General features: G+C 36.5%; 6 protein-coding genes and 2 pseudogenes across 6 annotated transcripts; 6 read left to right on the top strand and 2 right to left on the bottom strand.

Moving 5' to 3' along the window:
- Positions 1-14572: 14572 nt before the first annotated feature.
- On the top strand, positions 14573-15034 carry LOC146954772 (uncharacterized). Its single transcript, XM_085745938.1, has one exon. The coding sequence runs from the start codon at positions 14573-14575 to the stop codon at positions 15032-15034; it is 462 nt and encodes a 153-aa protein (XP_085602064.1).
- Positions 15035-37731: 22697 nt separating this feature from the next.
- On the bottom strand, positions 37732-38820 carry LOC146954771 (uncharacterized). The gene is made up of 2 exons (XM_085745912.1): positions 38485-38820; positions 37732-38073 (listed from the first exon to the last, which is right to left on the bottom strand). Exons 1-2 carry the CDS (start codon positions 38818-38820, stop codon positions 37732-37734), a joined length of 678 nt encoding a protein of 225 aa, XP_085602038.1.
- A 4512-nt stretch (positions 38821-43332) lies between these two features.
- Positions 43333-47621, top strand: LOC146954770 (BTB/POZ domain and ankyrin repeat-containing protein NOOT2). Its single transcript, XM_085718358.1, has 2 exons — positions 43333-44333; positions 46104-47621. Exons 1-2 carry the CDS (start codon positions 43872-43874, stop codon positions 47124-47126), a joined length of 1485 nt encoding a protein of 494 aa, XP_085574484.1. The 5' UTR covers positions 43333-43871; the 3' UTR covers positions 47127-47621.
- A 4778-nt stretch (positions 47622-52399) lies between these two features.
- On the top strand, positions 52400-53920 carry LOC146954769 (uncharacterized). The gene has a single exon (XM_085745898.1). It carries the CDS (start codon positions 52400-52402, stop codon positions 53918-53920), a length of 1521 nt encoding a protein of 506 aa, XP_085602024.1.
- A 31550-nt stretch (positions 53921-85470) lies between these two features.
- On the top strand, positions 85471-88020 carry LOC146954768 (uncharacterized). Its single transcript, XM_085745887.1, has 4 exons — positions 85471-86589; positions 86827-87420; positions 87462-87852; positions 87908-88020. The coding sequence occupies exons 1-4, from the start codon at positions 85471-85473 to the stop codon at positions 88018-88020; spliced, it is 2217 nt and encodes a 738-aa protein (XP_085602013.1).
- A 2492-nt stretch (positions 88021-90512) lies between these two features.
- On the bottom strand, positions 90513-91978 carry LOC146954767 (uncharacterized; annotated as a pseudogene).
- A 12681-nt stretch (positions 91979-104659) lies between these two features.
- LOC146954766 (uncharacterized) lies at positions 104660-108106 on the top strand. The gene is made up of 4 exons (XM_085745858.1): positions 104660-104968; positions 105020-105791; positions 106090-106298; positions 106793-108106. Exons 1-4 carry the CDS (start codon positions 104660-104662, stop codon positions 108104-108106), a joined length of 2604 nt encoding a protein of 867 aa, XP_085601984.1.
- Positions 108107-118802: 10696 nt separating this feature from the next.
- On the top strand, positions 118803-122696 carry LOC146954765 (F-box/kelch-repeat protein At3g06240-like; annotated as a pseudogene).
- The last annotated feature ends 11743 nt before the right edge of the window (positions 122697-134439 follow it).

Raw genomic sequence — 134439 nt, 5'->3', positions numbered from 1 at the left:
GCTTACAGCTTATAAGCTCGTTTGACAAAAAAAGCTCTGTTTGGTAATGGTCTTTTACCACGAGCTTATAGCTTATTTCACGAGCTTATAAGCTATTTTTCAGAAGCTATTTCAAGTAGCGTTTGAGCTTATAGCTTATCATCTTTTCTTCTATCTTTACCCTTGCTATTTTCTCTAAAAACCAATTCCACCCCTATAGTTTTGAATAAAATATCTATGTTTTCAATGCTCACAAATGAAAGATCTTTTTTTTTTAAAAAAAAATATTCGTTTTTACTGTTACATTTCATTTTACATTTTTCAAAGGACATTTAATTGTATATAATTACGTTAATTTTTTTCGAACGACATAATTTTTTTTTGTTCGGTTAAATTCTTTGCACATAAACTGTGCCCATTATATTAAACTTGCTCGCATCTAGTTTTTTTTTTTTTTCCAGAAAGACTCACGTCTAGTTTAATTGTTTTTTTTACAAATAGTTTTATTGTTATTTTTTACGTCTATATAATTTACTGTTTTGTTATATTTTATCATTATATTTATTTTTTTACAAAGTATACTGAAATGAAAATAAATACTAAAATATAAAATAAAGATCTGTTAAATTAATAATTTAAATTAGAAAATTTTAAATACTTAAATATTAATGGATGCTAATTTTGTTATAAATTAAGAATGTCTTTTTGTGTCATTTTACACTTATCAGCTAATTGAACCGCTAATTTTACCAAACACTTCAATTAGCTTATCAGCTATAACTCATCAGTCATCAGCTAACAATTATAAGCTATCAGTCATCAGCTATAAGCTATCAGCTAACTTATCATCTATCCGCTATTTTTACTAAACAGAGCCTAAATCTTTTTTGAATAGTTTGATATGATTATATGAAGATGTGTGAATGATTTATAGGTGCTGAACACGATGTTTATCATAGTATGATGTACTTTCTCCTTTACTTGGATTGTGAGAAATTGTATGAAGTTGTTGATTTGTAGTGATGTAGTTGATGTTGATTAATGCATATATGTAAATGATGGTGATATTGTTGGTGAATGCATATATGTTAAATGACGGTGATGTTGTTGGTGAATGCATGTATGCAAAATGAAGGTGAGTTTATTGTTGAATATGTGCATAATGTGTCATATATTCATGCATTCATGAGTTGTGGGATATTTATATCCAGTTGAGGTGATTATGATGTTCTGTTGGCATCATGCGGTGACGGCCTAGATGTTGTTGGTGTCGGTACCGCATGCATGTAGGAGTCGTGTCTATGCGCATTACATACATTTGGTGAATTTGTTAAATGCGTCATATTTGATTATGTGTTTGGTGAACCTTGGTGATTTATGTGCATTGGTGAGTTTGGTTAATTGTACACTTGGTGATATTTGGTGAATATGTGAAGATGTGTACTTGATGATGTTTGTTGTTATTGGTGATACTTATACATTGATGATTTTAATTGATGATGCTTATTTCGGTGAAAACAATGAAGTGTGATTTATATGAATGTGATTTTATGATCTTTTGGTGATGATGAATTCCTTGCTTATACTTGGAAATAATGAATTGTATTCGTTGCGTTGATTAGGCTAAATGAAAAAATAAGGTGAGTAATCCTTTCATTGATTGATGTTGATAAATGATGAGCTTATGTCGATGACTTGATTAGAGATTGAATATGCTTGATATGCTCTGTTAGAATTGTGATAGCATGATGTGTATGGAATGGGGGACAATATTCATGTGATATTAGTATTCTTGGAGGGATGGTTATATATATATATATATATATATATATATATATATATATATATGTATGTATATATATATATATATGTATATATGTATATATATATATATATATATATATGTATATATATATATATATGTGTGTGTGTGTGTGTGTGTGTGTGTGTGTGTGTTATGCATGAAGTCCTTGAATGCTTATGTTTGTTTATTCTTGATTATGATTGATGTGAAGCTAACCCCCAGTGGTCTTTGACCGCGTACCTATTTGTATGAATGGGTAGACGGCGTGCATGAGTGATCTTTTAGCTTGCTTGGTGAGTTGCTTGAGGATAGCGAGAGCTTCCTCTGTTTGCCTGTTTAGAGTCTTAGATTATGCTCTAATGAGGATGTTAGTCTTATGTTATTTTGGATTGATTTATGTTGTTGAGATTTTACCCATTTGTCGGGTTTTGGAGATTTTATTTGAAGACGTAACGTCTATTTCTTGAATAATTGCATTATTCGCGTGTTTTATCGCTTTAATAGAAGTAGGGCGTTACAAGCAACATACTGGGCTAGCACCTATGGAGGGTCTTCTCTGGAATTTGGTGGGAAGTCAATCATCAAGTCTGACACGACTTTAGACTCAATCAAGTCAGACTCTAAGAGAACCACTTTTGATTTCTCTATGATTCCTATTGCTCCCAGCATAGAACCATAGAGTACTCTTCCTGTGCAGGTTCCCAATTCTTTATCAAAAGCAACACCAGTGTCTCGGATCTTCTTTAACAGTCCTCCTTGGTGAAAGATCTCAGACAAAAGCCTTCCATAAGGAATCTGTTTTCTCTTCTTATTGATGCTCTCTTTGATTGATCAGCACAAGTAGTTGAACATGTACTTAGGAAAGTCAATCTTGTAGTTGTGTATTAGGAAGTGTAGAAACAAGTTGTGATCCTTTGACCTATAGTCAGTGCCGCAATCTCTGGGGATGAAACACTCCAGGATCAACTTGTGTAAGACCCTGTGTTAATTCTTCATATCACAGGTCTTGTATGTGGGTCTCTCTTCATACAATGTCTTGTACACTTTCTCCATCCAGTGACTATCCTTCTTGACATTTATTTCAAACATTCCATAATTGCTGCATCTTGCAGCTTTTGCCAGCATCTCCTCTGCGATGGTGACTCTGATTCCCTTCACAGCTAACCTTACTTCAACTTCTTTAAACTTTGGTAAACCCATCTCCTCTCTTGTATTCCCCTTCAACCTCGGATTCTATGTAACTTTCTGTCTCTCTTCCAGTTCAGCAGCATCCATGTCATAGACTTCAACCTTAATCCAAAAATCCTTCACTAACTCTCTATAAGTTGGCCCGTGCAGCATTTCAAAATAGCCATCCAAGTCTTTAGTCCCAATGTATGGTAGAAATTCAATGTCATTCCTTTTGATTGATTCAAAGTCTACTGCGCTCAATGTAACACCCCGTTTTTCCGAACATGAAAATTTCATAATAAATCAGAGTATTTAAATCATAAACGGAATGTCACATACTTCTCGAAAGTCATAAAATAGATAATAATAATTATCCTTCAAAATTCAACATCACAAAATCTGAAACTTCGCAGCGGAAAATAGTTCAACATAATAAAAGTCTTGGCACGCAGGCCTTATTAGAAAATCTCATAAATTTTGGTTCAATACTTATTCATAAAAAGTTCATAAAAGACACGTAAGGAATAGAAGTAAAAGCAAGCCCCATCCCGTTACGTATCAGAGCACCTAGACACAATGTGAGGAGTCCACTCACGAACGCTTCTAGTCTTTATTACCTGCAAGTTACCCATACGAAGGGCAACATTTTCAAGCAGAAGGGATGAGATTTAACAGTCAATAAATTAAACATATAATTCATCAAAATGCATTTAACAACATAAAATATCTTTAACATATCGACCTTTATCACTTAGCATCATATCAATTCATAATCAAATATCATCTTTTAAATCATCATCAGACATCATATTCAACTCGACACTTGACTCGACAATGCGACTCAACTTGACAAATGCAACTCTTCACAACTTATAACATCGTAAACTTCTTGATATGCAAATGGATGTGGTACCATTTGGGGCATCAAGCCCCCAACATATATAAGCGTAAATAGGCTCTTCAACAAGTGAGCATAAAGCTGCCGGGCCTCAAGCCCCCAACGTAGTTGAGCATTAAGCTGTCGGGCCTCAAGCCCCCATCTTTAATGAGTATGCAATGGACTCAATATTCCTACAACTTAGACAACTTAACAACATCGTGAACTTCTATTTTAATTCCATTAACATGGACAACTTCTCAAATTTTTTCAACTTAGACCGACTCATGCAACTTCAAGACAGTAAATGGTCAACAACATTGAACAACAGCAAGATACAACATATAATATTGCTTGAATGTCTTAACATCATTGTGGAATAAATTACATCAACATGAATATCATAAAACATCATAATAGAACTCATACATCATTACTAATAATCTCAGTCATCTAAACAGACTTCCGGAACATTTGGAAGTATCCTAAACAACCCTCATTCTTACTTCTAAGATCAACTCAAAACTACACGTGCGAAAGGATCGCATGGGAACAATTTGGGCAATCTAACAGTGTTACTCTCAATGGCGAGTACAATTGCTCGCAAAGGCGAGCAAAACGTGCTCTCTGGAACTCCTAAAAAGGGTTACTCGCAACGGTGAGTTGCTTTGCTCGCAACGGCGAGCAGTTCAGGGTTACTCGCAATGGCGAGTGTTCTTGCTCGCAGTGGCGAGCGATGAATGTCAATACGGCCAGAAACATGTTTTTCTCAAAATTTCTGCTAATCTCTTGGTTCTATCATCCAAACAGCATCTAAATATCACCCTATGGAATATCTAAGGTCTGTATACAAGTTTTACATCAATCTAACATCTTTTCATGGTTCAATCATCAAAATCGGTCATTAACCCTAATTCTCAATTCTCACAAAAACTCAACCTAATCATGCTAAATCCATTTTTCAGAATCATACCCTTAATAATATTGAAAGTTAGTCTCACCCTTACCTGGTTTTGATGAAAATCGCAGCTCTCCCTCTTGTTCTCCTCTTTTCTGACTTTTCTCCCTTTTTCTCCAAAAGCGTTTTTTTTCGTAAAAACGTTTCTAACATATGCCTGCCCTATTTATTTCTCCTTATTACTCTACTCACCTCTAAACTTACTCATTTCACCTCACAACTCCAATTCTAGTATTTTTATTTTATTTTTCATATCTTATTTTATTTAATAATAAAATAAGTCACACCAACATTATAACTTCACAAAATCATATACTCCACATAAATCTCGAAAATCAGATAACTTATCTATAAATCATGTAAATCACTTAGATTCATAAATCATATAAATCACACATATAAATCATATAAATATATGCTAGAAATTCGTCAAAATAATTAAATAATTACGACGGGCGTTACAACTCTCCCCCACTTAAAGAATTTTCGTCCTCGAAAATTTACCTCAAGCAAATAGCTCTGGATAAGACTCCAGCATCTTACTCTCTAGCTCCCACGTCAAGCTTTCGCCAGTCGCTCCATCCCAAACGACTTTCACTAGAGGTATCTCCTTGCCTCTCAACTTCTTCACCTTACGACCTTCGATCCTCACTGGTAAAGTCTCCACCGTAAGGTTGTCTCTTACTTGCACATCATCTCTTTGGATCACATGGGACGGGTCTGGAACATACTTCCTCAGTTGCGACACATGAAACACATCATGCAAATTCGATAAATGCGGTGGTAAACCCACTCGGTACGCCACCGTTCCGACTCTTTTCGATATCTGATACGGACCAATAAACTTCGGAGTTAACTTCTTTGACTTCAATGCACGACCAACACCGGTCATCGGAGTAACTCTCAAGAACACGTGATCTCCTTCTTGAAACTCAAGGTCTTTCCTACGCTTATCATGGTAACTCTTTTGTCGACTCTGCGACGCTTTCATCTTTTCTTGAATCATCTTTACCTTCTCAGTAGTCTGCTAAACAATCTTTGGTCCTAAAACCACACTTTCACCTGTTTCAAACCAACACAACGGAGTCCTACACCTCCGACCATACAAAGCCTCAAAAGGCGCCATCCCAATACTTGAATGATAACTGTTATTATATGTGAACTCTATCAACGGAAGATGACTATCCCAAGTTCCACATTGTTCAAGTACACAAACTCTCAACAAGTCTTCGAGTGACTGAATCGTTCTTTCCGAATGACCATCTGTTTGAGGATGATAGGCCGAACTCAATCTCAACTTTGAGCCTAGGGCCTCTTGCAAACTCTTCCAAAATCTAGAAGTAAACCTTGGATCTCTATCCGACACTTGAAGGAACACCATGCAGCTTCACAATGTCTCGAATATAAATTTCCGCCAACTGAGCTACAGGGAAACTAATATTAATCGGTATGAAGTGTGCCGACTTCGTCAATCTATCAACAATTACCCAAATAGCGTCATTCCCTTTAGGAGTGTTCGGCAAACTCGTCACAAAATCCATGGATATACTATCCCATTTCCATTCTGGTACATCTAACGCTGTCATCAACCCAGCAGGTTTCTGATGCTCCACCTTCGACTTCTGACAAATCAGACAAGAATACACAAATTGTGCTACATCACGTTTCAATCCAGACCACCAAAACAACTTCTTTAAGTCATGGTACATCTTTGTAGCTCCCGGATGAATACTTAAGCTACTCCTATGACTCTCTTCAAGAATCATCTTCTTTATCTCATCATTGTCTGGAATACAAATCCTACCTCGAAACCTCAACACACCTTGATCATCGACCTTAAAGTCACTATCTTCTGTTTGATTACTAGCAACCAACATGTCTACAAACTTAACATCAACTTTCTGCGCATCTCTAATACTTTTCAAGAAATCATTATCAATCTTCAGCATTCCTAGCTTAACACTCCGAGACGACATTTCACAAACTAAGCTCAAATCTCTAAACTGTTCGAGCAATTCAAACTCTTTAACCATCATAACAGACATATGTAAAATCTTCCTACTTAAGGCATCTGCAACAACATTGGCTTTACCCGGATGGTAATTCAATCCAAAGTCATAATCTTTCAACAATTTGAGCCACCTTTGCTGTCTCATATTCAATTCCTTCTGATCAAACAAATACTTCAAGCTCTTGTGATCACTAAACACCTCAAATCTCGAACCATACAAGTAATGTCTCTAAATCTTAAGCACAAATACAACTGCAGCTAATTCAAGATCATGAGTAGGATAGTTTCGTTCATGAATTCTCAACTGTCTTGATGCATAAGCAACCACTTTACCATCTTGCATAAGCACACCGCCTAAGCACAACTTGGACGCATCACAATACACCACAAAAGATTCCTCAGGTTTCGACAAAATCAAAACTGGAGCTGTCGTCAAACGCTTCTTCAATTCATTAAAACTGTTCTCACAATGAACATCCCACACAAAGGTTTTACCTTTACACGTCAACTGCGTTAACGGAAGTGCTAACTTAGAAAATCCTTCTATAAATCTTCGGTAGTAACCTGCTAAACCCAAAAAGCTTCTAATCTCTGTAACCGACTTAAGAGTCTCCCATTGTGATACTGCTTCAACTTTAGACGGATCGACTGTAATACCACTACCAGAAATAACATGGCCAAGAAAACTTACTTCCTTCAACCAGAATTCACACTTAGACAATTTAGCATACAACTTCTTCTCTTTCAGCACTTGCAAGACAATTCTCAGATGCTCAGCATGTTCTTCTTCTGTCTTAGAGTAAATCAAAATATCATCGATGAACACAACCACAAAGCGATCCAAAAATGCATGAAAATGCAATTCATATACTCCATAAACACGCCAGGCGCATTACTAACACCAAAAGGCATCAGCTTATATTCATAATGTCCATATCGCGTCCTAAAAGCCGTCTTCTGCATATCTTCGTCTTTTACTTTATTCTGGTGATAACCCGACCTCAAGTCAATCTTGCTGAACACACGTGCATCCACTAACTGATCCATCAAGTCCTCAATTCTAGGAAGTGGATACCTATTCTTTATAGTTACTTTGTTCAACTGTCGATAGTCAATACATAACCTCATACTACCATCCTTCTTTTTAACCAACAGTACCGGCGCTCCCCAAGGTGAAACACCTGGTCTTATAAACTTCTTATCAAGCAAATCTTCCAACTGTTTCTTCAACTCAGCCAACTCAGAAGCTGACATACGATAAGGTATCATAGACATAGGCTTTGTTCCCGGAACAAGATCAATAGAAAATTCAACCTCTCTCTCCGGCGGCACATCAGGAATTTCATTAGGAAAAACATCAGGGAAATCGCACACCACTTGTAACTTATCAATCACTGATTGACTCTCCAGAGATAAGGATGCCATCAAAGAAAACATTAAAATTCCATCACATTCTAACTGCTTCAGCTGCTTAGTAGACAAAAACTCTGCTCCACTTTCTTCTTCAGCAGAAGAGAAATACACCGACTTACTAAAACAATTAATGAGGACATGGTTGTACTCTAACCAGTTCATACAAAGAATCACATCCATTCCACTCAAAGGTAGACAAACTAAATCAATCTCAAAATCACGATCAAACATAGACATGGAACACCGTAAACAAACAAGAGAAGTGGTCACCGAACCCTTAGCTGGAGTTTCGACAACCATTTCTCAAACTTGATACACTTAGAGAACTCAGCATTGTCACCAGTGTAGTGTGGATAAAACTTAGCCAACTCCACAAACTTTGCAGCGTACTCTGTCACAGTCATGTCACCTTGCTTCTGCTCAAGGAACTCGATCTCTTTTCTTCCGCGAACATCCTCAGGAAAATATCTGTTTAGGAACTCTATCCTAAACACAGCCCAGGTAACAACCGCATCATCTTGCTCTAGGGTAGGTTGGAGGCTCACCCACCAGTCATCAGCTTCCTCAGCCAGCATGTGCGTACCAAAACGCACCTTCTGATCATCAGTACATTGCATAACTCTGAAAACTCTTTCAATCTCTTTGAGCCATGTCTGTGCTCCATCAGGGTCATACCTTCCGTTGAAAGTGGGAGGATGATTTCTCAGAAAGGTCTCCAACATTCTCACTTCAGCATTAACACCAGCACCAACATTTGGATGTTGTCCCACAACTTGGGCCATAGCTTCCAAAGCAGCAGCAATCGCAGCATCATTTCTTCCAGCCATTCTAGTCCTCTTATAACAGATAAAGTTTGCAGCCTCCAGGTCTCTTCTTCTTCTCTGCACATCACACAACATTTAGAATAACATAATAATGGTATTCCAACTATTAACAACACAACTCGACTCACTACTTGGCCGGACGAACCGACCTGCTCTGATACCAATTGTAACACCCCGTTTTTTCCAACATGAAAATTTCATAGTAAATCAGAGTATTTAAATCATAAACGGAATGTCACATACTTCTCGAAAGTCATAAAATAGATAATAATAATTATCCTTCAAAATTCAACATCACAAAATTTGAAACTTCGCAGCGGAAAATAGTTCAACATAATAAAAGTCTTGGCACGCATGCCTTATTAGAAAATCTCATAAATTTTGGTTCAATACTTATTCATAAAAAGTTCATAAAAGACACGTAAGGAATAGAAGTAAAAGCAAGCCCCATCCCGTTACGTATCAGAGCACCTAGACACAATGTGAGGAGTCCACTCACGAACGCTTCTAGTCTTTATTACCTGCAAGTTACCCATACGAAGGGCAACATTTTCAAGCAGAAGGGGTGATATTTCACAGTCAATAAATTAAACATATAATTCATCAAAATGCATTTAACAACATAAAATATCTTTAACATATCGACCTTTATCACTTAGCATCATATCAATTCATAATCAAATATCATCTTTTAAATCATCATCAGACATCATATTCAACTCGACACTTGACTCGACAATGCGACTCAACTTGACAAATGCAACTCTTCACAACTTATAACATCATAAACTTCTTGATATGCAAATGCATGTGGTACCATTTGGGGCATCAAGCCCCCAACATATATGAGCGTAAATAGGCTCTTCAACAAGTGAGCATAAAGCTGCCGGGCCTCAAGCCCCAAACGTAGTTGAGCATTAAGCTGCCGGGCCTCAAGCCCCCATCTTTAATGAGTATGCAATGGACTCAATCTTCCTACAACTTAGACAACTTAACAACATCGTGAACTTCTCTTTTAATTCCATTAACATGGACAACTTCTCAAATCTTTTCAACTTAGACCGACTCATGCAACTTCAAGACAGTAAATGGTCAACAACATTGAACAACAGGAAGATACAGCATATAATATTGCTTGAATGTCTTAACATCATTGAGGAATGAATTACATCAACATGAATATCATAAAACATCATAATAGAACTCATACATCATTACTAATAATCTCAGTCATCTAAATAGACTTCCGGAACATTTGGAAGTATCCTAAACAACCCTCATTCTTACTTCTAAGATCAACTCATAACTACACGTGCGAAAGGATCGCATGGGAACAATTTGGGCAATCTAACAGTGTTACTCGCAATGGCGAGTACAATTGCTCGCAACAGCGAGCAAAACGTGCTCTTTGGAACTCCTAAAAAGGGTTACTCGCAACGGCGAGTTGCTTTGCTCGCAACGGCGAGCGGTTCAGGGTTACTCACAATGGCGAGTGTTCTTGCTCACAGTGGCGAGCGATGAACTTCATAGCTCGCAATGGCGAGTGTTGCTACTCACAGTTGCGAGCGATGAATGTGAGTACGGCCAGAAACATGTTTTTCTCAAAATTTCTCCTAATCTCTTGGTTCTATCATCCAAACAGCATCTAAATATCACCCCATGGAATATCTAAGGTCTGTATACAAGTTTTACATCAATCTAACATCTTTTCATGGTTCAATCATCAAAATCGGTCATTAACCCTAATTCTCAATTCTCACAAAAACTCAACCTAATCATGCTAAATCCATTTTTCAGAATCATAACCTTAATAATATTGAAAGTTAGTCTCACCCTTACCTGGTTTTGATGAAAATCGCAGCTCTCCCTCTTGTTCTCCTCTTTTCTGACTTTTCTCCCTTTTTCTCCAAAAGCGTTTTTTTTCGTAAAAACGTTTCTAACATATGCCTGCCCTATTTATTTCTCCTTATTACTCTACTCACCTCTAAACTTACTCATTTCACCTCACAGCCCCAATTCTAGTATTTTTATTTTATTTTTCATATCTTATTTTATTTAATAATAAAATAAGTCACACCAACATTATAACTTCACAAAATCATATACTCCACTTAAATCTCAAAAATCACATAACTTATCTATAAATCATGTAAATCACTTAGATTCATAAATCATATAAATCACACATATAAATCATATAAATATATGCTAGAAACTCGTCAAAATAATTAAATAATTACGACGGGCGTTACACTCAATAAGAAGCGCCAACACCATTGTTCTGATATATGCCATAAATATTGGAAGCTACCTTATTTCTATCAATACGAATCATGATAAAGTTTTCAAGAACAATTTCTTGTTTACTTAAAGATTTCTCATTACACTTATCATTTAGTTTAAGAAAAAGATATTTGAGTTTTTCTTCCTATTTTTTAATAATGAAGTCATAACTCTCATTTTCTTTTTCTGACTCCTTTAGATCCAAAAGAGTTTTTTCATGTTGTCTCATTAGACAAACATATTTTTCTATTAAATCTTTCAATTCATTGGATCTATTTTCAAAGTGTGTGAGAAGCTCTTTAAGAGACTCAATAAGTTCAGCTCTGGGAATTTTAGAATATACCTCATTTTCATCTTCAGAGTTTGTTCTAGATTCTGCATTAGAAGCCATTGTAGCTACTAACCCCACAACCGCATTTGATTCATCTTCAGCTTCATCTTTATAAGACTTTAATTTATTGTCTAAATCTTCCCAAGTAGCCTTCAGACTCTGCTTGATCTGCCTTCTGAACTTGTTGGATTTGAATTTTGGTTTCTTTGATTTCTCCTTTGATTTCTCTTTCTGTAAATCAGGACAATCAGCAATAAAGTGACCAGGTTTCTTGCAGTTGAAGCATCCCTTCTGATCTTCTTTCCTTGAACCTTTGTAACCACTGCCGCTGCTCAAGAACTTCTTGTTCTTCCTAGCCAGATACTGAAGTCTATTGGAGAGCATATCCATCTCTTCAGCAACAAGATCTTCTTCTGAATCTCAAGCAGGAGACTCATCTTCAAATTCATTAGCTTTGAGAGCTTTTGAAGACTTTCCTTTAGACTTTAGTGCAATAGGTTTTGGCTTTCTAACAGGTTCTTGTTCATTTAGACCTATCTCATGACATTTGAGAGAGCTAATGAGATCTTCAACACTTAGAGTATTTAGATCCTTAGCTTCCTCAGTAGCAGACACCTTAGGTCTCCACTAAGCAGGTATTTAGAATCTTGTTCAAATGATCAGAAGCTACATAGATTTTCTTCAGAATTTGAAGTCCAGAGACTAGAGTCTGAAACCTTGAGTACATAGTTTCAATGTCTTCATCATCCTTCATCCTGAATAATTCATAATGATGAACCATCATAGTAGTTTTATCACTCAACCTGAATAATTCTTGTTACCTTTATGGTTAGAGCACAGAGAAGCAAACATTGCTTTAGTAGTAGTTTTATCACTCATCTTCAAGTACTCTTTGTGAGGTAGAGAAGCAACAATAATGCCTCTGATCCTGTGATGTTTCTTGTACATCTTCTTTTGAGAAGCAGTGTGCTTCTTCCTATCAACAACAACACCTTCTTCATCTAACTCCAAATCATCAACACCATCTTCAAGAACTTGTCATAACTCTTCATCTAAACCCATGATGTAACTATACATTTTGGTTTTCCACCAAGAGAATGTATTAGGATCTCCATTGAACACTGGAGGCTTGCTTGAACTAGATGACTTGTCATCAGTACCATAATCATATGATACAACAACACCAGAAGCAAGCACACCACTACCACCAGTTGACATGTTTTTCTCAGATCTTTTCTGTTACACTGTTAAGTGCTAAGACAACCGAACCGGAGCTCTAATACCAGCTGAAGGTGAGAAAAACACAGGGGGGTTGAATTGCGATACTTTTTTTTAAAACTAAGTTCAAAGTCCAGAGTGTGATAGAGTTCAGGGTCTGAAACAATGTTCAGAGTCTAATGCAACGAATAAAGTAAAGATAGAGAGAGAAGAAAAAGACACAAAGCAATTATCTTGGTTCCTTCCACAATCCGGAAGCAGTACATTCCCCCTTGTACTTCCAAGGAGATTTCACTATAATCCAATCTGATTACAATTGCTCAAGCACAAAAGCAAGAGACTTCAAATACTCAAGCAAGATATTTCCTATTTTCAAGCATAAAAGGAAGAGACTTCTAAACAAACAAATTACACAGAAATAGGTTTTGTTTGAACACTTGATATACAATAAATGGTGTTCACAATATAAAACAAATTGGAATCTTAAGACTCTAGAATTTCTAAGATATGAAAGTTTTTAAGAAATTCTAAGTAATTGATGCACAACAATTTCAACAGAGTTTTGGCATAGTTTAAATGTTGTTGAGTCTCTGCAAATCTTCAAGTCTTCATTCCTTTATATAAAGGTATGAAAGAATGTTGTAGAAGTGCCAGCACATCAAAAGAGTTGTTATTGAAGCTTGATCATCTCCAATGATTTGTTGCTTGATTTGGTTAATGTCAACTGTAGCAGTACTATGCGCATGCATGAGTGGAGTAGTGGTTGTACAATTGTACTATTGTCCTTTCCCTGAGCTCCTTCAGTTGATAAGCCTCTAATACCTTCTAATTCCTCTGAAATAGTCGTTGCTCCAGGCTTCTATTCCTTCTGCAAACTTGTGTCTTCAATAAATATAACTTATTCCAGGTTATTGACTTCAGACTCTGGTAGTCAGCTTCTGATGGTCTTCAGAATCAGACTTGCAACATAAGCTTCCTTTGTAAATTCCTTTGCTCTCATTTGTTCTTTCAGAACCAATACCTTGTTTAAAGACTTATAAAATTTAGTCTTTGGTCCTGCACACTTGAACAAATATTAGCATATCCAATTGAACTTTTAATACCTTGTTATCATCAAAACTTAAGGTGGAAATGTTATACACATTTTGTTCCAACACTGAGCGTGTATCAGAAGCTTACTAGCCAGGAGTTCTTTAGTTTTAATGCTACTTCATATTTCATTTAGCATAAGCAGGTTCCGTTGAAGGTTTCTATTATGGCTTGGCGTCTTCTTCAAAATCGGTTGCTGTCAAAGGACAATTTGGTGGAGCGACTAGATGTGGAGGCATTGAGATTGCTCATCATTTATTCCTCTCTTGTCCCTGTTACTGTGGAGTCTTGTTCGGGTGTGGATTGGTATCTCATCGGATGATGCGTACCATTTATAGGACCATGTTATTCAGTTCGTTTATATTAGAATAGGAAACATTCTTAGTCAACCTTTGTATTGAGTAGCCTTTAGTAATATGTTAATGTAAATTAAATAAGCTTTAATTTTGTAGAATCAATCTGATTCAACACTTCTATATATATACACATTTCATATATGAAAGAGGTAAGGCAATTATTCTATTATGGTATCAGTCTAGGTTTAGATCCCTAAACAATAACCTTTTCTTTCTCCTTCTTTCCAAATTGCCTCCGGCCCTAACCCCTCCAATCACCATGGCCGAAATTACTCCTCCTCCCTCTCCCAAATCAGCATCCAAACATGCTACCCAAACAATAATCTCCCCCATTCATCCTGCACTCACTGTTTCTAACATCACAAACTTCATCAAAGTCACCATTTACATTGACAAAATCCAATACAACACATGGTCTGAATTATTCAAAATTCATGCCCAAGCATATGAAGTTCTCGACCACACCATCCCCCTATCATCAACTGATTCCACTTCTTCACCCTCTCTCAAAGAAACTGATCAAGCCTTATGGAAACGCGTAGATTCCATTGTTTTGAAATGGATTTATGGAACTATCTCCACTGATCTCCTTCATACCATTATTGAATGTGATTCCACCGCTCAACTTGCGTGGGATTACCTTTTTGAAATATTTTTTTATAACAAAAATTCAAGACCTCTCTATCTAGAGCAAGAATTTTCTAAAGTTTCAATGGAATGATTTCCCGATGCCTCATCATATTGCCAACACATCAAGTCTCTTTCTGACCAATTCTCCCATGTTGGTGCACCTATTTCCAACGAACGTATAGTGCTTTAACTTGTCTCCGGTATTTCTGATGCTTATCATACTGTCAGTTCTCAAATCCAACATTCTGATACTCTTTCTCCTTTTTACAAGACCCATTCTATGGTTGTCTTGGAAGAAACAACACTTGCAAAATGAATGGCTGTTACCACTGCCAATTCCACTTTCTTAGCCGCTAAAGAAGACAACAACTCGGGTCATTCACCTTCTCATCATCCCAATCGCAACAATAACAGCAACAATGGAGGTCGCGGTGGTCGTGGTGGTTTTGGTCATAATCGTGGTGGTCGCGGTCGCGGACGAGGTGGAGGTCGAGGCGGAGGATGTCATCACCATCAACAAGGATCATAGCAGCAACCACATGCAGCACATCATCAGTGGGCATGTTCTCCTTACCAGTATCTTTCTTGGAATGCACAATGGCAGCCATGTGCCACTCCTCCTTGTTCTTATCCTACAATCGGTAATTGGCAAAGACCAGTAGTTCCAAATCGTCAGCCTAGTATTCTTGGAGCAAAACCACAACAAGTGCATGTTGCTATAACTTAGTCATCATATGCAACAACGGATATTCAAGCCGATATGCACACTTCTTCTCTTGCTCCTCCTGACGAACAGTGGTACATGGACACCGAGGCTACATCTCACATGAAAGCAAACGAAGGTAATCTTACGTCTTTTTCCAATATTAGGAACAATATTACTGTCGGTAGTGGTCATAATATTCCTTTTATTGGTTGTGGTAATGCATTAGTACAAAATCCTCAACATCTCTTAACCTTAAACAATGTCTTGCATGCACCCAAATTGATCAAAAATCTTGTTTCTGTGAGAAAATTTACCATTGACAATGAAGTTTCTTTTGAATTTGACCCGTTTGATTTTTCTGTGAAGGATTTTCAGACAGGGATGCCGTTAATGAGATGCCATAGCTCGGGTGATCTCTATCCTCTAACCACAAGACCATACCATCGATGCTCAACACCATCCACCTTTGCCGTTTTATCCAATGAAATATGGCATAATCGTTTAGGACATCCGGGAGTATCTATTTTGAGTTCTCTTCACTGAAACAATTCTATCTTATGTAATAAGTTTCGGAACAATTTCTTTTGTCAGTCTTGTCAACTTGGAAAACAAATAAAGTTACCTTTTTATGAGTCTTTGTGATCTACCTTATTACCCTTTGATATTGTGCACACTGATATATGAACATCACCAACTCTTAGTTCTGGTGGTCATCACTATTAATTTTATTTCTTGATGATTTTACGGATTTTTTGTGGACCTTTCCTCTAGCAAATAATTCGCAAGCTCACTCCACTTTTCTCCAATTTCGTAATCACATTAAAACACAATTTGATAAAGATATTAAATGTTTTCAACGTGATAACGGAAAGGAGTATGACAACTCTCTTTTTCATCCATTTTGTAAGCAAAATGGAATGATATTCAAATTTTCATGTCCTCACACATCACCTCAAAATGGAAAAGCCGAGCAAAAAAATCGTACTATCAATAATATCATTCGCACTCTCCTTGCTCATGCGTCAATGCCACCTTCATTTTGGCATCATGCACTTCAAATGGCTACTTATTTCTTAAACATCGTACCCAAAAAAAAACTGGCCCTTCAAACACCAACCACAATTCTTTACCAAAAATCTCCATCCTACTCCCATCTTAAAGTCTTTGGTTGTCTATGTTTTCCCCTCATCCCTTGCACTACAAGAAATAAACTTCAATCAAGATCAACACCATGTGTATTTTAAGGATATCCATCCAATCATAGAGGTTACAAATGTTTTGAGTTGTCAAGTCGTAAAATCATCATTTCTAGGCACGTCATATTTGAGGAAAACACTTTTCCTTTATCAAATTCCAATACTCCCGAGTCCTCATGCTATAATTTTTTGGATAAAAATGATACACCATTTCCTTATCATTTATTTCAACCTACATCAAACCTTCCTACAAATGAACCTAACTCGCACAACCAACCTCCCACCACCACGGTAACACCATTCACCACACCATCTTCCGTCACCACTACCACACACCAACCAACATTACCTCCATCTCCATAAATACAAACTTCTCCTCCACAACTCACCATTACACCTTACACGGCTTCTACCCATCAAATACATACAACTAATCCTCTTTTAGCAAACCCTCCACTCTCTCCTCAAATGACAACCCGAGCACAACACGACATCTTTTAGCCTCGTCAACTACTTAATCTTCATACCTCTAGTTCAAATCAAATTTCTCCTTTGCCTACCAATCCTATTAATGCATTATAGGATCATAATTGGAAAATGGCCATGAAAGACGAATATGATGCTCTTATTGATAATAAGACATGGGATTTAGTGCCACGTCCTTCTAATGCTAACATTATTCGAAGTTTATGGATTTTCAAGCATAAGAAGAAAGCTGATGGTTTCTTTGAGAAGTACAAGGCTCGGTTAGTCGGTAATAGTTCCAATCAACAGATTGGTGTCGAATGTGGTGAAACTTTCAGTCTGGTAGTTAAACCTGCAATTATAAGGACGACTCTAAGTATTGCTCTTTCAAAACCATGGTGTTTGCATCAATTAGATGTTAAAAATGCCTTCTTACATGGGAATTTAACGAAACTGTGTACATGTACCAGCCCCCTGGTTTTCGCGATCCTCAACACCCTCATTATGTGTGTTTGCTGAAGAAGTCTCTATATGGTCTCAAACAGGCGCCTCGTGCTTGGTACCAACGCTTCACTGATTTTGTTGCTACTTTGGGTTTCTCTTATGGTGTATGTGATCACTCCTTATTTATCTACCACCGTGGAGATGACACTGCCTGCATTTTTTTTATGTGGATGATATCATTTTCACCATATCATCCGCACTCTTCGCCAATCTATCATATCTAAACTGAGTTTCGAATTTGCTATGAAAGATTTGGGTCCTCTTAGTTACTTCCTAGGTATCTCAGTTACAGGACACTCAGGTGGTATGTTTCTTTCTCAACATAAATATGCCGAATAAATCATTGAGAGAGCTGTCATGTCCTCCTGCAAACCAGTTTCTACTCCAGTGGATACAAAAGCGAAACTCAGTGGAACCTCAGAGAACCCATATAATGATCCATATGAATATAGAAGTCTTGTTGGTGCACTGCAATATCTTACTTTCACAAGACCTGATATCTCTTATGTTGTTCAGCAGGTGTGCCTTTTTATGCATGATCCAAAAATGCAACACATGATTGCCTTGAAGCGAATCATTAGATACATTAAAGGCACAAGCACTCATGGCTTACATCTCTCTTCCTCCACAATTGACAAACTCACCACATATATTGACGCTGACTGGGGAGGATGTCCAAACATTCGCAGGTCCACATCCGATTATTGTGTTTATCTTGGAGATAATTTAGTTTCATGGTCTGCAAAACAACAACAGACTCTTTCTCGTTCTAGTGTAGAAGTAGAGTATCGTGGTGTTGCTAATGTTGTTTCTGAATCTTGTTGGCTTCGAAATTTACTAATAGAAATTCAGTGTCTTGTCACAAAAGCCACTTTAGTATATTGTGATAATGTTAGTGCTGTCTACTTATCATGTAATCCGATCCAACACTGACGCACAAAACACATCGAAATGGATATTCATTTTGTGCGAGAAAAGGTTGCTTGTGGTCAGGTTCACGTACATCATGTTCCGTCATGCTACCAGATTGCTAACATTTTTACAAAGGGGCTTCCGCTGCAACTATTTAATGACTTCAGAGATAGCCTCAAGTTTCGACTACGGGCGTGTATTAGAATAGGAAATATTCTTAGTCAACCTTTGTATTGAATAGCCTTTAGTAATATGTTAATGTAAATTAAATAGGCTTTAATTTTGTAGTCAACCTTTGTATTGAATAGCCTTTAGTAATATGTTAATGTAAATTAAATTGGCTTTAATTTTGTAGAATCAATCTGATTCAACACTTTTGTATATATACACATTTCATATATGAAAGAGGCAAGACAATTATTCTATTAGTTTATTCTTAAGGGGGCATGCGAGTTCGGCGTTCTTTTTTGCAGCTTGTTTGGTTATGTTGTGTTTGAGTTTTGTGGAATGAAAGATATAATAGAATTTTCAAGAACAAGGAATGCACCATTCACCAACCGTTAGATAAAGTCAAGTTACACTCCTTTTGGTGTATGAAGCCTACTAATATTAATGCTCGTTTAAATTATCTTTTGTGATGGTCGAGCCCTTTTTTTGTATGGGCATTGGCTAATTTGTTTTGTTGTTGTTTCCTTGCTACTTGATCGGTTGTAAATTTGTAAACTTTTGAGCTCCTTTCTCGCACACCTTATGCTTTTAAGGAGTCTCATTTGGTCGTAATATATTCCATTTTTTATTGTTCAAAAACACATATCTTCTCACTAAACCTAACCATAAAAATTTTGAGGAATGTTTCCACTGTCTCTTTCTCACTTTATCTAAAATTAGGGAAACAATCAACCAAACAAATCAAAGATCACACAACAATATTTGAACACAAAGGAAGATGATGAGCGATTGAGAGAGAAAAGAGAAGTATGAAAATTGTTTCACAGGGAAGAGTGTGGGCAAAATAAGAAAAAGTGATAAGATATTTCTAACCCAGCTTATACTCAGGATAGAAAATACAAAGGATGGATAGGTGATGACAGGTCATCTCACGTTATTCTGAGCATGTTTCTCAATTTATTTTAGTAGGATTTAGCAGCAAAAAGAAGGATTATTAGAATGATTGCCTATGATTACGGGACTTTAGTAATGTTTTCTATATTTGAGTCTGTAATTCTAGTTTTCCCGAAACATAGAAATTTTAGGGGTTTTTTTTGAAGTAACTCACGAAGAAATCATGCAAATCGGCAAATCAAGAACTTTCGAAGAATTGTGAAGATTCAAGAAACAAGAATGAAGATTCAGAGGCCTAAAAAGACTTACAAATGGGAGGAATTATGTTCCCAAAGTACCGAGGCAAGTTATTTGAAGACGAAGACCTAAAAACGACGGAAAATCAGAGATTGGGCCCGTAAGGAAGACAGAATGCACCTAGGGCATGAACTGACAAGCCATGCGCCTAGGGAATTTTCTATGCGCCTAGAACATGCTTTGAGCTTGTCTCTCATGCGCCTAGGGCATTTCATATGCGCCCGTGCATGCAAAAAGTCGGGGCACAACTGTCTTTTCCTGCTTCCGTTGTGGGTAAAAAAGCTCGCACTTTTGGCCCAAACCCAGGTAGAAACTCTCACTATAAATACCATCCTTCCTCATTTAGAATTTCTCATTCAAAACTATAGCATTTCAAGAGGAAGGTAACTTTGGAGCTTCGGGTGAGTTTCTATTTTCTCCTTGATTTTCTAGGGTATGTTTTTATCTTTAGTTGTTTGTTTTTAGTTACCATGTGTAACTAAATATTTTTAGGTTAGAGTTCTAAGATGAACCTCTGTATATTTTTGTTGGATATTTATTTATTTTAATATGTAATTTATTATTTTATTTATTTTTTTGTTCACTATTAAGTTTTATTAGTATGTAGTTTTATTTCTGAGAGGTGCAACCCTAGATTAGGTACTTAGGTTGTGACAGGGCCTAATATTGCTATCACTAACCGGATGCTTATATCTTGATATTTATATCCCTTTACTGATAACTATATGTCTAGGAAGTAAGTGATTATTAACTAGCCAAGGATACCATAGGAATTGTTGACCCTAGGTGTAGGTACCCAGTGGCTAGAAACCATTGGGTCGTGTGGTGCATTACCGAACCTAGGAATCAACTATTTAGTAATTAGGGAAACAAGCACCTAGTTGTCCAACTTAGATCTACGGCCTAATAGAACCATTCTCTTGAAACCCTTAGTAAGGTAACTTCCCGTTTGTAGAACTACTAAGAAAGCGTAGAGAGAGTGTGTTATTAGTGTCCTAAGATTCATAGAGGGGCAGACCTAAGGGAACCTTGGCCTTCATTGTCTTGGAAAACACTGGAAAACCAATTTAAGTTTATGTTTCAATTACCTTTGAATTAGCAAGACCCCGCACGTAAGGATCACCATGCGATCAGCAGGTGCAGTTAGCCATCAGAGGGAAAAGCCTAAATAGGTACCCTGTGGCTAGAACCCATTGGGTCAGGTGGTGCCTTACCTAATTAGGAACATTCCAACAGACTCATCACTTGTATAGTCTACGTAAGATAAATAAACACGACATATATTTTACTTATTATCCAACAATGAATATACAGAGGGGATTCGAAGAATCCTAACCGCTGCTTACTTTTCTGCAACCAAAACAGGTAAATTTGCTCTGCTGCAAACAGATAAAAATTGCAAGTCTTTTTAACCCTTAACTTTTATATCATCAACTTAATAAAAATAAGTAACGCGAACTGTTTGGACGAAAAGCCTAAATAGGTACCCTGTGGCTAGAACCCATTGGGTCAGGTGGTGACTTACCTAATTAGGAACATTCCAACAGACTCATCACTTGTATAGTCTACGTAAGATAAATAAACGTGACATATATTTTACTTATTATCCAACAATGAATATACAGAGGGGATTCGAAGAATCCTAACCGCTGCTTACTTTTCTGCAACCAAAACAGGTAAATTTGCTCTGCTGCAAACAGATAAAAATTGCAAGTCTTTTTAACCCTTAACTTTTATATCATCAACTTAATAAAAATAAGTAACGCGAACTGTTTGGACGAAAGGACAATCCATATGGATACGATAATCTACTTATCACTTTATTACTTGGTAAACGATTGGTACACTTGCCATCAATCAGTGCATCAATATGATAGGATAAGTAACAAGTTTGGTTTATCCTTTCCTATTGGTGCATCAAACAAGGGATTTAAATAGGATATGCTATCATATCATGTATCCTTATCATGCACACCAAACGGGCCGTAAAAATAAAAACAAAACCATAAATCCCCATACTAGGGTGGTTCAAATTGAAGCCATGGGAGCTTTAGGTCCTTGTTTTGATGATGTTTGTTTGTTTAGTAATAGTGTTTATTAGAGTATGCATTTGATGATGTTATAATATTGATAGACATATGTTAGAATCATGTTAAATCACTCTAGCAATTATCTTCCCTTTGTCTTATCTTGTTCCTTGTGTCCCATTTTGTATACTTACATAAAAATGTTCTTTTCTTTTAGTAAAAATCAGTTTTTAACATTTTGATTTGATTCAAATTGTCTTGAATCGTATCACAAGATCTTTCAGCCATTTTCCCTTATGCCTTGCAGATTTTGAATCGATTCAGTGGATTGGTGAATCGTATCATAAATGATTCGATTCAGATTATCTTGATTTTTATCACTGGTTCTGTCTGACTTTGGTTTTTGAGTTAGTGATTCGATTCACATGATAATGAATCATATCAATCTTCATCTTGAGCATTTGAATCGATTCAAAAAAGGTTTGAATCGTATTAATCTTCATCTTTCTTCTTGTTTGTCTCTTTGCTGTCTGAATCAAATCACACATTCAGTGAATCGATTCAACACATTGTTTTTGGTCAAAGTATTGCATTTTCCACCCTTTTCTATATATACTCTTATTCTCCCATCACAAAAACCACTGAATCATTTGCATTTATTCTCTCTAGAGTCTCTAAACCTCATTGTCCATTTGTTCTTGAGATTAAACATTTTTTTTCTAAGAATCTTTGAGGTCTTCTGAGTCATAGATTTCTAGATTGCTATAGGGATTGTAAGTTGATTGCTTTCAAGCTAAGGATATTGATTGGGAATCAAGGATCTAAAGTGAACTGAGAAATTTCATTCCACCTCCAAGGGTATTGGGGGGTTCTTTCTAAAGTTCTTGTGTTGAAGGGGATCCAACACCACCATACGGAGCATCAAAGAGTTTGAGTGAAGAGCTTCAAGGGTTGCATGGGTGATTGAGGATTTGAAGACATCAAGAAGCACCAATTTCAAATGGTATTTGAAGATTGGGGGGAGTGGTTGCATAGGAATTGAATAACTATGGTAGTTTCAAGGAATTATTGTAATCACATTGTAATCAAACATTCATATTTTAGTGGAAGTCCTTGGTGGAGATGTTTTCCATCAAGAAGAGTAGACATAGCCCGAAGTGAGGACGAAAGGGCGAACTACTATAAATCTCGGTGTCGTTTCTCTTCCATGTCCTCTTTAATTTTGATTAATTGTGTATATACTTGCTTGATAAATTGTTAGAATAGAAATTGAGTGTGATCTAGATTTATCTCGTTAAACTTGCCTTAATTCATTGAATTAGGATTTATCTTACTCCACCTAGATCAGATTTGAATTCAATCTATTAGCATTATATCAAATACATATACATTATGTTCATTAGTATAATTGTTTACTTGCTCTTAGGTTTGGTTTGAGATTTGTCTTGTTTTCTACCTTGTGTGAGAATTATCAATAATACACCATCCGGTCACTATTATAAGCAAAACTTTGTATTTTAGATTCATTCAATTAATGATGTATCTGGTCTTTATTAAAGACCACATACATCATTAATTGAATGAATCTAAAATACAAAGTTTTGCTTATAATAGTGACCGGAAGGTGTAGATTGAATTAAGATTTGACTTTGAATCTCTCAATTCCTAGTGAATCTTATTAATTGAACATAGTCTTATTACTTTTGTCATTGCCATTGATTGAAGCATAGATCCAATTAGTCATCAATTGTTTTCAAAAATCGTTTTCGCTAAAAACTCGATAAACTTTTAAAACACTATTCACTCCCTCTAGCGCGTATTACCTTGCCATATAGACCAACACAAATAAATACCCAAAAAATAAAATACGAATCCTGCAAATTGAATAAAATGAAGTTGAAATTTAGGTATCTATTACAAATAAATAAATAAATAAATAAATCAGCGAAGGAATGTGAGAGAAGAAGTAAAAAAACCCATTAACTGAAAGGAAAAAAAAGGCTAAATAAATAGAAAATAAATTAATTAAAAAGTTGAGCAATTGTGAGAGATAAAGTAAAGGGCGAAGAAGGAGAAGAGAGTGAGGCTTGGGATGATTACATGTGGAATGAGGCGAATAAATTTAGTGAGGTTTGTGAGTTTTGATTTAAGATCGAAGAAGATGAAAAAGATTGAAGAGTTTGAGAATTTTTTTCTTCAGTTGAACATTCAAGGCAAAACCACTTTTTGAGAGTTAGGAGTGGTGTTATTTATGTTGTTGTGGTTGTTTTTTTGAGAAAAATATGCCTATAGCTATTGATTAGCAATCAAATTGTTTATACAAAGCGGTACATCATTATAAATACAGAAGCTAGGTAAGGAAGTAGCTGCCTGAGCTAACTCATGGGCAACTGCATTCACTTGCCTCATAATAAACTCGACACGAGAGTTTGTTAAATTTGACGGACAAAACTGTATATTGCCATCTGAAACACCCTGATTTTTAATATTAATTTATTAATATTATTATTAGATAAAATTAGTATTATTGTTATTATTAGTATTGGTTGTTAGATAGTATTAATTTAATTATTCAAATTCATTGGGAGAATAGGTAAGGAGAAAATAATGTTTAGGAAGAAAATATAGTTTTTAGAAAGAATAAGAAAGTAGATTGCGAACGGAGGTGGATTAGTAAAATTAGGTAGAAAAGAGGTGTAGTTAGTGAGCTAAATATTGTTTTAATGATTTAAGCAGAGGGAGGTGTGAATAGTAAGGCAATGAAGTTACAACAAGAATAGTAACCAAAATATAGGTGTGGATAGCAACCATGTTAGAAAGATTGAGAGAGAAACAAACTCTTGGTGGTTATAAATAAAGAAGAAGATTAGAGAATTAGGGTTACAACAAAATAGAGAAAATTACAGCGGAGGCAAAAGAAGAAAACTAAGGTTAAGAGGAAAGGAGGCATAAACAGACGGCCAAAGTGAGATTCAACCGTAGAAATTCATCAATTTGCAGAACATTGTGGTAAGAAGGAGAATCTTTGCACTATAGGGTATCTTAATCTATGATGGTAGGGTTGTCTAAAATTTTAATATGTTGTTTCTATTATGATATGAATTTTTATGAGAGAATGACGATGAACGAATTGAAATATGAAGTTGAAAGATGAGAATTGACGAAAACTAGTTTAGTTTTTTTTTTCAATTGAGTTTTTAGTCTTAAAAAGAGTGGATAATCCGATAAGTTAACAAAGTATTAGTGTTTGAATGATGGGGTAATCATGGAGTGAAGATTAGGGTCGCGTTTGGCGAGTTTAGGGTCGAAAACGGAGTCAGGAAAGGTCCCCTAAAGCGAAATCGCAGATTTTTGTCACCGAAAACAAAAATAAAAAATTGGACTTTTCTGTTCAGAATTAAGTTTTGATGTCTTCATGAAAGTTGTAACTATGAATGTTATCTTTAATTTGGCGTTGGTTTGACCTTATTCCAACATCTAGAACTCAATATATGATGAAAATAGTACACAGAGGTCAGCAGGGTCGTTAGGGTCATGCTCTTTTTCGAGGCTTAGGAAAACCAACTTTTCGACTCTTTTATGTTATGAACTAGGTTTTTATGTAAACATTAAAGTTGTAGATATGGATGTTCGATTTCATGTGGCTTTGGATCGACTCCAATAGTTATGATCTAATTACTACACAGAGGTCAGCACGGTCGTGCACTCTGCCTAGGGTTAGGAAAACCAACCTTTGCACCCCTCTATGTACCGAATTGGATTTAAGTACCTTCATGAAAGTTGTAGATATGGGTGTTATCTTTTCTATAGCTTTGGTTTGACCTCATTTAGACATTCCTAACTTGAGTTATGATTAAAATGTCGCACGTGGGTCATGCTGCATTTTTATGAGATTTCAGCACAACCTTTTCAATGGACTCCAAAACCATTTTGAAAATTATAAGGATTTTAGGAGAGACGTTAGAGTGAGAAGTAAAAGTAATGGTCCTAAACTAATAAAAAAATATTAGGGAGTGTGCGTAGGCATAATAAAAGGTGATTACCTCAATTTACTAGTGAAACTAAAGTTAGAATCATAAAGGGATGGATAAGGGGAGGAAAAGGCATTGTTATGAATGGATCTTTGAACAATAAAGGAGATAATAGAAGAACCATAGGATAAAGAATAAGTCTAACATTATCTATTAAAATCATAGAGTGTAAACTCCAGCAAGACGAGTGCAAGGTGTTAGTGTCTAAGGTGATAAACGATAATAATGACGAAATAACATGAGAGGGTGGAGTCTTATGACTTAATAAACTTAGTCGCATATGAAGGTAGATATTATAATAAATAATGAAGGAGTAGTGAAGACTTCAAATTGAGACTAGAGGATAAGATATGTCGCTAGGATAAGAGGGTAGAAAATGGAGATAAGATTAATGATGAGAGTGAGATCTAAATATGGTGTTGAATTAACGAAGACACGAACTACATGTTTGAGTAAGTGCTATGATATTAATAGACGAAGCTATACTAATGTTGTAATATGATGATATATGATGAATGAGTAATAAATGACGCTTAAGAATGACGATTAATGACGATGGCATATTTTGTTTAGGACAACGAGTAAATGATGAAATGGATTAAGTGGTGAGTAAGAGTTAAAGTAATGGGGAAGGTTGGAGATTATAATAACAATGAGGGAAGATATTAAGTTAATTAAGGTTAATAAGATGAGACATTAATAGTGTAGATGGTGTGGTTACACAGACAGTTAAAACATGAATTGGTTAATATGGTGAACGACGATTATAAGAAGAGACATGTAGTGATTGTTTAGAATAGTGGAGGATGATGTAGGTAGATTTCTTAGAATAGTAATGAGCTCAAGATAGTAGTAGACAGAAGAGTGTAGAGCCAGAACGAACAGGTAGAATGATGAAGTGGTTTAAGGTAATGAAAATGCTAGGTGAAGGAATAAGACGAAGGTAATCTTAAATAGAAAGGCATAAGTTAAAGTAAAGGATGATGTTAGAAAGAATGATAATGGCGAAGTAACAACCTTAGGTTAAAATGAAACAAGTTGGTCGATTTAAGAGGGTATATGATGTTGAGAGAATTGATAGGACGAAATATAATGGAAATAGAAATTTATGTGTTAATTAATGAATAATGTAGGGGTAATATTAGCGATGAGACATGATAATGAATCGCTAGAGAGATAATGACCTAAGTTAAAATGAATGAAGGATGATGAGAGTGAATTAGGTAATATGTCGCAATGTTATTTTAAATGGGGAAAATAAAGGTGGTTACTGGAACGATAATGGTGAGGTAAAAACTTAACTGAGAACGAAGAATGGAGAGCTGTCGTTAGGATGTATCACTTAGTGCACGGAGAAAGTTAATGATGAGTATAGGTTATAAGGACGATGTTGAGTAATTATGATGTCGAGTAATGATGTAATGACTATGTTGTAAAAGGTTGAATGATGAAGTAATAACCATGTTATATAATGTTGAACAATGACGAATGACGTACTTGTTTTATAATAACAAGTAAAATAACAAAAATAACTATGTTGTGAAGATGATTCATTCATGTTGGTATATTTTTTATATGTTGTTAGTGAGTCTTCATGCATCATATCATATTGCCTAAAAATGACGAATGATTTATGTATGTTTAGTAATGTAACACCCTAATTCCCGACGATAATTTTACATAATAATAATCATGATTTTAACGAAAAAGGGTGCCACACACATTCATTAATCATACTACGTAATAAAATAATAAAGAATCAGATACAACAGCGGAAGATCCTTCATAAAAATTTCATTATTATAAAAATATCTTGTCTTCAAAATTATTTAAGAAAAATAGCATAAAACATCAAAATGCTTAAACTTCATAATTCAGGGACATTCAACGTTTAACCCAACCCAGTGTTACAGATCAGAGCACGTATTTATTCGACTACTTTATATCACAAATAGTAACTACAGGAGTATATCCATGTTGCCACCTTCTAAGCGTCCCGCAAAGCTAAAACTCCTCGTCCTGAGTGTCTGTATCCCAAGGATACAGACACCAAAATACACAAACAACAACAAAGGGGTGAGAATTCAACATAACATATATTGGGGTACATGAATAGTAAAGAAGATAATCTTATCATCATTGGTCCTCCATTCACATCATCATCAATTATTCATCATATCATCATCAATCATTCATCATGATACTCATACAATTTATTACATAAACATCATTAACACATACATCTTATGCACACCTTTAACACATACCATATTCACATCATTAGCACATATCACAGTTCACCTATCATGACCTATATGCAACGTACTTCATTCCTAGACCTACATGCATGCCGGTACCGGATCCTATCGTCATAATAATGTAGTTCAGAGATGTGTTACTGAAACATACATTTCGTCATTCGTCATTCGTCATTCGTCATTATGCAGTATGATATGATGCATGAAGACTCACCAAACATCATTTAGAAAGACACATAAACAACACATCATCTTTACGTCATAGTCATTCATCATTTTTCATCATTCGTCATTATTCATATTTCGTCATTCTTCGTCTTTCATCATCTTAACAATCATAACGTCGTTATACATCATCATTAACACATTATCGTTAATTAACGTCATATGTTCATCTGATTATATCTAACTCATTCTCTTACTAGAACTCATGTCATGTTTAGAACCTACACTCATCCTTGGTTTCTTCTACATTCTCTGCACCATTTACTCCTAGTAACCTACCTCATCCTTCATCCTAGGTCTTTATGATTTTTACTACTCCCTCGTCTTTCCTCCTAATAACTTCTGTCCATACGACTAGACTTATTAAGTCATAAGACCCTATTGTCAGTTATTAAATTCATCATTATTATCGTCTATTACCTAATTCCTCTAACATCATACACTAATTTTACTTGGTTTGTACTTTTAAAAGTATAGTTTAAATCATTAGACTCAATCTTTATTCTAAGTTGCTTCTATTATCTTTGTCCCTTGTTTATGAACTATTCCTAAAACAATCATCTTTTCTTATCTTATCCCTTACCTTTCTTCTCATTCATCTTACTATCTTCTATTAGATTCATATCCTGACTCACCGCTCTTACTACCCCTCACGCCGTTCATTTAATTCGTACACAAATTCCTATCTCATTTTACATTTCATCCTAACAACCCCAACATTGTAATCAGTTCCCTAAATTCATCCTCGTTATTTCTATCGTTATGATCTTTTATCATTAATCATAAGTAACTCGATATTCATCACATCTTTCACCACATCTCTCTATTTAACCTACTCCTCTCTAATCCTCATTCACCTACGCCTCGTCGTGTGACTCCTTTCCGCATCTACCTGACAACTTTCCTAAGTTCACACTCTTCATATAGCCTCATCGCTATATTCATTCCCTTACTATAATTTACTATCATTTTCATATTTATTAGTTCATGAATAATCCTCTTACAACTCACTCTACTTTCCCCTCAAGTCTTTCATAAGCATCTTTATTTACGTCGTTCATCATCATCATCTTACTACATTTATACTATCATCATACCTCATCATCTTATAACGTGAATATCGCATCCGTCGGTTAACATCATATCTACATATTAGTTTAAATTTTTGTCAAACCAACATCATATTTAGATCCCACATCCATTCTTAATTTACCCTCGTTCTCTTCATCTTTTACTTCTATAGACACATTATATCCTTCATCCTCAATCACTATTCCATGCTCCACATAATGGTTTCCATCTATACATCTAGCTTATTACGTTCTTAAGATCCTATCTTCATGTATTAGTCCCTCATTATTGTCGTCTATACCCTAGAATTCTATCTTCGTATTCTTGGTTTGCTATAGTTCATGTTATTTCTAACTAATCTTACCTCCACCTTTACTCTTCTCTAATACTTTTGATGACCATCTTATTTTAAATTCATTATGGCCAAAGGAACTACTCCTATAACCCTTAATTAAATTCATCTCATTTAAGTTTATTGATTTGGGGCCTTACTATACCTCTTAGGAACCTTTTGGAGGCATACAAATAGGTCAAAAATAGTCTAAGTCTACGGTGCATCGTGGCACGTTGAGTTTCCATCGTGGCACGTTTGGACAGCCTAAAAATGGTTTTGTTTCTGGAAAAATCGTGGCACGTTGGGATTCCATCGTGGCACGTTCATAGTTCGACAGACAACATCAGATTTTCTACCTTTCACGTTTTCGTGCGTAAAACCTAAACTGTTAATCCGTTTTCGATGCCGTTTTCGCCTACGCACTCCTGACACTAAGCTCTATCATATTCTACAGAAAAATTCAAGTTTAAACCACTCAAAACTCGTTTTCCAAAACCTCACAACCCTAATTCTTAACTCACCGATAACTCGTCTAATCACATAGTTTTTAGCTTCAAAATTTCTTCTGATAATCATCATGGGGATTATCTAAGGTCTAATTACAGTCTCTTCATCAATCTAATAACTTCTCATCCATTATTCCTCAATCTCGCTCAAACCCTAAATTGATCTTGTAAATTCAATTCATTCAACAACATCATCACCTTTGTTCACCACCATAATTCCATCATAAATTGTATTACATTAATAGTCATACTAAATAGATCATCATAAATTAAACAACCTAAAGTGGTAGGAATCTCCCCCTTACCTCGACTCCTTTGAAAACTCTGGTTTTTGCCTTGACCTTGTTGCACTAGGGTTTTCTCTGCCTCCGCTCCTCTCTTCTATTCCTTTTCACGTTCCGTAGATAATGAGAACTCTGATTGTTAAATCTCTATTTATACTTGGGCTAGCTTCCTACCATTATTCTACTTATTTCTATTTCCTATTATTTTTACTCCTCCCTCCCCCACTTAATTAAAACTTCTATTCTACACCCCCCGCCTCTACATTCTTTATTTATTTTCCCTTTCATCATAATAATCCTTATAGCACGTCATTAATCATCATATGCCTATTTCTTCATAGCTAACATAATATTCTCGCATCATAACACCATTATTAGAAATAAAGAATTCTTCTAATTAACTTCATTAAATCATTACATCTAATTTTCGGGGTGTTACAACTCTCCCTCACTTAAAGAATTTTCGTCCTCGAAAATTGACTGGAGGAAATAACTCCGGATAAGACTTCTTCATCTAACTCTACAGCTCTCATGTTACGCTTCCTTTGGCTGGTCCTCCCCATGTCACTTTCACCAATGCAATCTCCTTAAGGTCTTGATACATCTTAGTGGCTCTCGGGTGTATACTCAAAATGCTTTTGTGACCTTCCTCAAAGATACTCTGCTTCAGTTCAGGAATATTCAACACACAAACTCTATCTCAAAACTCCGTAATCTCATTCTCGTCTATTTTGAAATTCACTTCCTGTCCATCGTTGATTAGGGTTAAACAGTCAATTAACTCCAAATCAGTTTTCTGCCCATCTTTTATCTCTTCTAACACTTGACTCGTCAGCTTTAGCATACCCAACTTCACAATATCAGGCGTCACTTCACAAACTAAACTATTGTCTCAGAATTGTTTTATTAATTCTATTTCCTCAACCATATGTGTTGACAAGTGTAAGGACTTCCTACTCATGGCATCTGTTACAACATTGGCCTTTCCTGGAAGAAAACTCAGCTCAAAATCATAATCCTTCAATAATTCCAACCATCTCCCTTGCTGATTCTAAATCTTGTGCCAGATAAATCCTCTTATGAATTTTTAGTTGTCTTGAAGCATTAGCCACAACCCGATCATCTTGCATAAGCACACCATCCTAACCCCCTTTTAGATGGATCACAAAACACTACAAACGACCTACTTGGCTTTGGCAAAATTAACACTGGCGTCGTCGTCAACTTTCTTTTAAGCCCTTGAATTTTTTCTTCGCATTGTCTATCCCACACATATGTATGTCCTTTTCGTCATTTGTGTCACATGTAACATTATCTATGAATATCCTTCGATGAACCTTTTATGGAACTCTGTTAAACCTAAGAATGTTTTATTTTCGCTACCGTCTTTGGAGCCTCCCATTGCAAACACTGCATCCACTTTAGAAGGATTAGCTGCTATCTCCTTACTAAAAATCACATGTTCCAAGAAACTTACTTCTCGTAACCGAAATTCACACTTAGACATCATAGCACACCACCTATTCTACTTTAAAGTCTGCAACACAATCTGCAAATGTTTTACATGCTCCTCATCTGATTCAGAGCACACAAAAATGTCTCCCATGTATACTACAGCAACCCGAGCTAAATACGGATGGAAAATGTTGTTCGTGTACTCCATAAATACTCCAAATAGCATCATCGAATATTCATATTGTCCATAATGAGTCATAAATGCAGTTTCTAGGGTACATCCTCCAACTTCACTTGAATATGATGATATCCCGATCTCAATTCTATCTAACTAATCACACATGCACCCACCAACTACTTTATCCATAAGATCATCAATCCTGGTGAGTCGCCTATTCTTACTACATCTTCATCTGAATTGTCGATGATCCACATGAAAACTTAAATATAACGTAATATCATCCACTTATCATTCCTTCCCTATGATAATTCAAACTGCTCAAAACTTTCTATGACTCATCCGTAAATGAATCATATCCAATCTACATTATCCAAAAATACCCTTCGCATTAAGATCTTATAACTACCCATCTAAATCATGTTTCCACCAAAGGGTTATCTTCTCAACTCATAATAATCTAAACCACATTCAAAATTATGTTATAACTCACTTATTCGCGACTAAGCTTAAAAGGTCAAACTAATAATTCTCGATCCATATTATCCTCCTAAATTGGCAAGCACAAATACCCAACTTTTTCCTCCCACTCTTTCAACTTATAACTAACACCAAACTAACTCCAAAGGTTATCATTGTAGCTCTTAATATCTTACTTTAATGACTAAACTTCTCTTCTTAATGACACCACAAGTGAAACATCCCAGAGGAGCAGAGGTATCTCCCCCACTTGTTTTCGTGTTGACACTCATCCTCTTCCTTATCCGCCGTAACTCCACAAGGCATCACCGTACTCCTGGTTCTTACCCTTCCTCTACCTGACACTCTTTTAGTGAGTAGACCTCGCTTGACAAGTTTCTTCCAACTTTCCTTTTATACCCATCAGCAGCTAGATACCAAATTAAAGGGATTCAGGCATTGACAGTGTTTGCACACATGCCGCCTGTAGGGAATTAACAAAATTAAATAACCTGGCCGGATGGACCGACCTGCTCTGATACCAACTATGTAACACCCTAATTCCCGACGATAATTTTACATAATAATAATCATGATTTTAACGAAAAAGGGTGCCACACACATTCATTAATCATACTACGTAATAAAATAATAAAGAATCAGATACAACAGCGGAAGATCCTTCATAAAAATTTCATTATTATAAAAATATCTTGTCTTCAAAATTATTTAAGAAAAATAGCATAAAACATCAAAATGCTTAAACTTCATAATTCAGGGACATTCAACGTTTAACCCAACCCAGTGTTACAGATCAGAGCACGTATTTATTCGACTACTTTATATCACAAATAGTAACTACAGGAGTATATCCATGTTGCCACCTTCTAAGCGTCCCGCAAAGCTAAAACTCCTCGTCCTGAGTGTCTGTATCCCAAGGATACAGACACCAAAATACACAAACAACAACAAAGGGGTGAGAATTCACAACATAACATATATTGGGGTACATGAATAGTAAAGAAGATAATCTTATCATCATTGGTCCTCCATTCACATCATCATCAATTATTCATCATATCATCATCAATCATTCATCATGATACTCATACAATTTATTACATAAACATCATTAACACATACATCTTATGCACACCTTTAACACATACCATATTCACATCATTAGCACATATCACAGTTCACCTATCATGACCTATATGCAACGTACTTCATTCCTAGACCTACATGCATGCCGGTACCGGATCCTATCGTCATAATAATGTAGTTCAGAGATGTGTTACTGAAACATACATTTCGTCATTCGTCATTCGTCATTCGTCATTATGCAGTATGATATGATGCATGAAGACTCACCAAACATCATTTAGAAAGACACATAAACAACACATCATCTTTACGTCATAGTCATTCATCATTTTTCATCATTCGTCATTATTCATATTTCGTCATTCTTCGTCTTTCATCATCTTAACAATCATAACGTCGTTATACATCATCATTAACACATTATCGTTAATTAACGTCATATGTTCATCTGATTATATCTAACTCATTCTCTTACTAGAACTCATGTCATGTTTAGAACCTACACTCATCCTTGGTTTCTTCTACATTCTCTGCACCATTTACTCCTAGTAACCTACCTCATCCTTCATCCTAGGTCTTTATGATTTTTACTACTCCCTCGTCTTTCCTCCTAATAACTTCTGTCCATACGACTAGACTTATTAAGTCATAAGACCCTATTGTCAGTTATTAAATTCATCATTATTATCGTCTATTACCTAAGTCCTCTAACATCATACACTAATTTTACTTGGTTTGTACTTTTAAAAGTATAGTTTAAATCATTAGACTCAATCTTTATTCTAAGTTGCTTCTATTATCTTTGTCCCTTGTTTATGAACTATTCCTAAAACAATCATCTTTTCTTATCTTATCCCTTACCTTTCTTCTCATTCATCTTACTATCTTCTATTAGATTCATATCCTGACTCACCGCTCTTACTACCCCTCACGCCGTTCATTTAATTCGTACACAAATTCCTATCTCATTTTACATTTCATCCTAACAACCCCAACATTGTAATCAGTTCCCTAAATTCATCCTCGTTATTTCTATCGTTATGATCTTTTATCATTAATCATAAGTAACTCGATATTCATCACATCTTTCACCACATCTCTCTATTTAACCTACTCCTCTCTAATCCTCATTCACCTACGCCTCGTCGTGTGACTCCTTTCCGCATCTACCTGACAACTTTCCTAAGTTCACACTCTTCATATAGCCTCATCGCTATATTCATTCCCTTACTATAATTTACTATCATTTTCATATTTATTAGTTCATGAATAATCCTCTTACAACTCACTCCACTTTCCCCTCAAGTCTTTCATAAGCATCTTTATTTACGTCGTTCATCATCATCATCATCTTACTACATTTATACTATCATCATACCTCATCATCTTATAACGTGAATATCGCATCCGTCGGTTAACATCATATCTACATATTAGTTTAAATTTTTGTCAAACCAACATCATATTTAGATCCCACATCCATTCTTAATTTACCCTCGTTCTCTTCATCTTTTACTTCTATAGACACATTATATCCTTCATCCTCAATCACTATTCCATGCTCCACATAATGGTTTCCATCTATACATCTAGCTTATTACGTTCTTAAGATCCTATCTTCATGTATTAGTCCCTCATTATTGTCGTCTATACCCTAGAATTCTATCTTCGTATTCTTGGTTTGCTATAGTTCATGTTATTTCTAACTAATCTTACCTCCACCTTTACTCTTCTCTAATACTTTTGATGACCATCTTATTTTAAATTCATTATGGCCAAAGGAACTACTCCTATAACCCTTAATTAAATTCATCTCATTTAAGTTTATTGATTTGGGGCCTTACTATACCTCTTAGGAACCTTTTGGAGGCATACAAATAGGTCAAAAATAGTCTAAGTCTACGGTGCATCGTGGCACGTTGAGTTTCCATCGTGGCACGTTTGGACAGCCTAAAAATGGTTTTGTTTCTGGAAAAATCGTGGCACGTTGGGATTCCATCGTGGCACGTTCATAGTTCGACAGACAACATCAGATTTTCTACCTTTCACGTTTTCGTGCGTAAAACCTAAACCGTTAATCCGTTTTCGATGCCGTTTTCGCCTACGCGCTCCTGACACTAAGCTCTATCATATTCTACAGAAAAATTCAAGTTTAAACCACTCAAAACTCGTTTTCCAAAACCTCACAACCCTAATTCTTAACTCACCGATAACTCGTCTAATCACATAGTTTTTAGCTTCAAAATTTCTTCTGATAATCATCATGGGGATTATCTAAGGTCTAATTACAGTCTCTTCATCAATCTAATAACTTCTCATCCATTATTCCTCAATCTCGCTCAAACCCTAAATTGATCTTGTAAATTCAATTCATTCAACAACATCATCACCTTTGTTCACCACCATAATTCCATCATAAATTGTATTACATTAATAGTCATACTAAATAGATCATCATAAATTAAACAACCTAAAGTGGTAGGAATCTCCCCCTTACCTCGACTCCTTTGAAAACTCTGGTTTTTGCCTTGACCTTGTTGCACTAGGGTTTTCTCTGCCTCCGCTCCTCTCTTCTATTCCTTTTCACGTTCCGTAGATAATGAGAACTCTGATTGTTAAATCTCTATTTATACTTGGGCTAGCTTCCTACCATTATTCTACTTATTTCTATTTCCTATTATTTTTACTCCTCCCTCCCCCACTTAATTAAAACTTCTATTCTACACCCCCCGCCTCTACATTCTTTATTTATTTTCCCTTTCATCATAATAATCCTTATAGCACGTCATTAATCATCATATGCCTATTTCTTCATAGCTAACATAATATTCTCGCATCATAACACCATTATTAGAAATAAAGAATTCTTCTAATTAACTTCATTAAATCATTACATCTAATTTTCGGGGTGTTACAAGTAACACAACTCTGACATACAAATGTTGATTAGGATGTATGCATGCTCAGTAACATAACTCTCACATACAAATGTTGATTATAAACCGGTACCGGGATGCATATAGGTCTAGGAACGAAGTGCATTTTCATGTCTCATGTTAGGTGTATATGAAGTATATGTGGTATATGTGATATGTGTCAATGTTGATGTATTGTGCGTGATATGTGCATTTCTTTAATGTTTTAAAATAGAAAAATTATGATAATGATGATGTGTTAATGATGTTGTATAACCTGATGAAGAATTGTGAGTACGTTGTCAATGATGATCAAATGATGTTATACCTATTTATATATTATTCGTGTATCCCAATATATGTTACAATAAATTATCTCATCCTTTTGTTGTTGTTGTTGTGTATTATGGTGTCTGTACTCTTGGGGTACAGACACTCAGGACGAGGAGCTCTAGTTTGTGGGACGTATAGAAGGTGGCGACAGAGATATACTTCCGTAACTATTATCTAATTATTTATGTAGTCGAATAATCATGTGCTCTGATATGTAACACTAGGGTTGAGGTCAAACATTGAATATTTAATTTTAGGAACCTTAAGTATTTGAAATCATTATGATATTTTCCCAATGATGATTGACAATCAGACTCGTTCATTTTATGAAATATTTTTGAAGTACTTTTCGCATTCTGAAATATGACGTATTATTTATTATTCAAATGAATGATTGATGAGTATGTGTAACATTCTTTTTGTTTAAATTTATTTGCATTATTTATTAAATCAACATTTGAAATTAGGGTGTTACATTATCCATAGTAGCTCCAAATTTAGTGATGTTTCTGTTGCCCCGATTAAAGTAGTCTTCCACTTGCTTTGAATCAACTTCAAAATCAACATTTGGTAGCCGTAATTCATTTACCCACCACATAGCATGATATAATCCAAGAGCTTCACCGACATCCACTGAACACATCGGAGAGAAACACAATGTTTTGGCGCACACGAGCTGCCCCTCTTCATCACGAATACATATTCCAATACCACACCTATTCATAGAGGTCGAAAAAGAGGCATCTACATTGCATTTCACTCTTCCAAACCTAGTTTTCTGCCATCCTGCTGATTGCGGACTGCACTGCAGATGGCAGCGTGACAACATATGTGTTCACAGTTTGCTGCGCCATTTGCCGTTTTCTGTTGGCAGTCCTCCGTCCTTCCAACAAATGATTTGATCTTTCAATAATATTGTGATTATTCTCACTCTTCTATTTCTGTAATTTAAGATTTTTGCTATTCCATATGCTGCATAAAATCGTATCAAACAACTCTGATTGCGTTGATGGCATATGTTGTAACAGAAAAAAATGATATATGGTGCATCGTCAAACCTGTGCAGTAACAACTCAATAACATACCATATACCTACAACTCTCCACACGCCTACTGTTGTACAACTGTGGAAGAAAATGTGGTAGCTATATTTATGCGGATCGTTACACTTAACACACAACGACGGGCATGTAACACCTATACGATTTAGTCTTACGCGCAAAGGTAAACATTCCCTACACACTCTCCAAACCATGCTCTTAATTTTCAGCGGCACTTTTAATTTGCATATTCCACTCCAATGACCATTCTTCCTAAGATAAGAGTTATCCATTATGTCTTCCATACACAAACAATATGCACTTCTTATCGAATACTGCTTGTTCTTCTCAAATTTCCACACCAGCCTATCATCATTCACCTTTGGGAACAGTGGTGTATTTAAAATCTGTTGTGTTGTTCCTTCTTCAAAAACGTGTCTCACAAGCCAATCATTCAAACTTTTAACTCCTTGATGAATCAAATGGCCAACAGAATAACCTTGCAAAGCCATCTGGTGCGCCAGATTCACTAGAGGGAAGCTAGTGCCAACACTGAGCCAAGGTTCCCCTAAAATAGAAATGTCGTAACCTGATCCTACCTTCCATCACACTCCATGCCTCATGACCAATTTTGCTCTAAAAATACTCCGCCAAACAAAACTAGGACCCGAGATAATTGCCATGAGGAAAATACTTTGCCTTGAACACCTTGGAAACCAAAGTGGCTGGTTCGGTTTGAAACCTCCACCCTTGTTTTCCGATCATTGCTAAATTAAACACCGCAAGTTCTTTGAATCCCATCCCACCATGTCTCTTGTGCATTGATAATTTGTCCCACTCTAACTAGTGGATTCCTCTATTATTTGCACCGCCATGCCCCCACCAAAAGGTATTCATCATCATCTCAATTTCGTCTAACAAAGAATTAGGAAGCCGAAAAATTTTCATCACATATGAGGGGATTGACTGAAGGACGAACATGATCATAACCTCCCTTCCTAATCAGGACAAACACTTGCTACTCCAACGATTAATTCTTTGCCACACTCTGTCTTTAATAAAGCTAAAGGTTGCCTTCTTATTGTGTCCTACCATAGACGGCAGACCTAATTACTTACTAGTGCTCATCACCGCTTGTACTCCAAGAATATGAGTTATGTTTTGTTAGAGCTTCTGTTGTACATTTCGGCTATAAAAGATTTTAGATTTAAGGAGACTTATAGCTTGCTCTGAAGCTTCCTCGTACGTGTTCAAAATTATCTTCATCACTTTCGCTTGACCCTCCTCAGCTTGAAAAAAATAAAAAACAGTCATATGCCAAAAACAAATGGAACACCACCGGGGCATTCCTATAAACATGAACACCTTGGAGTTATCCTTTATCTTCATCACCTCTAATTAAAGTCGAGAGCCCTTCTGCACAAAGAATGAAGAGAAATGGCGACAAAGGGTCACCCTGCCTTAGACCACGACCCGAGATAATCGGACCAACCATATCTTTGTTAATGATGACTGAATAATACATCGTTTCTATACAAATCATGATCCAATCAACCCACCTATCCGAGAAACCCATCTTACACATAACATTCTTCAGATAAGACCAATTAATTCGGTCATAAGCGTTGCTAATGTCTAATTTTAACGTTACACTCCGATCATTACCTCTTTTTTTGGTTTTCATGCAATGAACCAATTCAATAACAACAAGCGCATTGTCAAGAATTGATCGGCCTGGGACAAAAGGAGATTGAGTTTTTGCTATACATTTGTAGAGAATTTTCTTTAACCTGTTTGTAAGAACCTTCGACACTAGCTTATATAGAACATTACACAACACAATGGGTCTCCAATCCTTCATTGACCTATGTTCATTACCCTTCGGAATAAGAGCAATGTTAGTTGCATTCAGTGATGGGGGAAATTGACCTTCATTCAGCCATTGACGACGTTCATGGTATATATTCGCGCTACATGTATTCCAAAAATGTTGGTAGAAATCGAGATTGAATCTGTTTGGTCCCAGAAATTTATCCGACTGCAAAGAGAACGTTGCATCGTTGAATTCTTCAACCTGTAAAGTAGCAGTGAGTTGTGCATTATCTTCACCACTATTAACATGTTGCATCAAATCCATTATAGGTGCTCTTGTACTAGCCTTCTCTTCGAACAATTCTTCAAAATAATGTTAGGCTATATTCTTCATTCCTGCATCATCAGTTACATGGATTCCCTCATCATTTTCAAGGAATGAAATACCATTTACCTTATTTCTAGAGGTCGCTGCAACATGAGAGAATTTAGTGTCAAGGTCTCCTTCACGGTACTAATGAGTTTTGGCTCTTTGTCACCAATACAAATCATCTTGTACCAGAAGTTGGGTCGTTCGCCTTCTCAGTGATTCGAAATTAAATTCATTTTCCATCCGAGCATTACCACGACACTGTGACATCTCTTTCTTGCATTCTTCTATATCAATTCGTAACCGATTGCAATGAGTTTTACTCCAATGTGTTAACTCATCAGCACACGCGTTCAATTTTGGGATAACATTATTACCAGTTTGATTCAACCAACTATTTTGCACCATTTCATTCAAACCTTCTTCTAGACGCCAAGCATTTTCAAATTTGAAAGATTTTCGACCTCTATATGGACGCTGCACCGAAGTTCTCTCTACTAAAATTGGATACTTATTGGAAGATGGTGCTATTATATTTTCCAACCGAGCATGAGGGAATAGCCACATCCAAGCTTCGTTGGCTAAAGCTCGGTCAAGTTTCTCTTCAACCGCACGCGGGGTGCCTAAGCTTTTGAGCCACGAGAAAAGGTATCCCTCCATATGAATATCAATAAGACCAGCATCTTTGACAGCTTGCTGGAAACCACGAATAAGCCAATTTGGCCTCTTCGCACAACCTTTATGCTCTTGTGCATGCAATATGTCATTAAAATCTCTGAATATTCACCAAGCGACATTAGTATTGCGAGCAAGACGGCGAAGAAAATTTCAAGAATCTCTTCTTCTACCACCCTCATGATAGCCATAGAAACCTGTTAGTAACCTAGAAACATTATAGTTTTCCTCTATTGTAGCATTAATATGATTTGATGAATAATTTACAATAGTACAGTTGAGTGATTTGCGACAAAATAACACAATACCACCACCTCTTCCTACTCTATCAGGAGCAGAAAAAAATCATAACCCAAAAGATAATGAAACTCTTCTATTTTATTTATGTGGACTGGTGTCTCACTAAGGAAAATAGCATCCAAATTATAATACCGCATCAAGAACTTTAGTTTCGGAACTACTCTTAGGTTTCCCAGGCCTTAGCAGTTCCAACTTACAAGACTTATGACTCTTAGTGATCTAGTTTGCTCATGGAATTGCACCAATAGATCTAGGTCGTTCATAACCGCTGTTTTAGGAACCGTTCCCGGTGATATTTTTTGGATAGCCATGCTTGCGTTGTCATACATCCACAGTCCTTTATTTAGCACGTGCTCAACATCAAGAGGATGAGCCAACTGGAAAAGGAACTTGTTCTGATCCACCGGTATAACAACCAAACCTTTGCCTGGATTCCACATCTCACCTAGACGTGAGTGCAGATATTTCACATGGATCTGTTTGTCAGTCAAAATACGATCGATCAGGCGGTGATCAAGGACCTGCATGTCAGAAGCATTAGCGTCCATTCTCAGGGTCATACCCTCTTCGCCAATTGCTATACTTTCAATGTTCAAATTGGCTGCCATCAAGAAAAGAAAAAAAGGAAGGCAAGGACTTTGGTTATGAGAAGGTTTGAAGGAGATTTGATTTGCATATAACTATGGAATTTAGGTTTCAGTTTGCACTTTTGGTATACAATAATTCACAAATAGTGAACGTAGCCATATATAGGCCAGTAGTTCATCTAGGTTAGGAAACCTTAGCCAAACGAAGCCAAAATCACTCACAAGGGGTGGCGGCCCAGCTGAGACGGCGGCTTATGACACCGTGATTACAATATTTAACTCACCCTTTACTCACACCATTTACTCCATTAAAAATTTGTCTTATTAACTTTATATAATTCAATAATTTTGCCTCGCGACTATTATTATCCCTAACATTATTCATTACTTAATCCACATCTTCCTATTTTTAATTACATTTCGTCTTATCACTCCGCTTAACATCATCGATCATCTTAATCGGCCACACTCTATTCTTTATCCATTTTAAACCTTCTACATTCTTATCTAACAATTATCTTAGGCTCTTTACTACCTTGAGGAAATTACTTTGGTTATCATCAACTACCTCAAACCACCACTCTATAACTCCTCTTATATAACTTTATATAATTCAATAATTTTGCCTCGCGACTATTATTATCCCTAACATTATTCATTACTTAATCCACATCTTCCTATTTTTAATTACATTTCGTCTTATCACTCCGCTTAACATCATCGATCATCTTAATCGGCCACACTCTATTCTTTATCCATTTTAAACCTTCTACATTCTTATCTAACAATTATCTTAGGCTCTTTACTACCTTGAGGAAATTACTTTGGTTATCATCAACTACCTCAAACCACCACTCTATAACTCCTCTTATAATCATCTTATACCCCTTTAACTAATTTGTGTTTAAGACTCACCATGTAACCATACTATTTACACTATTAAAGTCTCATCTTATTAACCCTAAGTAAATTGATATTTTCCCTCACCACTAATATCATCTCCAACCTTACTCATTTCTTTAACTCACATCTCCGTGTTTTTCATTTACGTCCGTCTTACAGCTTCTTTAACATTAACGTTTGTAATAAGAAAAATAACATTAATGATTTATTGATATCGTAAATCAACACATAATTTGAGACAATTTTTTTTCCAAAGTTTTAAACAATCTCAACCATTAATCTAGATCGGCTTGTCCATAGTAGTAATTGTGTCACACATTTATTGCAGAGAAAACATGCTTCCATCAAAATGGTGTGCAGTGTAATTTTCTCAATGAGTGCCTGTCTGCTACAGAGAATTGGTTTGTAGACAATACAGGTCCCAAAAATTTCACAATTTATTTTGTTTGTTAAAAACACCAGCCGCCCAGAATAGCCAGCCAAATGAAGCTTTCACTCATACAATCTTTCTCTCTCTAGAATTTCTTTTTTCTTATCAAAACAATAAACAATAAACTTCCTACATACAATAACCACAGCCACACCCTCTCCTCCATTCACACATAGTCACACCTCTAATAGATTCTCCCATAAAAACAACAATCACAGTAACATAATCAACATCAACGAAAACAACACAAATATCAAACAATTAAAACCCAACCTCTCCTCACTATTTCATTCCAATCACTCACTCTCTCTCTCTCTCTCTCTCTCTCTCTCTCTCTCTCTCTCTCTTTCTCACCTTTTGAGGAGTTATTATCATATAGTATTAGGGACCAACCTAAACTGTTCAATAGATTGTACTCTTTTCTTCACTTTCTAGTTGAGTCATTCAAACACAGTAACAGAAACAGGAAGCAATAACAACAACAACATGTCCCTTGAAGAGACTCTAAGATCTCTCTCCCTTGACTACCTGAATCTCCTCATCAACGGCCAAGCCTTCAGCGACGTCACTTTCCAAGTTGAAGGTCGTTTGGTTCATGCTCATCGCTGCATCTTAGCAGCAAGGAGTCTTTTCTTCAGGAAATTCTTTTGTGGGCCGGACCCACCTTCGGGACTAGACCCAATAGGAGGAGGAGGATCATCTCGTCAGCCGACAGTACGACCTGGTGTCATTCCGGTGAACTCAGTCGGCTACGAGGTGTTCCTCCTCCTGTTGCAGTTTCTGTACAGTGGACAAGTTTCTATTGTTCCTCAGAAACATGAGCCTAGACCTAATTGTGGTGAGAGAGGGTGCTGGCATACGCATTGTACCTCAGCCGTTGATCTTGCCCTTGATACCCTAGCTGCCGCTAGATACTTTGGCGTTGAACAGCTTGCATTGCTCACTCAGGTTTACTATTTCTTACTTTAATTTTTTTTGTTTATTTTTTAATTTATTTTACTTAAAACAAAACATACAATATCTCTCTCTGTGTCTGTCTTCTGTTTCTGTGTGTCTCTGATTTGTGTGACCAGTCATATGTTTTCTGGCAAGCGGAGGAAGGGAAAGGGTATGGTTTTTGGAATGTGGAAAGGGGTATTTTCTCTACTATTTTTTATTCTTTTCAATATTTTTTTAGTCAACTTTTTTTTTTGGGGTTTGTTCCCCTTATTTTAGGTAGTTCTATAATTTTATGATGAGTGAAATTGTTTGATAAATTTTTATTTTTGAGTCTGATATAGGGATTTGGATTTTGATACGTTCTCCTCTCTTCCAAGAAATTCCCTCATATCATTACTCTTACTATTGTGTGTTTATCTTAACAATCTTTGTTTTAACAAGTTCTCACTCTTACTTGGGATTGAGACTTGAGTTGAGGTTATAAAACAAATTGGATTTTTTTTTACAAAAAACATTTATCAAACAGTTGTCAAACATTCAAAACAGATCATAGGGGTCTGTTTGAAATAGTTTTGGTTTTCAGATTTTGAAATATACAAGTCCTCTTCTCACAATAGTTATCCTTTTACATATTTTAGTTTTTTAGTCCTCAAAACTAAAAAAATTCAAAACAGTTTCTAAAACTGTAATTTTAAAAATTGTTTAGCAAACAAGTTTTTAATTTTCAAGTTTTTAAAAACTAAAAAAGTGTTTTTGGGAAGTGGTTCAAAGAGACTCTACGTATTAGACTTATAATTTGGTGTTTGACGTCCCTTCATTGATTTCATGTACCACATGTATAGAGTTTCTCGAATTGGTGTGTAACGATGCATAATTATTTTTCTTTCTAAATTAAGATGACATATTTCCAATCTTGTCTTCCGCAAATGAAGCACACAAAATCTTTCCTAAAGATGATCACTTTCCTCATTTGGTTTTGGCCTCCAAAAGAGAACAAACTAAATCGGAAAAAAAGCAGTGTCTGCTTCTCAAAACGCACTAAATAATTTTCAACAAACAAACTACCCCTCAACATTTTTTCTCTCCCTTCTATTTCATTTTTGCATTTTAAACCAACAAATCTCACTTTTTTCCATAAACCCAGTGTTATCAAAATTTGCCAAAAGTCCTCAAAGAAAATTCACAATTTCTCTAGTGTAAGTTAAGACTTTGTGAAAAAACTCTCAAATTAAAAGTAGTAAGTTGACACTGAAATGAACAATTCTTTTACTTTTTAAAAGTTGAATTCACAACTTTTCACCATTTTTCAATACAATTTTTCTATCTTTATTTTTTTTAATCAATGCCCTAAGCGTACTCTTTAACATTTTCCTTAAATAAAATGAAAATATTAGGAGTCATAAAGTGATTTGATGATTTGGGGAGGAACATAGGGATTGTAGTGATAACCAAGTCATGAATTAAACTTAACATTGGTCATTTCAGAAACAATAATTTATTAAAGAAAATATAATTTCTCTTAAAAATCATTCATGTATCCCTTAACATTTGCCATATTTTAAATTTGTACAGAGAAAAAACATTTGCCATAAGAAAAGTGTATTTAAGGAAGGTTCACATCATACTTCAACCCTTACAACATAAAATCTTTATACTTCAAACATACTATAAAAGATTACTTCAATTGGAAAATACAAAGTTAGATTTACGACTTGATCTACCAATATTAAATTATTTGTTAATATTTCATCTAACTCTCATTGCTTGAATGATTTGCAGAAGCAACTAGTGAGCATGGTAGAGAAAGCCTCAATAGACGATGTGATGAAAGTACTAATAGCTTCAAAAAAGCAAGAAATGCCCCAACTTTGGACAACATGTTCCCACCTTGTTGCCAAGTCTGGTCTCCCACCTGAAATCCTAGCCAAGCACCTCTCCATTGACGTTGTCGCCAAAATCGAAGACCTTCGTCTAAAATCCTCCTTAGCACGCCGCTCCTTAATGCCACTCCACCACCACCATCACCATCATCATCACCACGACTTTGGTGACTTCGAAGACCAGAAGATCCGCCGAATGAGGCGGGCCCTTGACTCCTCGGATGTCGAACTAGTCAAACTCATGGTCATGGGAGAAGGTCTAAACCTTGATGAAGCATTGGCATTACACTATGCAGTTGAGAATTGTAGCCGAGAAGTGGTGAAAGCCCTGCTTGAACTCGGTGCTGCGGATGTTAACTACCCGGCTGGACCCGCCGGGAAAACTTCCCTTCATGTGGCTGCCGAGATGGTGTCTCCGGAGATGGTGGCAGTTTTGCTTGATCACCATGCAGATCCCACAGTTAGAACCGTTGATGGTGTGACACCTTTGGATATACTTAGAACCCTAACCTCTGATTTTCTCTTCAAAGGTGCTGTTCCTGGATTAAACCACATTGAACCAAACAAGTTAAGGTTGTGTTTGGAACTTGTTCAATCTGCAGCTCTTGTTTTGTCACGTGAAGAAAACAATGCTAGTAACAATAATAACAACAACAATAATGCTTCTTCATCAGCAGCACCAATTTACCCTCCAATGAGTGAAGATCATAGCAGCAGTAGCAGTGGCAACAACAACAATAATAACAACAACATTGGTAACCTGAATTTGGATTCAAGATTAGTGTACCTCAACCTTGGTGCTACTCAAATGGATGGTGAAGATGATAATCGACACAACAATAGTCATAGAGAAGCCATGAATCGTCGTCAAGGTGGTCATGGATGTGACCCAACAATGTATCATCACTCTCATGACTTCTAAGCCTAGCTAGCTACCTAGCAAAAGAGTGGCACAAAATTTTCTATATGAATTAATATAATTTTTGTTATTTTGAATTATGGTTAAAAAAGAAGACAAGACAAGAGCATGATGGTTCATGGAAAATGGACAAGAAAGAAGGACATGGATCGATATGGACATCAATACTGTTGGATGGATGGGGCATAAAATTCAATATTTTTTTCTTGTTTGTTACTTCAGATTAATAGTAATTTTATTAAACTAAGTCATCTCATTACACTGTTGTTTTTTGGTTTTTGGCTGTCTTGTCTATGTTAGTTTATAATTTATTTTAGTCTTTAAAATGTTTTGTCAGCATTTGAAATGTGGTTTCATAGGAATTGAGATGATAAATGAGAATATGAGACAAGAAGAATCTAAATTTTGGCTGTAAATTATGAAAGGGTGCATAGAGAAGACTCAGGTCAATCTTTTCAAACACCATTTCAGCTGTCAACTCCTTTGTTTTTGTATTTACCTAAGCTCTAATATATATCATTCCAATTCCAACTCCAACTTTGTATGAATGAATCCTTTTGGCTTTTGTAATCTCAATTCATGTCCCACTTTCTCCTAACGCAAACTATTTCATTCCGGATACCATTCTTTATTTGGGAGTGTTTAGGGTTCCTTATTTGGAATTATCTTTGGTTTGTTTGTTCAATGCTTAGTTTTACATTCATTTATGTTCTACATAGTTAAGAGATGATATTCTTTATTTTCTCTTCATACTTTATATAAAAAAAATATAATTATGAATATTTTTTTCTCTAAGGTCATGTAGGCCAATGGAAAAAAAATCATTGGCAACTAACTAGTTTTGAGCTATATATAATTTTTTTTAACAAAAATGATGTGGCTATCGACAAATTGATTGGTTGTCTTGCATGAATACAATTCGAGTGTGACTGTGACCAAATGTGTCATGTTATAACTCACTATATTGGCACTATCACCTTCCATGTAGTCCTCTTTATTGTCCCCTTGCCTCTTTTAGGCATATAAAAATACTTTACAGCTAAAAGCCTATTAATTTATTAGAAATAGTTTATTTTCTGAATTTATAACTAAATTGATCATAATCAAATCTAGGTTAGGGAAGATTCTTGAGTCTAATAATACTTTTACGTTGGCCATGTACATCTTATTTTATTCTTCTAACTAATTTAAGATGTACATCTTAATTTTTTTTTTAATGGATGTACATCTTAATTGATAACTAGTTTCCCTGGAAGATCCTTCAAAAAAAAAAAACTAGTTTCTCTCGAAGTATTTTGCAAAATATTTACATGTATAAATTTTTGAAATAATACTTGTTCAACGTCTTGTGCAGCATTGCTTGATTTTTGGCTTGTTACGGTGTTCATTTGGTTAAGATTGACTTCAACCAATTATATCAATGATTTGAGGGTCAACGTTGCAGATCTGGAGACATTGATATTCTCGTCACTTTGATTTTATCATATTATTTAGAGATATTTTGTTGTTATATATTACTGATTTGAGTGTTGTGAGTTTGTTTGCAAATTCATCATTTACGTTTCTAGCGATGTTGAATATGTGGTTGTATTTTATGTACTATGTCAATTAAATGGATGAATATCAATTTATTTTTGTCCAAAAAATATAAGAATATATTTAGACGAGGGGTTTAGGAAAGAAAATAGCAGGATTTATTTTTAATTTTCATAATATGGGCACTATAAAATGTCTTTTATCAATCATGATATTTTAACATTTTCAAAATATTAAATATATGTTAAAATATAAACTTAACAATCCAAATCACTCCCCTCCATTCAAGTCTATCCAAATCTCTCTCCTCTTCCTTAAAACAAATCCAAACGTCTCTAAACTCTCCAAAAGCCCCTCACAAAAAGGCCTTAAAATAGATGTTAACGTTGTTTTTCTTACACCATATGATCTTATTCGACTTAATTATTATTTTTTTGACGTTAAAGACAATTTCATTAACGAAAGTCTCGCAATAAATCAAAAGGCAAGACTGCAGAAATACAAGGCGGAGTTTCTTCTATCCATATGCAATCTAGATTCTTAAGAGCATATTTAGCTAAATAATGAGCAGTTTTGTTGGCTTCACGTCTAACATGCAAAAAATTTAAACTACGAAAACTACCCCTAAAACTAATACAATCTCGAATAATAGAGCCAACATAGTTAGAAGATTGTTGGTGAGCATTCAACGTTAAAAGCACATTAGAAGCATCGGATTCTGCTATAAGATTCAGAAAAGACATGTCTTCCGCAAATTCTAAACCATTCCGCATAGATAAAGCTTCTGCAACCTCTGAATCTGGTAATGAAATGACTTGTCAGAAACTAGCACCAACGACAACACCTTCGTTATCTCTCACAACAACACCAATACCCCACTGTCATACCCCAATTTTTGACTTAAGATCCCATTTCATTTGTCTTTTGGCCCAAAGTATTTTTGCCTGTTAATGTACTCTCTTTAATGCTCAAGCTCTCATGAACATTGTGTTTATGCTCAAGCTCTCATGAACATTGTGTTTATGCTCCAGCTCTCATGAGCATTGTGATCATGCTCAAGCTCTAAAGATGAATCTTGATGAGCAAGCAAGCAAAATATCTTAAAAAAAAACAAGACTTGGTGACCAAGTATGCTAAAATAATTAAATAATGGTGTCTTAGTGGCTAAGAAATGCAAGGACATTAACAACAATGCATCTTGGAGAACAAGCATGAAACAGCTGTAAAAAGATAAGATATTTTTACTGTTCATGTACTTTTCACTGTTCACACACGCTCCTGGTCCAAGACAAGCTCAAGCTCTTAGTGTTAAATGCTGAGGTCGAGGCTGACAAGCTCAAGCTCAGTGTACAAAAGTATGAGACAATGGCAGTTTTGCAATTCCTATCAACAGCAAGGGTCTCTACACAAGGATGAACAGCTGCAGATGTTTAAGGATGAAGGTTGGCTATAAATAGAAGCTTTCTCTCAACAAAGAAAGAGAGGAAGAAAAAAAGAAGAGAATTGGAAGTACACTCTCAAGCATACAATCAAGCAATAAAATCATTCAAAAGAGCCAGAAGAATCAAACATCATAAAACCCAAATCTCAGACACCAAACCAGTCACAGAATACGGTGCCAAAGCAACCAAAATCCATAACCCATCACACCCTAAACCAAACCGCATCACAACTCTATCCAAGTCCACCAAGCCGATTTGAAACCTACACAAAGCCAGTCACAGCAGAAGCCATTTTCAAGAAAAGGTAGTATTTCATTTCTTAGATCTAGGCTTAACTCTAACTCTTTCAAAAATCTTGAGGTTGTCTTGCTCGACCTCAGCTTTAATTTCTAGAGGTTGAGCTTGTCTTGCTCAACCTCAGCTTTAATTTCTAGAGGTTGAGCTTGTCTTGCTCGACCTCAGCTTTAATTTCTACCTAGAACTACGTAGCTTTGATTTCTCCATAGCACCTGGAGATACGTAGGAGCAAGATGAAACTCTTGTCAAGCACAATAATAAAAAAAACCCTTTTTTGCATTTAAAATCACAAAAATATTTTCATAAACAAACCTTGATCTTAAATCAAGTAACCGTCTTTTTCATTTTTATTTTCTTAATCAAACTTCAATCAATTTAATCTTACTTCAAGTCTATTCCTTTCAATATTAAAAAATACCAACCAATTCCAATTTGCCATTTGGCTTTTCATTTTTAAACCTTTTTCAAAAACCATTAAAAAACCCAAAACCAATCAAACGTCAATTTCTACCCCGAACTACGAGGTTTTGATCCCTCACGGGTACGTAGGCAAAGGACACGCGTCCTTCCAAATCAATAAAACGTAGATAATTTAGGTCTCTAATTTTCTTTTATCATTACAAATTCCATTTTTTAAAGCAAGCGAGTTTATAGCACAAAAGTTAAATAAAATCTAGAGGTTCTCGTAGAGTACTACGAATATTTAGGGTGCTTAACACCTTCCCTAAATATAACCAACCCCCGAACCCTTAATCCCTTAAAATGTGGTATTTGAACCTTTTTCCACTTTCTTTTGAAAAGAATTAAATGTTCAGTCGTGAAATAAAAAAGGGTCTTTTGACCGTCCGAAAAATGGCACGACAGAAATGGCGACTTCACTGGGGACTATAAGTAAGAGGGTTGAACCTAACTTGGCATTATTTAAAATTTGTGTTATAAACTTGCTAAAAAAAATGTTTTTTAAAAAAGATGGAAATTACGTGTATATTTGTTCTCTTTCTTCTTTCTCCTTTCTAAACGTGAGTGGTGAGATAAGTCCTAACCCGGACTTGAGGGAAATATAAGATAGGGGTGGTAAACTCATAGTGGCATACCGAGAGTATTCTCGCGTCTTGACACACGTGAGATAACCACACTTAGCGGAGGAGCTTGAAGTGATATTTGTCGGCGTGTGTTGTCACGTTTAGACTTTATTACTCTTAAGTTTCCGTTTGAACGCTAAGAACCTTTAGTCACCTTTAACCCATCTTGGCCTTTTAGGACGTAGTGCGGTGGCTAACCGGGTGTTGTCTCGGTATTAGTCGACACGCGATGCTACACTCAAACGAGACTTTCCTGCGAACGTTGTTGGACCGGGTGTTTTCTCGGTATCCAATAAAATTCGGAGGGGGTTGGACTTTGGGACCTTGGTAGAACCCGTGATACAAGTGCAAATGGAAACCATAGTCCTTACCAAATGGCGTTGTTACCCTTGACTCCATCATTATGGACTTAACCTCACCATGTTTTTACCATTTTTGTTGCATAATCATGCATACATGCATTCATTCATAAAAAACTTTTCTCATCAAAATCATCGAAGGACTTAGATAAGTTTTTGTAAACATCAGAGATATTCCACCTTGAAAAGAGGAACACCAAGAAATACAAACTTTAAAAATCTTAACTAACCTTCTGCTTTTGTTAAGAACTTTTTCCTTGGTTTCGTTCTTACCTTTTGAAAATAGAACCGATTGCAAAATCTTTACAAATTTTCAAATGAAATCATGATTCATCTGCGATGTTTACAATTCACCTTGACTAATCCTTCGATAACAAAAAAATTGTACATTTTTTGCATAAGCATTTCATACATCATGTGCATTGCATTAGTTTCAAATTCAAAGTCTCACACCATTTTCTTTTCTGTAAAAAAGTCAACTCATATCAAACAAAGTGGCCCGGCATACTAATCAAAGACCTACTCGCATTCATCGCACTCGAGCTTACGTCAGAAGAAGGATGTCATCCACAGAACAAGAAAATGTTGAGCTTAGAGGGGAAGTTGATCGTCTAAAGCTTGAGTTGGAGAAATTGTCAATCATGATGGACGTTATAATGGCTGAGAGGGAACAAGCAGTAGCCTCCGAGCCAATTCCTAACGGGGTTGTTTCCGCTACGGCTGAGGGTATTTCACAGCCAATCGCTACTGCGGCGGCATCTGCTGGAATTTCGCAATCTCTTGAGGTGGGTTGCTCATCAGGTGACAAGTACAATGAGGGTTTCCATCCTCCGGGTCCTGAAAGATTTACTTTTAACCCTCTGTATGACATGCCAAAAGGTTATCCATGGGGTATGCCACATATGCCTAACGAAGGTCTTCGTCCCGAAGTCAATGAAATCCCATTTCCTTACGGTCAACAGATTCGTCGGGCTACCGTAACACAGGCAGGGCCTACTGTCCATGCAACTCAGCAAGAGGAAGGGCAAATTTATCATTCGGGTAGTGTACTGGGTAATGATCGAATGGGCAACCTGGAAGAGAAATTGGAAGGAGTACAGAAAGAGCTGAGGAACGTTCGTGGCAAAAAGATGTTCAATCAGAATGTGCATGACCTCTGTCTGGTCCCAAATGTGGTAATACCTTATAAGTTCAAGGCACCGGCCTTCGAGAAGTACACGGGAGAAACTTGCCCGCAAATGCACTTAACCATGTATGTAAGGAAGATGACGGCTCACAAGGAAGACGAGCCCTTGCTTATCTATTGTTTTCAGGACAGTCTGGCTGGTCCTGCACATACTTGGTACATGAATCTAAAGAGTGTTGCTTCTTTCGAGGAACTGGCAGATGCTTTCCTCCAGCAGTATAAATACAACTCATTTCTGGCACCTAACAGGAAAGAACTGCAATCCATGTCCCAGGGGCACAAAGAGTCATTCAAGGAATATGCTCAACGTTTCATTCAAAAATCTGCTCAAATCCGCCCATCTCTGGATGAAAGTGAGTTATCTGATTTGTTCTATGAAACTCTGAGCCCTTTCTACTCGGAGAAGATGTTGGCCTGTGCTTCGCAAAAGTTTACCGACATGATAGACATTGGAGTACGCATTGAAGATTGGGCCCGAAAGGAACGTATGGCTAAGGAAAGTGGTTCGTCAAGCGGTCCATCGGGTAGTTCATCTGATGGTAATAGGAGATTTGGACACGGACATCCGAAAAAGAATACGCAGGAAGTCGGCATGGTGGCTCATGGCGGATATCAGCCTGTATATCCAAACTACCCCTATATCGCCAACATCACACCACAAAGACCACCAAGGCCTCAAGGACCTCTACCATATTATCCGCCATTGTATCAGCAGAATCATCAACCAAATAACCCTCAGCAATTCCACCAGCAACCATATTACCATCCTCTACCTCAGCAACAACATCGTCCTCAAGCTCAACAGCAGCCTCGTCCGCCTAGAAACCAATTCGCTCCTATACCCATGTTGTATAAGGATTTGTTACCTTCCCTACTTACAAGAAATCTGGTGTAACTCAGGCCTCTCCCTCGCATGCAAAATCCTCTACCTGCATGGTACCGTGCCGACCACACCTGCGAGTTCCATCAAGGGGCACCGGGGCATGACATTGAACATTGTATGGCTCTTAAGGATGAGGTCCAGAAGCTAATCCATAACAAGGAGTTATCCTTCACAGACCTGGATCCAAATGTGCAAGTCAATCCACTACCAAATCATAATATCTAGTGTTTTTGACACATGGAATGACCAGCCGCAGTCGGATCGTCATCGATATTTCCTTCCGCTACTCAATTGTTCAAGAAATATATTTGCTTGTTGCTTTATGTTTTTTTCTTTTTCAAAAAAATCCTTTCGTCCCGCCCGAGACTTAAGTGAACTTGTGTAGGGCTTTTTGCTTCATGTATTTCCCATTATTAATAAAAAGATCATCTTGATCCCAACTTTGTTTTTATTTCTTGTACTTTCTGGAAGAATGGTAATACAAAAAAAAAAAACCAAAATCATTTTCACATATCTGCATAATCATAATGTTTATATCAATAAGCAAATCATGCATTATTAAACCCAATGAGCACTTAAACCCTGTACTCTCTCTCAACTTTGAGTTCCTTGTATCCAAGGCTAAAGAGAAGGATGATGAAGAAGTTTCCAATGAGATTTCTCGCCTACTGGGGCAGCTTGGCCATCGAAGCTACAAATATCAAGAAAGATTGTCCAGAAGAGGACTTTCATGTACAAAAACTGGCACGAGATGCTACAATTTGCCTTGCATGGGTATTGTACTTCAGTACACACTTCAACCGGAGCAATCCCCCTCTACCCTCAGTATACAAAGGCAGTGCTTCTCGTGGAAGTCAAAGCCCCGTCAACGGAAGTTCCAATGAATTTAAAAGTGTTACCGCCGTATGTCGTGGACAGTTATATAAAAAGGATAAAGCAAGTATGCAACAAAGAAGGTTTGTCCCCGCGAATGTCAAGAAAGTGACTTTGTGCTCAAAAATATATTACCCGATTCCAGGGACAAATGGATGGCAAATCACAATGAATGTTAGCAAACTTATGAATACCGATGCAGTCAAGAAATACTTTGTTAAAAGAAAAGCTCGATAAGTCGCAAACCTGAAAAGGCGGCTTGGACAAAAAAAGAGCGTCTCGATGGACTGAAAACCCGAAAGGACGGTCCATGCAAAAGTTAGAGACATAAAAAAAATGAATGATGATTATCCTGATAGATTGAAAACCCGAAAAGGGCGATCTATGCAAAAGTTAAGGATCATGACAAAGTAACTGCATCAGGTAGGCACAATCCACTTGGGGGCATCCAACTGTCAAAAAGACCTCCGATGTGAAGCAGCTGCAAATCAATGACTCGGAACAGTGGTTGATTCAAAGTTGTCAGGGAGAGTAGCGGTTATTGTGTTCAATGTACCTTTCCCTTTATAATTACCATTTTCCAAACATTTTAAAATCCATGGAGCCACACCTTTGGCATGCTACCACTCCATTACATTAATTTGAGCATATGCCCATTTATTTGGAACTCTCACTTATTCTATTTAATTTCTTCTATTTTTGATGAAAATACTTGAAGCAAAATTTTCAAAAAAATACAAAAACTTTTTATTTTACATCTTTTGAAATGCATAAACAACATGTACATCTTCTTTGAACTTATGAGTAGGTGAAACATACATCAGCATCCGTCTCAAGGACAGTTAAATTCTGCAAGGTAAGCATGACCAAAAGCTGTGAGATGACCTCTGTTAAAGAAAAAAAGAAAGAGCTCGCTAAGTCGAAAACCTGAAAAGGCGACTTAGGCAAAAGTGAGCATCCCGGTGGATTGAAAACCCGAAAGGGCGATCCAGGCAAAAATTAGGGATTCGAATAAACAAAAAAAAACAATACAAAAAAAAAACAAAGACAGGGGCATCACATCTCAGGTGGACCAAATGAAAGAATGCACTTTATGCTGGGTTGATTAATGGCAACTTCTGCCAGTGATTTGTTTGAAGGGCTTTACCCCAACGATGTATAATTCATCCCCAAGTGATGTTATTCCCCAATGAAGAGTGTGGGAAGCTTGTAACATGCTGTCGGGCCGCTTTCTTTGGACCTGCCCAATCTTGTCTCAACAGTCTTACCGTTATACTGTCATACGAGTCTCATACGCATACATTCATTCATGCATACATAGCACTCATATCATCCATACATAGTTGCATTATCTTCATGTTGTTTTACTCCAATGTATAAAAAAAAAGGGTCATCCCCAAAGTGTCTAATTCATAAATGTCACCAATCAATTTGTATTCAAGTGGCAGGTCCCATCCCATCAAATAATCACTTTACCAATACTTTATTTCCCGTATTCCCGTATTTTCCACGGCAGTTGGTAATAGACAAGCTTTATTTCCCGTATTCTCATCTTTACCACGGCAATTGGTAATAGACAAGCTTTATTTCCCGTATTCTCGTCTTTACGACGGCAGTTGGTAATAGACAAGCTTTATTTCCCGTATTCCCGTCTTTACCACGGCTGTTGGTAATAGACATGCTTTATCTTCTGCGTTCCCGTCTTTTACCACGGCTGTTGGTAATTGACAAGCTTTATCTTCTGCGTTCCTGTCTTTTACCACGGCTGTTGGTAATTGACAAACTTTATCTTCTGCGTTTTCGTCTTTTACCACGACTGTTGGTAATTGGCAAGCATTTATTTCCGTATTTCCGTCTTTTTACCACGGGCTGTTGGTATTAGACTAGCATTTATTTCTGTATTTCCGTCTCTTTACCACGTGCTGTTGGTAATAGACAAGCATTTATTTCTGTATTTCTGTCTTTTTACCACGGGCTGTTGGTATTAGACAAGCATTTATTTCTGTATTCCCGTCTTTTTACCACGGGCTGTTGGTAATAGACAAACATTTTTTTTCTGTATTTTCGTCTTTTTACCACGGGCTGTTGGTAATAGACAAGCATTTGTTTCTGTATTTCTGTCTTTTACCACGGCTGTTGGTAATCGACAAGCTCTATTCCTCCCCAGTGATAACTATCAATTTGTCTCTCAGTCAACATATGTTTGCCACTTGTTGCATTCGTAATGGCATTTGCACGCACTCATATCATTCATATAAGCATTGCATTCTCAGCATTTCAACTGGTCAAAATTGGTGTACTTAGTATTTAAGTCTCTTCGACCCGTTGATTTAAAAAAAAAAAAATTTTAAACCCCGTGACGAAGAAACTTAAATAGGGGCATCTGTCATACCCCAATTTTTGACTTAAGATCCCATTTCATTTGTCTTTTGGCCCGAAGTATTTTTGCCTGTTAATGTACTCTCTTTAATGCTCAAGCTCTCATGAACATTGTGTTTATGCTAAAGCTCTCATGAACATTGTGTTTATGCTCCAGCTCTCATGAGCATTGTGATCATGCTCAAGCTTTAAAGATGAATCTTGATGAGCAAGCAAGCAAAATATCTTAAAAAAAACAAGACTTGGTGACCAAGTATGCTAAAATAATTAAATAATGGTGTCTTAGTGGCTAAGAAATGCAAGGACATTAACAACAATGCATCTTGGAGAACAAGCATGAAACAGCTGTAAAAAGATAAGATATTTTTACTGTTCATGTACTTTTCACTGTTCACACACGCTCCTGGTCCAAGACAAGCTCAAGCTCTTAGTGTTAAATGCTGAGGTCGAGGCTGACAAGCTCAAGCTCAGTGTACAAAAGTATGAGACAATGGCAGTTTTGCAATTCCTATCAACAGCAAGGGTCTCTACACAAGGATGAACAGCTGCAGATGTTTAAGGATGAAGGTTGGCTATAAATAGAAGCTTTCTCTCAACAAAGAAAGAGAGGAAGAAAAAAAGAAGAGAATTGGAAGTACACTCTCAAGCATACAATCAAGCAATAAAATCATTCAAAAGAGCCAGAAGAATCAAACATCATAAAACCCAAATCTCAGACACCAAACCAGTCACAGAATACGGTGCCAAAGCAACCAAAATCCATAACCCATCACACCCTAAACCAAACCGCATCACAACTCTATCCAAGTCCACCAAGCCGATTTGAAACCTACACAAAGCCAGTCACAGCAGAAGCCATTTTCAAGAAAAGGTAGTATTTCATTTCTTAGATCTAGGCTTAACTCTAACTCTTTCAAAAATCTTGAGGTTGTCTTGCTCGACCTCAGCTTTAATTTCTAGAGGTTGAGCTTGTCTTGCTCAACCTCAGCTTTAATTTCTAGAGGTTGAGCTTGTCTTGCTCGACCTCAGCTTTAATTTCTACCTAGAACTACGTAGCTTTGATTTCTCCATAGCACCTGGAGATACGTAGGAGCAAGATGAAACTCTTGTCAAGCACAATAATAAAAAAAACCCTTTTTTGCATTTAAAATCACAAAAATATTTTCATAAACAAACCTTGATCTTAAATCAAGTAACCGTCTTTTTCATTTTTATTTTCTTAATCAAACTTCAATCAATTTAATCTTACTTCAAGTCTATTCCTTTCAATATTAAAAAATACAAACCAATTCCAATTTGCCATTTGGCTTTTCATTTTTAAACCTTTTTCAAAAACCATTAAAAAACCCAAAACCAATCAAACGTCAATTTCTACCCCGAACTACGAGGTTTTGATCCCTCACGGGTACGTAGGCAAAGGACACGCGTCCTTCCAAATCAATAAAACGTAGATAATTTAGGTCTCTAATTTTCTTTTATCATTACAAATTCCATTTTTTAAAGAAAGCGAGTTTATAGCACAAAAGTTAAATAAAATCAAGAGGTTCTCGTAGAGTACTACGAATATTTAGGGTGCTTAACACCTTCCCTAAATATAACCAACCCCCGAACCCTTAATCCCTTAAAATGTGGTATTTGAACCTTTTTCCACTTTCTTTTGAAAAGAATTAAATGTTCAGTCGTGAAATAAAAAAGGGTCTTTTGACCGTCCGAAAAATGGCACGACACCCACCTATCACCTTTTATTGGACCTGCTGCATCAACATCAACTTAATTTTACTAATGAGTTTTAATGAGAAGGAGATGTTGTAAGCTCATATGCTTATTTTTTTAGATTTTGGTCTAGTCTCCCAAAGATTTATTTCGCTATTTTCATTTTAATATATGTTTGTTATTCTATTTTAAATGATAGATGGTCATTTTAGGTATCAACGTAGTTGAAATATGTTGTCATTTAACGGTTTCCACTCTATCTTTTGTTTTTTTTTTAAAAGAAAATGATAACCAGTTTATAGAAAGTATAAAATAAAAGAGACGAACACACACATATAAATTAAGAAGAAAAAATTAATTAAATTAATCAAAGGAGCACCACACCACTTCTATGGAGTTGCATTATTTAGGATAAAAGAGAATTACAACGACTCGAATGAAAACAATATAAAAGGTTTCTCAAACCATTGACAACTTCTCTAGTTAACTTTTTATTTGCCTTCAAATACAAAGAAAATAACTAAAAACATCAGATGTTATTCCATCTTGAGGTGATCACCTCTCTCTACCTCTTTATCTCATTGTATATTTATTATTGAAAGACTAAAAACTCTATTCTTTATAAATAGTTGGGTTGTGTGTTTAATATTGACGTATCAAAAATAGTCCAGGTGGACCTTAACTATTTTTGTTTTTTGTAAAACATGAATTTTATCTTACTATATATAAAGAAAACTACCCATTTCAGCGCACTTTTGGGTTGAACTTTTCTTTCCAAAAATACCCTTAATTTTTATTTTTAATTTTAAATTCAAATAACACATGTAACAAATAGATAAGAATAAATTTAATTTAAGGAGAAAACTTACGCACAATTCCTTATGAACTGTTATTACTGTTAGCCAATTATAAACACGTGGATTACTAATCCATGTCACTAATTGTCCCCGTTAACCCTCTTTTACCTCTATTAACCACAGATCAAACTCACAAAAAACTAGCACAAAACAAAAACTCGTGTTACTTTTTTATAGCTGATTTTATGTTGTACATCTGTGTTGTTCCCTTCAATACAACCGACAAAGATTGCCAAGTATTTTCATATCCCTTCCACAAAAAACAATATTTCCATATTATTTTATTACTTCCACCAAAAACAGTATTTCCATATTATTTTATTATTTTATTAATATAAGTTACTCTTCTTTAGCCTTTGATCAATTGTAACAAACGTGAGCAAAAAATAATGGTAAAGATTGTACTTTAAATCCTCTAAAAAAAGGATTAGTAACAAACGTGAGCAAAAAATAATGTTAAAGATTGGACTTTAAATCCTCTAAAAAAAGATTAGTAACAAACGTGAGCAAAAAATAATGTTAAAGATTGGACTTTAAATCCTCTAAAAAAAGATTAGTAACAAAAGTGAGCAAAAAATATTGTTAAAGATTGGACTTTAAATCCTCTAAAAAAGATTAGTAACAAACGTGACCAACAAATAATGTTAAGGATTGGACTTTAAATCCTCTAATAAAAAGATTAGTAACAAACGTGATCAAAAAATAATAATGTTAAAGATTGGACTTTAAATACTCTAAAAAAAATATTAGTAACAAACGTGAGCAAAAAATAATGTTAAAGATTGGACTTTAAATCTTCTGATAAAAAGATTAGGAACAAACGTGAGCAAAATATAATGTTAAAGATTGGACTTTAAATCTTCTAAAAATGAGATTAGTAACAAACGTGAGCAAAAATTAATGTTAAAGATTGGATTTTAAATCCTCTAAAGAAGATATTAGTAACAAACGTGAGCAAAAAATAATGTTAAAGATTGGACTTTAAATCCTCTAAAAAAAGATTAGGACTCAAAATATTTTAGAAAAAGATTTGTTAGCACTATATTAAATATTAATAAGTAGGATTATCACAGTTAATAGTTCATTCCCGCATTGTTTAGTTTTTCTCAATGTCTCTCAACCCTCTGCATCAGAATTCAGAATTAACCTGTTTAGTTTTTTTTTCTATTTCTTTCATGTTACAACTAATCAAAGTCGATTAATTTTATGGATTATATATTTGACTTTGCTGGTTTATAAGCGATTATGATTTCTTTAAAAAAAATGATTATGATTCAAATTGTTTACGATTAATTTTAAGAATTATTTAACTTTGCTGGTTTATAATTGCTTATACAAAATATGATAGCGTGTTTTTTTTTTTATATAAGGAGAACTGTGGTTTTTTTTAAAGGGAAAATATGAAATTCTGGCGTACTTGTTTTAAATGTTCTGTATGATGTTTTTAACGTTTGCAATGTTACGCTCAATGTTTCAACATCACGCGATAAGTAGAAATAAAACAAGAAAATAAATGACAAGAAAGTAAAGAACACAATGAGTTTGTTGACCCAGTTCGGTGACAAACACACCTACTCTAGGGGCTACCAAGTCAGGAAGGAAATCCACTAGTGTAGTCCTTATTCAATAGCTCTCAGCAAACTCCTCGTTTACACTATATGACCTAGGACCTACCCGTATAGACTTCAACCTAGGAACTCCTAGATCTGAAATCTCATCTCACTATCCTAATGGTCAGTCACAACCCCTGTGACCTATCATACTTAAACCAAAACAAAAGTAGAAGTTACCTTCAAACACAAACAACTAAACTTTGTTTTACAACTTCGGTGTAGTACAAAGAGTATCAATACTCACACACAGTCCTAACAAGTATCACAAACGATACGAGAAGAACACACAGTAAGAGATTCTAAACTTGCATCACAAACGATACAAGAGCAGAATACATGAAGACTCAAACCCTAAAAATCTAAAGTTTTTAGTATGACGGCTTGAATAATCAATTAGGTCTTGAAGTCTTCTTTTTATATTGAAGCAGCTTGGGCCAAATAATTCATTGGGCTTCAGCACACTGCAGATCGGTTTAGCTAATCTGCAAAACAAGAATCAGAAACTAATCTGAAAACTCCTAAAATGTCGGAACATTTATAGGATCGTTCCAAACAATAATAAATATTTCGTAAAATATAATATCTACTTTAGAAATATTCCACAGCTGATTCTTAGATGATATACGCGTTGCTTGGTCGATAAGATAAGGAAATATTGTTTCCTTAAACAATAAAGGGTGCATGTACATAAAGGCATGAACCCAAGCACACTGAACCGTGCCAGGATGTTGGAACATTGTATCCAGCATCTTACATGGATGCCTAAACACATGTTGGAACTTTGGTTCCAACTTACAGAACAAGGATATTTGTTTTAGCAATAATGCAGCCAATACAAATACCCAACAAAATAAGTAATAACATCCCCTGTCGTTAAGCTCCTTCCATTGCCGTTTAAAGGAATAAAAGCATTGCTTTTTCTGTGATTCCAAACGTTCTACATGTATACAATGGATAAACTGCTCTCATGGCCCCCATCCAATATTCAACAAAATACAGTGAAATCAAAGTGTTAAAACCATTTAAACAATTCAAAATTGTTAAACGATAATCACACACATGTTACCAACAACTAAAAACAGAAACACTAGAAAGCTTCAAACCACCATATTTTGTTTTTGGTTACATTCAAACCACCATCTGAGAGGCCATAAAAAGAGAGGACCGCTAAGAAGTATGGATACGAACACCGACATCAGATACAACATGGATACTGACACGCCAATAACGTTGATAATTTGAGAAAATCACATAATTTAGGGCAATTATATTTGTGGATGCGGATGCAACACGTGTTCAGACACATCTAATATGAGGAGTGTATGTGATTCATAGGGGAGGAGTAATATCATAATTCATATATGGTCGAAAGAGCCATAATTACACCTACAAATGATGATGTTCAAAAATTGAATGACATAATTATCAATTAGTTTCTAGGAGAATAACATATTTTGTTGTCATTTAACGAGGTTGAAGGGGATACTCATAACTTATATCAACAGGAATTCCTAAACTCAACTGCTCAAGGAAGTATCCCACCACATATTTTAAAGGTAAAAAAAGGTGCATCTTTGATGTTGTTGCGAACATAGACCCTAGATATGGCTTGTGCAATGGAACACGATTGTTATGTCGTGGTTTATTTAAGAATATGTTGGACGTGAAAATCCTAACATAAAGCAATGCTGGAAAAAGAGCATTCTTGCCCAGAATTAAATCAAAAACAAATGCGAGTTCAGGATTTCCCTTTGTGCTTAGTAGAAAATAGTTTCCCATTAGACTAAGTTTTGCTATTACCATAAATAAGTCACAAGGACAGACCATTCCCAATGTCGGAATCTATCTTCCACAACATGTTTTTCAGCCATGGTCAATTATATGTAGCTTTATCAAGAGAAGTTTCTCAAAATTCAACAAAAGTTCTCATTAAAGAAGGGAACATAGAAGGAGAAGATGGAGACTTTACGAAAAATGTAGTTTTTCAGATATTCTTTTATCGCAATCATAACAATGTTTCTTTTACATAGCATGTCATTTATACATTTATTTATGATGTTTATTTTACACAACACACATTTATGTTATGATGTTACTAATTGTTGTTAGAATAAACAATAAATGATCATTATTTTACCTTAATTTTATATGCAAGCAAACTAAAATATGTTGAGTTTAAAAATAATTTTGTTATATGCCTTGACAATATTTTGTTTATAAATCAATATATCAATAATTTCCATAATATTTAAAAATTAAAAAAATTTAATCAAAATTATACAAACAAACATAATAAAATAATCACATGCGTTAGCGCAGTAGAAAGAGCGGACAGACGGGCACGATAGTGCCCGTCTTTCCGCTAGTGGTGGTGGTAGCAGTAGTAGTAGTAGTAGTAGTAGTAGTAGTAGTAATAATAATAATAATAATAATAATAATAATAATAATAACAACAACAACAACAACAACAACAATAACAATAAAGGAGAAACAAAAATAATATTTATTCAAATTTACTAAAAATATTCTACATTTATACTAGATCCATATTAACATCCTAAAACTAAGGACTACAAATTTATAAAAAAATTATAGCAACTAATATAAATAATTAATATGTTACTAATGCAAAAAATATATTTAACTCTAAATATAATGTCATTTTGTTGAGAAAATAACAGAATCTTTCTTAATTGAACATAGAGACCAATTACAAATGCAAAATAATATGTATCCGTTACGAAACAATATGTTAAAGCCAAATGGCTTCAATGCTTTTAGCAAGAGGCTTCAATCAATAGTATCAAATGTTTTCATATATCAATTTTGATAGCTAGATTTCCACCAAAAGATATATTATACAACATATTTATGGCTTCTGAAGCAAGACACATTCATTCTTTGATTTTCCTTCCTTCTGTAAATCCTCTTTGCTCCTTTGAAATAATGTCAAGTAAGTGACGATGAAATTTTGCATGTGCACCAAAATATTATAAGTAATAAAGTAGTAAGTTATTGTCTCCACATGCATTGTTGTTTCTATTACGAAATTAACTAAACTTATAATTAAAGATTATAAAGTTTATAGGTGGTTGCAAGGTTTGATTGATTACACAAAATAGATTGGTTTGAGTGATTTCGATGGTTAAAAAAAATTAGCTTTCCTTTAATGTCATCTATCATCTTTGTTGGATTAACACAAGCTTCTTACCAACTATGACCTAAGATTTTATAAATGATTTCTATGATTGAGAGATCGTGATGTTTCTATAGGATGCTCTTGTATTTGTGCCTAGACAAGAGTTATATGTGGCTTACTGATAACCGAAAATTTAGTTGATTATCATGTTGCACTTAGCTCCGATAAGAATAAAAAATTGAGTGATTGCATTGCTTAAGACATCTAATCAGTGATTATTTTAAGATCTTATAGTTGTATTTGTCTTTAGTGTTATGTAATCCTTCTGAACTTGTAATGCTTGCCTTGGATGTTTTATGATGTAGGTTAAGGAATGACTCTAAAGATGTGGGAAGTTTCAACGTGGATGAAGGGTGCTTTATTGAAGATACGGAAAGCTGCAGCGCTCTAGATCACTATCCGGGTCGTACGTAGTGCAAACATGTGGGACCAAGTTTGGCCATTGCTTAATGATGAAGAATATGAGTTGCCTCTAATTATTGGAATCCTATGGATAATAAAGTAATATGACAGGGGGTAGGTAGGATATGATAAGGAAATCACATGTGTAAAATGACCAAAGGGTACAACTTGTAGTGGTTGGCCTTGTACTATAGAAGGACAATCATGTGTTGGTGCCAAATGGTCCAAAAATTCATTATAGAATTGGAGAGCCCAGGTTATGGCTAGGGTTAGCAGCTTTAGTGTTCTCATTCCATCTCATCTTCTTCATAGATGAGCATGGGTGCTAGATTCTAGAGGTTTAGAGTTAAATTACTTGGTGATGCTTTGGCTCTCCACTCTCCTTCAAATGATTGTAAGTTTGTACTAGCTCTATTTGATCTATCAATTTAGTTTTCTATGTTTTCATTTATCTTTATTTTCATCTTCATCTTTGTAGTTCAACTCACCATGATCTAAACCCCTTCTTTTGGTTTAGACATGGTGAGGTTGTGACATTTACTTATTTGTGATATATGAAGTTGTAGTGCTGAACTTCTTTCTAACAAACTGCTTTAACTCAAAATCTTTAGAAGTAAAATTTGATCCCTTCTATTTCTAATGTTATAGTTCCCTGATCTTTAACCGGTATATGAGTGAAACATGTTTGTTAGATATAAATTTGTTCTTAAGCATCGAAAGGTGAAAGGATCAAGAGAGATTGTTTAAACATTAACTTGAACTTAGAAGAGTCTGGAAGCTATAGGAAGCTATAGCTAAGAGCTAAATTCTTGGTAGGACTCTTTTCAGAGGCCAAGGAGCTTAAGTCCTGAATACTCTTCGTGATGAAAAGGTAATCACCTAACCTAGCAATTGTTGTGTGTTAAGTTCTGCGTAATCGTATCTCGAAAGGTGTGTCGTTACGACCTTAACACGATGGATAAGGTAACACTCCCTAAGACAAATTGGTTGACAGGAAACTGGATAGGGATATAGCTATGTGAATCTCAGTAGCTTAAGAAGCTAATAAACGGCTATAGCTCTGAGAGACACATAAGTCGTACCGACCTATAGCTTTGTAAATCGTAATAATGTTTTTTCATAACTGAACCTAGTTTAAACCACATTTTCCATCTTGAGAATTTATAATCTTTTTAATTGTTTCACCAAACTTAACCTTTTATATTTACTGTTGTGATAAATGATTTACTTTATTTTCTTGCAAACAAGTTTTCTACTGAAAATATATACGAAGCTATAGCTCCACACAATCCTTGTGGTATCGATATTTTTTTAGACTATAACTTGAATAGTGTATACTTACACTCAGTCTTTCCACCTTAAAATACTCATAGTGTTTTGGGAGACACCACTTACTCAAAAGATGACTTAAAATCTAAACTTGTTATTTATCTCATATAGTGAAAGTTTATTCTGACTTAAGAAAGAGAATAAAACTCCTTAAAGATCATGATTGATGGAATTGGACAGCTGAAGCGATGACCTCCAATCTCCAAGATATCTTAGCATTCATTCAGACATTCAAATACAAGGATTTATTCAATGGTCATCTACTTCATCTTTATATAAAGGACCAAGTTTGATTGAAGAAGGTTATGACACTTATAAGCATACTCACGTATATACAAAACTTAATATGTTCATATACACTATTGTAATTAGATACATACTTATTTATAGTATATACCTTGTCTAGTAAAAGTCAAAAGAAACATCTGTAAGGGATACACTTTTAGTGTATTGTGCTTAATGTATGTTTACTAATCCTAGAGTTTGTGTAAACATTATCTTTTTTAAAACAACTTATTGTTGTATATCTTTGAATTTAGATTAGGAAGTCCTTTTGTAACACCCTAACCCCAAAGTATTTTTCTAAATTAAAAATACAAATAACATTTAACTCGCCCTATATCTGCACTGTTTACACCATTAAAATCATCTTACTAACTTTAAGTAATTCAACGTTTCTCCTTACCACTAATATTTTTCATTACTTAGCTCACCTTTACCTATCTTTGATCTCAGTTCATCTTATCGCCTCTCTCAACACCTTCAATCATCCTAATCGACCACACTCTATCCTTTATTTGTTTGAAATCTTCTACACTTTTATCCAACGACTACCTTAAGCTCTTTATTACCTTAATGAAATTATTTTAGTTATCATCAACTATCCTAAACTACCACTTCATATCTCTTCTTACCTATTATACTCCTTTAACTATTTCATCTTTTAGGCTCACCATTGTTTTAAAGAATCACTTTTAAGACACTTAAACGTGCTTCCCTCTCTTAGGTTCATTACTTCAGGACCCTCTCCTACACTTTAGAAACTCATTGAAGGCATAAAAGTAGGGTTTTATAAGTCTAGGAAGGGTGCACGACCATGCTCTTTGGAAGCACAACAGTGCGCTCCCAAAAAAAACTCAAAAACTGCACATAGAACTAGATGAAAACGCACGGGTCGTGCGCCTGGAAGGCACGACCGTGCGTGTCTGTCAGTTGACAGCAAATTGCAGTTTTGCAGCGATTTCACTTCGATGGACCTTTTCCGACTCCATTTTTCAAACACTAATTTTCAAATAATCCACCTCATAAAAACCATCTTTTACCTATTTAATTCACCACTCAAAACCTAGTTATTTTCAACCTTTCTCCTTCATCCTATACCCACCATCACCATATCTTGACACCAATATTCACCAATATTATTACTGATTCTCTATGATCAATTACACATCAATTCTCATTCAACCTACCTAATTACATTACTCCTCGATTAAACTCTCTATTTAATCACTCTAATCCTAGTTTCACAATTTTAGTCTTTATCACTCAAAAACTCTCGACAACATATTTCATCACCATTTACTCACCATAGTTTCTATAATAACAATACCGAATTCACAGAATCATAATTACAATTGAACTCGCAATTATAACACCAGAGAGGAATAAAATATATCAAGGATTCATCGTATGAATAAATAAAACATCTAAAATTAAGGACCTTTCACTATCACCATGAATATACACCATTTATGCTAAATATAACTCCCCCTTACCTCTAGTTTTCCCAAATTAAACAATTCCTACGTTTGAATCTCTCCTTAAGCTCTTCTCTCTTTGCCTCCTTTGCCTCTTTTCTCCACAACTCTGGTTTTTATTATGCTCCTCTTAATTTTTTTCTTCTGTTTTCTGTAACCCTAATACTCTCATGTTATCCTCTATTTATAATAACTACTGTTTTGGGCTTAGTGTTTTTCTCACATAATTTTTAGACATGCTTGCTATCTTCATCCCTAGCTACTATTCTTTCTTTACTATGTTGCCTTGTTATTTACACCACTCTCTGTCCACATCACTAAACACTACACATCTACTACTTACACCTCTTTCTTATCCATTTTTACTAATGCACCTATGTTTGCACTCTACCTTCTTATCCGTGTTAAAAACAATGTATCTTTCCTAAAACTGTTTTCTCGCATTATTTAATCGACTAGTTAACTCCATTACTTCCTCATTATTCATAACATCTACAACCACGAATAATTTAATTTAATAATATCAAGCAGTCAATACTAATAATAATAATAATACTGATATTATCTCATAATAATATTAACGGCTTAATATTAAAAATCGGGGTGTTACACCTCTAGGTTGATGTAAGGAAATCTAGGACAAGGGTTTTTTCTTAGTATTGTTGTTGTAATCATAATTTGATTATAGTGGAAAAATCTCTTGGAAGTGCAAGCTGACTAGAAGTAATCTCGGGTTGTGGGGTGAACCACGATAAACTATTTGTGTCGTCTCTTTCCTTATCTCTTTACTTTCCACTGCTATTTGTGTTTTTAAAGAGTTACAAAAAGCGGCAAACACAATTCAAACTCCCATTTCTTGTATTTTTATCACCTTCAAAATTAACAAGTTTGGCTCAAACTTCTTTATGCAATCAATCATTAGAACTCTAATCATCTTGATTGCATATTAAAAAAATATTCAATTAGCATTTGTGTTAATAGTGGTTATTTATGTAAATCTGGGTTTGATTTGGAATTGTTAAAGATTTTAAACCTAGTAAGTTTAATCTTGGAAACTCATAATTAAATCTTTGTTTAATTGAGAATATCTTGAAAAGGTTTCCTTGTATTCGATTGAGGATGTCAATACCACTGGTTAACATATCCTCCCTTCGGGACCATGGCTACTGATAACTCTTTTTCCTTTGTACGGTCTCCATGAAATCCTTCATGTTTTCTCTTTTTATTGTATTTATACTTCCCATTTTAAACTATATCTACAACATGACCTTCCATCGTATTCTTTTAAGTTTTCTCCTTTGATGAGGGTTTCATTGTCGTCTTTGTACTAAATGAAATCCTAAGTGCCATGTTCATTACTCTTGTGAAATATGAAATACTTGTTCTTAACAACTCTTGATTTATCCTTTAGTTTCCAATGGAACAATAATCCCTCTTATTTGAACTCAGAGTGGACACAATCTTGAAAGATGTGTTCTCTTTATGTACGATTATTATAAAAGCTAGATTTGTTTGTCCGTTCTCATTTTTCATTTGGGGCTTTCATCTTTTCTTCATATTGTATGTAATTTCTCCTCAAAGCCAACATATGATTTAAGGACATGTTGTCTTTGATTCATATTTTATGGTGAAACTTATATCCTTTTAGTAGGGATCACTTTAATAGAAATGGCATCATCATGTCATCAAGACATTTGGCCGTGATAACTTCCTTTGACCATCTGTCTAAGTAGTTTTTGAGCGATTCTTCTTTAGCCTGGTAAATGACCACAGGTAAGGCCACATATTTTTGTTACTTATGTGATGTTGTGAATCCCCGTTAGAATTTTGACCAGAAATTGATGGACTAGTTGGAAAGACCATTGAACCATACCATGACTCCCTTCTTTATAGCGAAGAGAAACTGTTGAAGCAAAAAACCTTTTGATGAATATTTTAATGATAACAAACCTCGTGGAATAAATGATAAGTTTTATGAATGGTGATCTACTGATGTTTGCACTTGAATTTTTGTTAGAAGAATAGGAATCACATAAGTGGATAAGCTAAGTCGCTCACATCAATAAGTGCATTATATCTACTCAACAATGAAAGAATGAGTATATCATCAGTTGAAAATACAATATCGAATCTCCATGAAGATTCATAGCTCAGGAGTCATGATGGAAGAACTTGAATCATGATAGAAGAACTTACATCACAAGCTACATAAGAATATGCTTGAAGTTATGTGACAAAGCTCACATTGATTTTTGTGTTATATGATTTGAAGATCCACCATGGGAAAACAAGATAAAAGAAAATATGCATACAAGTTATGAAGGTTATCAGAACCTCCACAATGTGTCATACTTCCAAAGCTTACAAATATAAGAAGTTCAGAGTTCAAAATGTTCATATGAACAGAGTTCAAAATGTTCATATGAATGGAGTTTATAATGATCATGAACATTAACCCAGAATATGTATAGAAATAATAAAGGATTACTTCATGGATCAACAAGAATATTTAAAGTCATTTGTTAAAAGCAATGATAAATTAAATGCAAATAAATATTCATTTGGACTTCAAAGAAAGAATCACCTTGTTTGTCAAAACAAATTGTAACACCCCGTTTTCCCAACGTAAAATTTTCATAAATAAAATCAGAGTTTTTCATCATAAAATGGAATGTCACATTTCTTAAAAATCATAAATGGAATAAATAATAATTTATCCTTCAAAACGTTCAACAACATAATATTTAAAACTTCGCAGCGGAATAGTTTGACAACGTAAATAATCTTTGGCACAAGGGCCTCAATATAAAATCTCATAAAACTTAGTTCAACATCAATTCTTGAAAGATTCATAAGGTAATACGTAAGGAACAGAAAGTAAAGACATAATCCCATCCCGTTACGTATCAGAGCACCTAAGACACACATGTTGGAACAAAATGTGTTTAACAATGAACCTTAAAGAGTTTTGATGATAACAAGGTATTAAAAATTGTAAATTGGACTAGCTAATATTTGTTCAAGTGTACAGGACCATAATTAAAAAGTTACATCATTGGTTGGTTCTGAATGAGCAAATAAAGAGCAAAAGAAAATGAAGCTTAGATGATTCTGAAGGCAAAGCGCTCCTGAAGTCAAGCTGCTCCTGAAGAAATACCGCTCCTGAAGTAAAGCTGCTCCTGAAGAATAATGCTTCTGAAGACAAGAGGTCCAGAAGCCACATCATCAGAAGCTGCACCATCAGAAGCTGCAGAAGTCACTTCATCAGAAGCTGCATCATCAGAAGCTGCCTCATCAGAAGCTATTTCACCAGAAGCTGAAGATCAACTGGATTTGCAAGAACATTCAAAGATTGAAGAATCTACATTGCAAAAGCTGTCTATTGGATTCGAAAACACAAAGAAAGGATTAGTGGAGTTTGCAACGGTCATTTCAAAGGTGTTTGAAGGCGTGTGCTTGCAATTTGGACGAAAGCGTTGACATTGTACTTTGTACGAATTGTACAACCACGTTCTCCACTACTCTGTTTTGTGTCCACGCTACAGGACAAGAAAACAGCTCCAGAATACGGTCTCGCCTGCATAGATGTTCCTTTGGATAAGGAATGGATTTCAAATTTGTTCTTCATAGGACAACAACCAAATCAGGCAAAAGATCATTGGTGAAAGATCAAGCTTCAACAACGACTCTTTGGTGTGCTGGCAATTTCACAACGTCTCTTTCACACCTCTATATAAAGGAGTGAAGACCTAGAGATTTGGTAATGCAAGAACACTAAACGAAAGACTCACAAGATTTTCACAAGTACCAAACCTCTGCTGAAATTGTTCTGCATTCACTTAGAATTTCTGTGTCTCAAAGTCATATCTTAGAAATTCTTAAGTCCATTGAGTCTGTATCTGATTTGTATTGTGAGCACCTCTGATTGTATATCAAGTGTTCAACCTTAAACAATTTTCTGTGTAATTTTGTTTAGTTAGGAAGTCTCTTGCAGTTGTGCTTGAGCAGGAAGTCTCTTGATTGTGTTCTTGAGCAAAGGAAGTCTCTTGCTTGTGTGCTTGAGCATTGGAAGTCTCTTGCTTGTGTGCTTGAGCATTTGTAATCAGATATTACTCATAGTGAAATCTCCTTGGAAGTGCAAGGGGGACTGGACTACTTCCGGATTGTGGAAGGAACCAGTATAATTGCTTTGTGTCGTTCTTCTTCTCTCTCTCTGTTTTATTCCGCTGCATTTAGATTCTGATTATCACTTCAGAAGCTGTCTCACCTAGCTTCTGATCAGTGTGTTCAGTTTTTAAGAGAAATTGAAGAATTTTTAAAAACACAATTCAACCCCCCTTCTTGTGTTTTTCTCACCTTCAATTGGTATCTAGAGCCTTGGTCTGTTGTGTATCACTTAACCGTGCAACAGTCAAAGATCTGAGAAAAACATGTCTACTCCTCCTCCTACTGGTTCTGGTGAAACTAGCTATAAACATGTCTCACATGATTATAGTGATAGTAAGAAAACCAGTGTTGGAAAAGTTCCAAAGTTCAATGGAGATGCTGAAGAGTTCTCTTGGTGGAAGACCAACTTTTACAGTTACATCATGAGCCTGGATGAAGAATTATGGGATATTCTGGAAGATGGTGTTGGTGATTTAGTCCTTGATGAAGAAGGAGCTAGTGTGGATAGAAAGAAACATACTCCAGAACTGAGGAAACTTTACAAGAAGCATCATATTATCAGAGGAGCCCTTGTCACTGCCATACCCAAAGCAGAGTATATGAAGATGAGTGACAAATCCACTGCTAAAGCTATGTTTGCTTCTCTCTGTTCAAATTATGAAGGGAGCAAGAAGGTCAAAGAAGCAAAGGCTCTTCTGCTTGTACATCAGTATGAGCTATTCAAGATGAAGGATGATGAAACTATTGAGGAGATGTACTCAAGGTTTCAAACCTTAGTTTCTGGGCTACAGATTCTAAAGAAGAGCTATGTTGCTTCTGATCATGTAAGCAAGATTCTCAGAAGCTTACCTGCCAGATGGAGACCAAAAGTGACTGCCATTGAGGAAGCTAAAGATTTAAACACTTTAAGTGTCGAAGATCTTGTTAGTTCTCTCAAAGTTCATGAGTTAAGTCTTAATGAACATGAGTCTACTAAGAAGAGTAAATCAATAGCTCTTCCATCCAAAGGCAAGTCATCAAAAGCTCTCAAAGTGGTTGAATCTGAAGAGGAAGAACAGTCAAGTTCAGATTCTGAACCAGATGCTGCTGAAATGGCCATGCTCTCAAACAGACTTCAATATCTGGCCAAGAAGAACAGAAAGTTTCTCTCCAGAAGGGGTAACTCCAGAAGCTCAAAGAAAGAAGATCAGAAGGGATGCTTCAACTGTAAGAAGCCTGGACACTTCATTGCTGAATGCCCTGATCTTCAAAGAGAAAAGTCAAAGGACAAGTCAAAGAGGTCTACATTCAAACCAAGCAAACTCAAGAAGCAGATTAAGCAGAGTTTAATGGCAACCTGGGATGATTTGGGTAGTGAATCTGGATCTGATAAAGAGGAAGCTGATGAAGATGCAAAGGTAGCTGTTGGGTTGGTAGCAACAGCAACTTCAGAAGATGGATCAGATTCAGACTCAGAAGATGAAAACGAGGTATATTCCAAAATTCCCAGAAATGAACTTGTTGAGTCACTTAAAGAACTTCTTACACATTTTGAAGTAAGAACCAATGAGTTGAAGGATTTAAAAGAAAAATATGCTGATTTGGTACAACAGCAAAAATCAACTCTATTGGATCTGAAAGCTTCTGAACAAGGACTTAGGGGCTTTGACTTCATGTGTAAAACATATGAAGATCAGCTCAGGTTCTTATGTCAGAAGCTACAAGAAAAATGTAATGAAAAACCTTTAAGTAACCATGAAATTGCTCTTGAAGATTTTATTATATCTGGCATTGACTGAAGCAGAGTGGCTTCTATGATTTATAGCATTTACAAGAACAACGGCAGAGGAATTGGTTTTCCAGAAGTGAAACTTGAGAAAACCAATCTAAAATCTTGTTGTGAATGCATCAAGGAAGGTCTGAAAACATTCTTTGTACCAGAAAGGGCTGAGTTGGAAACTGTTGTTCAATCAGAACCTGAAGCTTCTAGTTCTAAGGCTAAGATTACTTCAAAGCCAAAGAACTCTAAGTCAAAGGCTATGATCAAACCTGATTCCAAGACTTCAAAGGTCAGGATCCTGAAAAGATCAGAACCTATTCCTCAGAGTCTGGTGAAACCAAAATCTGGGGTTCTGAAGTCTAAGTTTCAGAAGAAGATAGTTACTGCTTCTGAAGTACCAAAACCTAAGGTGATGGTTAATCAGAAGCAACCCAACTCACAGCACAAGGTACAAGAAGTGAAGAGTAAAGCCTTAAGTACTAACCTTCCAGGACCCATAGAACAATGGGTACCTAAATCTAAAAATGTCAATGATGCAGGTATGTCTAAGAGCAGTGCCAAAGCAAAGATCATGGTACCTAGACAGCGGTTGCTCAAGACACATGACAGGAGACAAGTCCATGTTCCTCGGCCTAACAATGAAAGAGGGAGGAAATGTGAAATTTGGGGGCAACCAGTCAGGCAAGATCATAGGTACAGGAACTATTGGTAATTCCTCTACCTCAATTAATAATGTATGGTTGGTAGATGGTCTTGAACATAACCTTTTGAGCATTAGTCAATTTTGTGATAATGGTTATGATGTGCTTTTTGAAAAACCCAACTGTACAGTAATCAACAAGAAAGACAAATCCATTGTGTTCAAGGGAAAGAGAGTTGACAATGTCTATAAAATCAATTTTTCTGAACTGGCTGATCAGAAGGTGGTTTGCCTACTATCAGTGAATGATAAGAAATGGATGTGGCACAGAAGGTTGGGACATGCTAACTGGAGGTTAATCTCTAAGCTTAGTAAGTTACAACTTGTGAAAGGGCTACCAGACATTGACTATCATTCAGATGCACTCTGTGGTGCATGTCAGAGAGGGAAAATTGTGAAATCATCTTTTAAAACCAAAGACATTGTTTCAACCTCAAGACCTTTAGAATTACTCCATATTGATTTATTTGGACCAGTGAGTACTGCATCCTTATATGGAAGTAGATATGGATTAGTCATTGTTGATGATTACAGCAGATGGACTTGGGTGAAATTCATAAAGAGTAAAGATGTTGCGTGTGATGTATTCAGTAGCTTCTGCACTCAAATTCAATCTGAAAAAGAATCAAAAATTTTGAAAGTCAGAAGTGATCATGGTGGAGAATTTGAAAATGAGCCATTTGAAGCTTTTTGTGAAAAACATGGAATTTTCCATGAGTTCTCTTCTCCTAGAACACCACAACAAAATGGGGTTGTAGAGAGAAAGAATAGAACTTTACAAGAAATGGCCAGAACCATGATTCATGAAAACAATTTACCAAAACATTTTTGGGCAGAAGCAGTGAATACAGCATGCTATGTTCAAAACAGGATCTATATTAGACCTATTTTGGAGAAAACAGCATATGAACTCTTTAAAGGAAGAAAACCCAATATCTCTTACTTTCATCAATTTGGATGTACATGTTACATTCTGAACAACAAGCTCTACCTAAAGAAATTTGATGCCAAGGCCCAAAGAGGAATCTTTTTAGGTTACTCTGAAAGGTCAAAGGCATACAGAGTGTATAATTCAGAAACACTTTGTGTTGAAGAATCTATGCACGTTAAATTTGATGACAAGGAGCTTGAAGATAAAACTTCAAAGCAAGGTGAAAGTTCTGCAGAGATACAGGTTCCTGAAGCTACTCCAGAACCTGATCAGATAGCTGAATCTGAAGATAGTCCAGAAGCTGAACCCACATCAGAAGCACAAGATGAAGCTGCTTCTGATGAAGCACAAGATGGCTCACATCAAGCAGATCCTCCCAGAAACACATTCAAACACAAGTCTTCACATCCTGAGGAGCTAATCATTGGAAACAAAGATAGTCCAAGAAGAACAAGATCACATTTCAGACAAGAAGAGTCAATGATTGGACTAATCTCAATGATTGAACCTACAACAGTTGATGAAGCACTTTCAGATGATGGATGGATCCTAGCTATGCAAGAAGAGTTGAATCAATTTCAAAGAAATGATGTGTGGGATCTGGTACCCAAACCCCAGCACAAGAACATTATTGGAACAAAATGGGTATTCAGAAACAAGCTGAATGAGCAAGGTGAAGTATCAAGAAACAAAGCCAGGCTTGTTGCACAAGGGTATAGTCAACAAGAAGGCATTGATTACACTGAAACGTTTGCTCCAGTTGCAAGATTGGAAGCAATCAGGTTACTTCTTTCCTATGCAGTTAATCATGGCATAATATTATATCAAATGGATGTCAAGAGTGCATTTCTAAATGGTGTCATAGAAGAAGAAGTGTATGTCAAGCAACCTCCTGGATTTGAGGATATTAAATATCCTGACCATGTTTTTAAACTGAAGAAATCACTATATGGCTTGAAACAAGCTCCCAGAGCTTGGTATGATAGACTAAGTAATTTCTTAATCAAAAATGATTTTAAAAGAGGACAGGTTGATACTACACTCTTCAGAAGGACCCTTGAGAAAGATATTCTTGTTGTGCAAATATATGTTGATGATATAATATTTGGTTCTACTAATGCATCTCTTTGCAAGGAATTTTCTGAGTTAATGCAGGATGAATTTGAAATGAGCATGATGGGAGAGCTGAAGTTCTTCCTGGGCATTCAAATCAATCAATGCAAAGATGGAGTCTATGTTCATCAATCAAAGTACACAAAGGAGCTTCTGAAGAAGTTCAAACTTGAAGATTGTAAAGTGATGAACACTCCAATGCACCCTACGTGCACCTTAAGCAAAGAAGATGAAGGAGCTAAAGTAGATCAGAAGCTGTATAGAGGTATGATTGGTTCTTTGTTATACCTCACTGCATCTAGGCCAGATATTTTATTCAGTGTATGCTTGTGTGCAAGATTCCAATCAGATCCTAGAGAATCTCATATGACTGCTGTCAAGAGAATCTTCAGGTATTTGAAAGGAACAACTAATCTTGGACTCCTTTATAGGAAATCCTTAGATTATAAGCTAATTGGATTCTGTGATGCTGATTATGCTGGTGATAGGATTGAAAGAAAGTCAACCAGTGGCAATTGTCAATTTCTGGGTGATAATCTTATATCCTGGGCTAGCAAAAGACAAACAACTATTGCTATGTCTACAGCAGAAGCAGAATACATTTCAGCTGCAAGTTGTTGTACACAACTACTTTGGATGAAACATCAGTTGGAAGATTATCAGATAACTGCTAACAGTATTCCCATTTATTGTGATAATACTGCTGCTATTTGTTTGTCTAAAAATCCAATTTTGCATTCAAGAGCCAAGCACATTGAAATCAAACACCATTTTATCAGAAATTATGTTCAAAAAGGAATTTTAGATATACAATTCATTGATACTGAAAATCAATGGGCTGATATATTTACTAAGCCTTTAACTGTTGAAAGATTTGATTTTATAAAGAAAAATTTGAACATGCATTACGTGTCTGATTAGATGTTTGCTTGCTCCTGAATAGGATTTTAGGTTCTGAAGTTAGTTCAGAAGCAGTAGTCCATCAGAAGCTCTTTATTGAGGTTCTGAGGAAAACTCGCTTCTGATGACGTCAGCATCTGAAATCCAGAAGCTGGATTTATTGCTTCTGAATAGTTGAATTAGTGGAAACGTTGGGAGTTACCTTTTAAAAAGTAACTTCTGGCCCACTAACTTGGTAGTTACTCTGTGAACTTCTTACGTGGCCTGTATGTGTTGGTGTATAACTAAAAGGGCAATGATGATTTAATAGCTTTGAAAGTACTTTTCACGCGCCCCCAATTTTGTCATTAATGTTATGTTTGTTTGTCTCTTTTGAATTGCAATCGTTTTACTTTTAACACTTTGACAGTTCACACACTACTCACTCACAACAAACACATTTGCTCTCAAACCTCTTGCGAAGTAAGCGCATTCTCTCAAACTTAGAACCCTAAAATCTTCATCTTCTTCAAATCTTCGTCAATCATCAAATGGCATCATCAAGCTCAAAAGTTTCAGAATCTACATCAAACAAGCAAAGCGTATCAGAATCTGGGTCCATCTACAAAGAGAAGACTATGGATATTCCATGGAAATCCTTAATCGTCCAAGTAGAATCACCAGTGGACTTCACTTCACTCAAGAAGTACGAAGTGGACATGGAAGGCTACGTAGAAACTCAGAAACTGTCTGGCTACTTCAACATGCTAAATGGGCCAACATATGTGAACTTGGTCAAAGATTTCTGGTTAAGGGCTGAAATTGTCAATAGAAAGCCTGTGAAGGCAGCAGATAAACCAGCTGGGTCGAAGAAAGGAAAGAAGGAGATTGAGTTGAATCCCACTTCCTTCAGTAGCCTTGAGATAAGGTCTGAAGTGATGGGTATTCCTGTAATCATCACAGAGGAGATAGTTGCTAAAGCTTGTAGAATGGATGCAGAAGGAAGGTTTCAAGAAATTGTTAAGAAGGATGATGTCCTGCTGCAAAACTACTACAACACTCTTCTGGGTGGTAACAAAGATGCTAAGCCTTCTGAAATGGAGATTCACAATAGAATGTTGGTGAAATTCAGCAACGATTGCTTCTTTCAAAGAGCAGGTGGGTCTGATCAACCCAACAACCAACAGAAGCTAGCAATCTATTTCATGACCAATCTGGAAAAGATAAACTTTCCAAGATATGTATTGGATCATCTCTGCTGGGCCATTAATGAAAGCACAGTCAAAGGAAGGAAACAAGTGCCCTATGGAAGATTGCTCTCTGAGATCTTTTATCAAGGGAAAGTGCTGGATTTGTTGAGAAGAACAAGGGATGCTTCTGATAAATGCTTCAAAGTTTCTACTGCAGAGAAGACTATCAGTAGCAAGACTTTGCATTCAATGCACTTTTTCAAGATAGCTCCTAAAGATGAGAAATGGTTGGAGTTGACCACAGAAGAATCTGAGATTATCAGGGACTTTCCTTCCATAGTTAAGGAAAGTAATCCTGAACACTTAGCTAGATTAGTAGCTGAGTACGTCTTGGAGGAAGATGCGAGGTCTCAGGAGGAAGCTGCTCTTGCTAAAGGGAAAGGCAAGAAGGCCAAAGCAGTTGCTGTGTCAGAAGCTGCTGTTTCTGATGCACCTAAAGGGAAAAGGGCCAGAACTAGTTCTGAATCTGATGCTGCTCCTTCTAAAGGAAAGAAAGCCAGAACATGTACTGAGTCAAAAGCTGCCATTGCTAAAGTTGCTAAGTCTGAAGCTAAACCTGTTTCTATCAAGGATAAAGGAAAGATGCAGAAGATTGGTGCTGCTTCTATTCCTCAGAAGAGAAGAAAAGGTAAGGCAGACTTGGTAATCACTCAAGAGCAGCTGGAGGAAGCTCTTGAAGAAATGCAGAAAGAAGAGGCTGATCCCAAGCTGAAGAAGAAGAAGGCTCCCCTTCAACTTGTGAGTCCTATGGTTGAGATGACTCCAATAAGGAAAAGGATGGCAGATGAGCGTGCTTCTGAACTTATTTCAGACAAGAAGGATCTAAAAGCACAATACACTCATCAAAGAGATGAAAAGCTCAAGGCCTTGGGTATGGAAGACTGTGATAGGTTCTACAAAGATAAATTGGCTGAAGTAAGAGCCATTGCTGGTAAGCCCACTGAAGACAATGAGGAAGACGATATGATGCTCATTTTTGAAAATGCTCCAGAAGAGGGAACTTCAGAAGTAGTTCCTCAAGCTGCTTATCCACAGAAGATCACTTCTGAAGCAGGCCCTGCAGATCAGGTAATTCAGATTCCAGTCACCTCTATCCCCATTTCACCTTCTTCACCATCTGTACCTGAACCAATAGAAGACAGTTCTGTCTTAGACAATCTTGCTCTCCACTACTCAGGTGAGTTACCCATAGACAAACTTACCTCAGAAAAGGCCTCTGAAGCAACTCCAGAAGCAGCTGCTTCTGAAAATGTTGCTTCAGAAAACCCCCATCAACAAACACCTGAACCACATAAACCCACAACACCCCCACAATCACCAACAGCTACCATTGACCCCCAACTCAACACTCAAACATCAACTTCACCACAACAACCATCAACAGAAACTGACTTTCAACCTTTACCTGAACACTCCCCAGAACCAACTCCTATGGATGTTGACATCTCTCTAGTCAATGTTCAAGCATCAACCTCTACCACACACATTGCCTCTGACCTGCCTTCATCTTCAAACACACAAACACACTTTACCATCCCAGTTCCTAACCCTGTTCAAGATTTGGAAATCAGTGATTCTGATCTTGAAATCCTTGAACAACCACCCACAAACATCCTGGAATCTGGATATATTAATTCTGAGCTTCTCTCAATCCTGAGTCAGTTGCATAATCTTGTGGATCAACGAAGGACAATTGATCTCACAAGTGCATATGAAGACTCCTGGGCATCTCTTCAGAACCGGGCAACTGAGCTAATTGAAAGCATAAGGGCTAAATGCATCAGAGTCAAGCAAGCATCAGTCAGAAGGTTAATGGAGCATCTGAATCAGAGTCTCAGAGTAAGAAGTTCTACACTGCTCCTGGCAAACCAGCCTTTCTTCTCAGAAACGGACTACTTGACCAGAGAAGCCAGGTTGTGTAAGCTTCTGAAGAAACATATTGCACAGCAGCAGCAAGAAGCTAAGGAAAGGGAACAGGCTCTTCTCCAGAGGCAACAACAGCTTGAAGAACTGTTGCAGAAGAAGATTGAAGAAATGGAGGAGATGAAGAAACAACATCAAACCAACACTTAGTTGCACACCCTTGTGTTTTTCTTTTTGTTTGTTGTTTGTTTTGAATTCCTAGTCCTTGCTTCTGAAACCATCTTGCTTTAATTCTCTCTGCTTCTGAATGCTTACTGATTCTGACTGTTTAGCTGCTTCTGATATTTTAGATATTCATGTTCATATATTTTTGATCTGATTAATTTCTTGTATACTCTCTTTTGTTTGAGTTTTTCTCAAATCTTTTTGTCTTTTATGTTTTTTTTTTTATCTTTTTTTTGATAATGACAAAAGGGGGAGTATATGTGACAAGTATTTAAAGGCTCTGAGCCCTATTAATGGCATTTGAAATTTTTTGAAAAACTTCTATCATTGTTTTTTACCTTATTGGTATAAGCTATGAACAAACGAAGGAGTATCAAAATTCAAGTAAAATTAATTGAACCATTCTTCTTATCTATAAGTTAATTCTTTCAATGATTCAATTTTGTTTTTAAGCTCTGATATTTTTTTTATTGTGCGAAAAATGAATTTAATTAACCTGGATAGAACTTAGGGGGAGCTTACAAACCTCACCTTAAATACTATCAGACTCAGGGGGAGTTTGAGCTTACAAACCTCAGATTCTGAGCTTACAAACCTCAGAACCCCAAAGTCAACTTGTTAATTAGATTAACAACAATTGATCAATTTTAAATACTTTTGTTTGTCATCATCAAAAAGGGGGAGATTGTTGGAACAAAATGTGTTTAACAATGAACCTTAAAGAGTTTTGATGATAACAAGGTATTAAAACTTGTAAATTGGACTAGCTAATATTTGTTCAAATGTACAGGACCATAATTAAAAAGTTACATCATTGGTTGGTTCTGAATGAGAAAATAAAGAGCAAAAGAAAATGAAGCTTAGATGATTCTGAAGGCAAAGCGCTCCTGAAGTCAAGCTGCTCCTGAAGAAATACCGCTCCTGAAGTAAAGCTGCTCCTGAAGAATAATGCTTCTGAAGACAAGAGGTCCAGAAGCCACATCATCAGAAGCTGCACCATCAGAAGCTGCAGAAGTCACTTCATCAGAAGCTGCATCATCAGAAGCTGCCTCATCAGAAGCTATTTCACCAAAAGCTGAAGATCAACTGGATTTGCAAGAACATTCAAAGATTGAAGAATCTACATTGCAAAAGCTGTCTATTGGATTCGAAAACACAAACAAAGGATTAGTGGAGTTTGCAACGGTCATTTCAAAGGTGTTTGAAGGCGTGTGCTTGCAATTTGGACGAAAGCGTTGACATTGTACTTTGTACGAATTGTACAACCACGTTCTCCACTACTCTGTTTTGTGTCCACGCTACAGGACAAGAAAACAGCTCCAGAATACGGTCTCGCCTGCATAGATGTTCCTTTGGATAAGGAATGGATTTCAAATTTGTTCTTCATAGGACAACAACCAAATCAGGCAAAAGATCATTGGTGAAAGATCAAGCTTCAACAACGACTCTTTGGTGTGCTGGCAATTTCACAACGTCTCTTTCACACCTCTATATAAAGGAGTGAAGACCTAGAGATTTGGTAATGCAAGAACACTAAACGAAAGACTCACAAGATTTTCACAAGTACCAAACCTCTGCTGAAATTGTTCTGCATTCACTTAGAATTTCTGTGTCTCAAAGTCATATCTTAGAAATTCTTAAGTCCATTGAGTCTGTATCTGATTTGTATTGTGAGCACCTCTGATTGTATATCAAGTGTTCAACCTTAAACAATTTTCTGTGTAATTTTGTTTAGTTAGGAAGTCTCTTGCAGTTGTGCTTGAGCAGGAAGTCTCTTGATTGTGTTCTTGAGCAAAGGAAGTCTCTTGCTTGTGTGCTTGAGCATTGGAAGTCTCTTGCTTGTGTGCTTGAGCATTTGTAATCAGATATTACTCATAGTGAAATCTCCTTGGAAGTGCAAGGGGGACTGGACTACTTCCGGATTGTGGAAGGAACCAGTATAATTGCTTTATGTCGTTCTTCTTCTCTCTCTCTGTTTTATTCCGCTGCATTTAGATTCTGATTATCACTTCAGAAGCTGTCTCACCTAGCTTCTGATCAGTGTGTTCAGTTTTTAAGAGAAATTGAAGAATTTTTAAAAACACAATTCAACCCCCCTTCTTGTGTTTTTCTCACCTTCAACACACACTTGTGAGGAGTCCACTCACGACCGCAACTAATCTTGGTTACCTGCAAGTTAGACATACGAAGAGCAACATTTTCAAGCAGAAGGGGTGAGATTTCACAAAACAATAATATTAGGCATATAATTCAACAATTATATCTAACAGCTTAAACTTCATTAACTAGCATCATTAATCTTCCTACATTAGTCATAAACTTCAACATACATCATCAAAAATACAATCATAAACATCATCATATATCTTCATAAATATAATCATAAGACATCATCTTATAGCATCATAAGTACAAACATAAACGTCATCATATATCATCATAAATATATTTGTTCTGGACCAGACAAAACGATTATGGGCCCATTTACTTAGGCCCAATATCATACAAAGCCCAAACTCCACGTTTGGAATTATTGCTCACAACATACCCCCTCGCCTGAAGGGGGGTGCACGAAGCAAAGAGACCGGTTCAAACGAACCCCAACGTCTCTCTTGCACGTTGTGCACGTTCCCGCAATAAAATCTCTGGCGGTTACACTTCCCACCATTTCGTAACCGCCAGAGCCAGGTGTGCCTCCTCAACGGCTCTGCAGCTCTCCACCTCTATAAATAGGGGACTCACCGCAGTCCCCAAGGTAGAACTCTTTCTTCCTCTAAAACCCTCACTCTCTGATCTCTACTGACTTGAGCGTCGGAGTGCCTGCAGGTACACACCCCCCATCCGCTCCAAGAAGCATTCTGACGCATTCCACCACCGTCACAACCACCGCATTCAAAGCATCGGCAGTCTCCTTCTGATCATGTACGATCAGTGGCGTCGTCTGTGGGAAAAAGAAAAGCTTCCCCGTTTTTATCCCTAAAAACCAAAGCTTTTCACAAAAAAACTACAATGGCTGCCAACGGTGCCAAATCCCAGCTACGAAGTGAGGTAGGCATTCCTCAACAGGATGGCGTAACATCCTCACCTTCACCTGTGGATACACCCAGGGAGGACCCAACCCAGGTACTTCCTATCCAATAAAGGCCTCTGCTAGGTCCCATCCGCCCTACAGAGACGCCAGAAGACGCAGCATCAACCGGCGTACTCATCAGCAACCTGATCCGCACGGTTCAACGACAAACGTCGTTAATCGAGGAACAGAACCGCCGGCTGATGAATCTGGAGCAAGCCCGGCGATCTCTCTCCCCAATACGTAACAGAAGAGGAGGGAGCCCCAGCCGGTCACGTTCCAGATCCCTTCGACATTCGGCGAGCATCGGATCTCCATCCTACTCCCGGAAGTCAACAAGAAGGTCCCCCCGACGGTCTCCACCAAGGAGATCCCTTCCCATAAGGGCCCCGTCGCGAAGATCCCCTCTGCGTCGAACTCCACCCAAGAGGTCTCCGCCTAGACGCAACGGGCGCTCACGGTCACCTTCCAGTTCTTTGGACACTCGTGATACCCGAACAGATCGTAATGCTTATAGTCCGTTCACACGACGTATCCGGGAAGCTCCTATCCCTCGCGAACTGGAAAAGCTGCCACAAATGGACTCATACGACGGGACTACCGATCCGGATGAGTACATTGAGAACATCGAAGCAGTTCTCACTTACCGATCGGTGCGGGGCGCCGTTAAATGCAAGCGCATCGTCATTACTCTGAGGCGAGGAGCCGTTACGTGGTTCAAGAACTTGAGGAGAAACTCCATCGACTCTTGGAGCGACCTCTGCAACGAGTTCACCACCCATTTCGCGTCAAGGATGCAACCAAAAACAGTGGCTTCCCTCGAAGCCATCGTCCAAGGAACAAGCGAACCTCTCCGAGACTACATCGAGAGGTTCAACAAAGAAGCCGTCCATGTCCGGGGCGCAAATGAGACAATGAAGCTGTACCTCATTGCCAAAGGCCTACGCGATGAGACGGACGTCAAGAAAGCTGTCCTCCTGGATCGCCCAAGGACTCTCAACGAGTTCCTAGCGTTCGCCAAGATCTACATCGCCTACGAAGAGGCTTTGTACGCGGACAGCCTCAACAAGGTTAGGAAGGAGGAACCTGCTGCTGAATCCTCCAAAAAGCCCTTCCATGAGAAAAAGAAGGAAGGCAAAGCTGCTCGCGAAAGCAAGAGACCAAACGGTCACTTCACCGAGTACACTCCACTGGCTATGTCAAGGGAGAAAATCCTCGCTGAGATCGATGTAGCCGATCTAGCAGAAGTCAGCATCAAGCCGCCAAAGACTCCATCTCATGAGAGGAAGGGAGTCGACAAAACAAAATACTTCGATTCCACAAGTGCCACAGACACACCACCGACGACTGCATCCATCTAAAGGACACCATCGAACTCCTCATCCAAAGGGGTCGACTCAAGCAGTACATCAAAAATCCGGAAGCAGAACGGAAAGCCGTCGAACTTATAGGCGACGGATCTGAGCCTGGAAGGACCATCGCCATGTCCGTGGAACATCTTGGTGATTTCCCTGATAACGTGGAAATCACCCCCTACTCATGCACCTGGGAGCAGTTCCCTACCACTAACATCATCACCGGAGGAACGCTGAACATTTCCATGGGCAGCATGAAGAGAAAATTCCAGGAACTCATGGAAGTCAATGCCATGGCCCCCTCCACTCGAGGAGGAAGGCCACCTTTGGCATTCTACGACTCCGAACTGCCTGGTGAAGCTTCAAATTCAGCCATTCCTTTGCTCGTGCGAGCATCGATGGCCAATGCAGATGTCCAACGAGTCCTGATAGACACAGGGGCCTCATGCGACATCATGTACACCAGCCTGTTCAGAACTCTCCAACTGACAGAGAAAAACCTTTCTCCCTACGTTGGGGATGAACTCTATGGCTTCAACGGCTCATCCACTCAACCATGGGGGTGCGTAGAGCTACTGGTCACCTTCGGTGAGGACGAGACCAAAAAGACAATAAAGATCCTATTCTTGGTGATCGACTGCCCTTCTCTCTATAACTGCATTATAGGGAGGACCGGGTTAGCCCAGCTGGGGGCCGCATGTTCAACCGCTCATCTGAAGTTGAAGTACTATACAAAAGACGGCATCATCGCCTCTCTCAACGGAGACATCGAAGCTGCTAGAAGATGTTTCCTCCAAGCTAATAAGACCCAGAACTCGGTTTCCCAACCCAGCAAATCTGTCGGGGACAAAGGGAAAGCTGTTGCGAGTACCCTGGACGCCAACTTGGTCGAACTTGACCCCAGGTTCACCAAGGAAGACATGAAGGAGCAAAAACGGGAGAAGAAGGATCCGTTCAACGCGAAACTTCTTCAACCTGTTCCCGATGGTGAATTCGAGGTGGTCCCGTTCGGCAACGACCCCTCGAAGAACTTCAAGATTGGCAAGGATCTCCCCGAACTTGTCAAGAACCAGCTAGTCGCCTGCCTCAGAGAAAACGCTGACCTGTTCGCCTGGAGCGCAGCCGACATGCCCGGAATCAACCCTAGCGTCGCCTGTCACCAACTGACGGTGGATCCCGGAGTTAGCGCTGTAGCCCAGCGTCATAGGAAGCAGTCTCCTGAAAAGTCAGAGGCTGCAGAAAAAGCTGTAAAAGACCTCCTAGAGGCAAAGTTTATTTCCGAGGCCAAATACACTACCTGGCTCTCCAATGTTGTACTTGTCAAAAAATCTAATGGAAAATGGCATATGTGTGTTGACTATACCGATCTTAATAGGGTCTGCCCTAAAAACACATATCCTCTTCCTAACATCGACAAACTCGTTGATAATTCCTCTGGCTATAAACTTGTATCCTTCATGGACGCCTATTCTGGGTACAATCAGATACCCATGGCTAAAGAAGATAAAATGAAAACAACCTTCATGACCGAATCAGGGAACTGTTACTACAACATAATGCCCTTCGGTCTACGAAACGCGGGGGCTACTTATCAACGAATGATGAACAGAGTTTACGACAAGGCACTTCTGGGCGACATTCTAGAGGTTTACATGGACGACATGATCGTAAAATCCCAACAAGAGGTGGATCATGCCGCTCATCTCAGAAGAGTGTTCGAGCAAACTCGGAAATACAACATGAGACTCAACCCAGAAAAATGCACCTTCGGAGTCCAAGCGGGTAAATTCCTCGGTTTCTATCTTACAGAAAGAGGAATTGAAGCAAATCCGGACAAATGCCGCGCATTTACTGAGCTTCCGACACCCCACTCCAAAAAGTGCATCCAAACACTCAACGGAATGTTGACCGCTCTCTCTAGGTTTGTGGCCAAGTCCGCTCAACACGCATTTCCTTTCTTCAAACTCTTGAGGAAAGAAACGAAGTTTGAATGGACAGATGAGTGCGAAACTGCCTTGCAGCACCTCAAAGAAACGCTTTCTGCGCCACCAGTGCTATCACGACCAGGTCAAGGTGAAGTATTGTACTTATATCTCTCTGTTTCCTCTGACGCGGTAAGCAACCAGTATACTTCACCAGCAAAGCATTGTTGGGACCTGAGACAAGGTACCAAAGGATCAAAAAGGTGGCCCTCGCACTTCTCACCGCAGCCAGAAGACTAAGGCAGTACTTCCTAGCGCACACGGTGGTAGTCCGGACGGACCAACCCATCAGGCAGATCCTGGGTCGTCCAGACGTGGCTGGTCGGATGATGAAATGGTCACTCGAGCTATCCGAGTTCGACATTCATTACGAATCCAGAAAGGCACTAAAGGCTCAGGTGTTCACCGACTTCCTCGCCGAAATGACTTTCACAGCTGAGGAAAGCCCCGAAGAATGGATCGTCTTCGTAGATGGGTCATCTAACGCCAAAGGAAGCGGAGCGGGAATAATCATCAAAAACAACAAAGGTATCGTTGTCGAAATTTCCCGCTTTGTCTTTTCCTGTTACCAATAACACTGCAGAGTATGAAGCCTTCCTGGTTGGCTTGCGAACCGCCAAAGACATGGGGGCCAAAAAGGTGAAAATCTTTACCGACTTGCAACTAGTGGCTTCCCAAGTCACGGGAGAGTTCTAGGTAAAAGAAGACCACCTCCAAAAGTATGTCCAGTTAGTACTAGAGAAAATGAAAGAATTCGACGCCGTAGAAGTAATTCACGTTCCCCGCGAACAGAATACTCGGACAGACATTCTTTCAAAACTCGCAAGTACGTGAACTGCGAACGGAAACAAAACAGTAATACAAGAGGTCCACGGCGATCCAAGCATCCAGACCATAGGAACTCTGCACCAAGAGGTCAACTCGATCATCAGAATGGAAGATTGGAGGGGACCCATCTCTCGATACATAGAGAATGGCGAGCTCCCGACCGATCCGCAAGAACAGACAAGGTTGAAATGGAGGGCCTGCTCATTCACGTTGGTGGAAGGAACCTTGTACAAAAGAGGTTTCAACACTCCGCTAATCAAGTGCCTAGGACCCAATGAGACCCGAGAAGTCCTCGCCGACATCCACGACGGCATCTGCGGACAACACCTTGGTGCAAAAGCTCTCGCAAAAAAGGCCCTACGAGCAGGATACTATTGGCCTACCATGCTGAAAGACGCCCAAGACTACGTGAACCTCTGCGATAAATGCCAGCGACATGGGGACATGCACGTAGCACCTCCTGCTGAGCTAACATCCTTAGTCTCACCTTGGCCTTTCGCATGGTGGGGCATCGACCTTCTGGGACCATTCCCCAAAGCCTCTGGGCAACTAAAATATCTGGTCGTCGCAATCGACTACTCAACCAAATGGATCGAAGCAGAACCATTGGCCAAAATCACAGCTAAAAACGTACTCCGCTTCTTCAAGAGAAACATCTTAGCAAGATTCGGAGTGCCAACATTAGTGATATCCGACAATGGTACACAGTTCAAGGACCAACGGTTCCAGGACTACCTAAGGAATATCGGCATCAAGCAAAGCTTCACCTCCGTCGAACACCCTCAAGCCAACGGCCTCGCCGAGGCTGCAAATAGGGTAGTTCTGCGAGAAATACGAAGGAGGCTAGACGTGGCCAAAACACAATGGGCGGAGGAATTACACGCAGTCCTCTGGGCCTACAGAACTATTCCCCATTCCACAACTGGCGAGTCACCTTTTCGACTCACGTATGGGACAGAAGCGGTCTTACCCATTGAGCTAACCAAACTCACATGGCGTACGGACGCCAGCACTGACTTCCCGGCCAACACGGCAAATCTACATGAAGAGCTCCAATTCGTCGACGAAGTCAGGATAGGGGCAACCTTGCGAGAGGCAGCACTAAAACAGAAAATAGCTGCTCGCCATAGCAAGAAAAGTCATCAAAAGAGAATTCGAAGTAGGCGACCTCGTCCTCCGGCGAAACCAGAAGGATTCCGAAGAAGGGAAGCTCGCCGCCAACTGGGACGGCCCTTTCAGGATCCGGATGAAGACCGGGACAGGAGCTTACGGACTCGAAGACCTCCATCAAAATGAAATTCCAAGGACTTGGAATGCAGAAAAACTCAAAAAGTACTACACTTAGATGGCAAACAACGCCAACTCACTCTAATGTACGTACTTAGTTCGATACAACGAACTCATCGCTCCCCGTCGAGCAAATAAATGGAAGAGGAAAGTCGTGCCACTCCGAATCCAAAAAGAAAAAGGATGAGAGGATTTTACATAACAAATTCTCTTACTCCTCAGTATGTACGCTTACCACTGCGACATCACTGCTCGGCATGTTAGGTAGAACCCCAGCTCGCGATGGGTGTTTCACGCCTCGGCGGAGGGAACTTAGAAAAAAATTTCTCTCGTTCATCCGCTGTTACACGTCCATAACTTTGGACACACATTCAGATAAACAATCTCTTGGATGTGCAAATACTTCTAACTAATACTCCGCGTAAACAGTTAGAAAACTTCCGGCCTGAGCTCTTCCTTGCAAAAGCTACGCAAAGGTAAAAACTTTCCAAGCAAAGTAAACTATTACCTGGAAAGCAAAAGGCACAACTTTGATTTCATTAAGTCAAAGTCACAAAGCGTTGGGCGGGCATGCAAGACTCTCCAGTCATTAAGTCACTTCGTCGAAATAATGACTGCGGGGGGTAGCCCATCCCGCCACACTCAACTTAAAGAGCTTCGCAATCCGAAAACAGACAAGTTCCTAAGTTGAACAACTAAGAGCGCACGAATTATTGCAATCTGTCAAAAACATAAGGCAGGTAGATAATTCGCTCTCGAACAGCAGCTAAGAGCGCACGAATTATTGCAATCTGCCAAAAACATAAGGCAAATAGATAGTTCGCCCTCGACAGTAGCTAAGAGCATACGAATTATCGCAGTTTATCAAACATACAAGATAGATAGATAATTCGCTCTCAAACAAATACTTCAAACAGTATAGAAAGCCTCACACAACGAGCACACAAAATTCAAAACATTGTACTTAAAAGTAAAAACATACACTTCAGAAACAAGTACAATTGAGAATGAAACAATCATATATTAAGGTGCTAAAACCACTAAGGGCGCACAATGTCATTACAAGTTGGATGTTGAACAAGAGATTAATTACAAGGCCTCATCAGGCCTGGGCTTCATCAACACGCCCGTCTTCTTCCTCAGGATCGGGAGGCGGAACGATCACCCCGTCTTTCACCTCGCTAAGAGGATGAATTCCTTCAACATTCAGCTCAATGCCAGGGTTCGTCACCTTCAACTGGGCCACCACCCGATCAAAGCCAAGCTGGAGGGCCTCCACCAAGCTTCCTTCCAGCTCACCAATCCTGTCCACAAGGCCGGCGCGCCGCAGGACAGCGAGGTCTTCTGCCTCATCCTCCCCAAGGAGGTCTGCCTTCTCCAGAGTCTCCTCCAAGGAAGCCTTCTCCTCAGCCAGCTTCCGAGAAGATGCGGTCGCCTGCTCAAGAGCAGTCTGAGCCCCGGACAGCTGCTCCTTCAAAAGAAGCAAGCTCACGGTCACGCTTCTCAGCGACGGACCTCTTGTTCCTTTGATCCTCCTCAAGAGCAGCGACCTTGGCGGTCAAAGCATCCCTCTCCCGCACCAGAGCATCGACCCGAACCTCACTGTCCAGAGAAGCGTTGTTCAGAGCAGCAGCGACCTCCAAAGCCTTCATAGTGGCAATAACCCCATCAGTTATTGCCTTACTCCAGCCAGCTGGACCCAGATCCTGGATAATCCTCAGCTCAGGATAATAAAAAAAAGAGTCGACTGGGGACCACACAGCTCCGGCTCGGACCACACCCTCGGCAACTGGAGGAAGTCTCCCTTCTCAAAACGGACAGGAACGGCCTTGATCGGCGTGATTGGATCCTCAGAAGACACCCTCACCCTCTGCCTCTTGGCAGGATCCTGCACCAGCTCCTCAGATTGCTCCTCCCTATCCAAATCCACCACAGGACCAGGGGTTGAGCTAGGACCAGACCCATAAATCAGATGCTCTAGGGACTGGATGTTTTTACGCTTTTTCTTGGCCGAGAGCTTCTTGCTGGCCGCATTCACGAGGGCTCCCAAGTCTTTCTTCATTTTCTCTGCAAACACAAGACAAAAGAAACTTGTCAGTTGGGAGAAACAAAACAAAAGGACGGCAAGAAGACAAAAACAAGAAAATAAGCTACCAAGACAGGCATCAGAATTATCAGAGGTCAAAAACTCATATGTATTGATGAAGCGGGGCTCTGTTACTGGGGTCCCGTCCGCATTCATCAAAGGGTCCCCCCATCGGTCAGTCTTAACCCTTTGGGGAAGGGACTCAATGAAAGCCCAGAGTTGTTGACGAAGGCCTTTCTCCTCGTCAGTCAGAGTGGCAACAGTTCGACCGAAGTCCTTCGGTTCATAAGCAAAATGGTCCTGAGACCAGCACAGGTCGAAAAAAGGACGGCGCTCCTGCTCGCCTTCCTTAGCTGCCTCCAAGAGATTTTCAAGAGCAGCCGTACTCTTAGGCCGAACTAGAAAGAAGCGCTCTTTGAAACTCCGGATCTTCCCGGCAAAGGGCTCAAACATCTTCTGGGTCTGACGAAAAGAAACCCAGTCCGTACCCCGCTATACGGTGAAGAAGGAGAAAAAGACGTTCTTGGAGGCAAAGATGCGAAGATGATTGCACAACAGCTCAAAAGCCCTCATAAAGGCATAAGAGTTAGGATGAATCTGAGTAGGTGACAGCTTGGTCCAGCGGAGCATCTCCCGCTGGAAGTTAGAGAAAGGGAGCCGAAAACCCATGTCCTTGAAAACTACTTCATACATGGGGAATACGTAATTTTCATACTCCGAACACACCAGGTTGGACGTGCTCGGCAGATCAGCGCCCAATCTCTACCTTCACCGATGAGGTCAAAGGGTGCTTCGTTCACACCATCAGCGGCAAAAACCGATTCAGTTTCTAAGGGTTCCTCTCCGGGCCTCATAACGACGGACGCAACAACTCCCTCGTCAGCCATGACAGATCTGGAAAAAGCAAGGGAAAAAGTGAATCTAACAGTCAGATCCACCCTTCCTTCACCTATTAGGTCGGTCACGGCAAGGAAGGGATCAAATCGCTACCATAAAAAAGCCAGAGGGTCTAGAAACTCAAATTCACGCATCGAGGGGATCTACCCTCAGCGGACAGACCTAAAGCTTATGGAAGAAACCCAAGCCTGTCGCCAATGTTTTTCTAAACACTAAAACAGACAGCATATCTACAAAACTCTTTGATGCACGGTCGCAAACGCCTAAACCAACGACGGAAACCACCGAGTCAAACTATTTCTGCCCTAGAAACATGCATTCCTACGATTTCTAAAAGAAGAACAAAAACTAAAATACAGAAGTAACAGAAACGAGTCACAGAACTCTACCTGAGAAGAAGGAGAGATTGAAGTTGCTGTGGGGATGCGAAAACTCGGAAGAACTTTGCCTTTGGAAACTATGGGAAATCTCTAAGTCTCTGAGAAATTCGAAAATGCAATGACTCTCCAAAACAACAGTGGAACTATTTATACTCGTTGCACAAACCACCCAAAAGTCACAAAGTCTATCCGGTGCATCCCTTCACTCGCTACTCATCATCTAAAGCGCTGCTTCGAAGGTCCAGATTCAATCATACCCCTTCATCCAAGGGCTATGATCCTTCACTACGTTCTCCAAACGTCAGGATCCAATCAATGGTGATGATGACGCCTCGGAAATACAACCCGAGAACACGCTGGAAACTATAGGCACTCAAGTGCTACTAACAGCTTGCACACGTGTCACTCAGAAACCAAAGGTCAGGTCCCCTCAACTTCTTCCTCGAGACGTTGGCATTAATTACGGAATGACATCCGACCAAACTTCCAGACGAGGGAATCTTTCCATCCGATCTCACCGTCGGACATACATATGCTGGACTCCGTCACATTGACAGGCAAACTTACATCGTTAGAGGGAGAACAAACGCTTCGAGACAGGCGAGCCTATCTGGCCCAAAGTCTCAGCATTCTCAGTCCGCCTCGCAAACGATTCTCCAACTCAAGGCATGTATAAGTCCGCTAACGCGATCCATTTCTTCCTCTAGCACGAGGATACATACCAACTGAATTCCTCTTGAGGTCGGCTCCTGACGAGCAAAACGCCCGCACTTAAGTCACCACTCTTTATCAAGAGCAACGACTTGGGGGGCTACTGTTCTGGATCGGACAAAAGGATTCTGGGCCCATTTACTTAGGCCCAATATCATACAAAGCCCAAACTCCACGTTTGGCATTATTGCTCACAACATACCCCCTCGCCTGAAGGGGGTGCACGAAGCAAAGAGACCGGTTCAAACGAACCCCAAAGTCTCTCTTGCACGTTGTGCACGTTCCCACAATAAAATCTATGGCGGTTACACTTCCCACGATTTCGTAACCGCCAGAGTCAGGTGTGCCTCCTCAACGGCTCTGCAGCTCTCCACCTCTATAAATAGGGGACTCACCGCAGTCCCCAAGGTAGAACTCTTTCTTCCTCTAAAACCCTCACTCTCTGATCTCTACTAACTTGAGCGTCGGAGTGCCTGCAGGTACACACCCCCCATCCGCTCCAATAAGCATTCTGACGCATTCCACCACCGTCACAACCACCGCATTCAAAGCACCGGCAGTCTCCTTCTGATCAGGTACGATCAATATTCATAAAAGCATCATCACATATCATCAAATACTAATCGCAAACAATCATCACATATCATCAAATAATAAACATAACATCGTCACATATCATCAATTAATAATCATAACATCGTCACATATCATCATCTAATAGACATAGACACCATATCATAAATCATATAGCATCATATCATAAATCATATAGCATCAACATAACATCATCATCATAAACCACTTCAAAATCAATCATCATAAACAACTTCATAACCATTCATCATAAACAACTTCATAATCATTCATCATAAACAACTTCATAATCATTCATCATAAACATCTTCATAATCATTCATCTATAGTCACTTCGTTAAAACATCACAACTTAACATCTTGACTCGACAATGCATCTAAACTCGACTATGCAACTCTTAACGTCTTAAACCATCTCGAATCATCATGAAATGCAAATGCATGTGGTACCATTCTAGGGCATAAGCCCTCATCGTCGTTGAGCATAAATATACTCCTAGGGCATAAGCCCTCATCGTCGTGGGTTGAGCAAAAGCTCCTAGGGCATAAGCCCTCATCCTCGTGGGTTGAGCAAAAGCTCCAGGGCATGAGCCCTCATCTATAAATGAGTATGCATGGACTCAACATCTTACGTCTTAGAAACTTCATGAACATCTATGACATCTTAACAACTTGACGACTTCATAACGACTCGACGACTTAACAACTTCATATCATCTTAACGTCTTAACATCTTAACATCTTAGCATCTTAAAACATCATATATAATTCACATTAATACTCATATAACAATATCACATTGATAATATTAACAACAACATGACAGCACACAATTAATTCATCATATATCATCGTATTCAAGTATCAACAATTCATCATGCATCTTTGTAAGAACATAAATAATCATGCACAACATATTTTCATGTCAAACCAAGGCTAATGGAAAGATATCACAATTATCAACAACTTTCATGTTTACAACAAAGATCAATTCAAAACAGAAACATATGAACAAAACGCAAAAACATGAAACAGAGAATGTTGTCACCTTACAATTTCGCTAAGACCTCCTTGGAGTATTTTCATCATAACTCAAAAACTAAAAATCATATTCACGTCAAACCAAAGTCACTGGAAAGTTAACAAAATTATCTAAAACTTTCATGTTTACTCCTAAGACCAATTCTGTACCGATCAATACCAGTTTTCATTTTAAATTCGGAAAAGTTGTGCTGAAAGTCCATAAAAATTCACTGTGACCTACGTGCAGTAATTTGACCATAACTCAAGTTCTATAAATCCTTTTGAAGTCAAACCAACGGCATTATAAAGCTAACATCCATACCTACAACTTTCGTGTTTACATCTAAAGCCAATTCAAAACTGAAATGTGTGAAAAAGATGCAAAATCATGAAACAGAGAATGCTGTCAGAGATAGCTCTCGGGAAAACTCCATTTTTCATCCCAAAATTCCAATTTTGAATCCCCGAAGCCCAAATTTGGTCCCAAAGTTTGTTTAAACGTTTCTAAACATGAAAAGACACCCAAATCCATATAAAACTTGAACTAAAACACCCTTTCAAGAAAAATCACCATTTGACCCATTTTTCATGAAAACATTCAAGAACAACATAAATTCACTTCAAGTTCTATGATTATGATTATCCATTGCATCAATCATTAACAAAAACATATCATAACAATAACAACAACAAGCAGCCATGAATTCATCAACAACAACATTATATTTCATCAATTTTGAGTGAAACCTAATTTCTCTAATCATCAAAATCAAACAACAACCATTAATTCTCAATTCTTCACTTAAACCCTAATTCTCGATCTCTCAAAAACTCTTCCTACAACTCGTTAAATCTAATCATTAGAATCATACACATAATAAGATTGAATGCTAGTCTCACCCTTACCTTAGAATTATTGATGCAGCCTCTTCTCTCTTCTCTTTGTCTTCTCTTCTCTTCTCTTCTCGTCTCTTCTTTCTAAACCTTGTTTTCTCCAAAAACTGATCGTACGTTCTATGTCTTTCTAAACCTAACTTCTCTTATTTATAACCCTTCATCTAATTTCTCTTACACCTCAAAATTACTCTTTTCCTCATAATCTTATTTATTTCTAAATTAATAGCATATTTCATCAAAATATATATGTATATAATATTTTAACACCAAATAACAAATATACCTCTTCACTGAATAACAAATATATTTCTACACCAGATAACATATATATTTCCACACAAAATAACAAATATATTTCTACACTAAATAAAATATATATTTCTACACAAAATAACAAATATATTTCTACACCAAATAACATATATATTTCTACACAAAATAACAAATATATCTCTACATCAAATAACAAACTTAATATTTATTTTATTTTCGAATCTTATTTTATTAAACAATAAAATAAGTCACAACGTCTCATAAATTTCTCTAAAATCATATAAATCACATAAATCTTATAAATCACACTAATCGTATAAATATATTCTAAAACTCATTAAAATAATTAAATAATCGAAACAGGCGTTACACAAATGATCTCTCATTTATATGCTTGAAGTAGATTTGAATGGGATAAACAACATCCTTCATAAGGTTCATAATATTGAAGAACATTATAATGTTTAAGAATATCAGAATGTTCAGCAAAAACTACAACTGTCAAAAAGGCAAGAACACATAAGAAACATGTTGAAGTTTATATGAAGAACCCATAAAACTTTCTAAAGTTCAACCCAGAAAGAGTTCAGAAGGTTGCTTGGAAGGTCCATCTTATCAAACCCATAAATCAATGACCATATCAAGAACATGCAAGAACAGGCGTGTCATGAACATATCATATGCAGAAAATGATTTCAACTTTGGCTCAAAAAATCATTAAAAGCATCTGTGGTGATTAAAGGATTAATGGACTTTGATAGTTCTTGGTATTTACTATGTGTTCTTGAGTGATTAACTAAGACATGAACAACGTATAAATCAAACCAAGAATCAAGTGATCAAAGAACATTCAAGCTTATGAACCCAGTCAGAGTTCAGAAGGTTCAGAGATAGTCTAGAATGTTGTTGAACAAGCCCATAAATGTATGAACATTATCAAGAACATTCAAGACTCACATGACATAAATAAAAGTCCAGAAAAGTATTATGGTTTTAGATCAATCAAGGATTAAAGGCATTTATTTAGATAAAAGTCAAAAAAGCATATTCATTGTTTATTAAAGACTTATGAACAATTGAATTACAAACATTAGGAATATTCCTCTAAGAATATCATCGTAGATGTTATACATGATGTTCTTCATTCAAGTTCACTACTAGGATTTGATTGCAGCTGATGAAGAACGTTAAGATAAACAAATATTCTGAAGTTCAGAAGGTTCGTTCAGCTACATGCCTTCTATAACAGAAAGGTACAGTAGGTGAAAAAGCAAAAAACAAAAACAAAAAAGCAAGATCAAGTCAGATTCAATTAGAATTAGACACATAAGGGAGCATGTACTATTTAGTATCAGAAAAATCCCCTAAAGCATGGGCTTGAAGTGAAAACTCCATTTTTCTCTCTCTTGCACAAGTTCCAAGAACAGATCTGCAAAGGCTTTGGTCCATGAACATTTTGAAATATGTACGAAGAACACTATTTATGGAAAAACCCAAAAATTCATTTGACATTCATAGGATGAACCCAGAAACTCATCTTACATTCATCCATATGAACCTAGGAGCAATATCCTGATGAACACAATAACATTCTGAAGTATTCTGATGAACCCAAAAACATTCTGAAGTTCAGAATGTTGATCCAGCAAAAGTTGCTAACTCCCAGGACATGCGGCACAAGACTATTGGACACGTCCTAACAACTACAAGAGGTCAATAAACTCTATAAAAGGAGATGAAGACTCTGGATTGAACTACACAACTTACAAACATACTTAAACAAATTTAAAAGTGTTTAAATTTTCATATCAAAATTGATTCCTAAAATCTTAAAGAGTGTGAATCAGTCTTCTTTTATCTTTTTAAAGATAATATTCTCCTCTTCTTCTTCTTCTTGTCTGATTCTTTCAAACCTCCAAATCATTGTAAGAGAAAATCTCATCTAATTTTATGGGTATTAAAGTGTTAGTTGAGTGAAAGAAAAAAGTACAGTCTTGTGTGACTTAGAAAGAAAAGTTGTAAGCCTGCTAAGGTTAGATAATACAATTTTTGCCTGTTGAGGCTAGATAATACACTAAGAAAATACAGGAGGTAAAGCCCCTAGTGGCAGAAGTGTAAGGTGCAGGAGTTGAGAAGGTTGTCTCATGCATCATAGTGAAAATCTCACAGTTGTGAGGAGTGGACTAACTCACATTGGGTGAACCACTATAATTCTCATGTGTTATATTCTCTACCCTTACTATTTGCTTTCAGCATTAATGTTTGCATTCACTTTACACACCATTATCACTTTGTTCATTATTTATTTCACTAACACTTCATAACATTCTGAACTTAACCCAATTTTTATTTCTTCCAAGTATCTACTTGAGATCACTTACCGCAAGCATAAGTTAAACTTTAAAAGGGTCACAATTTAACCACCACCCCCCCTCCTTTCTTGTGACTATTATTTCCACTTCACAAACAACTAGCATTTAATCGTTCATGGATCTACTCATATGATCAAGATATTGTCAACAATCTCTCAATGCTTGTCAAGATTTGCCAAGTGAATCTATACTCAACATTTTTTTAAGGGATTAAAGTAGTGGATATTTTCTAATTCTTCAAGTGAACAATCCATAATTAAACATGTCGTCTTCATAGTCATAAGACTATGCAGATTTAAGTATGTGTGACCTGTCTTGTTGTATGAAGGATAATGTTGAGGACGACCATTAAACCCGGTAGGAGGGAAATAACTACCTCATGTTGTCCTCCCATCGCTTAAACAAGGGGAAAAATGAAATTTTGTTAATTTTTCACATCCTCCATGATGACGACGGGAAGGAAGTTCGTGCATAGTTCGAGCTTTCGATCCTCCAAATTCATAAGTCTCGTTGTCTTTAGGCTTATGGATCTTTTCTTGATTATCACATTGAGGGATGACACAAATATTTCAACGCTCCAACTCTACACTGCCTTTAGAGGATTTCACATTTTCTTCTATACAGGAGGTTCTTAAGCTGCTTGCTGCAATTCGTGGTGAGATGCAATGATGATCGGGATCTAAATTTATTGGTCCTCTGCTCTAGATAGTTGCTGGTTTTGTTCTCCTATTATCTTTTATTGTTGCTAAAGTGTTGACGACATGTGGTTGTGAGGGAGTTTCTTTTCTAAAGTAATGGTGATTAGGAGGATCACCCACCCTTGAATTAGGTGGTGGAAGAGGAATTTGTGTTGGTGTTTCCATCATCTGCGAAGGTTGTATAATCGCGGGGCTTGCCAATGTTTAGGAACTCATTTTACACCTTTTTTAGTTATCATGTGATATAAATATTATAAAATTGTTTTCCATAGAAGATATGAAAAATCTGTCTGCGATCGATGATGATGGTCGAAGCAGGTTTGTATCAAGTCAGTAATAGTTTAAGGTGTTTTGAGGTTATTTTAAAATGACAACGTGCATCTTTTTTTTTAATTGGGAGTGGCTCTTTTTGTAGGTGATTGAGATTTCAACATAGGCATAAATATGTTGTTGTGTGGTTGTACCTTTCTCGTCGTGTTGTCTAAGTTACTTTGTGATTATGATCATAGGGTCCTTATTGACTTCAGGTCCCTTTTTTAGTAGCCTCATACTAGTATTGATGATCCATATGGGAACCAATCACCTTTTTAGGCCTTTAAATCTTAAGATTAGCATCCAACCGAACCCGAAACAGTATACCACGATATTAGAATAAGGGTTGCATTTCTACGAGAGAAGTAACAAATTCATTGATTCCAAATACCAAGTACCAAGGAGATATTATTAGGTACAATTAGATAACTCTATACTACTTCTAGGGCCAATTCTACATCTATACATAGTGTGGCTATAGTAACACTGGATTTTTCCCAATATTTTTACATATGATAACATATTTTTTCCAAAACAAAAACGAGTTCCACAGAGCAATAGAAGGAGATAGGATATGAATATGGCAGAGAAGAATACATGGGTAGAAGTGATAAGTGTCAAATACTGTTATATTACATAGCACTTATCGACTTGTTTTGTAAGAAATATAAATACAAACAGTTTGGTTTTTATACAATTCTATAGGTTTAATACAATGAGTGCCCCAATGCGGAAAAAAGCAAGACAAGCACACGCGTCAGAGTTATGCTAGAGCCTTATAAAGACATATGGGGACAATCACGATTTTCTACGCATGCATGGCAAGGTGAAAGCGAGCCTAAGCAGAGGATTCTATAAGGAAAAACCAAAGGTGATTCGCTAAGAACAAATGGTTTACTAAGTGAGAAAAGGCGGTTTAAGGAAAATATCTGAAAACAACTGGTTTTTCCCTCCCTTTGAAAAAACCTCAATTCGGTGAGCAAGCATTATGCTCTTAGCGAATCTAATATTTCAGAACCTCTAGAAATAGAGGAGTAGGTCATTTGTAAATGTAATCAGCTTGTAAACCCATAAAAATATAAAGAATTAATGAGCGAAGAGAGTAGTTGAAGACATTGGAGGGCTAGGGAAGCTTGGAGACAAGCTTGTTGATGCTTCTCCAACATTAAACAACTCATGGGTAACTAAACTCTTTCTTGTGTTGGGATTCAATGTAAATAGCTAGGAATATATGTAGTATAATCTGGCTGGTTGTATATGATTTATGTTTTCATTATAATTTTAGCTTAAATTTGTTCTTAATGCTTTGTCGGTGATGTAGTGTTCCACAATTGATCTTTTAATTTAGTTATACCCTAGTAAGGCTGGCTATGAAAGGGACAGGGTTTAGATTATGTATATGTTATCGCCAAAGAGATTGCGGGTAAGTTTATATGCATATATAAATTTTTGGTCATATGTCATAGAAACAATCGGCTACTTTGTCATCGTGCATCGGAAGTCACTTGTTTCTATGTTATCTCGTGTCTTTAACCTTAGTCAGAGACGTACACTGGGGAAAGGGTGAGTTATATATGAGGCATAAAAAGTATACAGTTGATTATATGGAAACATATGAGGAATAGTAATTGAAATTCAATCCCAACACAACTCTACTTATATTGATTCAATTTACTTTGATTCAAATCACTCAAACACTTTTGTTGGACCAAGATGGGTTTTGAACATGCCTCTGAAGTTTAGATAATAACAAGAGTATAAAAGAATAATTGGATATGCTAATTTATGTTCAAGTTTGTAAGACCACATAATTAAATTCTAATTTTTAAGTCAAGTTTTAATTCTAAAATATGAAGATTTTGAACACATAAGAGTGCATCTGAAGTAAATGAGAAGTTGTTAAGACTTGGAACAAGATCTGAAAAAGGTCAACCAAAAAGTCAATATCCTGATCAGAATAAAAATTTCAGAAGCATTTGAAGTATTGAAGACTCTGAAGGATGAAGCATATGAAGGTGACGTCAGAAGATAGAAAATCTGACTCGGTTTGTCGTCTTCTCAAGGAATGTCACTATCAGACTCAGAGTAGTACAATTTGTAATCTTCTGAACACGTGCAGAAACAAACAATGAAATTCAAGAACAAAGAGAATGTAACAAATCATTCTATTAGAAACAAAAGAATTTTGAATGACTACTCAACCGCATGATCCATTTGAGGCAACATCTCAACGTCTTTGATCAAGCTTCTCAAAGACTTAATTGATGCACTGGTACTTTTCGACAACGGCTCTCGGATTTTCTCCTATATAAGGACCTGAGCAGTTGAAGAAAAACAACAAGACTTCTATCATTTTACAAGTGATCTTACTCTGTCAAACTATATAGCGCACAAACACTTAGACAAATTCTTACAAACTTTTATATCTTAGAATTTCTTAAGTATCAGAAGTCATCTGAGCTTAAAATTTTTACATCTCTGATTGTATATCAAGTCTAAAACACAATCTCTTTTATTTGATTAAAATCCGATTGTAGAAGTCTCTTTCTTTTGTGATTGAGAAAAGGAAGTCTCTTACTTGTGTGTTTGAGCAAATAGTAATTTGTGAGATTATGGTGAAAATCCCTTGAAAGTTCAAGGGGACTGGACTACTCTCTGTTTATGGGAGGAACCGGTATATATAATTTGACTGTGTCGTCTCTTTCTAACTTCTCTCTTTGTCTTTAATTTAATTTTGCTGCATAACTCGGTTTCAGACTCTAATAAGAACTCTTATTCTGATCAGACTCTGAATTTTTTTATTAACACTTAGAAAAGTTTTAGAGAAAGTAAACACAATTCACCCCCTCCCCATTGTGTTTTTCTCACCTTCAACTTTTATAAAAAACTTGTTCATAAAATCGGTCAACACGAACTTAAATCCGGCATACTTTCCTTTGTGGATACAATATTTTATTTGTTTGATAAAACCGACATACTTTCCCTTGTGATGGGGAAACCACCCGGTTTACTCCTTTATCAGGCAGCTATATTTTTATAGGTTAAGTTGAATAAGAAGAAAATAAGAGTTTGGGCCTTATGAAAGACATCTTAAAAACATACCAAATAGTTGGACATTAATCTAAAAAAATGTTGGGTCATTGTGTTTTTCTTTTTACTGAAAGTGAAAATAATGACCAAATTGTTCGGAGAAAATATAATTAAGTTTTTCATTAATAATAATAATAATAATAATAATAATAATAATAATAATAATAATAATAATAATAATAATAATAATAATAATAATACAACAAAGATCAATGCAACCAAAATTAGTTTATGTTTTTACTAGAGAAAAAATTCAGTTAATTAGTAATATCGAATAAAAATAATATTATTTAGTTATGAGAGACCAAAAATTATACAGAAAGATATTGTTAATAAAATTAACTAAAAGTATCCCTAAAGAAAAATTAACTAAAAGTAAAATAATTAATTCAATTTCAATACATGTATTATAATTTTGTATGTTTTTGTGTGTTTGCGTGTGTCTGAAGTTACAATTTTGTCCTGGAGTAAGATCTTACGAACCGTGTTACATTCCTCGTGTTTATGATTTTTACTGGTCAACTGATCCGACTTAAAATCTCGAGTTTGATTACATTGCATGGAAACTTCAAATCACCATATTTAAAGATGGAAAATTTTGACGAAACAAAGAAATAAATAAAACAAAAAAGATATAGATGTAAATGTAGGGGTATACGTGAGTCGGTATGAGTTGAGTTTGACCAAACCCAAAATCCAAATCATATAGGGTGCTCCGGTTTATGTGATGTAAAATATCCACATGTCATACCATTGGATAATGGGATACGCAAATTATTTTTCTATTTTTTTAATATTAAATGACTAAATGACGAGTTCTCATAATTTTTCATAAAAATTGCTCTACATTTTTATTTTCTTTAAAAAATTGTGTACCTTATTTTCACTGTTTTTAAATTAGCATCATAAAATAATAAATGATAGAATCAAATAATAAAATCCTTCATAAATTAAAATACTTGCAATAAACTAAAGTTGCTCGATATAAAATTTCATCAACATCAAAATAACCAAAAAATGCAATATCTTAATTTGTAACTCTAACATGTTTTGATTTTTAATATATAGGGTGTGTTGTGTCAGTTTTGCAAATATAACTTGGTTTATGACTCAAAACCTTTGGTATTTTCCCAATTCCCAATGAAAATAAAAATAAAAAATGTTAGCATTATTGGGCAAGTGAATTTTTTAAGTTTGGGTCTGTTTTTACCGTGAACCTATTTATTTTTATGGGTTTTTCATTTTTAGAAACCATACTCATCTAATTACCCGACCCAATCCATTTTTTGAGTTTTTTGGACGGGTTTGACCAGATTGTTTATGTAGACCCAACCCATGTACACCCTTTTTTTTGTTGATAAAGCTAAAAATTCATAAATGTTTTGTCAGGTGCTGCCTGAACCTCATATAAGAATATTCATCATACACGCAAACCAAAAGATAAACAGTAGAACAAAAAAACCCTCCAAAGACATGAGGACAATCAATGCATAGCCAATCTAGAGGAGGGAAACCCTAATCTATCCCTAGCAAGGAGAGAATGGATAAAAGTAGGAGGAGCTAGCCACCATTGTGAAGAATACATAGAGAGCCCTTGATGTTTAGAGCATAGTTTTAAAAACTGGACCGGCCGGTTGGACCGGTCAGACCGGAAACCGGAGGTACGTCCGGTTCGAGCAGCTTAATGGATCGGATGTGCAAATGAACAGGTTAAAACCGGCGTGACTCAGATAAACCGGTAAAAATCGGTGACCCGGCGGGTTCGATGAACCGGACCGGTGCAATGCTTAAGGTTAAAAAAATGAACAAAATCTGAGAAGAAAGGTAAGAAACTGAGATCTGCGATGGTAAGAAAGCACTAAAGCGGCGGACCTGGTTCATGGGTGAATGAAGCAGCTGATCCATTGTTTCAAACTCGTCATTTTGTTGTTTCAAACCGCCACTCCTTTTAAATTCTTTAAGGTTTGGGCGTCTCATGAGGATTGTCGACCATTGGTGATTGAGAATTGGTCTAAGGGTGTCAGAGGTCAGGGTATGTCTCGGTTTCAAGCTAAGCTTCGTAACTTGAAAAATGCTTTCAAGCTTTGGAATCGTAATGTATTTGGTGTTGTGGATAATCAAGTTAAACATGCTATGGAGGAAGTGAACCGCATTCAATTGTTGATTGATTCTGAGGGGTTTTCTGATCAGCTTTATGTTTAGGATCTTAAGGCACAATTGTTACTAACCAAAGCTTTAAATTTTCAGGAACAGTTATGGAAAGAAAAGGCTAGAGATCAGAATTTTATTAGTGGGGACCGCAATCCTGCGTACTTTCACAGGGTGTCTAAAATCCGGGCAGCGACTAAATCTATCTCTTTTTTACATGATGGTGATAATGTTTTAACAGATCCAACGGAAATAGAGCAGCATATTATATCTTATTTTCAAGCAATTTTCAGCATGGATAATAATTGTACACCAAGCACATTGGTTGATGAAACTATTCCTTTGTTAGTTTCAGAGATGGATAACCAAAAGCTGTTGCGCCTTCCTTTGATGGCTGAGATTAAAGAAGTGGTGTTTGCCCTTAATGGTGATGGAGCTCTGGGACCGGATGGTTTTGGTGGTCATTTTTATCAAACATTTTGGGACATTATTGGCATAGATGTAGTGCACTCGGTCCAAGAGTTTTTTCTAGGTGGTACGTTGCCTCCTAATTTTAATTCTAACTTGATTGTGCTTATTCCAAAGACTCCAGGTGCAGGGTCTATGGGTGATTATCGTCCTATAGCGCTTGAGAATTTTCAATTTAAAATTGTTACTAAAATTGTCGCGGATAGGCTGGCTTGTATTACTTCACGGATCATATCTACTGAGCAACGGGGTTTTGTTCGCGATCATAACATATCATATTGTGTTATTCTTGCTTCCGAGGCTATCAACTCAATTGACAAACATCAATATGGGGGAAATATTGCTCTTAAGGTCGACATCTCCAAGGCATTCGACACATTGGACTGGAATTTTTTTAATTATGGTGCTGAATAATTTTGGTTTTTCTTCAACATTTATTAATTGGATTTTGGATATTCTTCAATTGGCACGATTATCTATTTTGGTAAATGGCAAGGCGGTTTGTTTCTTTTCTTGTACTCGAGGGGTTCGTCAGGGTGATCCTCTCTCACCCCTTTTATTTTGTCTGGCGAAAGAAGTTCTCAGCAGAGCGATTTCTGCATCCAGAGAAAAGGGTCAGATCATTCCCATGTCATATTATCATGGCACTTATCTTCCTACTCATGTTTTGTACGTTGAGGATATCATGTTTTTTTGCACAGGTTTGAAGACTAATATTCGGGAGCTTCTTAATATTTTTAAAAAATATTCGGAGGTCTCTGGCCAAGTGATCAACAATGCAAAAAGCCGTTTTTATATTGGTTCTATGTCTGTTTCTCGTACAACCATGATTGCTGATTTGTTAGGTTTCAGTGTTGGAGCTGTGTTGTTTATGTATCTTGGCTGTCCTATTTTTCAAGGGAAGCCGAAGGTTATTCATTTCAGATCAATTACAGACAACATTAAAAATAAACTAGCTACTTGGAAGGGTTCCGTTCTTTCAATCATGGGCAGAGTGCAGCTGGTTAAATCTTTTGTTCATGGGATGCTTGTTTATTCTTTTCATATATATTTGTGGCCTAAAAGATTGCTGAGATTTCTTGACTCCTGGATAAAAAAATTCATTTGGAGTGGTGATGTTTTAACGAGGAAAGTGTGCACGGTTTCTTGGAGTATTATGTGTCGGTCGTGGGCTGAAGTGGGTTGAATATTAAGCCTACACGTTTGATTAATGAGGCACTAATTCTGAAATTGGCTTGGGATCTTAGAACAAAGGACAATCAATGGACTTCCCTTTTCAAGCGCAGATATTTCACTCACGGTCATCCTCAAATGCGCTTTTGCAAATCTCCAATCTAGTCCGGAATTAAATCATAAATTGGTACTGTTTTGGATAACTCGATTTGGGTTGTTGGCACATGGGAGAGTATTTATTTTTGGACTGATAATTGGCTTGGTGAACCGTTGGTAGACTTAATTCATCTTGATGCTGAATTTCATGCTCATCTTAAAGGAACGGTGTCGGAAGTTATCGAAAATGGCACTTTGAGGCTGCCAGCGGTACTTACAGCTGTTGGGGACATCCAAAACTATGTAAATGACATCATTTTACCAACAATTCAGCTCCCTGATGTGTTGGTGTGGAGACACAACTCGGATGGGAAGCTAACATCGAAGCAGGCGTTAGATTTTATGCGTCCTAGGGCTCCATCATTGCCTTGGGCAGAATATATTTGGAGTTCAGCTATCCCTCCCTCGCATTCTTGTAGTTACTGGAGGTTGCAGCATAATAAAATGCCAACGGATGAAAATCTCAGACGTCGTGGTTGCATAGTGGTGTCGGTTTGTAGCTTGTGTATGTCAACAGAGGAGTCTTCGGAGCATTTGTTTCTTCGCTGTACTTTCGCGAATCAGCTTTGGGACTGGATAAGTGCTAAACTTAATTGTTTTATTGATCGTTCTACTGCTGGTTCTCTTCTCTCTTGTCGACCATCTCGATGTTCCTCTCAAGTGTTAGATATTTATTTAGCAGCGGTCTTGCACACCATCCACACTATTTGGTGGGCAAGGAATTCATTGCGGTTCTCAGATGTAACACCTTCATTACATTTAGCTAAGGTACGTATACACTCCTTTATAGCAATGTCGGGAAATGTTTCTACGGGTTACAGTATACCTTCCGACTCTGTGCTTCTTGATTCTTTTGCGGTCTCTCCTCATTGCCGCAAGGCTAAGGATATTATGCTGGTTTTGTGGAAGCCTCCCACCGCCCCGGGGTTGAAAGTTAACACGGATGGTTCGGTGATTGGTGGTTATGCTGCTCGTGGGGGGCTGTTTCGAGAACACCGAGGGACGTTTCGTGGTGCTTTTGCCTGTAATATTGGGATGCAGTCTGTTTTTTATGCAGAGGTTATGGCCATCATTATTGCAATTGAGTTTGCTGCCCGACACGGTTGGAGCAATATTTGGTTGGAGAGTGATTCAACCAATGCCCTCATGATTTTCTCGAACCCTCTATTGGTGCCCGTTTTGTTACGTAACAGATGGCAAAATGCTCGCAATCTTGGGATTCAGGTGATTTCTTCCCATATATTCCGTGAAGGTAACTGTTGTGCAGACTATTTCGCAAATTTGGGTCATTTTGTGGTTGGCGCGGTTTGGCTTAACACTCTCCCACATGCTCTGTCGTTAGATTTCTTTCGGGACAGATGCGGTTTGCCTAACTACAGATTTCCTTAGTCTGTTTTTTGTCTGTATCTTCTGTTTTTTTCTCCTCTTTCTTTCTGTTTTGGTTTTTCTTTTGTTTCTTTCGGAGGGTTTTGGCCTAGTCCCCCCTCCTTCTGTAATTATTTTTCCCATTTTTTTAATAAATTTTCTTTGAGTTTGGCAGCAGAGGATGGTGGTGTCTTGGAATGCCATCCTAGTTGGGATGTCGACGATGTCTCCTGATGCATGTCCTTTCTCCTTGCTTATAAAAAAAAAATCAAAAGAAAGATGAAGATTAGAGGAAAATAGATCTAATATTTGTTTTCTTACTTTTCTAACTTAAGGTAGAGAGTTGGTGAAGCAGTTTGGGTTACATCAAAAAAAGAAGATGAAGCTGCCGCTTGTGATTAGGTTTATCTCATTTCACTGACTTATTTCTTGGTTTTGGGTTTTAAATAGTTTTTTATTTTTTGAGGCAAAGCCTTATAATAGTTTCATACTTTCACTTTCATCACGTAAATCATTATTTTTTTTCCTTTTAGCCTTATAATAGTTTCATACTTTCACTTTCATCACGTAAATCATTATTTTTTTTCCTTTTATAAATGCAGTAATGGTTTGCAAACTTACTTTACTATTATCTAGTAATTTAATATTTTTATTTAATCATTTTTTAACTATTCCTTGTAAAATATTAATTATTTTAAAAACAAATGTAGATTAATAGAATATTCATAAAAATATTGTACGGACACGATTCGAACCTCGGTCACAAAGATAAATTTATTATAAAGGCTGAGTCATATAATCGAGTCATCCGATTCAATCCGGTTTAGACATGCGGTTCAACCAATAACCCGATGGTTCGACCAATGACCCAGTGAACCAGTACCCTCACCGAATCAATCACCGGTCCGGTTTTTAAAACTATGGTCTAGAGAACCCATGTACACCCTTAGATGTAACATGGAACCACCATATTGTTTTAATGTCACCCTTAGATGTAACACGGAACGACCATACTGTTTTAATGTCATAAAGTAGTAACACTGACACTATTATTTTTGAAATACTTCATAGTCTTTAATTTCATTAGACATTCTTTTTTGTACACTGTTATTTTAGAAAAATAAAATAAAAATAATCCTTGATCTGCCCTAGTTCTAAGAGCTCCCTAATTAAAACCCACTTCTATATATTTTCTACTCTTTTGTTTATGATTAAAAGACTTCAAATTATAAATAACATTATGAAAACCAACTCCTGTAGAGGGGAGAGAGAGAGAGAGAGAACTAAATGAATGATAAATCCCTCTCTTCAGAATTTTAAAGGTGGCTGTATTTTAAAGAATACACATATATATATTCGAATTTGAGACTTATTAAATTGAATGATATATGTACTACTCAATTGAGATCATAGCAATAATTAATAAACTTTGTGGTTTATTGAATCGAGAATCCTTATACCAAAAATAAATCAAGAATTCATTATTAGGAGTAATAAATAATAGACCTCTTAGGGGTTACTTTTGTTACTATGTTAACTGTAGAACACCTAACAGTTTTTATAGCTAAACATGGAGGAGACAATTAATACAATCAACTGGTAATCAAGAAACTGAATCTCAGCAGTAAAGAATAAGAAAATGAACGGGGGATGCTCAAGAGAGTACTAAACTTCAATCAATAATCGAAGTTGGCATTTGGCATTTGTCCCGAATCTGAAACTGCAGTGAAGTATTGAATAATTTTTAGCCAACAATAAATAATGGGTGTACTTGTATATATTTATTGAGACATGCATGCATCATGCATGCACAGTAAAGGCAAACAATACTGTGTTCTTGAGGTTAATATAAAGAAAGAGTATTAAAATCAAAAAGTTTTTTTAAAAGTATTTATATATAGTGTTTATTAAAAAAAAAAAAAAAAAAACCATAACAGGGTCGACAGTGTTTTCCTTAACAGGGATGAGTGAAAGAACAATCGGTATTAGAAACGTGCGTGGCTAATAATGGGTTGCTGTTGAGATGAAGTCAAGTATATATTGGACGCTTTGGATTCTCCTACTTTCCACCATTGTCGTGGCTATCAGATTGATGTTTAGCGTACTTTGATTTCATTGTGCTTGTCCAAGGGATGTGTTAATTTATTTGTCGGAAAAACTAATGAATGCCACAAGGAAATGTTTAAGAACTCAAAATAAAGGTGATTTTTTTTTTTTTTTAAGATTTGGTAAAGAACCAAACATGGTAAAAATTATTTAATATAAGTTTTTTTTATTACCTTAACAAATGGCTCACAGTTTTATTTCATCTAATGTAAAAGTTTTATCATATATAATATATTATACATCTTAGAGTATCTTTAAGGGCGAAAGGCTTACTCTATAAGTCATGATACAAAATAGACACTCCAATTTGCAAAACTATTTGAGTATATAGCTTTAAGGAATACTGTCTTCTTCTTGTTAGTGGGACTCACATGATCATGTTTAAATTAAGAAACACAATGAAATCGAAAAACGTTAACCCTAGATTACTTTGAATGTTTATATTGATGTGTTCTTTTGACCGAGTTTAAATGGAGTTCGTATTGATATTTGTATTGGAGAATTGTGGGTCTTCATGCCCTTTGGAATAGGTGATGACAAATTTTGTCAAGTATACCAAATCGTTTTAAGTAGTAAATTATTGTCTTCAAAATGATTGTTGTTTTCTACTATTCAATTTATTAAACATATAAATGGGAGAGAGTTTGCAAGTTTTTTTTTTATAATCTAAACAATTAATTGCTCATAAATCAAGTTTTATGTTCATCATGGTTTTCTATAATCATTTGAAATTAAGTTGACATAAAAATTTCACAACCTCACAAATATTTTATCCTAGTTTGTCCTAGTTTAATTTAATCATCACAACCTCACAAATATTTTTATTCACGCTGTCATTTAATGATTCCAAATATTATTATTTCCTTTCTTCAACCTCGCGAATATACACACACACACACATTAACGTTTAGAGTAACAGTCTGTCTGTTTTTTTGTTACGCTAATGCATATAATTTTTTTAGTGTTGCTTGGTTGAGTGCTACCTCACCAATTTTTTTTAACTATTTTCCAATTTTTATATTTTTAAAAACTTTTAAATATTTTACAATTTTTTATTTTTAACTATTTTCCAATTTTTTTCTCCCAAATTCAGTTGCTTCTACACCGCCGATGTGGGCGAATAAGATACCGTTTGATCCGGTTTTTTTTAAACTTCTCTACTTTTTTAAGGAGAAGTTAGGCCAAATACAATATCAATTAAGTATTTACTAAAAAATGTACTTTTTTTAATGCATAAAATTGAATGGAATGAGCTTTGGCCAAAAGTTGTTGAATGCTACTTCAAAAAACTACTTCTCGACAATTTATTTCACAAGTATCTCTCTTCAATTCACGTTAGAAACCTTTTCTTTTATTTTTTAATATTATATTTCAATACGTTTTTTTATTCCATTTTTTTTGAACCGTTCCATTTATTTTTTTTAAGGAGGTCCCATTTAATTTTATTACCTTTTTTACAAAGGAATTTTATTATCTTTTTATCATTTATATATTTAATTTCAATATCGTTTAATCATCACAACCTCACAAATATTTTTATTCACGCTGTCATTTAATGATACCAAATATTTTTATTTTCTTTCTTCAACCTCACAAATACACACACACACACACATTAGCGTTTAGAGTAATACTTTATGTGTGTCTGTTTTTTTGTTACGCTACTGCATATAATTTTTTTTGGCGTTGCATAATGCGTATGATTATTTTTATAAAATTTTGATTTTAATTAAAAGTAAAATTGTAGATGTCTTTCTTCAAAAAAGGTCTACATATATATATATATATATATATATATATATATATATATATATATGGCATATCAAATGAGAGGAGTGTTAAGAGTAAATTGGCTTTCTCCATTTCCCTTATCATGTTCTCTCTCTATTGCATAAGCCATAAGTGACCGCTCTTTTTACCTCTTCTATGTATTGTTCTTCCTTGATTTTTCTCTCTATAGAAAGGATCTCTTCAACGTTCTTCTGTTCCTTTCTTTCCTCTCCCTCAATTTAGGTTCAATAGAAAGAAAACATAATAAGATTTTGTCAAGGAAAAGAAAGATTATGATAGCTTTGGGAGAGAAATTCCAATTAGTTAGAGTAATTTCGTAGAAGACTAACAAATAATCACAAGCTGATTTGGTTAAGAGTGAAATTATAGTTTAATTCTACTATTGTTCAAATCCAACTTAAATTAACCCTTTTTAAAAAATTCAATCAATTGATAAGAAACGGGTCACGAAAATGGAAAATAGAAAAGAAAAAAAAAACATTCAATTGGGGTATGTATGATTTAGGTGGCCATAGAAATCTTCTAACAAAAGCAGTAAGCATCGCCATCGCCAGCTAAAGGGTTCTGTACAAGTTGCATTGAGAAGCGTGTGCAGAGGAAAGACGAAGAGCTGTGTTTTTTGTTTTAATTGACTGCATAGCTATTGATGAAGTAACATGATTAGTTTAGATCCAATGGTTATTATTAAGTCCTCTCATCTCTCATAATAACCACTCCTCTCATTTTAAATGCCCTATATATATATATATATATATATATATATATATATATATATATATATATATATATATATATATATATATATATTGCACCTTTATATTGTAACAAACTATGCATATCTTTTTCTTATTCAAAAAAACTAAACATATATGTTTCTATGACACCAACAATGTAACAAATATAATATCATATAATATAAATTCTTATCTTTTTGAAAGACACCAAAAATATGGTATTCTTATACAAAAATATGGCATTAATTAAATTCCAACATTTTTAATAGTAATTTTTTTAAGAAATCATCGGGCTTCTTCATGAAATGGTCAAGACAATGCCAATTGGGACTAGAAAGAAATTGTGTACGAACATTGTGTTGAAAGATAAAAGGTATTATTTTCTAATTTGTCAGCATCAGATGATAGAATTTTGTATAAGTTTGATAATGACCTGAAAGATGTCTTTCCTTATGCAGTGAGAATATAGTTGATGTAACACTATGGGAAAAATATTTCGTAGCTTTATCATTTACTATCTATTTACCTTGAGTTCTTTGCTTCCATTTTGTAGTCAATGGCAACCCAAATATATGTAACAATTGGTCAGGTTTGAGGCTGCTCATCAACCTACATTATCTGGTTGTTGAGAAGTTTAAGACTTAGTAAGTTTGCATTATGATTTCACAATACAGTGTTAGAGTAAATTATTATTTCACAATCTGATTTGATTGTTTTTTGATCATGTTTCTTGAATTGTTGTCGTGACCTTAACACTTCTCAAGCTCAGAGTCAAAGCATCAGTCAGAACATAAGTCAGAGTTCGGCTTTTCCTCAATGTACTTCGTACAACGATTTTTCCAATCTGTCTCAGGTTAGGCCAGTTGTTGAATTTATAAACTTAGTGAAGGTCTGCTTTTTTTATGCACAAACATGCTTTGAATTTTTTTACGCACAAATTAAAAATTTATATTGCATTATTCTTTATTTCATGTGAATAATTTGTGTTAGGATACATATTGCATCACTATTTGGAAAGCAACTAAATTCAATCCTAACCAGTTTGGATGATATTATGAGAGTTGCACCAAATGTTCGAAGACATCAATGTCAAATGGTGCTAGCTATAGATGCATATGCGGGAATGATGCTTAATTTCCATTTGTTTCAACAATGTTAATTGGTCAACAGGGTTCATATTATGCACATGAATGCATTTATCTAGCCTTTTTAGGAAGATAATAGGAAGATAAATTAGAAGTCATGCTACATTTTTTTAGCTTAAAATCAGTTATGCTACCTTTATTTTATAAATTATATGTAATTATATTCGCATACGTCTTATCCATGTTAATATGCATTATGTAACGCCCACTTTGATATTTAATTATTTTTATTAAATTAGAGTCTATTTATGTGATTTATTTTAAAAATGTGAGGTGTTGGTATTTTATTAAGTGGCTTTATTCTATTATTTATTAGAATATGAGAATTATTAGAGTAAGTAGATTTGGGGGTTAGAATAGAAAGAAGAAAGAGTTATTGGGCCTAAACAGATTTAGGAAGAGTATTTAGTATTATAAATAAGGAAGCTTAGGTTAGAAAGAGTTTTTACGTTAAACCGCTTTTTGGAAAAGAGGAGAACAAGGAGAGAAGAGAAGAGAAGACAAAGAGAAGAGAGAAGAGGCTGCATCGATTGTTAAGGTAAGGGTGAGACTAGCATTCAATACTATTATGTGTATGATTATAATGATTAGATTTAACGAGTTGTAGGAAGAGTTTGTAAGGATTGAGGAATTAGGGTTTTAAGTGAAGAATTGAGGATTAACCGATGAAAAGTTGTTAGATTGATGTAGAAACTGTGTACAAACCTTAGATAATCCATATGATGATTATTGGATATAGTTTTGAGGTTAGAACCATGGAATTGGATGAGATGTCGGTGAATTTAAGAATTAGGGTTTAAAAATTGTAATAGGTTGTTAATAGATTTGAGAACCCTTTGAATTTGCATACAATAGGTTGATGAATAATTAGTGTTGATGAATAGGTTGCTGTCAGTGTGCAAAACGCATTTTTATTGTCTCAGTTTGACAAGTTTAAGTTCCGAACTGGGTTTAGGTGTAAACACGAAAGCTGTAGGTATGGATGTTAGTTTTCTAATGCCATTGGTCTGGTGTCAAAATGATTTATAGAACTTGAGTTATGGTCAAATTACTGCACGTAGGTCACAGTGAATTTTTATGGACTTTCTGCACAGCTTTTCCTAATTTAAAACAAAAACTGGTATTGATCGGTACAAAATTGGCCTTTGGTGTAAACACGAAAGTTTTAGATAATTTTGTTAGCTTTCCAGTGGTTTTGGTTTGATGTGAAAATGACTATTAGTTTCTGAGTTATGATGAAAATACTCCAAGGAGGTCTTAGCAAAATTGTACGGTGACAGCATTCTCTGTTTCATGTTTTTGCGTCTGTTTCACATGTTTCTGTTCTGAATTAGTCTTTGGTATAAACATGAAAGTTGTTGATAATTGTGATATCTTTCCAGTAGATTTGGTTTGGCATGAAAATATGTTGTGGATAATTTATTATGTTTTTACAAAGATGCATGATGAATTGTTGATGTTTAAATACGATGTTATATGATGAATTGTTGATGTTTAAATACGATGTTATATGAAGAATTGTTGATGTTTGAATACGATGTTATATGATGAATTGTTGACGTTTAAACACGATGTTATATGACGTTGTTTATGATTGATGAATATGAAATTATGATGTGAAGCCGTTGTCGTTGTCGTTACCACAGTTGTCATCAATGTCTTCAAAGTTGTAAGTTGTATGTCGATGTCGTTGAAGTTGTTAAGTCGTCAAGTCATTATGAAGCCGTCAAGTTGTTAAAGACGTTATGTTGTCAAAATGTTAAGATGTTCATGATGTTTCTAAGATGTAAGATATTGAGTCCATGCATACTCATTTAAAGCGACGAGGGCTCAAGCCCTGGAGCATTTGCTCAAAAGCGACTATGGCTCAAGCCCTGGAGCCTTGTGCTCAAAAGTGATGAGGGCTCAAGCCCTGAGAGCCTATTTATGCTCAATAGCGATGAGGGCTTATGCCCTAGAATGGTACCACATGGATTTGCATTGTCAAGATGATTTAAGACGAAAGAGTTGCATAGTCGAGTCAAGTCGTTAAGTTGTGATGTTTGATGAAGTATCTAATGATGAATTATGATTAAGATGATATATGATGTTATGATTATGATGATATATGATGTTATGATTAAGATGATATATGATGTTATGATTACGATGATATATGATGTTATGATTAAGATGATATATGATGTTATGATATACGATGATATACGATGTTATGATATACGATGATATATGATGTTATGATTAAGATGATATATGATGTTTATGTTTATGATTAAGATGATATGTGATGTTTATGATTATTATGATGATGATATATGATGATGCTTATGACTAATGTTTGATGATATATGAAGATGTTCACGATTATTATGTCGATGATATGTGATGATGTTTATGACTAATGTAGGGAGAGTAATGATACTAGTTAATGAAGTTTAAGATGTTAGATATAATTGTTGAATTATATGCTTAATATTATTGTTTTGTGAATCTCACCCCTTCTGCTTGAAAATGTTGCTCTTCGTATGTGTAACTTGCAGGTAATCATGATTAGGTGTGGTCGTGAGTGGACTCCTCACAAGTGTGTCTTTAGGTGCTCTGATACAAAACAGAGAGGGAGTTTTGACATTGTTTTCTATTCCTTACGTATTGTTTTATGAGATTTTTAATGAAGTTGTTGGATCGAACTGATTACGATGTTTTAGACTATTTATGAGACTTTTATGATGAGGCCTTATGTGCCAAAGACTATTTTTGGATGTTGAATAATTCCGCTGCAAGATATTAAGTACTTTGTTGATTGAATTTTTGAAGGATAAATTATTATTTATTCATTTATGATTTTTATGAAATGTGACATTCCGTTTACGATGAATTACTCTGATTTTATTAAGAAATTTTTATGTTGGGAAAACGGGGTGTTACACATTAGACTAATATTGTTGTTATTTCCCTGTTTAGCATTTCCCAAACGAGGTGTCAAAAACAATTCTAAAAGGAAAGCGCAAAACAATCACTCTCATTGATGACCAGACATAGAGAAAATATAAGTGTCGTCTCATTACCGCCGAAAGAGAAAGCTAAGAAAAATACTTGGGTGGGCAGTGGTTCAATTTCTGCAAAGAACGTGTGATGGAAGAAGGTGGTAAGCTCATCTTTGATCTCGAAAAGTCACCGAAGAACTTGCATGTTCAAGTTGTTCCAAAGTAGATCTTTGTTGCTGAACTATTTGAACTTCGACTATTTTGACGCATCGCTTTGGACTGTAATCGTAAACTATCTTGACTTTGGGATGCCATTTGTTCTTTTCATTTTGTCTGATGTAAATATTGGCAAAAATCCCTTTTTGGTTAGTCTATGACACTTGCAGTCTTTTTTATAAACCTAACTATTATGTAACGTTAATGTGCACATTGTTGGTTCCTTCATTGGTTTCGATTAGTATCATGTTAATTATAATGTTGTTTTTCTAATCTCTTGAACAAAATAGAACATGTTCTTTTCCTACAGCAAATCTTTATAATGTTTTGGTAAATGTTTTAGAAATGTACTTTTATATATATATATATATATATATATATATATATATATATATATAACATCTAATTAACACTGCAATTTGTTTTGTACCTAGCACTTCCCAAATGAGATATCAAGGACATTTCCAAAAGGAACAGGGAAAAAAATCACACTCATCGACAAACAAACTCAAAAAAGGTATAAGTGTCGCTTGATAACGGCAAAGAGAGCAAGTTACGAAAAATACTTAGGCAGTCAATGGTTCAACTTTTGTCGAGAACATATGTTAGAGGTAGGTGATAAGCTAATTTTTGATCTAGAGATGCCACCTAAAAATATGCACGTTCAAGTCGTTCCCAAATAAAGATTTGGTGTTCATGATCCGCACTTTCAACAGATCACCTTAACTCTAATCTTAGACAAGATTATCTTCACTCACCGATGCTACTTCTTTGCTTGATTTCATCTGATGTAAATATGTGTATCAATCCGTCGTTTTAACATCTTTTCTTTCCAAGAATTTTTTTTATCGAATACGTTATTGAACCCGTGCGAAGCACGGTTTGTAACTAGTTATCCTAAAGAAAAATTACACTTTAAGTGAAATATATATATATATATATATATATATATATATATATATATATATATATATATATATATATATAAATGGTTGTGTATTTCCTTATTTCCTCTCCCTTCCAATTGCTTTCTACCTACCATCGCTCTCTGCCTTCGCTGAGAAGCTATTACAGTACGGAACTTCTCCAAGGTACTTTCTTTCACTGTTCATTGTTTACGAACAATCAACATTTCTATATTGTAATGTTTTTTCGTAACCAATTTATCTTATTTGCTAATCACATGACACTCTAAGCTAAGCTTGTAGTAGTTTTTATTATAAAATTCATATCATCACATTTTAAACTTTTTTTTTTCTATTCTTTTTTCTTAGGCTCTCTTTGGTAAAATAAACAGCGAATAACTGATAAGCTAGCTTACAACAGATGAACTTATAATAGATGGCTTATAAGCTAAGCTTGAACTTATAATGTTTGTTAAAATAGGCAGTTGAAGTAACTTCAAAATACAAAATGACATAAAAAAATGCGCTCTTAATTAATATCTATTTTTTCATATAAGATTGCAAAGCTAAAATTGAGATAAAAGGTGATTAGCTATAAGATACTTGAATTAGCTTATCAAAAGCTGCTATAAACTTGTGTAAAAATGTTAGTTACCAAACATGTCTTTTTAAATCAAACGAGCTTATAAGCTATAAGCCATAAGCTCAAATTTATATCTTACCAAATAGACCCTTAGTTTCTCTCTGTGCCTCTATAATATCTATCAAATATGATTTTTTTTTTTTAGGGTTTAATTTGCTTATTTTGTTTCCTTTCCCTCTTGCAATTCAATGTTGCCATGAAAAGAAAAAAGGGTTCAGTTGCCCCTGCAAGGACTAGCCAAAGGTGCAATAAAGCAAAAAGGAAAAGTTGATGAGGCAGAAAGTCATGAACTTTGCCCTTACTTTGATGATCTTCCATCTCACCTCACTGCCCACATTTTGCTTCAGCTCTCCATTAAATCTCTTCTCATTTGTAAATGTGTGTGCAAGATTTGGAAAATAATGATATCAAAGCCACATTTTACTACATTGCAATTTAAGCGAGCATCAATTAGTCTCATGATTCGGACTGATGACTATAGACCGGAGGCAAGAATGTTGTACCTTCTCGAGTGCGAGCTTAAGAATTTTGAACTTGCTAGCAACAATCATGTAAAGCTGGAGTCGATATTCAAGCTTCCGCTTAAGGATGCGAAACTGTTGATGGTGAAAAGAGATGCATAATTAGATTTGGCAAAAAACGACAAGAACAATAATAGGGGCAGGCAGAATCTTATTGTTTCTAACATAGACCATACCAAATTTAAAGTTGTGAATTCTTGCAATGGTTTGCTTTGTTTATTTGACCCATCTAACAAAAACCCTTTAGTGGTTTGTGTAACATCCCGCTCGTCTGCTAATGGAAATTTTACCTGTTATATGCACCAGAGGAGTTATGTTTTGGGAAGTAAGTATAATGGAGATATTTATTATGTTATGCCAGCTTAATACGGGTAAAGTACCAGTGTCGCATTAAACACGCTTGAGGCAGGGGCAAAGAGGTAATTGCGTGGGAAAAGATATTTATATGGATTGGCCCCAAAATTATTTCATTTTCTCATTTGTTTCTCTCTCTAGGGTTGAGAGAAAGAGTTCTCTCCTCTCTCTCTCTATGGAACTGCCCCCTTTCCTCCTCTCTAGCCCCTCAAACTCTTCCAAGATCATCAAGGGATAGGCAAGCATGAATCAAAGAAGCTTGTGGGCAAGAAACAACAAAGGGAATGAGTAGAAGCTTGGATTCAAGTTAGGATTTGAACTTTGAGAAGCTTGAAGCTTGAGGCAAACACAAGAATCAACCTAGGTGAGTTCCATAGATAGAATACCCACCTTTGGGCTTGTGTAATCTTGTAGAAAATCATGTTTTATGTTAGTTTTGCTTTCATGAAATTTAAGTAACCCCAAAGTAATTCTTGTTGTTTACATGCTAAAAATTGCCATGAGATATGTTTAAATGAAGCTATATATGTTGTTGGATGTATTGGTGCATTACAGGGTCCAATTGGTCGAGTTTTGGGTCGAAAATGGCGAAAACCCGTAGCCGAAAGCACCGAAACGCAAAAATTCGCAGCGCTGCGCCTGTACAAGGGCGCTAGGCGCCCACAAGTCAGGGAGCCAGCGCTAGGCGCCCTCCCTCTGGCGCCAGGCGCCCCAGACAGGACAACGTTCGCGTTGTTCTGCGCTCGGGTGCATGGGGGCAGTCGCGTGGGGGTCCGTAGCGATCGTTTCGGTGTATTCTTGTACTGTTTTTACTTATCTTTCTACTGGAACAAGCTTGGCTTTATCAAATCATGAAATTTATAAACGGCTCGTAACTTGGGTTTATGGCATTTTCGGTCTTTAGAAAGTATTGAAAATTTGCACACATCGTCAATTGATCCTTGCATCATTAATCGTGGCAATCTTAGCATGTATTACAAGGATGGCTCAAGAGAGTTTTAGCCGAATTATTCGGGTAGCAAGGAACTAGGCATGGGATGAAAGTAGAGCCTTGACATAGCTTGTCAAGAACTAGAATAGATAGTAAAGGATAGAATGCTAGACATGAGTAGTATGTTTGAATAGACGCGAAGTGATATAGAAAATTATCTTCGCATAAGAGCTAAGTGTCATACGAGTATGGCAAGACGTGAATTGATTAGATATCTCTTCACATAGAAAGTAAAGCAAGCATATAGTTTACCTCTAGTCGGATCGTGTAGGCATCCGAGGTAAAAGAGATAGCTAGTATAGATTTAATACTCATGCATATATTTATAGACCAAGACTTTTAAGTTAAGGTGCCATGTCTCTTGTGTCCACACTAGGTTGGTTCAAGAGGTTTCCATTAGGTGAAACGGGGTTAGCCGTAAGGAACCCGCATGTCACTTAGTAAGCAAGAGGTAGTGTCGTGTCTCTTGTGTCCACACTAGGTTGGTTCAAGAGGTTTCCATTAGGTGAAACGGGGTTAGCCGTAAGGATCCCGCACGTCACTGCAGGAGTGCCGTTGGTTATACCTTAGATAGGTTTCCATCGGATAGATAGGGATTGCGCTCGGGGTTACTCCACTCGGGGCTTTCCGTAAAATGAACTCAGATAATATTTGTTTGTTAAACGCTAACTTTAAGAATGAACTTGACTATTCATATTTGTTAGATATATTTATGTTATGTCATAGAGCCTTGACGTAGGTCGTCAAGAATTAGTAGAGCCTTGGCGTAGATCGTCAAGAATAGTAGGACATAGACGTAGATCGTCAAATTAGCATGATAGCAAGATGGAATATGTTGTTAGATACAACATAGTTATGCATAGAGCAAGTATAGAGAAAGATATACCGTTGACGATATTAGGTTTCCCCTAATCGTCCGGGTTAGAATCGTGTCATGATTATGATAGACTTGGGCCTTAATGCATAGAGCGTATTCTTGGAAATGCGGTTTTAGATTCCCCTCGACCGCCATGACACGTATAGGAAGTGAAGCCTATAACAAGTAAGATAAGACTATGACGGCCCTAGTATGCACGACCGTCTAAGTATGCAAGTCCCCACACACGTATAATCAACCGTCAGGTTGTATTTTAGACACGTGGTGACCGTAGGTTTCCCCTGAGGTTGCCTGTAGCCTAGAATTTAGGGGAACTCACTGAGACATTATGTCTCATCCCAATCCTTATTTGTTTCAGATAAACAGGCTGGATTAGCAAGCTAGTAGCTGAATGGATGTTACGACAAGTGTTCGTTCGTACCCGCTGCAGGATGAGATGGATAATCAAGGATGCATTCATAATTTTTTTAGAAAAGTTGAGTTGTATTATTATGTACGAACGCATTTGGTTGTATATATATTCATTCGTAGTTGTATTGTTGTAAAATTTTAATGTATCCAATACTAAACTTAACGCACGTGCTAGACATTCTAGATAAGTCTAGTATGGGTGTTACAGTTTGCAACCCAGTCACTGGGGAATTCATAAGACTTCCTGAAGCTAATAAGAATCCTGTCGGGTTACACACAAAACAGGCACTAATCCAACAACATGTTGGTTTTGGTTATCAACCTAAAACTAATAATTATAAGGTGATAAAAATGTCGACGAGACGTGTTAGAGCTGCCAATGACTGGGTGTTTGGGCGTACGATTATTGAGATACACACGCTTGGAACACCATCATGGAGAAATGTTGAAGAGGATCCTCAGATGTCTATTTGGAATGTTTATTATCCGACTTGTGTGAATGGCGCACTTCATTGGATCAGATTTGATTTTCTGCAAATGTCAATATTGTGTTTCAATTTGGAAAATGAGAGGTTCCAATCTTTCCCTTCTCCTCCACAAGTTTTTCGGAATGATAGAATCATAGACAAATTTGCAAACAGGAAGATCAACATGGGAGAATTAAGGGGATTTCTTTACGTTTGTGACTCGTCCTCTTTCTTTGATGTTACAACTTGGGTTATGAAGAAGTATGGTCTTGGAGAATCATGGACCAAGGTTTACGGCATTGATACTTCAGCCAGTCCTTTGGGCATACTTGCATATTTGTGCAGTGGTTTTTGTTGGCCGGTGAAACAATTTGAAGAGAGTGCTTGCATATTGTTTTATGATTCGTGCAATTGTTTAATCTACTATGAACCTGAGAAACATGGATTCAAAGTAATTGGATCAAAATAATTTATATAAAACTAACAGAACTCTATATTAATTAATAAAAAATATTAAATTTCAAACTTCTGAACTTTTATTCGTCATTTTTATGATTTCAAAATATTAAATTTCAAACTTCTGAACTTTTAAATTTCAAACTTCTGAATTTTTATGATATTTAAATTCCAATTACTTTCCATATTAAAAATTGGAAATATTATTTTTATTCGTCATTTTTTGTTAGAAAAATTATTTTTTACGAAAAATGGTAAATTCCACATTTAAACATTTTTTAAAGGTTTATATTTGGCACACCCAAGAGTGTAATTTAAATATCTATTACATCTATTGTAAAAGAATTAAAATCTCTTCCAGAAGAGAGAATATAATTTAAACATATGATAGTTTACGTTATAATATAATATAATATAATATAATATAATATAATATAATATAATATAATATAATATAATATAATATAATATAATATAATATAATATAATATAATATAATATAATATAATAATTATTATATTATATTATATTTTCAACAATTAATTAACCTCATAAAAAATGTTGATAATTATTAATGTACAATTAGTATAAAACATAAAAAAAAATACATATAGTGTATAATTACATACTTTTAGTATACATATGGTGTTCAAAACAATTAGGGACTAAAAGTGCACATTTACAATATTTGGGATCAAAAGTATAATTAAATCATTTAAGAATGAAAAACAAAAATTTGACTAGATATTGACATTTTTTTAGAGGAGAAAGTAACAATTCTAAAGTTTTAAGGAATCAAATACATCAGAAACAAGACACTATTCCTATATTTTTTAATTTATTTAATCATATTTTATTTTATATTCTAAAGTTTTGAATAATTTTTAAATTAAACTACTATATATATATATATATATATATATATATATATATTCTAATGTCTAGGTTTAAATATAATATGTTAAAAATATAGTTACATAAAATAAATGGATTAGTATTTTCCTTTTAAACCAAATTTGAGGGATTCTATGATAAAGTCAAACAATAAGCACATTGCATGAAGAAGAAAAAAATATTGAGCGCATTTTAAGAAAACCTGTGCAATCAAAAAATGTACACTCTAAGAATATATTGATGGATTGAGTTGTTCTTATGCAAGATTTATGATGAGGTGGCACTCTTAAAAAGTTTTCTATCATCTCTCAAATCTCTTAATTTCACACAATGTTCAATGTACACAAATGCTTTAGAGAGACTTCTCATCTCTAATTAAACATGGTTTTCTATAATCATTTGAAATTAAGCTGACATAAAAATTTCACAACCTTACAAATATTTTATCCTAGTTTGTCCTAGTTTAATTTAATCATCACAACCTCACAAATATTTTTATTCACGCTATCATTTAATGATTTCAAATATTTTTATTTGGGAAATTAGTCACTTTAGTCCCTGAATGGGGAACGATTCGTCAATTTAGTCCCTGAATGCAGATAATATGCAAAACAGTCCCTGCACGGTCAATTTCAGGGACTAAAGTGACTAACGAAGTCTACATTCAGGGACTAAATTGACTAACGGAGTCTGCATTCAGGGACTAAATTGACTAACAAAGTCTACATTCAGGGACTATTTTGCAATTTATCTGCATTCAGGGACTAAATTGACGAATCGTTCCCCATTCAGGGACTAAAGTGACTAATTCCCCATTTTTATTTCCTTTCTTCAACATCACGAATATACACACACACACATTAACGTTTAGAGTAATATTTTATGTTCATCTGTCTGTTTTTTTGTTACGCTAATGCATATAATTTTTTTAGTGTTGCTTGGTTGAGTGCTACCTCACAAATTTTTTTTTAACTATTTTCCAATTTTTCTATTTTTAAAAGCTTTTAAATATTTTACAATTTTTTATTTTTAACTATTTTCCAATTTTTTCTCCCAAATTCAGTTGCTTCTACACTGCCGTTGTGGGCGAATAAGATGCCGTTTGACCCGGGTTTTTTTTTTCAACTTCTCTACATTTTTAAGGATAAGTTAGGCCAAATACAATATCAATTAAGTATATACTAAAAAATGTACTTTTTTTAATGCATAAAATTGAATGGAATGAGCTTTGGCCAAAAGTTGTTGAATGCTACTTCAAAAAACTACTTCTCGGCAATTTATTTCACAAGTATCTCTCTTCAATTCACGTTGGAAACCTTTTCTTTTATTTTTTAATATTATATTTCAATACGTTTTTTTATTCCATTTTTTTTGAACCGTTCCATTTATTTTTTTTAAGGAGGTCCCATTTAATTTTATTACCTTTTTTTCAAAGCAATTTTATTATCTTTTTATCATTTATATATTTAATTTCAATATCGTTTAATCATCACAACCTCACAAATATTTTTATTCACGCTGTCATTTAATGATACCAAATATTTTTATTTTCTTTCTTCAACCTCACAAATACACACACACACACACACATTAACGTTTAGAGTAATACTTTATGTGTGTCTTTTTTTTGTTACGCTACTGCGTATAATTTTTTTTGGCGTTGCATAATGCGTATGATTATTTTTATAAAATTTTGATTTTAATTAAAAGTAAAATTGTCGATGTCTTTCTTCGAAAAAGGTCTACATACATACATACATATATGTGTGTGTGTGTGTGTGTGTGTGTGTGTGTGTGTGTGTGTGTGTGTGTGTGTGTGTGTGTGTGTGTGTGTGTGTGTGTGTGTGTGTGTGTGTGTATAGGGCATATCAAATGAGAGGAGTGTTAAGAGTAAATTGGCTTTCTCCATTTCCCTTATCCTGTTCTCTCTCTATTGTGATGACATCTTGTCATTATGTAATTTTATATGTATTTTAGCACAAAAATGGAGTTCAAAAGGAGACTTATGCAGCAAAAGAGCAATAAAACTGGAGGAAATACAAAGAAAGAAAACGTGTCACGATTCATCAGAAACGTGACACGATTTGGGAAGCACAAGAAGTTTTGATTCGACATTATGAAAACGTGTCACGATTGGTAAAACGTGACACGATTTGGTGAAACCCTAATTCAGTTTCTTGCTCCAGAAGGTAAAAACGTGTCACGATTCACTTAAAACGTGACACGATTTAGGCAATATTTTGTGCCTATTTAAGCTGAAGTCTATTCCAAAAACAAGGGTGACGAATTGTAGACAGCAAAGTGCAATTTTGTGACTGCAAGGAAGCCTAGGAGGATGATTTCTTCATCCTTCAACCACTTTGTGTATGTTTTATCACCTCTAATGATTATGTTATTTGTAAACACTATTATGAGTAGCTAAATCCATTAGAGGTTAGGTCTGAGATGATTCGTTGTAACCCTAATTGAGATATTATGTTGTGAAACTCTATTTATTGTGAATGATATTCTAGTCTTTATTCAATTCAATTGTTCTTAATGCTTTTTATATCCTAATCAAATATAAATATGATTTTGTGAGAACGAATGACTACTGACCATAGCTTTCGACTTAGGCCTATTGAATTGTTCTAATAAACATGGTTAGTCTAGGAATGGATAATCGTTTATTAGTGATATTAGGTTAACGTGCTTTAAACCTTCAAAGATTATTAGACCACCTAAGGGATGAGGGGCTGTAGTTTGAGAAGAGGGTTCTAACTCAAGGGATTGATTAGGACTATTTTGTTAACTATCGTGGGATTAGAAGATCATTCATAAGAATAGGTGCAACACAACAATTAGGGAAACATCGATGATTCGAAAGACCTAAACTCATCTCTCTCTTATTCTTAAAAACCAATTCTATTTTCAGCAATTACTTTTATGCAATCAAACCAATCTACTGCCTAGTGGCAAATCAAAACAACTTTTATACATCCTAAAATACAGCGTAGTTGAATTATTGAGATTAAAAATAGTCCTCGTGGGATCGATATTTTACTACTTCGATAGTATTTGGTGCACTTGTCAAACGCCTATCAAGTTTTTGGCGCTGTTGCCGGGGACTGTTGATTTATTTCAACAAGGCAACTACGTTATAATTTAGGATTTCTGCAATTTAATTTTCTGTTTTTATTTTTAAATTTTCTTTTTTAGTATTCATTTGATTACTTTGTATTGTGCAGTGCTACTAAAGTATTTTGCTGTTTATGCGAGGTAAAAGAAGTTCCGACGATCTCGAGTTCAATCCAGAGATAGAAAGGACTGCTAGAGCACTTCGGAAAGCTGTCCGGTTGCAAAGGTTGTCTCAATCAGTACCACCTAGTGAACGAACACCTATACCGGAGCCACTCTCAACTGAATCTGAAACAACTGCTTCTCCTAAATCTGCTATCATGGGAGAACCTGCACCAAGACCAAAGCTAGGAGACTATGGGTTAGCAACTCATCGCGGTCAACTGACCCACACTTTTCAACCCGCTAACCCAGTTGCTTTTGACATCAAGACTACTGTTCTCAACGGTTTGAGAGACAGACAATTCGATGGCACCGAAGCCATGAGCCCACATGAACACTTAAGCCGCTTTGCTAAAACGTGTGAGTTTTGTGTACAACCAGCCACTGTGACCGATGCACAGAAGAAACTAAGGCTGTTTCCTTTCACCTTGATGGGAAGAGCGAAGGATTGGTTACTGACTATACCCAATGGGACTGTTCAAACTTGGGAGGAGCTAGAGCTTAAATTGCTCAAAAAGTATTTCCCTATGTCTAAATATTGGGAAAAGAAAATGGAGATCTCTAACTTCAAGCAAGGGGAGAATGAATCATTGTCTGATGCTTGGGAGCGATTCAACTTGCTTCTTAAAAGATGTCCAAACCACGAGTTCACCGAGAAACAATACCTCCAAATCTTCACTGAGGGGGTGACACCAAACACTAGAATGTTCTTAGATGCGTCCGAGGGAGGTAGTCTCAAGAGCAAAACTGATCACGAAGTCCAAGCTCTAATAGAAAACATGGTTGGCAATGAGTATCGGGCTGAAGCGAAAAAGAAAGAAAGAGGAGTGTTTGGGGTGAGTGAACAAACAGCAATTCTAGCTAACCAAGCAGCCATGAACAAACAAATCGAGGCTCTCACTAAGGAGTTTCAAGGGTTTACTTTGGCTCATAAGCAACAACAAGTGGCTGCAATCAAGTGTGACTTATGTGGTGAAGAACATCCTAATGGTGAATGTTTTCCCGAAGGATCTAGTGAGGAAGCAAACTACATGGGGGGCTACCAAAGACAAAATCAGTACTATAATTCAGGTATCAACAAGCACCCCAACTTGAGCTACTCAAATAACAATGCTTTGAACTCTCAAATGCTTGCTCCTCCACAACAACAAAGAAAGCCTTCAGCTCTTGAGGAAACTATGATGAACTTTATGAAGATGACTCAAGGCAACTTTGAGGAGATGAAGAAGAGTCAAGAAGCTGAAAGAAAGAACAACGAAGCCTCCAGGAAGATGCTTGAAACTCAACTTGGGCAATTAGCTAAGCAATTGGCTGAACAAAACAAAGGCGGATTCTCAGGTAATACTAAAGAAAATCCTAAAAACGAATCTTGTAATGCTATAGAATTGAGGAGCAAAAAGGTTTTGACACCTTTAGTTCCAAGCTCCAAAGAAAGTTGATGAAGTAGTAGTAGAGGTGGAAAAAGATGGCGAAATTGAAAAAGAAATTGAAAATGGTGTAGTTGAAAAGGAGAATGATCAAGGAGTAGTTGAAAATGAAAAGAAGAAAAAAAATAGAGGAAGATAAAAGTGAGAAATTGATAGATCAAGACTCAATCTTGAGGAAGTCAAAGAGTCAAATCTTGAAAGATGGAGACAAGCCACAAATTATTCCATCATATGTGAAGCTTCCCTATCCTCATCTAGAGAAGAAGAAAAAGAAGGAGGAAGGACAATTCAAGAAGTTCATGCAACTTATCTCACAACTTCAGGTGAATATTCCTTTCAGTGAAGCTCTTGATCAAATGCCTTTGTATGCCAAGTTCATGAAATATTTGCTAACGGGAAGAAGGAAGCCTAAAGATGATGAAAACATCTCTCTTTCCGAGAATTGTAGCGCCATTCTCCAAAAGAAGCTACCACCTAAGCTGAAAGATCCTGGTGCGTTTACTATCCCTTGTTCTATTGGACCGGTAAACGTCGGAAGAGCTTTATGTGATTTAGGGGCAAGTATCAACTTGATGCCTCTTTCAATGATGAAGAAGCTTGGATGTGGTGAGCCAAAACCAACACGAATGACCATTACTTTAGCTGATTGGTCAATCTCTTATCCTTTTGGTGTGCTTGAAGATGTGTTAGTAAAGGTGAATGATCTTGTATTTCCAGCAGACTTTGTGATCTTAGACATGGCTGAAGATGAAGATATGCCACTCATCTTAGGAAGACATTTCCTTGCAATTGGTCGTGCTTTGATTGATGTTGAGATGGGAGAGCTAATGTTGAGATTCCATAACGAGCAAGTGGTTTTCAATATCTTTGAAGCAATGAAACACCGAGAGGAAAACCCCAAGTGTTACCGAGTTGATGATGTTGAAGAAATAGTAGAAGACAACTGTAACGCCCTACTTTTAATATTCATTATTTAATTGATTTATTGCATTTTATTAGAATATTATATGATTATTATATATATTTTGATGGGATATATATATATATATATATATATATATATATATTGATATTATTAAAATAGATTGATGAGGAACCCGTGAGTAAAGGAGGGCTTAACCTACTTTGTCGCTAGTATTAGGTATATAAATATATACTAGTCATGTAACATAAGAATGGAAGAACCCTAGTATATGTATTACGGCAACCGCATATTTTCCACTGGGATGGTTCACTTTACATTATTATAATTGTTATCAAATCCATCATTCCATACAATAATAGGTAGATCCATTGATCATGAGTATTCTTGGAGAAAAGGCTGCACACTAATATATTTTCGACGGTTGTGGTTTTGTTTGCTACGTTGACAAAGAGGAGAGAAAGAAGAGAAGTCAGAGAGAACGAAGAACGCGGCTGTTGGAATTCAGAAAACTAATCTAAGGTAAGGGTGAGACTAACTCTCAATATAATTAATGGTATGATTCTGATAAATGAATTTAGCATGGTTAGGTTAAGTTTTTGTGAGAATTGAGGATTAGGGTTAATGACCAATTTGAGGATTGAACCATGAAAAGATGTTAGATTGATGCAAAATTAGTGTACAGACCTTAGATATTACCTAGGGGTGATAACTAGATGCAAATTGGATGAAAGAAACATGAAGTTAGATGAAAAGTTGTGATTTTTAGGTTTCTGGCCGTACTGATATTCATCGCTCGCAACTGCGAGCAGAAACACTCGCACCTGCGAGCTACCACCCATGCACTCGCAACTGCGAGCAGAATCACTCGCAACTGCGAGCTAGACCTTTGAGCTCGCCACTGCGAGTAGAACCACTCGCCACTGCGAGTTAGGCTGTTAGTTGCCCAAAATTGTCCCAATGCGATCCTTTCGCACGTGTAGTCATGAGTTGATCTTAGAAGTAAGAAAGAGGGTTGTTTAGGATACTTTCAGAAGTTCCAGGAGTCCGTTCAGGTGACTGAGATTAGTAGTGATGATGTATAAGAATTATTTATGATACTTTATGATGATGAGTTGTTATGATTCATTCCCTTTAATGTTGATATGTTATTTTAAACACTGCTATATGCCGTAATTGTTGTTGGTTGCTGATGTTAATTGTTAAAGTCTTGAAGTTGCATGAGTCGGTCTATGTTGTCAGAATTTAAGAAGTTGTCCATGATTATGAGTTGTATAAGTTGTTCACGATGTTGTCTAAGTTGTTGAAAGGTTGAGTCCATTGCATGCTCATTAAAGTTGGGGGCTTTAAGCCCGGCAGCCTTTGTGCTCATTAAAGTTGGGGGTTTTAGGCCCGGCAGCCTTTGTGCTCATTAAAGTTGGGGGATTTAGGCCCGACAGCCTTTGTGCTCATTAAAGTTGGGGGCTTTAGGCCCGGCAGCCTTTGTGCTCATTAAAGTTGTGGGCTTTAGGCCCGGCAGCCTTTGTGCTCACACGTTGAAGAGCCTAATTACGCTCAATTATGTTGTTGGCTGGTACCACATGCATATGTACGATGTTAAGTTGAAGTTGTTGTCGTTGCATTTGTCGTTGATGTTGAAGTTGTTGTCGTTGCATTTGTCGTTGATGTTAAGTTGATAAGTTGATAAGAGTTGTATTGTCAAGTTGGGTCGTGTTGTTGAGTCAAGTGTTAAGTTGAACATGATGTCTTATGATGATTATTAGGTGATTAATGATAATTGTTGTTGATGTTCATGATGCCCTGATGATGATGTTTGATTATGATTTAATGATGATTTTTGCTTTTGAATTAGAGATGATAATTGTTTACGAACTAATGATGATATTTGATAATGATAATTGAATATGATTTGATATAATGCTACATGATAAATGTTTTATATGTAAATGATGATTTATGTTGTTAAATGCACTTTGATGAATTATATGTTTAATTTATTGACTGTGAAATCTCACCCCTTCTGCGTATATGTTGCCTCGACCGTGGGTAATGTGCAGGTATTAAAAACTAGAGGCGTTCGTGAGTGGACTCCTCACTTTGTGTCTAGGTGCTCTGATATGTAATGGGATGGGGCTTGCTTTCATGAACTTTTATGAATAAACATTAACTAAGACTTGTGAGATTTCTGATAAGGCCTGTGTGCCAAGACTTTTATTATGTTGAACTATTTTCCGCTGAGTAGTTTCAGATTTTACGATGTTGAATGTGAAGGATAATTATTATTATCTGTTTTTAAGATTTTAAGTAGTATGTGACATTCCGTTATGAATTAAATACTCTGATTTAAATGAAATTTTCAAGTTGGGAAAATGGGGTGTTACAATTGGTATCAGAGCAGGTCGGTCCGTCCAGCCAAGTAGATGAGTCGATGTGTCGTTTTACAGTTTTGTACTGTATTTGAGTTGTCCTGTTGTTGTTTGTTGTTTAACCCTTTGTATGGTCTGGTTGGAGTACAACCATGTCCATATTAATTGTTTTAGTAAGTCGGTGTATTTCTCTTCTGCTGAAGAAGAAAGTGGAGCAGAGTTTTTGTCTACTAAGCAGCTGAAGAAGTTAGCACGTGATGGAATTTTGATGGTTTCGTTGACGGCGTCACTGTCTATTGAGAATCAAGCAGTGAGTGATAAGTTGCAAATTGTGTGAGGATTTCCCGAAGTTTTCCTGAAGAGATTGTTGTGTGATCTTACCGGCACATCAGGAAGTGTCTGCCGCCGGAGAGGGAGGTTGAATTTTCTATTGATCTTGTTCCGGGAACGAAGCCTGTATCGATGACACCTTATCGTATGTCAGCTTCCGAGTTGGCTGAGTTGAAGAAACAGTTGGAGGATTTGCTTGATAAGAAGTTTATAAGACCAAGTGTTTCACCTTGGGGAGCACCGGTATTGTTGGTTAAGAAGAAAGATGGTAGTATGAGGTTGTGCATTGATTATCGACAACTGAATAAAGTAACCATAAAGAATAGATATCCACTTCCAAGAATTGATGACTTGATGGACCAGCTAGTGGGTGCACGTGTGTTCAACAAGATTGACTTGAGGTTCGGTTATCACCAAATTAAAGTAAAAGATGAAGATATGCAGAAGACGACTTTTAGGATGCGATATGGACATTATGAATATAAGGTGATGCCTTTTGGTGTTAGTAATGCGCCTGGTGTGATTATGGAGTATATGAATCGCATTTCCATGCATTTTTGGACCGCTTCGTGGTTGTATTCATCGATGATATTTTGATTTACTTTAAGATAGAAGAAGAACATGCTGAGCATCTAAAAATTATCTTGCAAGTGCTGAAAGAGAAGAAGCGGTATGCTAAATTGTCTAAGTGTGAATTCTGGTTGAAGGGAGTAAGTTTTCTTGGTCAAATTATCTCTAGTAGTGGTATTGCAGTGGATCCATCTAAAGTTGATGCGGTATCACGATGGGAGACTCCAAAGTCAGTTACTGAAGTTAGAAGCTTTTTGGGTTTGGCAGGTTACTATCGAAGGTTTATAGAAGGATTTTCTAAGTTAGCACTTCCGTTAACGCAGTTGACGTGTAAAGGTAAAATTTTTGTGTGGGATGTTCGGTGTGAGAACAGTTTTAATGAATTGAAGAAGCGTTTGACGACGGCTCCAATTTTGATTTTGCCGAAACCTGATGAACCTTTTGTGGTATATTGTGATGCGTCTAAATTGGGCTTAGGTGGTGTACTTATGCAAGATGGTAAGGTGGTTGCTTATGCATCAAGACAGTTGAGAACTCATGAACGAAACTATCCTACTCATGATCTTGAATTAGCTGCAGTTGTATTTGTGCTTAAGATTTGGAGAAATTACTTGTATGGTTCGAGATTTGAGGTGTTTAGTGATCACAAGAGCTTGAAGTATTTGTTTGATCAGAAGGGATTGAATATGAGACAGCGTAGGTGGCTCGAGTTGTTGAACGATTATGACTTTAGTTTGAATTATCATCCGGGTAAAGCTAATGTTGTTGTCGATGCCTTGAGTAGGAAGACTTTACATATGTCTGCTATGATGGTTAAGGAGTTTGAATTGCTTGAACAATTTGTGGATTTATTGGTTGCAAGTCATCAAACTGAAGATGGTGACTTTAAGGTCGATGATCAAGGAGTGTTGAGGTTTCGAGGTAGGATTTGTATTCCAGACAATGATGAGATAAAGAAGATGATTCTTGAAGAGAGTCATAGGAGTAGCTTGAGTATTCATCCGGGAGCTACAAAGATGTATCATGATTTAAAGAAGTTGTTTTGGTGGTCTGGACTGAAACGTGATGTAGCACAATTTGTGTATTCTTGTTTAATTTGTCAGAAGTCGAAGGTGGAGCATCAGAAGCCTGCTGAATTGATGACACCGTTAGATATACCAGAATGGAAATGGGATAGTATATCCATGGGTTTTGTGACGAGTTTGCCGAATACTCCTAAGGGGAATGACGCTATTTGGGTGATTGTTGATAGATTGATGAAGTCGGCACACTTCCTTCCGATTAATATTAGTTTTCCTGTGGCTCAGTTGGCAGAGATTTATATTCGAGACATTGTGAAGCTGCATGGTGTTCCTTCAAGCATCGTGTCAGATAGAGATCAAGATTTACTTCTAGATTTTGGAAGAGTTTGCAAGAGGCCTTAGGCTCTAAGTTGAGATTGAGTTCGGCTTATCATCCTCAAACAGATGGTCAGTCGGAAAGAACAATCCAGTCACTCGAAGATATGTTGAGAGTATGTATACTTGAACAAGGTGGAACTTGGGATAGTCACCTTCCGTTGATAGAGTTCACTTATAATAACAGTTATCATTCCAGTATTGGAATGGCACCTTTCGAGGCTTTGTATGGTCGGAGGTGTAGGACTCCGTTGTGTTGGTATGAAACAGGTGAAAGTGTGGTTTTAGGACCAGAAATTGTTCAGCAGACTACTGAGAAAGTGAAAATGATTCAAGAAAGGATGAAAGCGTCGCAGAGTCGACAAAAGAGTTACCATGATAAGCGTAGGAGGACCTTGAATTTCAAGAGGGAGACCATGTGTTCTTGTGAGTTACTCCAACGACCGGTGTTGGTCGTGCATTGAAGTCAAAGAAGTTGACTCCGAAGTTTATTGGTCCTTATCAGATATCTGAGAAAATTGGCACGGTGGCTTTTAGAGTTGGCCTACCACCGCATTTATTGAATTTGCAT

The sequence above is a fragment of the Medicago sativa genome, chromosome 1 (assembly GCF_051527215.1).
Source record: "Medicago sativa cultivar Bolivia chromosome 1, Bolivia_mono, whole genome shotgun sequence".
NCBI classification, from domain to species: domain Eukaryota; kingdom Viridiplantae; phylum Streptophyta; class Magnoliopsida; order Fabales; family Fabaceae; genus Medicago; species Medicago sativa.
This window is presented reverse-complemented; position numbering and strand designations above follow the sequence as displayed.

Coding starts and splice junctions, on each gene's coding strand:
- LOC146954766 (XM_085745858.1), top strand. CDS start 104,660: ATGAAGCAGCTGATCCATTGTTTCAAACTCGTCATTTTGTTGTTTCAA. Junction 104,969..105,019: donor GGTTTTCTGATCAGCTTTAT/GTTTAGGATCTT, acceptor TTAAATTTTCAG/GAACAGTTATGGAAAGAAAA. Junction 105,792..106,089: donor CTGGAATTTTTTTAATTATG/GTGCTGAATAAT, acceptor TTTTTTGCACAG/GTTTGAAGACTAATATTCGG.
- LOC146954768 (XM_085745887.1), top strand. CDS start 85,471: ATGTCCGTGGAACATCTTGGTGATTTCCCTGATAACGTGGAAATCACC. Junction 86,590..86,826: donor CAGAGGCTGCAGAAAAAGCT/GTAAAAGACCTC, acceptor GGGTACAATCAG/ATACCCATGGCTAAAGAAGA. Junction 87,421..87,461: donor CACGACCAGGTCAAGGTGAA/GTATTGTACTTA, acceptor TGACGCGGTAAG/CAACCAGTATACTTCACCAG.
- LOC146954772 (XM_085745938.1), top strand. CDS start 14,573: ATGGCCGAAATTACTCCTCCTCCCTCTCCCAAATCAGCATCCAAACAT.
- LOC146954770 (XM_085718358.1), top strand. CDS start 43,872: ATGTCCCTTGAAGAGACTCTAAGATCTCTCTCCCTTGACTACCTGAAT. Junction 44,334..46,103: donor AGCTTGCATTGCTCACTCAG/GTTTACTATTTC, acceptor AATGATTTGCAG/AAGCAACTAGTGAGCATGGT.
- LOC146954771 (XM_085745912.1), bottom strand. CDS start 38,820: ATGGCTTTGCAAGGTTATTCTGTTGGCCATTTGATTCATCAAGGAGTT. Junction 38,074..38,484: donor GGGAATGTTTACCTTTGCGC/GTAAGACTAAAT, acceptor TGCCATCTGCAG/TGCAGTCCGCAATCAGCAGG.
- LOC146954769 (XM_085745898.1), top strand. CDS start 52,400: ATGTCATCCACAGAACAAGAAAATGTTGAGCTTAGAGGGGAAGTTGAT.